Here is a 130,462-nt window from a genome sequence, read left to right as displayed (position 1 = left end):
CCCATACTCTATCACCAACTTCCTCAATCCCTCCTCTGATCCTGCTACAAACGCAGTGTCGTCTGCAAACAACAGCTGGCTCACCTCCCACTTTTCTCCATTTTCTTTAACCATCTCCAATGCCTGACTCACCACCCTTGCATTTACCTCTTGCACCACCCCATCCATGTACAAGTTGAACAGCCAGTGCGACATAACACATCCCTGACGAAGTCCCACCTTTACCTCGAACCACTCACTCTCTCCATTTCTTATCCTGACACATGCTCTACTACTCTCGTAAAAACTCTTGAGAGCTCCCAGAAGCTTTCCTCCTATCCCGTATATCTGGAAAACCTCTTACAGTGCCTTACTGTCTACTATAGGGCAGCTCGGGGAATAGAGACCGAGCTGCCCTAGTACCGTCGGCGAACCTCCAGGTCGAGAATCGGGTGGCTGCTTTTGTACGGCCTGGGTGGCTCGGTGCTGTCGCCTTTGTTTCAGAATGAGCAGTCGCTACGGCAAAGATTCGAGTCCTTGCGGTGGGGATTATTTCCATTTGTCAAATTATAATGTGGACAATGGTGTTGCACTCTACCGGATAGTTGCCAAATACGAATAATACAGAAGAGTGAAGTGCCCAATTTCCTGCCCAAAGCATCTGCTCCTTGCAATGTCTGTGCGGATTACTGTGTGGCAGCGTCTTTTCCCCTCCATGTTTCCGCGCAGAGGCGTCACAGCGGAGACAGGAGGGACGGGGTGGATAAATAGTGATACTCATTGTACTATACTTTTTCCTTTCCCATATACAGATTATACATACATACATATACCAAGGCTTTTTCCCCCTTACAAGGGAGGTAGCCAAAAAGAAAAAGGCATAAAATCATTCCCACCCATTCCATCCCTAAATACACTCCACTCCCCTCCACCCTCCCTCTTATCTTAGCACCTCCTGGATGACGGGTCATCCCTGCACCCTGTCCACTGCCCTGGGTCAGAGGCAGATTATACAGTACATACACAGATTATAGAACAAAAAAAATCAAATTACACATAGATGGGAAATAAGGGAGAGAGTCCATGTACTAAGGCTGATTTGGCAGAATGGCTGGAAGTAAATCACGACTTATGCCCCTGAACGGACAGCAGTCCATAAAAACATTACGCACAACTTTCCCCAACTCCTCAAATCCCTTTCACCGGATAACATACTTCTACATTCAGTTCGTTGAGGCTCGGAACTTGGGGTGAAAGTTACAGAGATAAACACCAATTCATACGAGTATCTTCGAGTCGATGGTTTAATGTAAAAAATGTTGTGCAAGTTAATGTCACGGCTCTCGAAGAGATTCGTCAGGGATGGGCAGGTATCGTCTACAAATACACTATTCGACCTTGCGCCCATGCTTGCTCTCTGGAACCGTGGTTGCTAAGGATCGTTTCACACGTATCGACTTTTCGTCCTGCTCCATCCATGACACGACGCCGTGCTCTCAAATAACCATGGGCGCCAATGGACGCTTTTACACGTGGTCGCTGGAAGCGTCCATAACGACCACGACTTTGTGTCGTCGAAGGTGCACGGCGAAAAGTCGATAATGTGCGCGTTTGTCTGTGTGATTGACCATGGTCTTGGATCAAGTGTTGGACTAGTGATCGACAGCTATTACTTCTCCGAATGAGAGCTCAGAGATCATATATGAGCGATCTATGGGTAATGCTGTGACCTTACACACACAGACACAGACACAGACACAGACACAGACACACAGACACACACACACACACACACACAGACACACACACACAAATCCCCGCCCACGAGAGTAACGGCTCGCAGCGCAGCGATAGTGAAATTATTTCAACCCTGGTCGGGCTTTGAAATCGGACTACTGAAATAGCGTTTGCAAACGCTACCACTGCGTTGTCGCGCATTATGTGAATGTGTGTGCTCGTGCGAGTGAGTGGGGATGGTGTACAACTATGTGGACTCGCTAAAAGGAAGAAAATGTATCTACCTATAAATGCAAAGGGACGACTAGAAGAAAAATATCTTTCAAATTAGTGCCGCCATTATCGGTACAATAAGGCAAATGTTCATATTCCGTCCCCTAATTTTTTTTTTTTTTTTAGAATACGCGTAGAAAAAGTACAAGTATTAGTTTTCTTATGCTTATAGCCAAGTAATGGCCAGAATTTCTGGCATTTAATTGAGAAATACAGGGTGAATAGAGTAAGAGTTGCTGAAAAAATAATAAATTCTTGATCATGAAACAAAATCATACAGAATAGCAAATGGTCATTGACATCATCTGGGTATTCAAGAACGTTTAAGCAAATTAATACCGGGATTCTACGACGTGCTTATGAAATTCAACTCTAGCAATTATATAGTCATGTGCATATAAAAAGAGCTACACTGAAAAGTGAAATGGATGTTAACGTTTTCTTTGGTCTGAATCTTAAGAAAACGAGAAGGATTTCAGATATGATAACTGGATCTGCTTGAAATGTTTGTTTATCGTTTTGAAACAAATAGTTAACGATCGACGTGCGATCGAACAGAAGCTTAAAACACAAATCTTTGGTGCGAATATTAAAAAATTATTACTTTCAAAAGAAACACGACGCTTATCTTACAGGCTTATCATGTGTATAGTCGTGGCACACACATCTTTCGATAGACTCGTCGGTAATTGTCAACTGTATACAAATTATCATTTGCAAGACAGAAACAATAATTATAGCAGTATACGGTACTAATAATGATAAAATTATACGGTAATGATAACACTGGACGTTAGTAATTAATATAACAGTGGATTATACTTACATATGTAAAAGTGGACAGTATAATGATGTGGGCAGTAATAGTAATTATGAAAGTTAACGGTAACAATACTGGGTGATAATAACCTTGGACGATATTGATAATGAGAACAGTAAACGATAACAATTATGATAACGTTAACCGGTAATGATAACAGTCAAAGGTATCCATAATAATAACCGTGAACGATACAATGATAACAATGGGCGATACTAAGAATTATTACAGGGGAAGGTTAACGAGAATAACAGTGGAAGGAACTAATAACGATACGAGTGGGCAGTATTAATAATGTTAAAATATATGGTACTATTAATAATATCAATGTGCAGTACTAATAAGAATAACAGTGAATGGTAACATGATAAAAGTGGATGGTAAACAACATTAATAATGATAATAGTGGACGGTAACAATAATCACAACGTTATACGGTAATAAAAATGATGACGTTATACGATATCAATAATCATAACAGTAATGATGTCAGTAGACGGCACTAGTATACAAGAACACAAGAATGAAGGAGACTGCATGAGACCATAAGGCCTACACTAGGTAGTTCCATGTCCATTACCACCTGTCATCCCCATCCATAAAGTTGTCTAAACGTCTCTTAAAACAGCTGATAGTTTCAACGCTCACTATATGTTTACCAAGTCTATTTCATTCGCTGACCACCCAATTAAACTTGCTCTTGCCTATTTCCTTCTTAAATATAAATTTGTCCAATTTAAACCCATTACCGTGAGTCCTGCCCTGTTGTCTTAATATGATGACCTTGTTTGCGTCACCCTTGTTAAAGCCTTTGATCCACTTGAACACCTCTATTAGATTACCCTGCACTATGCGTCTTTCCAGAGAGTGTAAGTTAAGGTGCCTAAGCTGATCTCGTGTATAATTTAGGTCAATCTCCTCTGTACTGATTTTATTGAATTGATGTCCATTCTATAGGACGGAGACCAAAACTGTATCGCATTGTCAACGATGGGCCTAACTAACGCTAGATAGAGTTTGATAATTACCTCTGCACTTCTATTCGTAACGGTTCTAGCAATAAAACCTAATGGTCTGTTAGTTTTATTCCTGGCGCTAATGCACTGTTTCCTGGATGTAAGGTCAGGACTCACTAGAACTCCCAAATCTCTCTCGCACCCAGTTTTATCTAAAAACATGTAATCTAAGCTTTATCTGCTTTTGGGGTTGTGTAGCCCTACGTTTAACGCACTGCATTTTGATATATTGAAATACATTTGCCATTTCACCGACCATGTGAGCAATTTGTTAAGATCATCCTGCAGAATCTTGGCGTCATCTCCTTACCTAAATAGGCGTCCTATTTTAGTGTCGTCCGCAAACTTACTAACATTATTAACCCCATTGTCCAAGTCGTTTATGTACATAATGAACAATAAGGGATCCAAAACCGAGACCTGGGGAACTCCACTAGAAACATTACATTTGGATTTTACACCATTTATGGTGATCCGTTGTTTTCTGTCACTGATCCAAGATCTAATCCATTTTAACACTTTTCCTTCCATGCCATGGGCTTTGATTCTATTTAGTAGTAGTGTCTGGTAGGACACTTTGTCGAACACTTTGCTAAAGTCAAGGTAAATAACATCGTGACTATCATTGTTATCTGACGCCTAATATACTCAAGTGTAAAAAGAAAGATTAGTCACACGTGACTTACCCTTGAAGAAATCATGCTGTGAGTCACGAATCAAATTGTATCTCTCGATGTGGTCTCTGATTCCATTGACTATTATTAATTCAAACATTTGACCTATATCTGATGTCAAACTGATTGGCTTGTATAGACGATTTATTTCCCTTTTTGAAAATAGTAACAACGTTTGCTTGCCCTCCAAGCAATAGGCACAAAACCAGTGTCTACAGACTTTTTAAATATTTCTGTTAACTGGTTGTAGATTTCAAATTTACTCTTTAAGCACTCTCGGAAAAATAATGATAGCAGTGGATAGTATCATAGGTATAACAGTGGTTGGTAATAGTAAAGACAAAAGTGTATGGCACTAATGATAACAGTAATTGGTAAAAATTATAGAAGTTAACGGTAACAATAATTATAAAAGTGGAAGGTAATTCTAAGAAGTTTGGATGGTACTAATAATGATGATAGTGGTCGGAAATTGATAGTTATCCTGCAACAATAATAATAACAGTGGGTAATGATAACGATAATAGTGGCTCGTGCTAATAAAGGTGACTGTGAATGGTAACAATGATGTTAACCTATAACCATACTAATGATTCTAACTTTTGACGGCACTAGTAACGATAACAGTGATATCAAGAATGAAAACATTGTATGATAGCACACTAATAACGATACGTGAGCATGGTAAATAATGTAACTGGACAGTACTAATAATGACAACAGTGGATGATAATTATATTACAATAACGATAATGGGAACAAGAGACTTTATTCCTGACCGGTTTCGCCTCAAAGGCGAAACCGGTCAGAAATGGATTGTAACAATAGAGATAATAGTGTACGGTATTAATAATGATTATAGTGGACTGCACTTTTAATGATAACTTTGGACGGTACTAACAACAAAAAAGAAATATATGGTAACATATGACAATAGTGGAAGGTAACGACAGCAGTAGATGGTAACAATATTCAGAATTGTACAAAGTACTAATAATTATATATCTAGACAGTAACAATGATGATTACAGTGTACGGTATTAATAAGAATAACTTCACTATAGGCTACTACTAATAATTATAAATTTGAACGGCACTTATAACGATATTAGTGGACGGTAACAATAATGAATGCAATGTATGGTACTAATAACGTTAAGTGTGGATTGTGCATGCAACACCACGAAACTCGGGACAATTATTTATACTAGCCGCACTTTCAATAAACACGATTAAAATTACTCAAATAGAAGCATATGCTTTAACAGGTACCAATAATAACTTTAGAAGGTACCAATAATTACTATTTTAAAAAGGTTCTAATAATGATTACTTTAGGTAATATTATAACTTTGGAAGGTACCAATAGTGATAACTATAGAAGGTACTAGAAATATTGACTTCATATACCTTTCCCCATACAAACCGAGATCATTTACTGGTTTAGTTATAGTTCGCTCAAATGCATTGTGTGGACATAGTACAAAAGAAAAATATTTCGTTCGACTGAGTGTAAGAGGGGGTTTACACGGTCTAACGGTTCGTCGAACGCGGTTCGACAGACACGTGTTTAAAGTGATGTGTGAACGGGGTATCTGGGGTTTAACCAACGTGTTCGACAACCAAATACTCCGTTCACACATCACTTTAAACACGAGTCTGTCGAACCGCGTTCGACGAATTAGACCGTGTAAACCCCCTCTAACAGATCGTTCAAATCAACCACGTCAGCAGAACTTCAGTGGAATGTCAAAATCAACCACGCTACTACGAACATTTTTGAATCCCGGTGTGTGAAATTGACGCTGAACAAATCCGCTAACAAATCCTGGCAGTGGATTTGCATCGGCCAAGGGTCACCAGTCTAGCTGACCCATTGCCTGGTAGTCATGTTCACTTCACCCTGCACTTCACGACACATTGCTGCTGCGACTCCAGCGGTCCCTCAGCTAACGTGACTAGGTAGTCACCCAGCCCTCTACAGAACCTCCACCAGTTCTACGAGACCCGCGAGACAACTACCATTCTTCTCACCCCAAGTAGATAACACCACAATCAACCATCAAAACACTACCCATTTAGCCCCATAAGAGACGCCTTTCTGAAGACTATGACCAAGTAATGCAAATGTTCCCTTTTCATTTTATATGTAATATAGTAACATATATTAGTATTTGTACATATATTCTACTCTATAAAGTCACATGATACCCAATCACGTTCTGCGGCTAGAAACCTTGCCGCATCAGTTGATCACATCTTTATGAATACCAGTAACACAAATGGATCACCCTCCAAACTATCGGTGCCACTTAAACTGCAAAACAAAACCATGTGAACTCAACTACAACCCAGACCACTAGCCAACCCAGTACTCCCCAGACATCCACTCATTCTCCAAGACCAAACACCCCTACACTAGTCCATAACCACTATACCCTCTCAACTACAAATCCTGATATACCCACTTTTTTCAAAAACAAGAGGCATTACCATCAGACTACATCCCAGCATGTGAAGTCCTCTTCGCTAACAATAATATAACCCAGGACCAACACAAAATAACCATCATTAATAACAACTTTGACCCTAAAGATATGTTTAAACAACTTGTACGTCTCTTAGAATCTGTTGTAATTAATTGAACAAAACAGAACGTTAGAGAACTTACCTGTTTGTGTTCTCTAACAAATTGTTAGAATTAATATACAAGCTTGAGGCTTCGATGGCTGTAGATCCTTGCCGAGGTTTTATCGTCCTTCTGGTGACAGGGTTAAAGCTTGTCTCTGGTACCAGGGTTGAAGCTAGTCTGGCATACCGGGACTAAAAAATCAGTCTTGTTCAGCAGGTGTTTTTAATGAGCCTTCAAAAAATGGTTTCGAAGCCACAGGACAACTGATACTTCAAGTAAGTTTTCAAGTTCCCGATTTGTTAATCAAATTATAACATAGGTTTGAATAAATAATAAAGAGGGAGTGGTGTTTAATAATATTAATAAAAATTACAATAGTGTGGTACGAAGTTACAGGAAAGATTCCCAATTCAAAAATTAAACGAGCTTTCGGGAAATTGCCGTAGCTCAAGGTAAACAATGCCATTCCCGTAACAACAATTACCACAAATCAAAGCTAGAATCTGGTCTCTCATACAAAGAATATTGTTCAGAACTTATGAAACTGTCTAGTGATAAGCCTCAGAATAATTTTCATTTCCTATTCAAATACTTGGAATTCATGTGTAACCCCCTTCCTCCTTCCATTCCATCGTGGCACAAGTAGCAGTCTCAAAAACAATCAGAGCTTCACTCAATAGTCCCAATGGGTCTCATGGATCAACCATGGTGTTAAGTATGTCAAGGGAGAGGGCACAGCAAATCTCTTTGAGCTCGCCATGTTTTTCATGGCCCTACCCAAATAACACTAAATGCCAGGACACTGGACAGCTGCCAATACAAAAATGTCAACCCCCAACAAAACCCTTCACATACATATTAACACAGACTACTTCCTATTCTTCCCATGAAGCACACTCATTTCAGTAATCTTTGAAAACAATCCCTCATCTTGGCAGAAACCAATCTGTGGACCTGACTCAAACAAAATATAATTTGATGACAAGCTTCCACTCCAACACTCTTCATTACAATCTCACCTCCACCCTTGACCCTATTGCACCCCTTCCAATACATCTAACATCCCCCAAACCTCTCTCCCTTTCCTTAAACTAACAAGGTTATGTAGCCTGGCTAAACACCACCCAATCAGATATAATAGACACACTGCAATTCTCCCATCAATCACTATATCCCTGAGTTCCTTCGCCCTTCTGGTTGCTCCTCCTCATTTGTAAACTAGTATATGTCTGTGCAATCCAACACACTGGATAAAGACCATAACCCCCAACTGTATATCCTAGAATTAAGTCTCAACCATGTTTTATCAATTATACTCCATATGTAACCCTAGGAAAATTGACCCTCAACTGTATACACTAGAATTAAGTCTCAACCATATTCTATCAATTATAATCCACATGTAATCCCACATATAATCCCAAGGAAAATTGACTCGCCAAGAGATGTTAGAATCCTTCATGCCTTTGACCTTATTACCACTCCAACTGTCTGACTCCCAGAAATTAGTCCCATTACTCCAAAAATTGAAATTTTCTTTCAAGTGTTGACTCATAGGAAAGAGTCCCATCACACTTAGGTGGCTCCAAAATGCAACTCGGAGAAATGAATACCCTTTCCACCAGTGTCGATAGACAAAGTGCAACTCACAGAAAAAGGTACCCTTTCCAACAATCCCAGAAGACAAAGTGCAATTCCCAGACATGAGTGAGGTAAAAATGGGTGGAACAGAGTATGAACTGATTTTAATGAAAACTACAGTTGGTCACCCCATTCTAATGACTATCATCCCTTGGTGAACAAATGAGCACATCATGCTACTATTTGACCACAACCAATAAATTATGACAATTTAACCCCCCCCCCCCCCTCAACTCCTACTAAGGTTCACAACAGGTATTGCATTATACTCCCAATATATATATGCATGTATTTTTAACCCCCCTCGCTGTTTTCCATTCCAGGTGATAGGAGTCGCCTCTTGCCGGGCAGGAGGTATTATGTAACCATTACCTATAACCTCACATATTGCAACATAGATGAAGAAATGGTAAAGAAGAGACTAGTTACACTGGTAAGACCAAAATTGGAATATGCAGCATCTCTATGGATTCCTAGTACAAAAAACATAAACTGGAATAAATTCAAAGAACAATGACAAAGATGGCACCAACACTTTGCAATTTGACACATCAACAAAGATTGGACAAATCAAACTTATAAACCCTAGAACAAAGAAGAGAAAGAGGTGATTTGATAACGATCTACAGAATTATGAAAGGGATGGAAATTCTTGATAGGGATGACCTACTAAAATGGGACAGAAGAAATACAAGAGGGCACTAGAAGAAACTTAAGACAGTTACAGAAGAGATCTGAAAAAACAGCTTTCCACACAGAGTAACACATACATGGAATAAACTGAAAGAGGAATCAGTGAGTGCTAAAACTATACATAATTTTAAGAAAAAAACTGGATGCGGAAAGATACAACTGGAGGTCACTATGAGCATAGCTCTCCTCCCGCAAAATACAACTAGGTAAATAAATGTCCCTAAGCTCTTCTTTCATGTGACCAGTAAAATACTGATTCCAAACATCACCTTTTCCTACATACATGCTATACTACGTAGTTAGATTAATACAGATAATAATTAAATCACAAGAAACAATTACACATCTTCATAATGAAAATATACCATATATGAATGACTAATTTGTCACTAGATTAAACATGAATAATTGTGAGGCTGCCAACCTCCATCAAATAATGCTTTGTCAATAGTTCTACTAGTATGAAACAGAAGCAAACGAGTGGGCCAGCAGTCAGTAGGTGGAAGCAGATCGAGGGAGGTCTGCTGTATCAAACACCAATACACAAAGAAAGGTTTCTAGTGTTTGATTAATCCACCAGGAACGACATCAATTGTATGAAGGAGTGATTGTGCCGATATCACTGTATGGGGCAGAAACATGAAACATAAGAAAGGAAGAGTGGAGGAGTTTGAATGTGTTTGAGATGAGATACCTGAGAAGTATGATATGGGTTACTAGGTTGGATAGAGTGAGAAACAAGGAGGTGAGAAGGAAAATTGGGGTGGAAAGGGAGTTGGGAAATAGGGTTGATGAAAATGGGATGGTTTGGACACATGGAAAGAATGAGTGAAGAAAGATTAGTAAAAGAGGTGTGGAAGGCAGAGGTGGAAGGAAAGAACATGAGGGGGAGACCAAGGATGAGATGGATAGATGGGGTAAAAGGGGCATTGGAAAAGAGGGGAATGTCTGTTGAGGAAGGACGGGAGAAGACATTAGCGGTTAATGGAAAATGGTTTTGTATGGATGATACTGTGATGCTTGAAAGGGAGTGGGTGGGGGTTAGGGGGTAAAGGTGTATGTATGAAAAAAAATTGATGCAGCCCAAAGGGATTTCTTCCTGTCTTCTCCATTTCTGTAAGAGGGGACAGAGAGGGTGGGGACGCCGATTAATTGAAGTGGCCTTGCTGTGGATGTGCTGTCTTGTGACACTGCTTCTGACCCAGGGCAATGGGCGAGATGCAGGGATGACCTGTCATCCAGGAGGAGCCAATATAAGAGAGAGGGAGGGGGTGGATGGGACTGGAATATATGGGAGTGGGAGTGGATTTTATGCCTTTGTTTTTTTGCTACCTCCTTTACAAGGGGGAAAAAGCCTTTGGTATATGTATGTGGTGATGCACCTTGGGCAAGAGAGGCCAGGGGCAATGGATTGAACCTAGTGCATTTAGTCTTCATTGCATGATTGATTCTGTGTTGGTATTTTTTCTGTGCTAGTTGTTGACCTAAACATAACCAGTACAATTCTTGCTATGATATAAATAAAACTGCATTTTCTATTATCAAAATCTTTATTCATCTGCAGAAGCAACTATTTTTCAAAGTTTTTGCTTGTGATATTGTTTCTTCTTGGTGCAAATAATTTCCTTGCAGGGCTGAATAATCTTTCACAAGGTGATGAAACCATAATAGTGTTTGTTGCAATTGCAAAACGAGGAGAGACAGCTTTTCATACTGCCACAACTTCTAATTTCAGACCCATTTACCACCATCTCCCATCATTACCATCTCAATTCACATTTCCAACCCCCGAAAAGATATGACCCCATTTAAAATTACTATTCCTCTCTTGTAATAGTTTCAGTATATCCAATTTCATAATCTCTTCTTTGCCATCTATAGCTTTGTCCCTTCACTATAGCTCCACTCTATATTTAATCCCTTATCTCTTATCTGACTGCTACCTTCCCTACCCTTCCAGTTTCATTGCCCCTATCCCTAGAATCTTTCTTACCACATGCAACCTGTTGATACAATAAACCCCTTTACTTCAGTGTGTGCGTGTAATATATATATCTACAAGCATATGTTTTCATAAACATTTGTACCCACATGCTTTCATATACACTCCGACATCAACCACTAAAAATATTAGGAATCATGATATACAAATCATTCTTTATCACATTTTCCTTTGCTATCATCTGTGCATATCATTCTGTTAACAGCTGTAAGAGGATATTTCTTTATCTGTTGAACTTGAAGAGACTTTTCTTGCTCCCTTTGTTTTCTGGAGGCTGCAAGAAAATAAAATTATGGTAATCTTCATAACAAAATTAAGTTCATCTTATCAAGCATCACTTAAAATGCAAACATTAGTACGAGTTTCAATTGCATATTTTGCAAGAAGTAAACATTAGGGAGAATAATTATAATATTACCATGAGTTTATCACCCAGGAGGAGCCGTGCTTTCTCCTCTTCATTTGGGGCTGCAGCATCATATGCATGCAGGGGGGCTAATTTCAACTTCTGCTTGAAAACCTATTATAAAAAAAGTATACATCATAATAATTGTGAATTCAAAATTCTTTACATCAAATCTGCAAATGGATCAATCAATCAATCAATTAATCTGTTGTTTTGGGTCTCTCTTGCAGGAGACCCATGGCTCCCAAGTAACCAGTAATGACTACCAGACAGGTCCTCAGGTCACTCAGATTAGAAATACTGTGTTGTCAAGCAATAGCCAGTGTGAGGGAGTGTAGGATGAGGTGTTCAGTGTCCTCTGCATGATGGTTGCATCTAAGAAAATCTGTGTAAGTACTATGTGGTGGAAGGTTGTACATGCTTGATTATTATTATTTTTTAAGGTCAGTTGGTGGTGCTTGTGTGATATAATAAGATGGGTGAGTGGTGTTTAGGGTTAGCAAACAAGTGTATAGATAATATTTCTATTATATTCTATGGGGGAGGATATTATTTTCACTGCATAGGTGCCTGTTGGAGTGATTTTGGTGTACCTTGTTATTATTTTCAATGCTTTAAGTTTGTTTTGCTGTTTTGCTGAGTGTTAGGAACCATGCTGGGGAAGCATAGTCACTGGTAGTTCTCGTGAATTGTTTGAAGACCGTAAAATAGAATTTCTATTTTGTCTGAGACCTTGGGCCTGGTCCAGAGGTTGAGTGCCAGCCTCTTGGGGCTGCACCTCCAGATGGAGGTGAGGGTGTTACAGGTTTTAAAGATGAATGGCAGGGAGACGACTCCCTGATTTCCATTTTGCAGGATCACAAATATGTAATTGCTAGTTTTAGGTTAACATCTATCCACTGTAAAATCATTTCTACCTTGGTTCTACTTTCATTAATGACTTTGCACATAACCCTATAAAATTGTTTTAAATCTGCCTCATAAATAGATTGCATATAAGTTGGCAAAGTGTTCCTTATATAAACATAATACAAAGGGGTAGCTAATGCTTTTTTTTTTTACACCTTGATAACAAGCATTTCTATGATCAAATACTAGAACCATGAAAGATTATTCTTTAAAGTGTAACTAGGGGGCATTCCTTAAAAAAAAAAAAAAAAGCAAAAGCATAAGAGGGTCTGAGAGGAGTTTTGCAACCAGAACCCTTACGTTTGGGTCTTTCGATGTACATGGATGTGATACAGATGAGAGTAAAAGGGAAGAGATAGGCAGTATGTTTGTGAGAAGATGGATGTGTTGGCATTGAGTGAAACTAAGTTGAAAGGGAGGGGTGAGTTTGAGTTTGGGAGTGTAGTTGGGAGGATCTCAGGAGTGAACAGATAGCTAAACATGTGGTGGAGTGGAAGGAGGTTTCTTCAAGGTTAATGTGGATGAGGGTGAAACTGGGGAGATTGGGCTTTTGTAAGTGCATATGGGCCTGGTAGTGAGAAGAGTGTAGAGGAAAGGGAGGCTTTTTGGTTAGGTTTAAATGAGTGCATAGAGGGTTTAGGAAGAAATGTCAATGTGGTGGTATTGGGAGACATCAATGGTAGGGAAGGAAATGAACTAATAGATAAAGTGTTTGGGAAGTGTGGAGTTCCAGGAAAAAATCATAGTCAAGAGTTGATTGTGGAGGTGTATCTAGGGAGTTGATCAAAGCAAATACAGTGTTTGGGAAGAAAGTCAAGTATACGTACACATGGGAGAGGGTGGTGGATGGAAGGGTGGTAGAGTGTTAATGGACTATATAGTGGTTACCAGGAGAATAGTATTAAGGGTTAAGGGTGTACATGCTCTAAGGGGAGAGAGTGGGGGAATATCATATAATTTTTTGGTGGAAGGTGAGCATGGAGGATAGACAGACAAAGAGGAGGACAGAGGGTAGGGAGGTGCTTCAAGTAGACTGCCTAAATGAGAAAGAAAAGGAGTACAAGAAACTCAGAGAGGAGAGGGAGTGAAGGAGGAATGGGGATGGTTCAAGGAGGGAGTCACAAGATGTGGAAAGATGATGTGAACAAGGAGGAAGGGAGGTAATAGAAGGAAGGGTAGTGAGTGGTGGGATGAGGAAGCAAAGAAGGTTGTAGAAGAGAAGCATATTCACAGATTGGTTACAAAATAGGATGAGAGAAGCATATGAGAGGTACAAAGAAAAGAGAAGTAAAGCAAAAATAAAGGCAGCAAAGAGGAGATATGTGAAATGGGGTAAGAGTATGAGAGAAAATTTTGAAAGTAATAAAAAGATGTTTTGGAAAGAAATTAAGAGAGGAAGAGGAGGCAAATCAAGTAGAAAAGAAAAGGTAAAAAGTGCAGATGGAGAAATGATAATGAAAGAAACTGCAGGAAGAGGAAGATGGGCAGAGTATTTTAGGGAGTTGCTAAATGTGGAAGAGGATAGAGAGGGAAAGGTAGTTGCAGTGGGAGGCGCTAAGAAAATGACAGTGATGAGTGAGGAAAATGGAAGAGAAATAAGGAAAGATGAGGTGAAGACTGTTAAGATGATGTGAGCAGGCAAGGCACCTGGGTTGGATGGGTGTCATGCAGAATGTCTAAAAAAGGGAGGTACTTGTACAGTGATGATGGACTGGAGAAGTACCTGTATAGTTTCATAGGGATCAGTTTGTCAAGTGTAGTTGGGAAAGCTTATGGGAGGGTTTTGATTGAGAAGATTAGGAGAGGAACAGTGTGGGTTTAGGATAGGTAGAAGTTGCATGGATCAGATTTTTGGGGTAACACAGATATGTGAGAATGGGGGTGGAAAGGGATTTGGGAGATAGAGTTGATGAATGAATACTGAGATGGTTTGGACATATGAAAAGAATGAGTGAAGAAAGATTAATAAAAGAGGTGTGGAAAGAGTGAACATAAGGGAGCGACCAAGGATGAGATGGATGGATAGGGTAAAAGGGACATTGGGAAAGGGGAATATTGAGGAAGGATGGGAGAAGACAGAAGATAGGGGTGAGTGGAGAATGGTTGTGTATGGATAATTCTGTGATGCATGAAAGGGAGTGGGGTGTGTGTGTGTGAGGGAATATGTGTGAAAAATAATTTGACATAGCCCAAAGGGATTTCTCCCTGCTTTCTCTCTTTCTGCATGAGGGGACAGAGAAGGGAGGTCGTCAATTAAATGAAGCAGCCTTGCTATGGATGTGCTGTGTCCTGAGTCACAGCTTCTGACCCAGGGCAGTGGGTAAGATGCAGGGATGACCTGTCATCCAGGAGGAGCCAAGATAAGAGGGAGGGAGGGATGGAGGGGGGTGAATGGGAGTGGAGTTAGTGGGGATGGAATGGATGGGAGTGGGCTTTATGCCTTTGTTTTTTTGCTACCTCCCTTGTAAGGGGGAAAAAGCCTTTGGTATATGTATGTAACTATATGAATGCAAATAATTTTTGTTAGTCATCCTCAACATACTTGAGAGAGCAATGCTGTCTTGGAGTCTTGCTTCATTGCCATAAGAAAGTCCAGCCAAGTCCAGGTGACATTGTGATATTCCAGAGTTGGAACCACTAGTCGGAAATTGGAGACATCCTCTATGCCCTTTTTCCCCTTGTAGCTCACTCGGACTGGCACTTCTGGTATCTTGATATAAACAAACATTTTATTCTGCTCTGCCCTTTGCTGTAAAAAAAATAAGTGTAAATTGTTATGTATATTTACTAATTACATAGTATGAGGTTGGAGCTATGCTCATGGAGTACCATCTCTTTCTGCCCATTTATACCTTCCCTTTAATTATATTTTCATCCAATTTGTTACATAACCCCACAATTCTATATTCCTTTAATTATATTTTCATCAAATTTGTTACATAACCCCACTATTCTATGTATATATTTACCTATCCCTTTAATTATATTTCAATCAAATTTGTTACATAACCCCACAATTCTATGTATATATTTACCTATTCCTTTAATTATATTTTCATCAAATTTGTTACCGGTACATAACCCCACAATTCTATGTATATATTTACCTATCCCTTTAATTATATTTTCATCAAATTTGTTACATAACCCCACAATTCTATGTATATATTTACCTATCCCTTTAATTATATTTTCATCAAATTTGTTACATAACCCCACAATTCTATGTATATATTTACCTAATTGTGGTATACAGGAAATGAGCAATGCTCATTGGTCCTGTCTTCTACTCTCTAACTTATCATACTGGTATTTATCTAATTGTAGTATACAGGAAAGGTGCAACGCTTGTTGGGTCCCATCTCCTATTCTCCAATTTTTTTTTACCTAGCCTCATAATCATGTACAGTTACAACTTAATCTATATCCTTGATTTCCAGTTATCATATTCATATTTGAATTCATGTAATGTTTGAGATTGGGCTATAGCTCTCCTTCCCGTAAAATACAACTAGGTGAATACATACATACTGTACATACACTAGAATGTGTCAAATATATATCAATCAAAGGAATGAATATGTAAAAATATGCAAGGAAGAAAAAAAAAACTATGACTGTACGATATGTACGATATGTTGGGCCGACATATCGGCAACGCGCAAGCCGTTGTCGGCGCTGCCGCGCACTGCCGGGGCAGTACACTGTAGACCATGCCACAATAAAGTATATTGTACATGGCGCAGTGAGTAGGATCAAACCTACGCTACCCACCATGGCTGGACGTGCACGAGAAAGACCCACCTATACCCCCAGATCCACCCACAGGAGAGTGTTGGGTGGATCACAGACGCCACAGACGCCGACAGCACTCGAGCAGGCTCACCGGCTGCTCCTGGCGCAAACCGACGCCATCGTCTCCCTACAGCAGCAGCTAGCAGCGCGCCCTGCTCAGACCACATCAGTCTCACGGTCGTCAGCCCCTGAGAAGTGCGACATGGACATGTCCACAGCAGCGTTCCGGTCGTGGAGACGTTCGATGCAGTGTTGGCTGGACCTGAATGGGTGGGCACCGACGGAGGCCGTCCTGTACATCCGCCTCCATTGCACGCCTCCTCTGCAACGCTCCTTAGATGCCAGGTTCACCGCAGCCGAGTGGCAGGCACTGACCGTCAAGGAAGCCTTGGACTCTGTCAGTGGCATCGCCCTCCAGGCGACCAACCAGGCAGCCGACTGGTGCAGGTTCTTCACCGCTCGCCAGGAACGCAACGAGCCCATAAGTGAGTACTTTACTCGGTCTGCTCAGTGTGCAGCGGATTGCGAATTTAAGTGCCCCCATTGTGACAGTAGCTTGTCTGAGTACATGCTGCTCCGTAAGCTAGTGAGTGGTTTGGAGAGTGTTGGTTTAAAAGAGGAGGTATTTCGCAAATGTGATTCGTTCAAGGATACAGATTCCTTGCGTAAGTTTTGTGTGGCGTTCGAGGCGGCTCACAAGGACGCCGCTCCCCCAGGTCTGGACGGTAATCTTGGGCGTGAGACGCTAACGCCAACGGCGGCGGTGACTCCGCAGCCATGCGCACCGCAAGAGGATCTCCAGCCACAGGTCGCTGGGAACCGCCCACCACCCCACAAGCCCCACTGTGGCAACTGTGGGGGCAAACACATGCCAAGGAAAGGCATGTGTCCTGCGGAGACGCTGACATGCTACGGGTGCGGCAAGACCGGTCATCTACGTCGCCTGTGCAGGAAGAGTAAAAAAGCAGCTGCGATGGAGGGGGAAGCCTCCGGTATAGTAATTGCAGCCGCAGGGAAAGCCCAGAGCCAGCCGTGTATTTGGGTGACCGTCAGCGACACACGGAAGGAGACATCGGCCAGGATCCGAGTGATACCGGACACAGGAGCCCAGGTGTGCGTTGCGGGACCAGGCCTGCTAGCCGCCCTGGGCGTTGATACGACATCGCTAGTGAGCCGGGGCAGCCTGCGTGACGTAGCGAATGTGAGCCTGAAACCCATGGGCGCAGTTACCTGTCGCATGCAACATGGCAGCAGGTTCACGACGCAAGAGGTCTTCGTCGTGAAGACCGCCTCCCGTTGCTACATTTCCTTACAGGCCTGTAAGGATCTGGGTTTGGTACACCCTAACTTCCCGCACCAGCCCGCAGTTGCAGCATCGGCTGCCCCCGAGTCAACTGACGGCGCACTGCCGCTGCCGCGGCCTACCTCAGTCCCGTTCACCTCGCTAGAAGAAAATGTGCCACAGCTAGAGAACTGGCTTCTCCGCCATTTTTCCGGGTCAACGTTCAATACTGACAGGAGCCCTCTGCCAGTAATGGAAGGTGAGCCACATGCCATCCACCTGCTCCCGGACGCCAAGCCCTACGCCTGCCATACACCGGCTACGGTGCCGAAACACTGGGAGGCGGTGGTGAAGAAGCAGCTGGACGAGGACGTGAGGAAGGGAATCTTGGAGCCGGTACCAGTTGGAGAGGCAACAGAATGGTGCGCAAGGATGGTGGTGGTCGCGAAGAAGTCGGGCCAACCGAGACGCACCATCGACTACCAGAAACTCAATGCCGCCTGCAGGAGAGAGACCCACCACACTCCTACACCGTTTGACATGGTATCTGGCATCCCACGCCACACCTACAAGACAACAGCAGATGCTCACTGGGGCTTCCATCAGGTAGAGCTACAGGAAGCCAGCAGAAGGCTTACTACCTTCATCACACCTTGGGGCAGGTATAGGTACTGTAGAACCCCCATGGGCCACTGTGCTGCTCCGGATGCCTATACCAGAAGGTACGACGACGCCATCGCTGGGATCCCAAGAAAATTCAAGTGTGTGGACGATACCCTGCTGTACGACGCCAGCGTGGAAGACGCCTTCTGGCACACGTATGATTTTCTGGAGACGTGTGCCATGAAAGGTGTGACCCTGAAACCAGAAAAATTCAGGTTTTGTAGAAGGCAGGTGGACTTTGTGGGCTTTCATGTAGGCTGGGACGCCTACAAGCCCACGGAAGAAAGACTGGCCGCCATCAGGAACTTTGACATGCCTGTCGAACCATCCATAACAGACATACGCTCCTGGCATGGGTTCGTCAACCAGCTGGCACCTTCCCTAGCCACCGCTCCAGTCATGGAGCCATTCCGAGAGTTACTACGGAGACCACAGGGGAGGAAAGTCTACTGGGACGAAAACCTACAGGAAAAGTTTCGGCAAGCCAAAGAAGTAGTCTGCAAGCTCGCCAAAGAAGGCCTAACATATTACGACAAGGACAGACCTACGGTGGTAGTGACGGACTGGAGCAAGGTGGGCATTGGCTTTGTCATTCTACAGCAATACTGCCCCTGCCCCCTGAGAGAGGCTCCCTTCTGCTGCAAGAGCGGGTGGCGCTTGGCGCTGTGTGGCAGCCGTCACCTAACACCCGCGGAGGCAGGTTACGCACCGGTGGAGGGCGAAGCTCTGGCTGTCGCATGGTGCCTCCGTAAAGCTCGCTTTTTCCTGCTTGGAAGCCCCAATTTCCTCATAATCACCGACCACCGTCCGCTAGTGAAGCTCCTGAGGGACAGAGAGCTGAAGGACATAGTGAACCCGAGACTGTTTGCCCTGAAGGAGAAAACGCTGCAATATAGGTTCCAGATCAAGTACCTCCCAGGTAAGCGCAACTCTGCAGCCGATTTCTTGTCCCGTTACCCAGCGCTCTGTGCACCACCGGACGTCATAGATGAAGAGCTGGCCAACGACATGGAAGCTGCTGTAGCGGCCGCAACAGTGGCGGTGCTCGACAGCGATGACCAAATAGCCCTGGAGAACTCGGCAGTGGTGCAGGCCGCCGCCGATGACCCAGACTATCAGCTACTCATCGCTTAAGTGACAGCAGGAGATTGGCACCCACAACGGGCTCAAGAGCTGACCTGCCTGCGACAGTTCTATGGAGTCAGGGACAGACTGGCGGTGTCGCAAGGGCTGGTGACATACACCTACGAACAAGGAGCGGTCCGTTTAGTGGTACCTGCAGCACTGAGACACCGTGTGGCAGCAAACCTCCACGCAAGCCATCAAGGTTTAGACGGGATGCTACGAAGGGCGAGACAGGCTGTGTACTGGCCTGGCATGGAAGGTGACCTACAGCACCACAGAGACACCTGTGCCAGCTGTAACACGCACTCACCCTCGCAAGCCGCCGAACCCCTCACCCTGACACCCCCACCCCAGTACCCATTCCAACACACCGTGGCAGACCTGTTCCAGCTCGACGGACGAGTATACTTAGCGTACGCAGACAGGCTCACGGGCTGGCTGGAAATAGCGCACTTGACCAGCGGAGCTACATCAAGCAAGCTCTCGTCAACACTTCGACAGTACTTCCATCGGTGGGGCGCACCAGAGTCAATCTCGACAGACGGTGGAACCAACCTAACCAGCGAGGAGATGCGCAACTTCTTTGGGAAATGGGAAGTGAAGGGAAGAATCGCCTCTGCTCACTTCCCACAGTCGAACGGGCGTGCAGAGGCGGCAGTCAAGTCTGCCAAGAGGCTACTTCGCGACAACACAGGCGTCGGAGGGAGCCTTGACACCGACAGAGCAGCTATGGCGTTACTGCAGTACTTAAACACGCCTCTACGCGGGGTGAACAAGTCACCAGCGCAGCTGGCTATGGGCAGGCAGCTGCGGGACGGTGTCCCCGTCCACAGGCAACACTACAAAGTGGACATCCACTGGCGACACGCCCTCCGGACAAGGGAGCGTGAGGCAGTACGGCAACAGGAAGCATGGGTTGGGAAACAAGGCACACCCAGATCGCTGCCCCCATTAACGCTTGGTACCCGTGTGTTTGTGCAAGACCAGTCCACGAAGCTGTGGGACAGACGAGGCGTGGTCAGTGAAATCCTGCCGCATCGTCAATATACAGTCAAACTCGAGGGAAGTGGACGACTGACGCTACGCAACCGCAGGCATCTGCGAGCCGTAAGAGGCTCATCTCAACTCACAACACGGACAAACCCAAGCTCTCCTCCTCCACCAACTCCTCGACTCCACACACAGCAAGAGACGGTGGATCGCCCACGGCGTCGTGTCAAACAACCGGCATGGATGGCGGATTTTATTACCACACCCTCACATTAGATATATGCGTGTATAGCTGTTTGTATTTACGTGTGCATTTTTGTACAACTACAATTTTTTATTTTTTTTCTTGGTTCATCTTATACCTTGTAAGATACTCTGATTAAATTTACATTCCTTTATGTTTATATTCGTGAATGTTACTGCAGTCAGATAGTACAATGTCCATACATTTGTGAATGCCATGTACATGTATTATCTTGGGGGGAGATGTACGATATGTTGGGCCGACATATCGGCAACGCGCAAGCCGTTGTCGGCGCTGCCGCGCACTGCCGGGGCGGTACACTGTAGACCATGCCACAATAAAGTATATTGTACAATGACAAAGACAGAAAAATGTAAGGATCAGCCAAAACTATTCTACAGATATGTAAATGGAAAACTAAAATATAAACAGGAAATAGTGAAACTATGCCAAGGGAATACACAGAAGATACAGAAATGGCCAAAGTCATGAGCAGTCTGTTTTCACCATAGAAAATGTACAATACTAGGATAAAGGGAGAAAAGTGACCCCCCCTTGACCTAACCTAATACAGTACAATTATGTAATTATACATCAGAGATGTATAATTACATAATTGCATTATGTGATCAAGACCCTGCGGGTCGAAACGTTAAAACATGAAATTCTCCCATTATTCCTCGTCTACTTCTTTCACCTTCAGTCATATATATATATATATATATATATATACCAGCTCCTGGCTGTTTGTAAAATCAGTTCAGTTCCAACCAACTAATAAACAACTAATAAAAAACCTCCACCACTGGTTTAACTCCTCTCCCATCAGCCACAGGAGGACATTAAACCAAACACAGCAAACCTTAAAATGTTGTCCATCATCTGCCTCCCACCCATAGCTAACAGAACCAGCAGGAACATCAACATGCTCCATCAGATGTTCTTACTAGCACCCTTCTGATCTATCTTTGGCAACGTCAAGGATGAAATCATCACCGTAGCAGCAGTGCCAGCCATCAGGTGCCAACAACAATGACGGTGGATCACTGTCCCTCCCACCAATGTGATCTAGCGTGCTGAAGACCTGCATCTCACCTTTGGGAATTTCCATGACTCCTGGAGCTTCATCCTGGCGGATGTTAGGATGTCTCTCCTCAGTGCTGACTTTCCCACTCATTACAGGTTACTGGTCAACGTTGCCAACATCCATCTAGTCTGTACAACAGCTCCTGCTTTGACTGCATTGCAATCAACTATGGCCACCGCCATCGACACTAGACATCTCTACACCCAACGCTCACCAAGCCATCTGGGGAAACCTTATCATGTCTCCAGCAGAGATAGCCCATCTCGACTCCACTGCAAATTGTATCACAGTCAACCTTGGACACTGCTATTGTTGCTAGACATACTTACTTCTAATGCTCACTGAGCCACCTGAGACAACCTCGACATGTCTCTGGCAGAGATGGCCATAGGCCAGCCTTTTGCATGTGGAAGCCAAAGCCATTTTTAAGAGGGGAGTATTAAATGGACCATGTACCAACAGCCACATGGTGACACTAACTGACCACATAGCATCAAGAATGGGGCATACATTGTGTCACACATGTGGCTGTGACCTGACATGCTAGCCTGTGACAGTGTGACCCTGTTCAACCTGACCTATCCTAATCCAGTACAATTGTGTAATTATGCACCATGGGTGACTATGCACGTGGTATATGTATCTTCGTGCCGCATGTAAAATCAGTTCGGTTCTGACCAACTAATAAACAATGAACTACCTGCCAACACCCATTTCTTCTCACCATAGTCTACACCAGCTACAGGGCGATACAGTGAGACACAGCTCTTCCATAGTAGGGATGGAATCTGTAATATTTTAGTCAAATGAAAGATTAATAAACAAAGTGTGAACCAAACTTGCACTTAGACTTTACCCTCATTATCTCTACATCGGACAAAGAGACATAGAAACTTGATTCCTTGTAGGATTTACGTAAGGATGCCTGACGTTTCCCACCTCGAGTTGAACCTGAAGCTGCTACTGGAGCAGTTGGTGTTGGTCCTGGCAATGGAAGAATAAAGGAAACAGATTAAGATAATATATATATATATGTATACATATATTTATACACACACACACACCAACTGGGAAGAGTGACCACATACTAATAGAGTTTGAACTAAAAGAACAAAGTGATTTGGGAAGAAATGAGAAACCCAGAAAGTTTTTTCAAAATGTAAATTTGGAAAACTTCTTAAATGAAGAAACAAATATGGAAGAGAAATGGAATATATCAAAAGAAATTTATAAAGAAGGAATACATAATTATGTAACCAAAGCAGAAGCAGGAATGGGTGTACATTGCTGTGGATGTGCTGTGTCTTGCGACACTGCTTCTGACCCAGGGCAGTGGACAAGGTGCAGGGATGACCTGTCATCCACGAGGTGCTAAGATGAGAGGGAGGGTGGAGGGGTGTGGAGTGTATTCAGGGATGGAATGGGTGGGACTGATTTTATGCCTTTTCTTTTTTGGCTACCTCCCTTGTAAGGGGGAAATAGCCTTGGTATAAGTACAACAAAAAATGTAGTGAGGCTAAAGATAGAAGAGATAAAGCTTGGAAAAGATGAAAAAAAGGTAAGTGGCAAATATATATGAAACTAAGAAATGAATATGTAAAAATACACAGGGAAGAAAAAAAGAAACTGAAAAAGACATAATAGACAAATGCAAGGTATGTGAATGATAAATTAAAAGATAAACACGAAATAGTGAAACTGTGTCAAGGGAATGACGAATATATAGATGAAGAAATGGCTGAAATTGTAAAGATTTCAAATCTTTATTCACAATTGAAAGTACAATTCGGATGAAGGACAGGAGAAATCCCTTTGGGCTGTATCAAAATATCATTCATATACCTTTCATATGTCATATATATATTAAGAACTAACCAGTGTTATCTGGTCCAACCATATGTTCTTCTTCAGTTGCATTATCTGGGAAGCAGAACTTCATCATTGTCTTAAAGAACTGGTAGGTTAAAGCTGTAGAATACAAAATGAAACAACACACTTTTACTCAAAGAGCGAAAACTACTTTTGCCAGATTAATATCACTACAGATCAACATCAATATAAGTATAACCCATTAATGAGATTTTCAAATTCCTCCTTACCTATGTTCAACGGAACAACGTTAATCTCAAAATGCTCTATAATGGCTATTCCTCCACATGGAGGCTTCTCTCTACAAAATATTCTCAAAGTTCTCTGAAAATAAAACAAATATTAATCAAAATTATGTCAGGTCTGAGTGGGGCTGTCTCTCTGTCATGAGCTTGTAGTAGGAGGGGAGTAGTTCTTAGTTGTTGTTGTTGTTGTCGTTCCCTAGACTGTCTGTCCGAGCAGTCCCGTCTCCCCAAGGAAGGCCACAGCCGAAACTGGGTTTTCCCACAAATCCTTTATAGAGTGTATGTTGTGTTGTTTGCGTGTATGATTGTGTATAATGCAGTCTTCCATTATGTGTTGTATGGTATGGGGTGAAGTGTTACATCCTGGGCAGCTGTTCACAACACGGTCGTCCAGCCTCTTCTGGTAGCTTAGAAGTGCTGGGTGGTGACCGCATCGCAGTCTGGCCAAGTGGACTCTGTCCTTACGTGGGAGAGAGGATTCAGAAGGGTGGATATCAGGGGGTCTGGCATGCAGCAGTGTGTTGTCTTTCAGTGTGTTAATGGAGCGGTGAGTGATATGATTATGAATATGTTTCCGGAGGCTGGTATTTGGTGGTCCTGGAGCTGCAACGTCTACGTCGTGGGACCACCCCCCAACCCCAAGAGTTGGGGGCCAAACAGCAGCATCTACCCCTGGCCATCAGTAGTTCTTAGTTGTCAGGTCTCCTTAAGTGGAAAGGTACATATGGCACTATCAAAGATGATAGAGATCCTGGGCTCAGTTTATAGATTTACCTCTTCAATACAAGTCAAATTCTTGCACGTAGCATTGGATGCCTGAATTATGATGACTAATGCATCACAATACTCGCATGATAAAATATAAAGTCACTACCGTATTTGGTATTTTTCCATCTTTGAGTGAGGAGTTTATTATTTTATATATTTTGCCTATTAATTCTTCTTCATATTCTTTTAGTATCCAGTTTGCTATTCCATCTGGGCTGTGTGATTCCCTGACATCAAGGATCATTAATTGATCCATTATTTTTTTTTTTTTGTGTTATTTCTATTTCCCTCATGGGGGTGGTGGGTTGCACTTTGTTCCCTTCATCCCAATGATGTATTTCTTCTCTAGTGAAAACTGACTTGAAGTGATTGTTGACTTCAACCATTTCTAAATCTTCCATGTACTCTGTATTTCCATGACATAGTTTCACCAAATCCTGTTTATTTTTAAGTTTACCATTCACATACCTATAGAATTGCTTAGATTGATCTTTGCATTTGTCTTTGTCTTTTTTGTAGTTTCTTTTTTCCTCTCTGTGCACTTTTGCATATTCATTTCTTTGGTTGATGTATATTTGCCTCTTTCCAGGTTTTTATATTTTTTCCACCTTTTCCAAGCTTTATTTCTTCTATCTTTCACCTCACTGCATCTTCTGTTGAATCAGCACTTATCATTATCCTTTTCCTGTTTCTGTCTTGGTATACATTTATCCAGTCCTTCATTATAAATTTCCATCAAAATCATCCATTTCCTTTCCATTTGTGTCTCTTCATTGTAGAATTTTTCCCAATTTGCATTTTGAAAGAATTTCTTAAGTTTCCCAAAGTCCATTTTGTTGTACACCAGTCTTCCTTTTCTGTATTTCTCATTTTTACATATATATATATATAATTCCTCCTTTAGTTCAAATTTTATTAATATGTAATCACTCTTCCCAAGTGGTGTCTTGTATTCAATTTTATCCACAATTTCAGGTTCCATTGTAAATATTAAATCTAGTCTTGGTGATTTTTCCTTACTTCTATATCTGGTATTTTCTTTTATCCAATGTGTCATTGCATGTTCTATAATCAAGTAACACATTTCCCCATAGATCCTCTCCACCTTTCACTGTCATCTCTTCCCAACAGATTTCTTTGCATTTAAAATCTCCCATAAGTACCAGGTTACTTCCATCCTTCAGCATCTAATTTAATGAATGGCTTGTGTTTTCTAACATTCTTTAATGCTCACCTTTTTTCCAAAAGCTTGTTTTTGGGCACACATAAATCACTACAAACTTTCTACTTTTCATGTCTATGTCTGACTTTCATCAGGATAATTTCCACATTGTTTATACCCTCTGTAACCTTTGTCACATCTAAGTTTTTCTCGGCCAGAAACATGAATCCTCCACCCTGTTTCTCATCTCTATTTTTGATCCAATGATTATATAATCCATGTCAACACTATTTGATGGTAGTGAACTCAGTTTTGTCTCTGCAATTCCCATTATGTCTGTGTGTTTTTTTTTAATGAAGATACAAAAAAAAAAAAAAAAAAAAAAAAGGCTTTGAAAAAAGAAGTAAAAGTATAAATACAAATGGTGACCGAAAAAGTGGGAGAAACAATAAAAGAAACAGATCTCCAAGAAATAAAACATCAATATAAAGTGGAACAAGAAAATAAAAAAAGAACTTTTAAAGAAATAGTACAGCAACAACAAACGAGCAAATAGACCTAAGAGGAAATGAGAAACATAGAGAAGACCAATGTACAACAAAATGAATTTTGAGAAACTTAAAAAATTCTTTTGTAATGCAGACTGGCAAAAATTTCTAAAGGAAGAAACAAGGATGGAAGAGAAATGGAATATACTAAAAGAAATTTATAATGAGGGTGTGAACAAATATGTACCACAACAAAAACAAGAAAGAACATACATAAAGAACTGGTACAACAAAAAATGTAGTGAAGCTAAGGATAAAAGAGAGTGAGCCTGAAAAAAAAAAAGCGAATGGCAAACATACATCAAACTAAGAAACGATTATGTAAAAATATGCAGAGAAGAAAAGAGAATTTATGAAAAAAAAAAAAAAAAAAAAAAATGCAAGGAACCTAAACTGTTTTACAGATATGTGAATGGTAAACCAAAAAACAAACAAACAAATAAAAATGCTGTGCTAGGGAAATTATGAATATACAGAACAAGAAATGGCAGAAATTAAGAGCAATCATTTCAAATCGGTAATCACATTTGAGAACTTGCCTAACTGTGAGGAAATAGAGAGACAGAAATCCCCCCCCAATGAAAGAAATAACTGTAACACAGAAAGAAATCAGCAACCAAATAAAAAACCTTGATGTCAGAAAATTGCATGGTCCAGATGGAATTGCAAATTGGATACTGAAAGAATGCATAGAGGAGTTCACAGATTTTTATACAACATAATCAAATGATCGATCAAAGAAGGAAAGGTACTACAGGACTGGAAAAATGCAAATGTTGTACCAATATATAAAGGAGGAAACAAGGAAAATCCAACTAACTACAGATCAGTCTCCCTAACAAGCACAGTGGCAAAAATATGTGAAAAAGTTATCAAAAGTAGATGGTTTAAACATCTGGAAGAAAAAACTATACTGAATCCAATTCAATTTGGATTTAGACAAGGAAGATCATGTACAACAAACCTGATCTGCTTCAATTCGAGACTAATAGAAATAATACAGGAGAGGGAAGGATGGGCAGAATGTGCCTACCTAGACCTACAAAAAGCATTTGATAAGGTACCACACAAGAAATTAATAAGAAAAATAGAATCAATAGGTGGCATCGGAGGAAAATTATTGGAATGGATGGAGGTTTTCCTGACTGGTAGAAAAATGAGGGTAGTAATTAGAGATAAATACTCGAAATGGGAAGAAATGATAAGTGGTGTCCCGCAAGGCTCGGTACTGGGTCCAATCATGTTTGCCATATATATAAACGACATGGATGAAGGAGTAGTGTTATATGAATTTCTTCGCAGATGACACAAAAACACTAAAGAAAGTAAGAACAGAAGAGGATTTTGAATCATTACAATTAGACCTGGACAAAATCTGGAAATGGACTCAAAAGTGGGAAGTGAACTTTAACATCAAGAAATGTAGTACAGGTAAACGTCGACTTACGATGGCCGCGACTTACGATTGTTCGACTTTACGATGACGACGACGACGATATGATAATTTAACCCCTTCCATACAGTGCCGCACACGTAGGCGTCATGAGGAGCAAGTGGATTCGCGACGCTGCCATATCGGCGTCTTGATTATATTTATTGTAGTCGCCCCTGTGTTTTTACATTCTCTCAAATGTGCCCTAAATCCCATTCTCTGTAGTTTTCAAAATTCGCGGGTGAAAGAGAGAACGATCGATATAAGCGGTGACTATATTTTATGATGCGAGTATTATTACGTCACGTCGTACGGCTGGCATTGGCTGCTGCCCGCGAGATTTAAGTTCCGTACTGAAAATACATATTATAGTGTTTGAATATGGTAAAAAGGATAAAAATAATTAAATAAACTACTGTACATGTTTAATAGGCTATATTCAGTATCTCTGGTGGTTAATATACAGGTAGGCTAGGTACAGTGACCACGGAACAGAGTGGGGATCGACTTACGATGAGATCGTCTTACGATGGCTCTATCGAAACCTAATGCCATCGTAAGTCGACGTTTACCTGTATAATGGAGTTTGGAAAAAGTAAAAACAGAATATCAAAAAAGTATAAAATTGAAAGAAATGAATGAATGAAGAAATATTAGTAAAAGAAGTGTGGAAGGCAGAGGTGGAAGGAGTGAATATGAGGGGGCGTCCTAGGATGAGATGGATGGATGGGGTGAAAGGGGCATTAGAAAAGAGAGGAATGTCTGTGGAGGAAGGACGGGAGAGGACAGAAGATAGGGTTGAATGGAGAAGGGTTGTGTATGGATAATGCTGTGATGCATGCGGGGGAGTGGGTGGGGGATGGGGGGTGAGGAAGTATGAGAAAAAAATTAGACGCAGCCCGAAGGGATTTCTCCTTGTCTTCTCCTTTTCTGCATGCGGGGATGAAGAGGGGGGAGTCGCCGAATTTATGAAGCGGCATTGCTGTGGACGTGCTGTGTCTTGCAACACTGCTTCTGACCCAGGGCAGTGGACAGGATGCAGGGATGACCCATCATCCAGGAGGTGCCAAGATAAGAGGGAGGGAGGAGGGTGGAGGGGAATGGAATATATAGGAAATGGAATGGGAGAAACTTTCAACCTATTAAGGTCAATGAAAGTGGCATTTGATTATTTGGATGAAGAAATGATTACAAAAATATTAGTTACATTAATATGACCAAAACTGGAATACACAGGATCACTATGGACATCCAGTACTAAAAAGAATATAAAGAAATTAGAATACAGAGAGCATCGACAAAGTTGGCACCAGCTCCTTTCAAATTAAGATACGAACAAAGATTGTCTAAATTGGAATTACCAACACTGGAGCAGAGAAGCAAAAGAGATCTACTGACTATCTATAGAATCATGAAAGGAATGGAAATCCTTGATAGGAATGATTTACTAAAATGGGACAATGGAAAAACATGAGGACACGAAAAGAAACTCAAAAAGGATAACTATCGAAGAGTTCTGAAAAAGAATAGCTTCCCACACAGAGTGCTGGATACCTGGAATAATTTAGATAATGGAAACAGTGTGTGCAAACACTATTCAAGATTTTAAGAAAATAACTTGATGCTGAAAGATGCAAAGACGGGTCACCACGAGCATAGCTCCCTTCCTGTATAGTACAACTAGGTAAATATAACTACAAAGGACCAAAGTTCCTAACCCTAACATTGATCATTTTCAGTCAATATCTAAAAAGTGTCTAAGGTCCATAAAGGCAACAATAAATATTGGTCCAATAACATGTACCCACTTTGTATCATCAGTTCCAAAGAGTGATCAATAATACATACATACATACATATACCAAGGCTTTTTCCCCCTTACAAGGGGGGTAGCCAAAAAGTACTTTATAGTGGTGGTGGTCCTGCACAGTTGTTGGCAAAGACAATAGTCTCCCTGATGCCCATTTTCAAAACAAGACAACCCCTCACCTCCATCTGGAGATGCAAACTTGTGGAATAGGTACTCTATCTCTGGACTGGGGCCAAGTTCTCTATCAACTTCAACTGTATTTCCTCTTTTACCCATAAGGAGAACAGACAACCAGCATTTACTCTCCTCTTCTAAAAAATTTCAGAGTGACACAGAAACAATCCTACACTAACATAGTCCAGTGAATTGGTATTACATTAATCCTTTTCCAATCCTGTATTACTATTCCATCTTTTAATGAACTCAAGACTATGAATCGTGTGTGGGATTTTGTGTAAGGTGGGTGTAGAACGGGTGCAGGATGGGTATGGGTTGAGTGTGGGGTGTATGTGATATGAATGTGTAATTTGACTAGGCAACACCCCTTACAAGGGGGAAAAGACTTTTTGGTATGTATATATGTATCTTTGCAATTTAAAGTACCAGACTAGTAGTAAGAAGGATGGAGGAAATTAGTTGTAAACCGGAGAGGCTGCAAAATGGAAAACAGAAATGTGTTTTTCATTAAAAAATATATGGAAGGACTGCTTCATGCTCAAACACTTGTGAAAATTGTTCTTTGATTATACCAAAATGTTCACAAAACTAGTGCCTACCTGTCTATCAACTGGCATCATTTGTAGTTCTGATGGGTTGAGTACCTCCACATAAATCTGGTTAGGCAAGAGGTTTCTCATATTGACATAACCCAATTCTAACAAATGCTCCACACCATCATCGGAATTCGTTTTCTTTGTGTACCTTACAAAAAATAAACAAACATATTTATAGACATCATAAATGCACAAAGAGATTTATACCTTTATTTATATATCTCTCTCTCTGGTCCAACCAATTAACTGTAATCTGCACAGCAACGAGAGTATATCTCTCTCTTTGGTCCAACCAATTAACTGTAATCTGCACAGCAAGGAGAGTATATCTCTCTCTTTGGTCCAACGAATTAACTGTAATCTGCACAGCAAGGAGAGTATATCTCTTTCTTTGGTCCAACCAATTAACTGTAATCTGCACAGCAAAGAGAGTATATCTCTCTCTTTGGTCCAACCAATTAACTGTAATCTGCACAGCAAGGAGAGTATGTCTCTCTCTTTGGTCCATCCAATTAACTGTAATCTGCACAGCAAAGAGAGTAGGTATGGGAAAGGAAAATTCTTGCCCCTTTTCACCCCCATCACACACATCTCTTTCCTTTCTGCTTAAAACATGTGAAAACTACATCTCATTTCATCCCCTGCAGTCCTACCAATTCATTCCCAATGTACCCCTTACTGTTTCATCACATGGGTTTTCCTCAATCTACCACTTTCAGTGCAAGACTAAGTGTCAAACTGAAGGCATGCACCTCACTTGTTGGAGGTGAAGAAGGTTGGATCTTTAAATCTATAGTAATTGCAAACAACTCACATGTATAGTAACTGCGATTCATTTAAAATATGACTGATGTTATTCTTTTACTTACAAGAAGTTGGAAAGAACCAAGTCTGCAATACCAAGCTGGCCATCTGATTCTGTAAGTCTCCACTGGGCTTTACGAAAACATACTTCATTCATTCGTATGCTTCTCGCCTGTACCAAGGTAAAATTAGAAGTAAAATATATGCTAGGAATGAATTAGAGAGTCATTTTGTTACATTCTAGAAACAATACTATTTCAAAATTGTAACATTCATATTAACAACTAAAGAAACGAGGCAAACATTTGTACCTTTTTGTCACTGACAACTGAGGTGAGCTTGTGATTAGTTGTCAGTTGAGTTTCATTATAACAATGTATTCTCATTGCCAGCTCCTCACTGAGTGTATTAAGTTGTTCTTTACACTCTGATACCTTTGAAACAAAAATTCATTGTTTTTTCATTCACATTTATTTCACACTGGCCACAGCAGTGCTCTCTCCATGTACAACACATCACCATACTTTTACCCCGATTAATTTTCATATTTTTCCTCTCACATACCCTCGTAGTTTACAAAGTTCTATACACTATGTATTTTAAATCAATAAAATATATATGAATACACAATGAAATAAAAGAATACAAATCTTAAATGCTACTATTTGTCTCTTCCCTTTTTTCAAGACAAAAGGTAATACAAATGGGAGCTGGATGGGTGTAGGTGGGATGAGTGAAGGTGGGTGCATGCCCTGGCTGGCCACACCCCTAATAAGGGGCAATGGGTCTCCTGGTTAACTGTATTTACCTGATTATAGTATACAGGAAAGGAACAATATTTGTTGGGTCCTGTCTCCTAGACTCCAATTTATCATACAAACATATACCAAGGGCTTTTCCCCCCTGACAGGGGAGGTAGCCAAAATCAAAAGGCATAATTCCACCACCCCTCCCTTCCTCCCTCTTTTCTTGGTTCCTCCTGGATGATGGGTCATCCCTGCATCTCGCCCATTGCCCTGGGTCTGCAGCAATACAGCAAGATACAGTGCATCCATGGCAAGGCTGCTTCATTTAATTGGTGATCCCCTCTCCATCCCCTCGTGCAGAAAAAGAGATGGGGAGAAATCCCTTTGGGCTCAATCAAAATATCATTCACACATAACCACTCCCTAACTCCCCCATCCCCCACCCACTCCCTTCCATATACAACCATTCTCCACATTTATCATACTAGCCTCAAATTCATGCACAGTTCCAACTTAATATCCTTGATCTCTAATTGTCATATTTTGATTTTAATTCATGTATTGCTCTTGGGCTATATCTCCTATGCCATTGCAAGTATTTATGCATCTATATGAAAAATTCTATTAATATTTTCATTGTTATTATTAGTGTTGTCCTAGCCTTCTGATAGGGGGGGGGGGAGTTTGTAACGTTAAACCATATCATCATATCATACAGTTTTATCTAGATACAGACCAGATAACTAAATCTAAAGTTTGCTACTAGAAGTGACCTGACACCTGGGTTCCCTCATTGCAACAGTACTATTTATCTTCATCTACAAGATTTCAGTGACCATCCTATATGTCTTGTTTATTATAAACAAACCAAAAATTTTTCTTCCTAGATGTATCTCCCATGTAATGGTGAAGAAGTTATTGGTATATGTATGCATGTGTGTATGTACAAGATTTCAGTGACCATCCTATATGTGTTGTTTATTCTAAACAAAGCAGAGTATTCCTCCTAGATGCGGTACATAAAACATAACATTTCTACTTAAGAATCATTTTTACACAAAATAATGCAACATACCTGGTTCTCCAGACTAGCCTTTTCACTTAATTGTGACTGGTTACCCCCATCTTTATCAAGTTGCCTTTGAAGCAAATATAACTCCTTTTCCAGCAATCGCAGGTGTGAAAGTAAGTATCTGTAAGAATACAAAAAGAACATACTAATAAAGAGAAACTTTTGTTTTCACTACCTATCTACATACCAAGGGCTTTTTCCCCTTTACAAGGAAAGTAGCCGAGTCAAAATCAAAGTACTCACTCCCATCCACCACCCTTTCCTCCCTCTCATCTTAGTTCCTTATGGATGATGGGTCATCCCTGTATCCTGCCCACTGCCCTGGGTCAGAAGCAAATACTGAAAGATGCAGTATATCCACAGTAAGGCTGTTTCATTTAATTAGTGACCCCCCACCTCTATGTCCCTTCATGCAGAAAAAAGAGAAGATTGGGAGAAATCCCTTTGTGTTCCGTCAAAATATCATTCATACATAACCAAACCCTACCCCCTCCCTTCCTTGTATCACAGTATCATCAATACACAGCAATTCTCCACTCACTCCCATCTCCTGCCTTCTCCTTTACTTGCTCAACAGACATTCCTTTCTTGCTCAATGCCCCTTTCACCACATCCATCCATCTCACCCTTGATAGAATGGGATGAAAGGGGCATTGAGAAAGAGGAGAATGTTTGCTGAGCAAAGAAGGGAGAAGGCAGGATGAAGAGGTGAGTGGAGAATGGCTGTGTATTGATGATATTGTGATGCAAGAAAGGAAGGTGGTGGGGGATGGGGGGGTAGGGGGTAGTTAGGTATGAATGATATACTGATGCAGGATTTCTCCCCATTTGTTTTCACAGAAATTATATATATATATATATATATATATATATATATATATATATATATATATATATATATATATATATATATATATATATATATATATATATATGCAGCACTACCATTAACGGACATTATTTAGTTGTGTTTGTGGTGTTTTCACTGTGTTTTTGGTGCTGTTGTTTAATGCTGTGCAATCACTATGCCACCCAAAAACCACTCCAAATCAACGGATTATTCACATCAACGGACACTGTTACCCCCCTTTTATTCCGTTAATGAGAGGTAGTACTGTACATACATATATATACAGTATATATATTCATATATATATACACACACACACATATATATACATATATATATATATGTATATACACCAAATGCCCTTTCCCCTTATAATGAGAATGGCCAAGTCAGAGCACAAACCCACAGCACACAACTATCCCTACCACCTCAGGGATGAAGGGTTGCCCTGTCCCTGTTACACTCCACTCAAGCACAATGCTTGAGACCATACTTATATATAATACAATACAAATAATTACCTGCTTACTAGCACCCATACCTGACTTGATTTTGGAGTTTCACAATTGGCTTCCGGTGGTCTTCCCTAGAATCAATTTGAAGTTGGAATCGCATGCGTGCAAGGGCACTACTGGCTTGCTTTTTCTTTGGGTCCACATACAACAACAAGTTGTTTAAGATGTCCACCACCATATTATACTAAAATGAGACATAGACATGAACAATGAGTCTAATATTTGTGATATTCTAAAAAATTTTTTATTGAATATTTAAGCATGCAATCTGCTATAATGCTAACTGCTGTCTTGAGTTTACTTGAATGGAAAGCCTGCATCCCCACAGCAACTAGCAATGGTCCTCAGATAAAAAAATCATACAACACCGATACCAATAACTCAAACTGGACCTAACATCATTGTATACCAAAAGCCCTTTCTAATTAAAAGAGGGTATGATTAAGTCAAAGCATACATACACATTATCTGTATGCTGAAAGGCTTTTTACCCTTGCAAGGGAGAAAGGCCAGCCAAAGTAAGCACCCACTCCTGCCATTCAGTCATTTCCCTTTTTATCTTAGCTTCTTGTGGATGAGGGGTCATCCCTGTCTCCTGCCCACTACCTGGGTCAGAAGCAATGAAGCAAGACAACACATCCTGAATATGGTGGCCCTCCCTCCTAGTCTCCTCATGTGGAAATAATTTAGACAAGCAGCCCCTTTGGGCCACATTAATTTACACCCATACATACACATACCAAGGGCTTTTTCCCCTTTACAAGGGAGGTAGCCAAAGTCAAAGGCATATATCCACTCACACCCATTTCATCCCCTATACTCCACTCCTATTCACCATCCCTCTCTCCCTCTTTTCTTGGCTCCTCATGGATGACAGGTCATCCCTGCATCTCGCCCACTGCTCTGGGTCAGAAGTAATGCAGCAAGACACAGCACATCCAGAGCAAGGCCACTTCATTTAATTGGCAACCCCCTTCTCCATCCCCACATGCAGAAAAAGAGAAGACGGGGAGAAATCCCTTTAGGTTGCATCAAAATATTATTCATACATACTCACCCCTCCCCCACCCACTCCCTTCCATGCATCACAGCATCATCCATACACAACCACTCTCAACTCACATATTCCTTCACCCCCCCCCATCCCCCACCCCCTCCTTTCCATGCATCACAGCATCATCTATATGTCTTCTCCCTTCCTTCCTCAACAGACATCCACCCTTCCCAATGCCCCTTTTACTCCATCTATCCATCTCATCCTTGGTCACTGCCTCATTTCATTCCCTACACCTCTGCCTTCCACACCTCTTTTACTAATCTTTCTTCACTCATTCTTTCCATATGTTCAAACCATCCCAATACTCTTTCATCAACCCTATCTCCCAATTCCCTTTCCACCCCCACTCTCCTCCTCACATCCTCATTTCTCACTCTATCCAACCTAGTAACCCATACAATACTTCTCAATAATTTCTTCTCAAATACATTTAAACTCTCCTTCTCTTCTCTCACATTCCATGCCCCTGCCCTATATTACACACAAAACTCCTTTAACTGCCCTCCCATCTTTCAATCTCTGCCCTACTGGACTGCTTGGGTCATGAGCAATGCAGAGAGATTCAGCACCTCCATAGCAGTGTCCAAGAGCTGGAACTGGTTTACCCTCTTCACTTCATCATATGGCAATGTCCCTTCTCATCCACTTAAAATAATCTATGATGCTGCATGATCCTTTCATCCATCCAAACCCCATTTCACTCCTATTCTTTACACTCTTACTGTTCTTCTTCAAACAACTGCATTAATCTATCTCAACCAGTCAATATGTTCCTATGAATGGAAAAAAAAAAAAAAAAAAAAAAAAAAAAAATCTGACCTGGAGCGAGTTGGTGTAGGCACTTAAGTCATGATGCATCAGTGTGAAAGTATCCACAGCCTCAACGTTGCGACTCCAGAGCTCATCATCAGAGGATGGGGGCTGTACCTCTTCTAATAAAGCTGGGTCCAATCCTGTTTCTCCGTACGATACATAGTAGAATTCACAACGGCATCGGGACACTATACGCTGTAACTGGTTCACATAAAAAAATACATACATCATACATATACCAAAGGCTTTTTCCCCACTTGGGGAAAAAAAAAAAAAAAAAAAAAAAAAAAAGGAAAATGACTCTGAAATTGGAAAAGAAAAAACACACCAGTCCTGCCTCATGGTATAAGTGAAGTGCGTGGAAGACGACCACTTGGATGACCTAGAAAAGTTTGGAGGAGATGTGTTGAAGATGTGCAGATATGCAGAATAGAACCAAGAGAATGGAAGGAGGTGGCACAGGACAGAAAGACATGGCATGACGTTTCAAAAGCAGTTCTGGATCACCAAGTGGCCCGAAGACCAGTGGAGTACGAGAAACGAGAAATACAAAAAAAAAAAAAGGAAGAACGATGTATAATAAAATGGATTTTGGGAAACTTAAGAAATTCTCTCAAAATAAGAGTTGGGAAAAAATTCTACAATGAAGAGACACAAGAGGAAGAGAAATGGACTATTCTGATGGAAATTTATAATGAAGGACTGGATAAATACGTACCAAGATAGAAATAGGAAAAGGTGTATATGAAATGGTGGTTTAACAAAAGGTGTAGAGAGGTGAAAGATAAAAAGAGATAAAGCTTGGAAAAGATGAAAAAAAAAGGTAAAAACTTGGTAAGTGGCAAATATATATCAAAGGAATGAATATGTAAAAATGTGCCAAGAGGAAAAAAGAAACTATAAAAAAGACACAATAGAAAAATAGAAAGACCAACCTAAGTTTTTCTATAGATATGTGAATGGTAAACTCAAAAACAAACAGGGAGTGGTGAAACTACATCAAGGAAATATAAAATATGCAGATTTAGAAATGGCTGAAGTCATGAACAATCACTTCAAGTCAGCTTTCACTAGAGAAAATGTACAGCATTGGGATGAAGGGTGTGAAACTGCTGAGGAGAGTGAATACAGAAAAGGATTGTGAATTGCAGAGAGATCTGGACAAGGTTTGGAAATGGAGTCAGAAGTGGGAAGTAGATTTCAACATCAAGAAATATAGCATAATGGAATTTGGAAAAAGTAAAAAAAGAATATCAGGACATTATAAAATCGGTGCAAAGGAAGCAAAGAGTGGGATCTGAAAAAGATTTGGGTGTAATCATTACAAATGATACGTCTCCTGATAAACATATCAATAAAATTGTCGGAGAATCCTACAATTTGCTAAGATCATAAAAGGTGGCTTTTACCTACTTGGATGAAGAAATGGTGAAAAAAATACTAGTCACACTGATAAGGACTAGACTGGGGTATGCTGTGACAATATGGTCACCCAGTACCTAAAAGAGTATAAAGAAAATTAAAAGAATCCAGAGAACAACTACAAAGATAGCCCCAACACTTTTAAAACTGTCATAGGAGGAGCGATTATCAAAACTGAAATTACAGACTCTGGAACAAAGAGGAGAAAGAGGAGACTTGCTAATGATCTATAGAATCATGAAAGGCATGGAGGTCCTTGATAGAGAAGATTTACTAAATTGGGACAAGAGAATTACAAGGGAACATGAAAAGAAATTCAAAAAGGCCAGTTTTATATATATATATATATAAACAGCTTTCCACATAGAGTGGTGGATGTCTGGAACAAACTGGATGAAACAATAGTGTGTGCAAAAACTATACACAGAATCAAACTACCCTAGACAAAGAACCCCTCATTCTACAATGCCATGCATAAACAGTTCCTAGACAACAAGACAATTTTTCTTCAAGTGTTCTATGGGTCCACCCAGTGGTTGTAGCTAATTACTTGGGAACTGTGGGTTTCCTACATGAGAGACCTTGCAATGGATTGACTGACCATCTCATCCATATACACAATGAACAACCATGGCAATGTTACACAACTCAGATGTATCCCCATCTTCAATTTAATCCATTCATTCTATCCATTACTGACCTCCACAGGCTCTATTACTCACGAGAAAAAAGTACCACACATCTTCTGATACAATATAGTAGAGACAGAAATAGAATTTGGATGAAGGCAGCAGGAGTGAATCTCTGTGTTCTAAAGGTCCACCTTTTGTATGTGAATTTTGTTAGTTCTATCTTGCCTCACCATGGATTAGGTCTATTTCTTGATTGATTTTCTAATACATATTAATGAATTCTTACCTGTAAGGACTCATTTCCTTCATCTGATGCCCCAACTGTCTGCGACACTACCCCTCCAACTGACTGACCACTGCCAACTATATCTGGTACATCATTTATAACTTGGCCATCTCGCTGCTCAATATTATCCAAGGTCAGCCACATTATGTTGTCTGAAAAAAAGGGGCATATCAATACACATAAAAAAAAGAAAAGACTAAGAAGTAACTACCATTAGGTTGAACAAAACCTATAAAAAATGTCAGCATAACAATGGGATAATCCAAGAATTCTTTAATCCTTTTAGCATAGAACTGTCATTAGATGACTAAAACTGTGGTGTTAGCTATTAAGAGGGGTTACATTAATATACATTTAAACACCTATCAATGAATGAAGTAAATTATTGGTTGTACTTCAGTATCAGACCATTTATTTTTGTATTTTGTTACTGACATACAGAGCTTCTATCCTTGGGAACAATATCACACTGAAGATGGAAGTGGTTGAGAGATTCAAGAAAGGTAGCAGAAAGAAAGGTGAGAAAAAATTAAAAGTAATCAGTACTTTTTTCCAGTGGACATTAGTCTCCAACAACCCCCCCCCCCCCAAAAAAAAAAAAAAAAAAAAAAAAAAAAAAAAAAAAAATTGTAATTACTACTATGGATAAGCAATAAAGTAGATACCTACCCATCTGTGTCTCTTTGTCTCCTCCACTGACAGTGGCATAATACTGCATGCACTCCAAGGACCCAAACCAAGTGGTTTTGGTGACAAGTGAATCTTCCCGCCACACAGGTCTGTGGATGCGCTGTACAATCTGAGCTTTGGCAGCACTTAATATGACATATCCTTTTGTTTCACATCCCTTCAATAAAACCTGACTGTTCACCAGTTCAACTGAAAAGAAAATGTTAATATAAAAGACTATTGGTTATTTTCTATTCCGCAAAGGATTTCATGTACAATATCTAAAGATGGGCATCAATGTGTGAGGCATGTCAGGTTTAACACATTAATGTCCAAGAAGAAATGCCACAACAACAGTATGACACAGTCCATCAACCTCTATTTAAATCCCCAACTCCACACAGATTAGGGATTTCCTGGTATGGGATGAAAGATGAACAAGGAGTCATAGTAAATAAACTGAAATAGCAAACTTGTTTGAAAGATGTTAGGCAGTAGCTACTTGGGTCACAGCATGCCTTACCCAAATGTTGACATCAAGCAGTTCAACCAAACTGCCTCAATTACCCATGAGGGGCAGCCCATTCTAGTCTGAATAAGGGACTGAAGAAATGTACTGATAGCTTCAGGGTGCCTCAGTGCAATCACAACAGTGGTCCATTGCTCAACTTCCACAACTCCAATCTCTTGGCTTTGCAAGGACAACAATAATGGCAAATACCTGTATCATCTAACCATCGGCTGTGGCTATCCAACTCCATAACAGGGTAGGACTCATAAAGCATTCATTTGCTCTTTGGATGGTTTTATTTTTGTTCCGTCTGAGTGTCGTGACACCTTCCTTAGTTGTGTAAAATGATGGGGGAGGGGAGGGGAGAGCCAATTTAATGGATAACCTGACCATGTGGTAGGAATTACTGGATCCACTGTACCTCACCTGACATCTATACATTGAATATTGTTATATGCATTTACACCAAAGGACCTTTCTCCTTTATAATGGGGTGACCAAATCAAAGCACACACTCTTATCATATACAGTAAGTCCTCGCTATACGGTACATATGTGTTCCTGAAAACCTTACCGCAAAGTGAAATTACCGAACCCATTATAACAAGTAATAATAGGATATGGCAGACGTACCTTCTCCCTGCTCTTTCCTCTTCAAAATATCTAGTGGATACCACATCTGTGAATTTTTCTTACCGTAAATAGGATTGAGGGTAGTAATTACCAAATACCGTAACTGTGAATTTACTGGATAAAGAATTACCGTATAAGGAGGACTCACTGTACCACCTCAGCAGACCAAACTAATACAGTAAAATTCCTTTTATCCGACCTTGGTGGGACCTACCCCAGATTGGAAGTTTGGAAAAGTCGGATATTTGGATGTACACTAAAAAAATAAATAAATAAAAAACTCATTGGTTTGTGACATTTTCACTTATCAATGGTACAATAAAGCATAATAAACAACACAGCAGAGTTGAGAAGAAATAACAACCAAAGGCCAACGTAAAATGGTCAGATGTTTGGACAAATTGAACTTTTACCCGACTTGGGACATTGAAGAAAAAAGTTGGATGTTTGGACTATTTGGTTGTTCGAAGGTCGGATTAAAGGAATTTTACTGTACTGTTAAATTCAATTATACAGAGAAACTTACTTAGCCATTTCTTATGAATGACATCATCAGTGGTGCAAGCCTTGACCCCATGTAAAGTGTTGTCTCGCTGCTCAGTGTTTGAGCAATCCTCACTGAAAGCAACTTGGTTGTTATCGACTTCAGCGATGAGCTGTTGTAGCAAAGCTTGTGCATGTCCTGACTGAAGGCGGCTCATTGGAGATGGGGTTGCCTGAACTGGAGGTACCTAATGTGCAATGTTATGATCGAATAAACAAAACTGGAAAATATGTACCTAAAAAGAAATGATCTATTAACTAACTAAAAAATCATAAAATACTATTTTCCCACCCATAAATTGGTATATAATGTCAGCAAGTGAGCCTGTGTACAAATTGACCTGCAATGATGCTGTTGGAGAAGTAAGGGACTGGCCAACATTTTCTGTAAGAGATCTGCTTCTTGGTTTTTGTGGGGTTGAAGTGGTTTCTAGTTTGAAGCTTTTGATAATGTCAGGTGCAAGATTCCTCCTTAGCTGTTGCGATTTGGTCCAAGAATCATATAAAGCAAACACAATATCTCTGTTGTTTGTTGTCCATGCTCCCTGAAACATTTTTTGAATGACTATATTTGTTAAAAAGGTACTTGTATCTGAAGTTCAAAACATCATAAATCAGTTAATCTAAGATTGTTTACAATTACCTTCAGATCATACACAACCAGCCTGTGATCTGGTGTTTCCCTTTTGCTTGGATCTGATGCAGAGCCGGCGGTGCCTGGCATTGTAGGAGTTAATGTTTCACGCATATAGGCAACTTTGGTTACATTGATGAAATAAAACTTTTCTACTGGCTGAGGCATTGGGTTACCCTGAAAAGATATGAAGTATAATTATAAGGCTAGCATAAACTGTTCTATAGCAAGAAATCACCCAGCTCTACATGCTCAAGTGATTTCAGCTCCTCTTTGAGGTGTGACTGAAATATTTGGTGGTTGACTTTAGAAGGGCAAATGAGAGATTTAATTTTAATTGTAGTCTCAAGTTTCACTAAGTGTAACAAATACATCTGATGTTGATACAGAGATCTTGGGCCCAGTTTGGGGATTAAGTATCCTGTACCTTCTGACGAAGGTGGGTTGGGTTTTGAAAATGTGTAGTTTTGTGTCTGTTTTGTATAATGACCACATGCAGGTACCTTTTCATTGGTTCCTTTTTCTCCTCTTCAATTCTTAATACCAGGGCTGTGCAGTGTGTATTCACAAAAACCCATACCTCCCATTCCAATTTCACCTTCACCCTTGAATACATTCCTCTCCAGTCCACCACACACTTACCTATCTCATCACTTACTAGCAGTACCACTCCTCTCCCTTTCCCCCCATGTCACTCCTGACACCATGTGCACCATCTGATTACAGTATTCAGGCCACTAAAGAGGAATGCATTGACAGAAGAGATCTCCTGATTAAAGATGAGAGGGTTTTAAGAGGCCATGGGAACAATATTAAGAAGACCACATGTCTAAAGGATGTGAAGAAATACATTTTTCCATATAGATGCGTAAATATGTGGAATAGCTTACAAGTGTGATATAGTCCAAGCTCAAACAATAATTGAGTTCAAATCTAAATATGATAATTGGAAATCAAGGATAATGATTAAGTTGGAATTGTACATAAATTTGAGGCTAGTTATGATTTAAAAAAAAAGGAGCATTAGAGACAAGACTAAATGAGCATTGCTCCTTTCCTGTATACTACAATTAAGTAAATACTCTTAAATTCCTCCTCACCCTTTCTTTTCAAGTTATTTTCTCTCAGTGGTAACACATTCACCTTTCTTCTAACAAACATACTACCAATTTCATCCCTTTTATTCTTATCTGTGCCACATTCATGCACCTTTGGTGGGCACTCAGAGAAATAAAGATATAAGGAAACCCTTAAGTGCATAAAATTTGTGTCCTTTCTCAGATATTTTTGACTCGTGAAATATATTTTCATTTGACACACTAGATCATTGCAATGTTAAAAAAAAGAAAAAAAAAAAAAAAATAATAATATGGAGCATATTTAGGTTCCTTGCCTGGGCTCTCTGAAACCATGTAAGCCCTTTTGAGTTTTATTGGTATATTATGATAAGAAAGTTTATATAAATTTATTTTTTTACTCAGTCTTCAAGTATGACTTTAATGATTCTTATTTAACCCGCTAAGACCGACGGCCTAAAATTTAGCAATCTCCCATTACAGCAATTACCATCATAATATCAACTCTTATGAATTACTCTGGAAAAAAATCTGCTGTTAGTAGACATGACAATGCATCATCCTACAAGTTTTTATTGCTCTACTCACCATAGTTGTCTCGGAATAATTACCGAGAGTTGGAGAAGATTGTGGTAGCGGCAACTCTCCGCCTCTCTGGCGGTGACACGCAGTGCTGGGTGGACACGATTGGCTTCACAAAATCCCGCTTTGCCCGACCTCGAGCACAAACAACAGGGGGTGTTGATGCCGTTTTTGACACGTTTATGGTCACCACCAGATGCATAGTTGTAAATAATAGTTTCGTAAATAAGTAAATACGTAAAAATTCTCGCCGTGACACGATGCGCACGCCTCTCACAAAATTTTGCGGCACACTGGCTGGCGAGAGCAGTTTACTTCCTGCTAGCCTACAGTACTACCATAGGACTACGTCATGGCCAAATATAGCAGTGCTACCAATTTTAGCACGGTTTTTATTAGCGCTGAAAGTAGCTGCCCCATTTAAGGCCTGTCGGACGTTTGCGATGCAGCCCTATTTAAGGCCTGTCGGTCTTAGCGGGTTAACCAAATATATATGATACAAGATACTAATGTGAGGAACTAACACTTGATCTTGTTCCAAGGAACTGTGGGGGGATTGGCAAAGACCCCCCTGGCCAAAATATACATACATACATACAGTACATACATATACCAAGGCTTTTTCCCCCTTTCAAGGGAGGTAGCCAAAAAGGAAAAGGCATAAAATCATCCCTGCACCTTGTCCACTGCCCTGGGTCAGAGGCAGTGTTGCAAGTCACAGCACATCCACGGCAATGCTGCTTCATTAAATCGGTCAAAATATACTCTCAATAAATGATGGTGAAACTCAATAATGAATACCACTGGGTAAACTAGGTACGAGGGTTTGGGGGTATATGAGGTAGAGTAGGATCTTGAAGCTAAGCTAGGTCATGTTCCAGCACCTCTGCAATTTTTTTTTTTTTTTTCTGATTATTATATTCATTTTATGATAATTTAGGAGGGAGAAGGTGTGTGCCTTCTGACTTCCTACTTTCCATATCAAGGGGAAAAAGCCTTTGGTATAGATAGATGAGTCCATACATAAAATACTTAATCATGGTATGACATACAGTATATAGAATCATGATAAGGATTGCTGGCTTCTTTCAGGCTCTCCAGAGCTCCAGTACCTATAAAATGGGTACTGCACCCCTCAGCAAGGTATTATGGAGTTCTAGTGGTTAAAAAGTCATGCTGAGTTAGGTTAGGCAATACTTTCCAATAAACAGCTAACCTTTGTCTGGTCACTGACGGTCTGGAGTTCCTTCATCACACTCTGCAGCCATACTTGGGCTTGTGTCAATTCAGTGTTGAGGTAGGCTATGCTCCAACACGAGCGAGGACGATGTTTAAGGCCGTCAGTTATTGGAACCAGTGTTAGGGTGTGCTCTAAAAGAAATGAATGAATCAATTTATTACTTTGAATTTCTTTTGCAGGGAATTGGATCCCCCAGGAATTGGGTTACTGAAACAGGGGCTAACCCTTAATTCATTCAGGGGAGATTTTGTAGTGTTGTTGTTGTTGTCGTTCCCTAGACTGTCTGTCCGAGCAGTCCCGTCTCCCCAAGGAATGCCACAGCCGAAACTGGGTTTTCCCACAAATCCTTTATAGAGTGTATGTTGTATATTTTGTAGTGTTGTCTGAATTAGGTAAATATTGAGTAGTGTATCCTGGAATTGGGTTCTTCTTGTGCCCAACATGTTGGAGATGTGCGGTGTGGTGGGTGTCAGTTTGAGGATTCTAGCACAGAACTGTTAGCCGATCATATTCATGTGCTGCATGAAGGGTACAATTTTTGTGAAGATAGTTTACTTGAATATTTTGGGTCAACCAATGATTGTTCTAAAAATTCACACACACACACACAAAACTGAATTTACAGACTGGAACAAAGAAGAAAAAGAGGTGACCTGCTGACCATCTACAGAATCATGAAAGGAATGGAAATCCTTGATAGAGAAGACTTAATAAATTGGGATAAGAGAAATACAGGGGGGCATGAAAAGAAACTCAAAAAGGACAGTTATAGAAGAGATCTGGAGAGAGCGAGAGAGAGAGAGAGAGAGAGAGAGAGAGAGAGAGAGAGAGAGAGAGAGAGAGAGAGAGAGAGAAAAAAGAGTTTTCTACACAAGAGTGCTGATGTCTGGAACAAACTGGACAAAACAATAGTGTGTGCAAAAACTATACACTAATTCAAGAGCAAACTAGACACTGCAAAATACAAAGACAGGACACCATAAGCATAGCTCCCCTTCCTGTAAGATACAACTATGTAAAGGGAGGGGAGTATTGTGGGGAGGGCATCCAGAGTCAGGAGAGGATGAGGGAGGAAAGGGGTGGCTCTACTGGTAAGTGAGGAGACAGGAAAGCATGTGGTGGAGTGGAAGGAGGTTTCATCAAGGTTAAGAAGGATGAAGGTGAAACTAAGAAGGGAGATGTGGGTCTTTGAGTGAGAAGAGTGTCGAGGAAAGAGAGGCTTTTTGGATTGATTTAAATGAGTGCTTGGAGACTTTTGCGAGGAATGTCAATGCAGTGGTATTGGGAGATCTCAAAGCTAGAGTAGAGGATGAACCAATAGATGGTGTGGCTGGGAAGTATGGAAAGCCATGTAAAAATCATAGTGGAGACCTGATGGAGAAGATGTGTTTAGGAAGAGGGTTGATGATAGCTAACACTGTGGAAGAAAAAAGAAAGAAGAAAAAATCAAGCAAAATACACATGGGAGAAGGTGGTGGATGGAAGGGTGGTTGAGGCATTAATGGACAATGAAGTGGTATCCAGGAGAAGAGTAGGAAGAGCTCTGGATGTCCATGTTATTATGGGAGAGTGTGGGGGAATATCAGATAATTTTTTTGTGGAAGGTAAGTTGAGAGTGGAGGATAGGTGGAGAAAGAGGAAAAGGCAGATGGTAGAGTGGTGCTTAGAGTAAACTGTTTAAACAAGAAGGAAAAAGAGCAGGAGTACAAGAAGCTGAGAGAAGTGTGGGAGGTGGTGTAAGATAGTGTAGAGGTAGGAAGGGAAGAGGAAAGGGGGTATTTCAAGGAGGGAGTGAGAGAGAGATGAGGGTGGAGATTTTGTGCAGCCAGACACAGGGAGTGGGGGGAGCGTCGGGGCGTTTCCTCATTGGGGATGCTGGGTGTTGACTCGCCAGCAATGCTGGGCATGGGGGTGGGGGATGGGGTGTTGCGTTGGCATGCTGGAGATGCTCATTGGCTTATAGATGCCCTTTTGGCAAAGTCTTGTGGGAGAGCAATGCAGCAAAGATTAACTGCTTGTATGATGCCAGACAATTCAGCAAAGAGGGGTTGGCTTGTATTAGATGGTGTTATGATGTTGGAGAAGGTAGGTTGTCTGATTCATCTCTATGTTGGTGGTGAACAAGTGGTGGGCATCATGGGTGCTAGTGAAAACTGTGTGAACCATAGTGTAGAAGTAGATGAAGCAAAGTAGTACAGCTGTGCTTCGTCGTAGGCTGCTTGGCAATGCAGGGAGAGGGGTTGCCTTGTAGTAATGGGCGATGCAGTGAAGTGATGCAGTGCCTCTTAGTAGGATGGTAGATGACGCATCTAAGAGGGATTTCCTTGTATATGATACTTGGCTATGCAAGAGGGAGGGGTCTGTGCCTTGTAACATTGTTGGAATGTTGGTGAAGATTTGTAGCATTGGAATATGGCTATGTTCAAACTGAGCCGCTGTCGTTAAGTTGTGCTTCAGAGGAATGGTAGAGTAGTGCTTTGAAGAAGCGTTGAAGTGGATTGTACCCCATTGTGGCCCACCAGATGTTGAGTTGGTGAAATGGTTACACTCTACATTTCTCATGGTTCTTGCCAAGGATTTATATAAAGACCAGTTGGTGTCTTTACTTATCCTAATCTTCATCTATACAAAACACGGTCGCACCCTCCAAGGAGGACTTGGGTGTTGCCAGAATGACTATTTACACATTGGCTGTTGCCATAAGGTCATACACATAGGAAAAGGAAAAATCATCGAGGTGGCTGCTTGAAGATCCAGCATGCCAGCAACACATTGTTGGCTTCTTTATTCCCTGGAGGTTTCTGGGCATCTGGCCCGACATGCAGCAAGGCCTCCTGAACAAGCATTAGTGGCTTCTTTTGATGGGAAAAACACGAAGTCTGGCTGCCAGGTGGTCCAGTGCTGGTTGGACATTGGGTCCTCTCTTGGTCACTTTAGGTGTCATAAACAGCCCCTTGGGAGCATCCATACCATGGAGGGATGTCTTGAGAGTTTGACGGAAAGGCATTGAAGTACTGGTTGCACTAAATGCATGTGCGCATCAAAGGAAACAATAACATATATATAAGGTAACTAAATGAGACAGAGTGAGGGGACTTGGAAACACCTTTACTGTAAATTTCTCCTGCAAGAGTCAAGGCATAAGAGGATTTGGGAAGATTCCAACCAGAAATCATTAACTGGATAAATTCTGTGTGGCTCTAGTCTGCATGGGAGGCCTTAAAGTCCCTAAAGCACTAAATACATATAACTATGCAGTCAGTATCCCATACAGGGATTAATCAACCAAACAACAGAAAACTTACCTGAACTGAGAGAAAGCCGTTCTCCACTTAAATGAAAACCTTTCTTGACACCAACAGACATCCAATATCGAACATCAAATCTCTGCAATTAAATAACCATTGAGAATTACTAAACTACATCCTCATTTTGAAAAGTAAATCACAGCAGCAAAGACTGAGAGAAAAGGGGTTACCTGAAATGATAGTGACAGATGAATTGTACTATAGTGCCGTGATAGCTGAGGTTTCCTGCGGTGAGTATTGTTAAACAAGGGCCCTCGGCGTGTTGGTCTTGTCACACCAGATAAAATGAATTTCAAATTCTCAAACCATCTGTTGGGAGGTGTAGATTACAAATCAGTACAATGGTGCCAAGAAAACAATGTATATAAACGTTGTGACAAGTGAAAGAACTCTTCCTTGGTAAAAGTGAAAACACCACACTCACCTTAGAGTGCTGCCATAAAATAGTGCTTCAATTACTGGAGTAATGATTGTGTCTTCCTTCTTCTGGGTCCTTGTTTCCAGACCAATATTCATATTTAGGTTTTGTGACCTGAACACTCTATATGAATCATGTTCCTGTAAATGAGAAACTTTTACCTCTTCAATATCGAATGCATGATGGAAGCATTTTTTTCTTTTTTTGTATCTAAAAGGGCAGCAACAATTATGGAAAAAATAACAAATGACATACCTGATTACTTGAGTACTCGGGTAGTTTGTCTGGAGCACATGGCATAACAATGTGATGGTCATTAGGGTTTCCACGACAAATCCAGTGTAATTTTACAGTTAGCTATGTATAAAAGAAATAATGACATCAATAACTGAGAATAATACTGAGAAAAATATTTTTCTAGAATATAAACGTAATTAAAACTGAATTCCTTATGCATGAAATCCTGCCATATGATGAATGAAATCTGTCAAGGTGCCTTGAATACTTGAGGATAGGGTCTTCCCTGAGCTGAATACAACTATATTAGTATAAAATCTGTAAGATGTAACCATAGCAGAAACTGAGAGTTAAATTCCCAAGCAAATATGGAAGTTAGGAGCATACACCAGGAGGAGAATAGCTGCTACTGAAACAGTCACCTTTCCCCTGTGCACTCAAGACTGTTAGGGCAAGTAATGGTCACTGCAATCAAGACATTTAAGAATTTTGTTGTGATTCATGTCAGATGACAATGTTCATGTTAAAATGAAACACAGTGACTGCAAAGGAAATGTATATATTCTGAACAGAAAGAAAAAGTATACACTACATTTATGTGTACATTTCAACTATGGGCATGCTAATAATGATAATCACTGCCTCATCTTCCATGGATTGGAAACCTCTAGCCCCACAGTGGCCTCTACAGTTTAAGATAGAACTGGCCAGTAAAGGGTTAATTAACTCTCAATTTAATACATGCATACTATTACACCACCTTCTGACAGTGCACAAGTTTTTGTTTGGCTAAGTAGCGTTAAGAGTAAACCAAGGGCAAATATCAAACTCAGTGAGGATTTTATAATTTTACCACAAAATGAAAATACACACAATTGGGATGAAGGAAAGGGAGAAAGATCCCCCTAATGAAAGAAATAATTGTGACACAGAAAGAAATAAGGGACCAAATAATGAACCTTGATGTCAGAAAATCACACGGCCCAGACAGAACTACAAACTGGATACTAAAAGAATGTATAGATGAACTAATGGAAAAAAAAAATATGATGATAAATTGCTCACTCAAAGGAAAAGTACCACAAGACTGGAAAAAGGCCAATATCATGGCAATATATAAATGGGAAGACAAGGAAGGCCCAACAAACTATAGACTGGTCTCCCTTACAAGCACAATAGCTAAAATATGTGAAAAAGTCATCAAAAGTAGATGGACTAAACATCTGGAAGAGAACAATATACTGAATCCAAAATAATTCAGTTTTAGACAGGGAAGATCATGTGCCACAAACTTGATTTGCTTTTATTCAAGGTTAACAGATATAATGCAAGAAAGGGACAGGTGGGCAAATTGTGCTTTCCTGGATTTACAAAAGGTGTTTGATAAAGTACCACACAAAAACTATTATGAAAACTCAAAACAACAGGTGTACAAGGAAAATTATTGATATGGATGGAAAATTTCTTTCATGGGAGTAAAATGAGAGTGGTGCTTAGAGATAAAAAGTCGACCTGGGAAGAAATGATAAATGTAGTCCACAGGGTTAGTATTGACTCTGACAATGTTTGCTATATATATAAATGACATAGATTAAAGTGTAGAATGTTATATAAACTTCTTTGAAGATGGCACAAAACTACTAAAGAAAGTAAATACAGAAAAAACTGAATTGCTACAGAAGGACCTGCACAAAGTCTGGGAATGGAGCCGAAAGTGGGAAGTGAACTTCAACATTAAGAAATGTAGCAAATAGAGTTTGGAAAAAGTAAAAAAAGAATATCAGGGTAATATAAAATCGATACAAAGGAAGTAAAGAAAGTTAGCTCCAAAAAGGACCTAGGAGTATCACCAAAGACACGTCCCCAGACAAGCATAAATCACCACAAACTTTCCACTTTTCATGTCACTATCTTCAACACTTTTTGTGATCATTTCCACCCTGTTCTCTCCATTTGTAACTTTTGTCACATTTAAGTTTTTCTTAGCCAAGAACATGACTCTTCCACCCTGTTTCTCCTCTCTATTTCTAAGCCAGTGATTATATAATCCGTGTCCAACAATGCTAATAGTGGACCTCTTAATTTTGTCTCCACAATTCCCATTATGTCTGTTTTTTCTTCTGACAGATAATCATTTAGTTAATTTAATCCTGAGATTAATTTATCTAATAAGCCACTTTTAATTTTCTGTTCTCTCCATCTCATTCTCTGTTCCTTTTGTTTCTTTTTTTTCTAATATACCATTTTCTCAGTCCCATGTCAAACACTCTCCAATAGAAATTTTCTCGGTTTCCGTTCTTTTCTCATTTTGTTCGTTAGCTTTACTTCTTAATGTCTTTTCTCTTTCTCTTTCCTCATCATTCATGTCTCTTTTTATCCATATACCTTTATAGTGTTCACTTTTTGCCAGCTTTCCTATTTTTAAAAACTAGTATTTCTTCTGCTACCATTTGTGACCTTAATTTGATCTTTAGGGGTCAATTTCCTCCTGCATACTTTCCCTATTCTATGCACTTCCTCTATTTCCTTTTCTATTTCTTGCTCGTCTTGTACTACTTTTAGAGCTTTTCTTGCCAATTTTTTCTCTCAGGGATCTAATTAGATTGTGTTTTTCCTTTAGACCATATACTATTATATACTTCTTTTTGTTCACTGTATCTCTTACCAAACTTTCTTTTTCCTTAATTACCTGAATGACTGTATCTTTAGTATTCTCCTGCATTTGTTGGTGAGCAATTTCCTTAACCCGTACATCGCCGGGCAAATGTTGTATATACTCCTCCAGTGTCGGAGCCAATTTTTTTTTTAACTTTGTTTAAATAAACTCAAAATTATGTAAAACCAAAAAATCTTGCTTATTTTGATTCACCTTAGCCTACAAGTGGAGAAACTGGGTCAATTTCGTCAAGATATGCATGCAAAAGTTTGGTAGAATATCCATAGACTTTCTTTTGCTCCTCACACAGGCTGAACGAGAGCATCTGTCGTATTTTTTTGGGGAAGCTTCGTTAGAATTTCAGAGAGTGAAGGAATTTGACACGATGTTTCAAGTCAATGTACGGTTCATCCTGGACAGTTATCTGCGATGTGGTCATCCAGCCTCTTCTGGTAGTTTAGAAGGACTGGATGGTGGCCACACCACAGTCTGGCCTGGTGGATTTTGTTGTTTTGGGGGAGAGGGGATTCAGAGGGATGTATATCAGGGGGTCTAGTATGCAGCAATACATGTTTTTCAGTTTGTTGATGGAGCAGTGAGTGACATGATTATAGATATGTTTTTGGAGGCTGGTATCTGATGGTTGTGGAGGAAGAGAATAGAGTATTTGTGTGTGATATAGGTGTTTGGGTGTTGTTTTGATCTTTCTTGGTGTGTGGGCATTGCTATGTAGTGTAGTGGGTGTGCTGTATTTGCAGAGGCTGTGGCAAGTGTTTGTGTGCCTCTTATGTTAGGGTAATCCTTGACTTCAAGGACTTTCATTTCATGTTGCAAATGATGTGCAGGTGTTGTATTTGTGCAGTCTGTAATTGTCTTCAGGGTTTTGTTTTGTATGATCTGTAGGATGTTGTGGCATGTCTTAGTAAGATTAGGGGGACCATGTAAGGCTCGCATAATTCTTTACTGAGTGTATACCTTGTTTGTATACTGTAGTGGTAGTTTCTCTGTTTTGTCCAAATGTTGTTTCTGCAATTGATTTAAGTGCATGAAGTCTAAGTATGCATTTTGTCCCTATGTTTGTGAAGTGTTGTTTGAATGACATGGACGTATTTTATGTTATGCCATGAATCTTGGTGTATGTGTGTGTGGTATGAGAATGTTGTTGATAAACTGGCATGGTATGGATTTGTGTTCCCCTGTCCAATTAGTGAGAAACGTGACTAGATTTGAATGTGGGTATTTTGAGTCTACTTGTAGTGAACCAGATGTTGAGTGGGTTGAGGTATGGTTGCAGTATTTCTGCAGCTTTGTCTTCATTACGGTGTGTACATGTCATTGTTATGTCATCCGTGTGAGAAGAGATTAGTATTTCTGAGGTGTGGAGTGTGGGTATATTGTGCATGCATAGATCAAACATTGTAGGGGATAGAACTGAGCCCTCTGGTACTCCATTCCTAAAGTTTCTGGTATATGATGATTGGCCATTATATGACACATAGGTATTTCTACTGGCCATATGATTGGCTAGCCATCTTTTGGTATTTTTGTGCATACTGGTGTTGTATATTTTGTTTGTGAAATTGTGATGGGGGATGGCATCAAGATTTTACTAATGTCTCATGTTCTGTGTTCTGTGTAGGGGCTCATCTGAAGTGATGCCATCAAAAACAGTGCTGGGATTCAGCAAGGGTGTGTGTGGTGTGAAGAGTTGTAGTATGCAGTGTTTTATGACTTTGTAGTGGGTGCAGAAAAATGGGATTGGGACTTTGTTGGGTTTGGGGATTGTGATGTCCTATGCTTCTAGATGTTAGGTATAGTGCTGTAGTTTGCAATGTTGGTGAGTGCATGTGTGCCATGTGGTCCAAGATGTTTTAGGTGGATATTACTTATGTTTTCAGGGCCACAGGTGGATGAGTGCTTGACACTATGGATTATACACTTCATTTGGCTGTCTATGAAATATGTGTCTATGGGGAAGACTATCATAGTTGAATGATGTGTTGGTTGTCTGTTGGAGGAGAAAGAGGGTCCTGGTGTGGCAGAATCTACGTCATGTGACTAGCCCCCAACCCTAAGAGTTGGAGGCCAAACAACCACAAGAAATCCCCTGCCACCTGCTCTTATGCAGGTGACACCAATCCCTGGGAGCAAATTTGGTTACCCTGGTACCACAATCCTTTTCCCAACAATTACTGGCTTGTTACATCTTCAGCTGTTGCCAGTGGGACTGTAGGCTTTTAATCAATCTAACGATTAAGCATCTCACTGTGAATGATTTTGTCCTGCATTTTTTTTTTTTTTTTTTTTAAAGCAATTACATCTTACCTTCTTTTTGGCTATCCCCCTTTTAAGGGGAAAAAAGCCTTGGTATATGTATGAATGTATGTACATCTTACCTTCAAATTTGGTAAATGAAGAAGTCGTGCATCATCATATTTAGAAGCTGTTCGCACATAGACGTTTAAATCACCCTTGAATATCAATTTTGCTGAAAAGATGGGAGAAAAAACATAATAATCAGTCACATGTATGCCTCAATATATGACTTTTTTTGTTACCAGCTTAAAGTGGTAGGGAGAGGACAGCAGTTGCTGGTGGTCAGCTCTCTATGTGTCAACAAGTGTAAGAAATACAGCTGAACATTGATGAAGAGAGGTCTTGGGTCCAGTCCAGAGACTGGGTTCCAGCCCCTTAAGTCTGAACCTCCTGATGGAGGTGATGGGGTTGACAGGTTTTGAAAATGGGCAGCTTTGCTGTCCACCTTGCAGGACCACTACATACAGGTACCTGTTATTGGTCCCTAGGGGAGAGAGAAACAGGGAAAAGAGGAGGAGAGGTATGAGTGAAAGTGGGAGAGTGGGAAGTGAGAGTGAGACAAAGGGAGAGAGGGAGAGGAAGAGTGTGAGAATGAGAAAGAGAGAGACAGACACTTACCATTAGTCCAGTCCATGGTCAAGTCAGTCCATGTTAGCTCCATTTCTTCTGTTGTGTTATACGGATCTAACGAAGCATGAAGAAGCAGAGTCATTCGCTCAACCATCAAGGTGAGACGACCATGCAGGAGCAAACGCATTTTATCCCACCATGGGAGGGGCATAGAAGGATCTTGTGACGTCTTGCTTATTAGGTTGAATGCTGTATGGTAAGATGCAGTATTTGAAAAAAGAATATATACATGTATATATATATATATATATATATATATATATATATATATATATATATATACACACACACACACACACACACAGTATTACTGAGGTATAATGTAAAAAATCTATCTCAAATCATTAACTATGAAGGCTAATAATTAAAAACATGTCAACTTCCTAAAACAACCAAAAGTCTACTGCAATATCAATTGTACCTGACAACTATATTTTACAAATGCAAGGCAAAGCATGACTGAACTCAAAATGAAATTTGTGTTCAAAGTTGCTTTAGTATCTTCCATATAAACTTGAGAGAGAGAGAGAGAGAGAATAAAATCAAAATTTCACAACATACCAAGACTAACTTGAGACACTGCAGGCTCCCAGCATGGGCCATAGGCTGCAGTGAAAGATTTCACTTCACAGGAGAAATCATGATAGAACTTTAGGGCTGTCATGCTTCTTTCAATACTAACATTAGTCCATGGAGAATCAACTTCTACAATAACAGTTCTGTGTGCTGAAAAGGAAAATACAAATATTAAAGGATAAGTGCATCACAATTTCCAAACCCAAATTTTTCCCTTTTGACTTTTTGATTATATCTATATAAATAGATTTAATTTGTTTTCCCATTGATGGTGGATACCTGGAATAAATTAGATAAGGAAACAGTGTATGTATACACTATTCAATGTTTTAACCCCTTCACTCCGAGCCAAAATCTCGCGGGCAGCATTAGCTGTCAGACGTGCGATGTTGCCTCATAATACTCGCATTGTAAAAAATAAAGTCACTACTTTATTGCTCGTTCTCTCTTTCACCCGTGAATTTTGATAACCATAGAAAATATGATGAACCCAGTTTACAGAGTATGGGGGTCACGCAGGTACAACTACAATAAATATAATCAAGACGCTGACATCGGCATCCTCGCGTACCCACTTGCTCCTCATGACGCCTACGTAGGCATCATCATATCGAAGGGGTTAAGAAAAACTTGATGCTGAAAGATACAAAGACGGATCACCACGAGCATAGCTCCCTTCCCATATAATACAACTAAGTAAATAATCTATTCCAGGTATCCACCACTCTGTGTGGGAAGCTATTCTTTTTCAGGTCCCTTCTATAATTATCCTTTTTGAGTTTCTTTTCATGTCCTCTTGTTTTTCCTGCTGTCCCATTTTGATAAATCCTCTCTATCTAGGATTTCCATTCCTTTCATGATTCTATGAATGGTCAGTAGATCTCTTTCTCTTCTTTGTTCTAGAGTTGGTAGTTCCAATTTGAATAGTCTTTGTTCGTATGTCAATTTGGATAGTGTTCGTGCCATCTTTGTCGTTGCTCTTTGTATTCTTTCTAATTTCTTTGTATTCTTTTTAGTGCTGGGTGTCCATAGTGTTACAGCATACTACAATTTTGGTCTTATCAGCGTAACTAATATTTTCTGAATAATTTCCTCATCCAAGTAGTCAAATGCCAATGTTTGGGAGCAATGCAAATATGGTGTTGAGAGATTTCTATGCTAGAGTAGATAAGCTTATAGAGAGAGTAGTAGGAGGTACAGGGTACAGTATATGAAAACAACTGTAGTGAAGTGATGGTAGGGATGTTTAGAAAGGGAGTAAATGATAGTGAACAGTGTTTAAGGAGAGAGACAAGTATATGTAGGAAAGGGTGGTGGATGAGGAATTAATGGATCAAAGAGTGGAACCCTTAAGCTCAAGATCCCATTCATCCTATCCATCTATCCCATTCTTGGTCTTCCCCACAAGTTCACTCTATCCACCTTTGCCCTTTACATTTTTTTTTTTTTTTGCTAATCTTTCATCACTAATTCTTCCCATATGCCTTAGACATCCTAGTATTCTTTGAGCAATCCTACCTCTTAGTTCTTTTTCCACCACTGTTCTCTACCTTATTTCTCAATTTATCCATCCTTGGAACCATACTTCTCAAACACACTTAAATACCTCCTTTCTGCTTCCCTTAGATTCCAAGGCTCTGCTTTATAGGCACAATTCCTCATTCAGCTTTTTTTTCGGACTATTTCTCAAGACATTTTTCATTCCGCCCAAACACTTGCTTCCCTTACTTTATAATTCAATTCATCCCTACTCCATTCCTCACTATACTTTAATACTTCCTCCTTAGAAGCCATCCATTCCACTTTTCTTACTTCCTTCTCTCTCACTATATTCTATACCTCTCAATTATGCTTGGCATTTATCCCCAAGTAACATATGTATGTGCATATACCAAGGGCTTTTACCCCTTACAAGGGAGGTAGTCAAAGTCAAAAGGCATAATTTCACTCCCACCCATTTCATCCTCTTCCCTCTGTCTTTTCTTGGCTCCTCCTGGATGACTGGTCATCCCTGCATTTCACCCATTGCCATGGGTCAGAAGCAATGCAGCAAGACACAGCACATCCACAGCAAGGCAGTTTTATTTAATCAGCAACTCCCCTCTCCGTCCCCTCATGAAGAAAAAGAGAAGATGGGGAGAAATTCCTTCAGGCTGCATCAAAATATCATTTACACATAACCACTCCCCAACCCCCCCATGTAATATAAATGAAATAGAGCAGGCAAGGTTCCTCCACTCTCTAGCCAAAATATACAAACCTCTCTTTGTAGCTTTCTGTTCAGCTCCAATCAATCTGCCCCATATCTCCAGGTCTGTCATATCCAGAAGGCACTGAGGATAATCCCGAAGTTGAAACTTCCACATTGCACAAGATGCTGACACAAGGCGGCACCATAACGTATTAAACTCCAAACGATCTTCTGGCCATGGGCTGTTCATTAGACAGAAATATATTCAAGCAATTACAAAACATAAATAGAGGTAACAAAAAAAAAAAAAAAAAAAAAAAAAAAAAAATATATATATATATATATATATATATATATATATATACACACACACACACACACACACATACACCAGTGAAGCTGTGGGGTTAAACCAACATGGGCTGTCATGCCTTGCAATGGTATCACTGTCTCACTATACTGTTTTCAGTCCAAGCAGTGAGGCTGCAGACAGGAATGACTACCCACAAGGTGCTAAGATAGGTGGGGCATGAAATGTGTTTTGAGGATGTCATATGCTTCAGACACTTTTTTTTTTCCCTAATTGAGCTAGGACACTTTTTTTTTTAATACTGAAAGTCATGCTCATCTCTGTAGTCATTCCAACCAAGTTTCATTGAAGTCTGTCAACAAATGCTGTACTTACAAAATTAAAACTTCATTTTATTGTGGAAAAATAATCAATATTCAAACTGCTACTAGTTTCCAACTACTTGGATTTGTGCTTTGTTATTTTTTTTTTCTAGGAAATTATTGGGCACGGTTATAATCATGAAAGTACTAAACATGTGTAGGTTCAGTGGCTATATTTTGTTCTACAAATAAAGGGGGAAAAAGCCCTTGGTATATGTATGTACTGATATATTCACCTTCACAGAATATTATAACTGTTTATAATCTAATTTTGTTCTAGAAATTCCAATATTAAACACATCATAAAAATGTCATTCAAAATGTAGAACAAAGTGTCAGCTTTCAGATGAAAAAGAATCATGCAAATAGACCAAACATTGTCAGAACAGTAGTACTTTGTATGTATGTATATATATATATATATATATATATATATATATATATATATGAAAAGGCTTCAAAGTTTACTTTGAAGTTTTTACACTTCAGACATCAATGTAATGGGCATATTCAAGAAATATGTAGATAAATTATTCAATAATTCATTATTCAAGTAAATACATACATACATGCATATACCAAGGCTTTTTCCCCCTTACAAGTGGGGTAGCTAAAAAGAAAAAGGCACAAAATCAATCCCACCCATTCCATCCCTGAATACACTCCACACCCCTCCACCCTCCCTCTTATCTTAGCACCTCCTGAATGATGGGTCATCCCTGCACCTTGTCCACTGCCCTGGGTCAGAAGCAGTGTCGCAAGACACAGCACATCCACAGCAAGGCCGCTTCATTAAATCGGCGACCCCCCCTCTCCGTCCCCCCATTGCATAAAATGAGAGGATGGGGAGAAATCCCTTCGGTCTGCGTCAAATTTTGCTCACACATACTACCTCACCCCCCATCCACCCGCCCATTCCACCTCATGCTATCACAACATCATCCATATACAACCATTCTCCATTCACCCGTCTTCTGTCCTCTCCCGTCCTTCCTCAACAGACATTCCCCTCTTCCCCAAAGCCCCCTTCACCCCATCCATCCACCTCATCCTAGGACGTCCCCTCATGTTCACTCCCTCCACATCTGCCTTCCACACCTTTTTTACTAGTTTTTCTTCACTCATTCTTTCCATGTGTCCAAACCATCCTAATATTCTTTCATCAACCCTATCTCCCAGCTCCTTTTCCACCCCTGTTCTCCTCCTCACCTCCTCATTTCTCACTCTATCTAGCCTAGTAACCCCCATCATACTTCTCAGACACCTCATCTCAAACACATTCAAACTCCTTCTCTCTTCTTCTCTTATGTTCCATGTTTCTGCCCCATACAGTGCTGTTGGCATAATCACTCCTTCAAGTAAATAGTCATTCAAAATGTTTTTAAAGTAGATTGGTAGCCCTTTACTAGTAAACAGCTACCAATCTCTCCTCTTCATGCTTCCTCTCTTACTTATGCTTGATTTTCCCTCCTCTGTTACAAAGGATTAACAGGAGACCTTTTGGTCCATGTCTAGGTTGGATGTGTGTGTGTGTGGGGGGGAGGTAATGATAAACAATAAACAAACAGAAAAATAACAATATTTTATAATAATAAATAAATAAATACATACAAGGGAGGTAGCCAAAAAACAAAGGTATAAAAATCATTCCCACCCATTCCATCCCCAATACACTCCACTCCCCTCCACCCTTAACCCTCCCTCTTATCTTGGCACCTCCTGGATGATGGGTCATCCCTGTATCTTGTCCACTGCCCTGGGTCAGAAGCAGTCACAAGACACAGTACATCCACAGGAAGGCCGCTTCATTGATTTGGCGATCCCCCTCTCCGTCCCCTCATGCATAAAAGGAGAAGACGGGGAGAAATCCCTTTGGGCTGCGTCAAATTTTTCTCACACATTCTACCTCACCCCCCATCCATTCCACCTCATGCATCACAAAATCATCCATATACAACCATTTTCCATTCACCCATGTCTTCTGTCCTCTCCCGTCCTTCCTCAACAGACATTCCCCTCTTCCCCTTCTCTGTCCCCTCATGCAGCAAAAATTAAGATGGCGAGAAATCCCTTTGGGCTGCATCAAAATTATATTCACACATACTCCCTCCCTCCCCCATCCCACTCCCTTCCATGCATCACAGCATAACCCATACACAGTTATTCTCCACTCACCCCTATCTGTTGTTTTCTTCCTTTCTCAAAAGACATTGCCCTCATTCCCAATGGCCACTTTACCCCATCCATCCATCTCATCCACTATTATCACTATTGGTTCATCTCCTACCCTAGCATTGAGATCTCCCAATACCACTACATTGACATTTCTTCATAAATTCTCTATGCATTCATTTAAATCTATCCAAAAAGCCTCCCTTTCCTCTACACTCTTCTCACTACCAGGACCATATGCATTTACATAAACCAACATCTCCCTTCCCAGTTTTACCTTCATCCACATTAACCTTGAAGAAACCTCCTTCCACATCACCATATGCTTACCTATCTCTTCACTTACTAGTATAGCCACCCCTTCTCTCCTTTGTTCTCTCTTCACTCCAGACACCCTCCCAACTACACTCCCAATCTCAAACTCGCCCCTCCCTTTCAACTTTGTTTCACTCAACACATCCATCTTTCTTTTCACAAACATGCTGCCTATCTCTTTCCTTTTACTTTCATCTGCACCATATCCACACACATTAAAATCCCCAAACCTTAGGGTTCTGGTTGGTAAAGTCCTTCTAGACCCTCATATGCCTTTACTTTTTTTAGGAATGTCCCCTTTGGGGCTATAGAGAGTAGGATGCCTAGTCCTATCCCCGTCCCTTTTTTGTCATCTTTTATGACTCAAGTGGGAACACTTGGTGGCAGTATTCTTTCTCCCCTACCACAAAGTTCAGGAAAAAAGGAAATGAATATTCAGAGAAGTGGTATGGGACAGTATTAAGAGTGGGGAGACAGCATAATGGACATTGGAACAGTCACATTATAATAAAGTAGCATAATTTCTCTATGAATAGAGATTTCCTCTATCACAGACAAAATGATGCATGGCTCTGGTCCATAGGGGTGCCTCATATAGACCCTATAGTGTCAGATGCATGCTACTGAGCAGCTTTTAACCCTACAATAACATGCAACCAATACCCCAGATGGGTAGCATGAAAAAGATACTTTCTGAAAATCTGTCACACAGTGTGATCAAATCAATTTGTTGCACCATGTCTCTCTTACAGACATCTATAACAACTATCACCTGTGCCACACAAAACTGTATATCTACATATCAAGAGCCTTTTTGCCCTTATAAGGGAGGTAGCTAGCCAAGAAGCCAAGACATGCACCCACTCCCATCCACCACCCACTGTTTCCCTCTCATCTTAGCTTTTAGTGGATGTTATTCTGTTGTGCAGTATTCATCAAAGAACTGGGGTAGTAGTAATACACTCTAGTTAACTTACGTGTCAGGATCAATGTCTTGCATGTGTTGCACAACATTGGCAGTGCCATGGAAGGTTGGATCTGCCATAGCAAAGATAACCACATCCTCCATTGTCCATGTAAAGAGCTGGGTTCGCATAGGAGCAGACTCGTACATCTGCAACAGTCGTGGGAGGATTTCATAAGAAAATTAAAAACATGTATGTATGCATGTCTTCTGTTGTTACCTAGTTGTATTATATGGGAAGGGGAGCTATACTCGTAGTGACCCGTCTTTGTATCTCGCAACACCTAGTTTGTTCTTAAATTCTTGTATGGTGTTTCCACGCAATATTGTTTCATCCAGTTTGTTCCAGATATCCACCACTCTATATAGATTTATTTATTTATTTATTTTTTTTTTTTTATTTTTTTTTTTTTTTAAGATCTCTATAACTATCCTTTTTGAGTTTCTTTTCATGTCCCCTTGTTTTTCTTTTATCCCACTTTAATAAGTCTTCTCTGTCAAGGACTTCCATGCCTTTCATGATTCTGTAAATGGCCAATAGATCGCCTCTTTCTCTTCTTTGTTCCAGGGTTGGTAGTTCCAGTTTAGCCAATCTTTGCTTATATGTCAATTTTGAAAGTGTTGCACTTTGGAATCTATTTTCCTTATATTCTTTTTTGTACTGGGTATCCATAGTGTTGCAGCATACTCCAATCTTAGTCTTGTCAGTGTGACTAGTATCTTTTTTTCTTTTTTTTTTACCATTACCTCATCTAAGTAATCAAAAGCCACCTTTATTGATCTTTGTAAATTATATGGTTCTCTGACTACAGTATTTTGTTTATATGCTTGTCTGGGGACATGTCCCTGGTGATAATTACTCCAAGGTCCTTTTCGGAACTAACTTTCTTTACTTCCTTTGCACCAATTTTATATTGTCCTGATATTTTGTTGTTGTTACTTTTTCCAAATTCCATTATACTATATTTCTTAATGTTGAAGTTCACTTCCCACTTTTGACTCCATTCCCAGACTTTGTACAGGTCTCTCTATACTGATTCAGTCTTTTTCCATACTTTCTTTAGTAGTATGGATCGCCTGCAAAGAAGTTCATGTAACATTCTACACCTTCATCCATGTCATTTACATATGTATCAAACATTATTGGAGCCAATACTGAACTCTAGGGGACTCCATTTATCATTTCTTCCCGGGTTGAGTTTTTATCTCTGAGCACCAATCGAGAGAAGCAAGTACAGTACATGCCTTGGGGGATTAAAAAGTGTAATGAGAAATAGACAATTGGGAATGGATGCTAAGAGGAGATTGTATGAAGGAGTGATTGTGCCAACAGCACTGTATGGGGCAGAAACATGGAACATAAGAGAGGAAGAGAGAAGGAGTTTGAATGTGTTCGAGATGAAATGCTTGAGAAGTATGATAGGGGTTACTAAAATGGATAGAGTGAGAAATGAGGAGGTGAAGAGGAGAACAGGGGTGGAAAGGGAGTTTGGAGATAGAGTTGATGAAAGTATTGGGATGGCCTGGACACATGGAAAGAATGAGTGAAGAAAGATTAATAAAAGAGGTGTGGAAGGCAGAGGTAGGAAGGAATAAACATGGGGGCCAACTAGGATGAGACGGATGGATTGGGTAAAAGGGGCACTGGGAAAGAGGGTAATGTCTGTTGAGGAAGGATGGGAGAGGACAGAAGATTTTTATGAAAGTAACAGTTGCTGACAAGACTGACGAGTTAAACACCATATGAGGATGGAGCCTATATTTGTACGATGTTTCGCTTATTACACCTTTTTCGAGTACTTGAAAAAGCTGTAATAAGCAAAATGTTGTACAAATAAAGGCTCCGTCCACATATGGTGTTTAACTCATCATGACAGACGATAGGGGTGAATGGAGAATGGTTGTATATGGATGATGCTGTAATGCACAAGGGGGAGTGGATGGGTTATGGGGGCTGAGGGAGCATGTATGAGAAATAAACTGACACAGCCTGAAGGGATTTCTCCCCGTCTTCTCATTTTCTGCATGAGGGGATGGAGGGGGGGGGGGTTGCCTATTTAATGAAGCAGCCTTGCTGTGAATGTGCTGCATCTTGCAACACTGCTTCTGAACCAGGGCAGTGGACAAGATACAGGGATGACCCATCATCCAGAAGATGCCAAGATAAGAGGGAGGGAAGAGGGTAGAGGGGAATGGAATGTGTAGGGGATGGAATGGGTGGGAGTGGTTTCTATGCCTTTGATTTTTAGCTACCTCCCTTATAAGGGGGAAAAAGCTTTTGGTATATGTATTTATGCTTTTAGAAAGAATTTTCTGAGTTTCACAAAATCCATTTTGTTATACATCAGTCTTCCTTTTCTGCGTTTCTCATTTCTCCCCAGATATATTTCCTCTTTTAGTTTGAGCTCAAATAGTATGTGATCACTCTTCCCAATTTGTGCTTTGTATTCCATTTTATCCACAATTTCTGGCTCTGACATAAATATTCAGTCTAGTCTTGATGGTTCTTCATTATTTCTACATCTTGTATTATTTTTTACCCAGTGAGTCATTGTGTATTCAATGGTCATGTCCATGTGTCTTCTGTGTTGTGATTACATCAGGGGCAATTTGAGTCTGTGGGCAGATCTATTCTGTTTTAGCATTGCTTAAATATGTAGTACAAAAATGACATACATATATCAATTTTTTTTCCCCCTTACAAGGGAGGTAGCCATAAAACAAAGGCACAAAATCCACTCCCACCCATTCCATCCCCAACATATTCCACTCCCATTCACCCCCTTCCCTCCCTCTTATCTTGGCTCCTCCTGGATGACAGGTCATCCCTGCATCTTGCTCGCTGCCCTAGGTCAGAAGCAGTGTCACAAGACACAGCACATCCACAGCAAGGCCTCTTCATTAAATCAGAGACCCCCCTCTCCATCCCCTCATGCAGAAAAAGAGAAGATGGGGGAGAAATCCCTTTGGGCTGTGTTCACACATACTCCTTCACCCCCCATATCCCCCACCCACTCCCTTTCATGCATCACAGCATCATCCATAAACAATCATTCTCCATTCACCCCTCTCTTCTGTCTTCTATCCTTCCTCAACTGACATTTCTATCTTTTCCAATGCCCCTTTTACCCCAATCTATCCATCAATGTTCACTCTTCCTACCTCTGCCTTCCACACCTCTTTTACTAATCTTTCTTCATTCTTTCAATGTGTCCAAACCATCCCAATACTCTTTCATCAACCCTATCTCCCTACTCCTTTCCCACCCCCATTCTCCTCCTCACCTCCTCATTTCTCACTCTATCCAGCCTAGTAACCCCTATCATACGTCTCAGGCACCTCATCTCAAACACATTCAAACTCCTCCTCTCTTCTTCTCTTATGTTCCATGTTTCTGCCCCAAACTGTTGGCACAATCACTCCTTCATACTATCAAAATGGAAGGAGGACTTTTTGCATGGAAGAAAAAAAGAGGGTAGTGCTCAGAGACTAATTCTACTTGGGAAAAGGTAATTAGTGGAGTCCCACAAGGATCAGTCCTGGCTCCAATAATGTTTGCCATTTATGTGAATGACATGGACAAGGGAGTGGAATGTTACATAAGCTTCTTTGTAGATGATGCAAAATTGTTAAAGAAGGTGAGTAATGAAGCAGACAGTGACTCTTTACAGGGAGATCCATACAGGGTTTGGGAATGGAGTCAAAGTGGGAAGTGGAATTCATCATAAAAAATGTAGCATAAAGGAATTTGGGAAAAGTAAAAAAAAAAAAAAAAGGACATCAGGAAGACATGAAATTGGTGAAAAGAAGTAAAGAAAGAGGGATCTAAAAAAAAGACCTGACAAACATATAAACAAAATTGTTGGTGAAACCTATAACTTACTAAGATCAATAAAAGTGGCTTTTACCTACTTGGATGAAGAAATGGTAAAGAAAATATTAGTCACATCGATATGGCCTAAATTGGAGTATGCAGTGACACTATGGTCACCTTGTACAAAAAAGAATATAAGGAAGATTGAGAGAATCTAGAGAACAGCTATAAAGACGGCCCCAGAGGAAAGATTATTAAAATTGGAGTTGCTGACTCTGGAACAGAGAAGACAAAGAGGTGACTTGCTGACCATCTACAGAATTATGAAAGGCATAGAAGTCCTTGATAGAGAACACTTATTAAACTGGGATAAGAAAAACACAAGAGGACAATTTTAGAAGAGACCTGAAAAAGAACAGCTTTCCCCACAGAGTGGTGGTTGTATGGAAGAAATTAGATGAAAAAACAGTGTGTGTAAAAACAATACAAGAATTTAAGAGTAAACTGGATATGGAGAGATACATAGACAGGACACCACAAGCTTAGCTCCCCTTCCCATAAGATACAACTTGGTAAATACAATCTCTTCTTAGCATCCAGTCCCAAATGTCTGTTTCTCATTACACTTTTTAACCCACCAAGGCATTAACCTGCTTCTCTCAATCTACATTCTACCTCCACCTCCACTCCTCCCTTTCCCATCACATTCACACCCAAGTATCTAAAACTATCCACTTCCTCCAGTCTCTCTCCCTTAACCCCTTCCATACGGTGCCGCACACGTAGGCGTCATGGACTTAGATCTCGGTGGCAGCAGCCAATGCCAGCCGTACGACGTGTCGTAATAATACTCACATCATAAAATATAGTCACCGCTTATATCGATCGTTCTCTCTTCACCCGTGAATTTTGATAACCATAGAAAATGCGATTACAAAAGAATTAGAAAGAATGTCATTATGGAGGGGCGACTACAATAAATATAATCAAGACGCCGATATGGCAGCCTCGCGAATACACTCGCTCCCCATGACGCCTACGTGTGCGGCACCGTATGGAAGGTGTTAATACTCACTTCCAGTCTGCTGCCACTTTCTCCCCTTGTACATCTCATCACCTTACATTTACCCACATTTATCTTCAACTTCCTTCTTTTGCACACCTTCTCAAACTCTGTCACTAATTTCCTCAATCCCTCCTCTGATCCTGCCACAAGTGCAGTGTCATCAGCAAACAACAACTGGCTTATCTCCTACTTTTCTCCATTTCCTTTTACCATCGTCAATCCCCAACCCATTACCCTTGCATTTACCTCTCCACCACCCCATCATGTATAAATTAAACAGCCAAGGTGACATAACACATCTGAAAATATACAGCTTGTTCAATAATGTAAATTTATCTTACCTGTTTAGATCTCTTAATATATGTTTGGCAGTTTTTCTCTTGCAAGCTTTTATACAAAGCCTCAATCTTCCCTGCAGGTATGAACAACACCGTCTTCCTTAATTCTTCTATCTGCAAATGTTAAGAAATTAGTTTGTGGAAAACTGGTTAATTTTTTTTTTCTTAATTATTTTTTAATAATTTGGAAAAAAAATAAAATATATATATATATATATATATATATATATACACACACACACTTAATATATATGGAAATGCCTATTTAGAAAAAGAAATTGTTAAAATAAATATTAGTCACACTAATAAATCATAGACTAGAATATGCTGCAACATTATGGTCACCCAGTACCAAAAAGAATATAAAGAAAATTGAAATAATCCAGAGAGCAACCACGAAAATGGCCCCAACACTTTCAAACCTGTCATATGAGGAGAGAATGGCTAAATTGTAATTACTGACTTTGGAACAAAGAAGACAGAGGTGACCTACTGGCCATCTACAGGATCATGAAAGGCACGAAAGTCTTTGATAAAGAGGACTTACTAAATTGGGAAAAGAGAAACACATGAGGACATGAAAAAAAACTCAAAAAGCATTATTATAGAAGAGACCTAAAAAAAAAAAGTTTCCACACGGTAACATCTGGAACAAACTGGACAAAACAATAGTGTGTGCAAATACCATACACGAATTTAAGAGCAAACTAGACACTGCAAGATATAAAGATGGGACACCATGAGCATAGCTTCCCTTCCTGTAAGATACAACTAGATAAATATAAGTTGTTCATCATAGTGACAACACGCATAAATTGGAGCTCCTGGAAAATACTTTAAAAATGAAAAGTCTTAACAGTGATATAATTACAGAATACCTAGGGTGTGATATATGGGAAGGGACGTGCTCGTGGATACCTGAAATGGTTAATTTACAATGTAAATATTATGTAATTGAAGTAAAATGGAAGAAAACAGTAACAGACCAGAGAAACCCCAAGATGATTGTCCATTGCAATACAATATAAACATGTACCCAGAGCCATCTACCAGTGCAAGGGCGAAGCAAAATGTAAACATAGGTTTCAGATAACTGGGAGGCACAAAAAGGTTTCTACTTGATAATGGCAATGAGGGTCATTTCTCTGGATTTAGTGGGTATGAAAGAAGAATTTTTAACCACTTCAGTACGGGACTTAAATCTCGCGGGCAGCAGCCAATGCCAGCCGTATGACGTGTCGTAATAATACTTGCATCATAAAATATAGTCACCGCTTATATCGATCGTTCTCTCTTTCACCCGCGAATTTTGAAAACCACAGAGAATGGGATTCAGGGCACATTTGGGAGAATGTAAAAACAGAGGGGCGACTACAATAAATATAATCAAGACGCCGATATGGCAGCGTTGCGAATCCACTTGCTCCTCATGACGCCTACGTGTGCGGCACCGTATGGAAGGGGTTAATGGAGTTACAGACATAGAGAGGGACATGAGAAATATGAATCATGAAAACAAAAAACTCGATCTATGGAAGATGATTAAAGTCCAAAACAAGGAAGTGACTTAAAAAAAGTAAACACTGAAATAAAAGAAAAGGTAAGTGCACTAAAAAAAGAACTGGCTGAGTAGTTGTAGTATCATATGGCTTTCTTACACCTCCAACTTTGTATTTGCTAGCCAGTCTATGAATGTTTGATTTCCTTCATAGATAGTCTGGTAACCCCCTGGCACTGCTGTGATTGGGCAGTGCAGTACGAGATGGTCTGTATCTTGGGGTGAATTATGACAAGATGGGCACATTGGGGAGTCTTTGTAGCCCTAGCGATGCAGGTTAACGGCTGTTTTGCCTTGTTGTGAAATTTCAACTGGCTGAGTTAAAATATGAGAATGAGAGGGTGAAAAATAATGAAAACACAAATAATGAGACCATAAGGAAAGAGGTGGATGAATGGATAAAAGCAATGACCGTGGAAGCGGGAAAAGCATAAGAGAAGATGATTTGCAACAAATCAGGAATGATTGGAAAAAAGACAAAGAAGATAAGGTAATTCTTAAATAAATAGTTCATGGACATATGCAGGAGAAGGCCAAAGATGCTGTCATTAAGGTAATTAAAAAGAAAGTCTAGTAAGAGATACATACGTATACCAAAGGCTCTTTTCCTCCTTACACGGGAGGTAGCCAAAAGAAAAAGGCATAGAAACCACTCCCACCCATTCCAATCCCCTACATACTCCACTCCCCTCCACCCTCTTCCCTTCCTCTCATCTTGGCACCTCCTGGAAGTGCTAAGAAAATGACAGAGTAAGAGATACAGTAGACAAAAAAATAGTGTGTAGTAATATATGGTCCAAAGGAAAAAGATAACCCAACTTGGTTCCTGAGAGATAAAGAGGACAAAGAATTGGCAAAAAATGTTCCAAAAAAAGTACAAGATAAAGAACAAGACAAAGAAAAGGAAATAGAGGAAGTGCACAGGATGGGTAAATATGCAGAAAGAAAAGGAAAAAGTTGACCACTAAAAATCAAATTAAGGTCACAAATGGCAGAAGAAATCTTGGGAAGAACAGGAAAATTGGCGAGACACGCACAATATAAAAACATGTGGATAAAAAAGAGTCATGAATGAGGAAAAAGAAAAGATTAAGACATTAAGAAATGAAATTTGAGAGAGAGAAAAGGACATAGACTGAGATAATGCATTTCTATTGGAGAGTGTTAGATATGAGACCAAAAAAAAAAAAAAAGTCCAAAGAACAAGATAGAGGGACTAGGAAATTAAAATTAGCTTACACCAACATGGCTGGATTAATATCAGGATTAAACAAACTAAATAATTACCTCTGAGAAGCAAAACCAAGACATAATGGGAATTGTGGAGACAAAATTAAGGGGGTCCATGAGTACCAAACAGTATTGGACATGGATATAATCACCGACTTAGGAATAGGGAGGAGAAATAAGGTGGAGTCATGTTCCTGGTTAAGAAAAACTTAAATGTGACAAAATTTACAAGTGGAGAAAACAGGGTGGAGATGACCACAATAAGAGTTGAAGATAGTGACATGAAAAGTAGAGAGTTTGCAGTGATTTATGCGCCCCCTAAAAACAAGGTCTTGGAGACAGATTGTCCCAAAATGTTAGATGATACATGATCTTCATTAAATGAGATGCTGAAGTATGGAAATAAAGCAATACTCACGGGATATTTTAATTGCAAAGAAATCTGTTGGGGAGATATGACAGTAAAAGGTGAAGAGGATCAATGGAGAAATGTATTACTCAACATGACTATAGAACATACAATGACACAATGGGTAAAAGAAAACACTAGAATTAGAAATAATGAAGAACCATCAAGGTTAGATTTATCATTTATATCAGAACCTGAAATTGTAGACAAAATTGAATACAAGACATCAATTGCAAAGAGTGACCACATACTATTCATGTTACAACTAAAGGAGGAAATATATAAAAGGAGAAATGAGAAATACAGAAAAAGAAGACTGATATATAGTAAAACGGACTTTGAGAAACTTAGGCAGTAATTTCTTAAAGCGAACTGGGAAAAATTCTACAAGGAAGAAACACAGGTGGGAGGAAAATGGATGATTCTGATAAAAATTTATAAAGAAACAGTGGATAAATATGTCCCAAAACAAAAACAGAAAAAGGTGTATATTGAGTGCTGGTTCAAAAGAAGGTGCAGCAAAGTGAAAGACATAAGAGATAAAGGTTGGAAAAGATGGAGAAAAGATATAAAACCTAGAAAGTGGCAAATATATATTAATCAAAGGAATGAATATGTAAAAATATGCAGGGAAGAAAAAAGAAACTATGAAAAAGGCATAATAGAAAAATGTAAAGATCAGCCAAAACTCTATATGTAAATGGTAAACTAAAAAATAAACAGGAAAGAGTGAAACTATGCCAAGGGAATACGGAATACACAGAAGATACAGAAATGGCTGAAGTCATGAGCAAACACTTCAAGTCAGTTTTCACAAGAGAAAAAAATGCAACATCGGGATGAAAGGAGAGAAGTGACCCCCCCAACCCCCAGGGAAATAATAGTAACATGGAAAGAAATAATGGATCAAATAATGAACCTTGATGTCAGAAAATTGCATGGACTGGATGGAATAGCAAATTGGATATTAAAAGAATATAAAGAACTAACAGACAAAATATATAACATAATAAGTTGCTCACTCAAAGAAAGAAAAATACCAGAAGACTGGGAAAATGCTGATAGTGTACCAATTTATAAAGGAGGAAATAAGGAAGACCCAACAAATTACAGACCAGTTTCCCTTACAAGCACAGTAGCTAAAATTTGTGAAATTTTTTATAAAAAGTGGATACATAAAACATCTGGAGGAGAATAATATACTAAATCTGAGACAATTCAGATTTTGACAGGGATGATCATGTACCACAAATTTTACCTGTTTTTACTCAAGACTAGACATAATACAAGGGACGGATGGGCTGAGTATGCATTCCTAGATCTACAAAAAGCTTTTGATAAAGTCCCTCACAAAAAAATATTAAGAAAACTGGATTCCATAGGAGGGATACAAGGTAAACTATTGAAATGGGTGGAGGACTTTTTGCATGGAAGAAAAATGAGGGTAGTGCTCAGAGATAAGAGTTCTACTTAGGAAGAGGTAATTAGTGGAGTTTCACAAGGATCAGTATTGGCTCCAATAATGTTTGCTATCTATGTGAATGACATTTGCAGATGATGCAAAATTGTTAAAGAAAGTGAGTTCCGAAATAGATTGTGACTCACTACAGAGAGATCTGAACAGGGTCTGGGAATGGAGTCAGAGGTGGGAAGTGGAATTCAACATTAAGAAATGCAGGATAATGGAATTTGGAAAAAGTAAAAAAAAGTTAAAAAGGGATATCAGGACAATATAAAATTGGTAAAAAGGAAGTAAAGAAGGCGGGATCTAAAAAAGACCTGGGAGTGATCATCATAAAAGATATGTCCCCTGACAAACATATAAACAAAACAGCCTTTATTTATTTGGATGAAGAAATAGTAAAGAAAATACTAGTCATACTGATAAGGCCTAAATTGGAGTATGCATCACTATGGTCACCCAGTACTAAAAAACAATATATTGAAGATTATGAGAATCCAGAGAGCAACTATGAAGATGGACCCAACACTATGAAAAATGTCATGTGAGAAAAGATTATCAAAACTAGAACTACTGACTCTGGAACAAAGAAGAGAAAGAGGTGACTTGTTGACCATCTACAGAATTATGAGAGGTATGGAAATCCTTGATAGGGATGACTCACTAAATTAGGATAAAAGAAACACAAGAGGACATGGAAGGAAACTCAAAAAGGACTGTTATAGAAGCGACTGAAAAAAAAAAGCTTTCCCAAAGAATGGTGGATGTATGGAACATACTAGATGAAACAATAGTGTGTAAAAAAAATACAAGATTTTAAGAGCAAATTAGATATGGTGAGATACAGAGACAGGACACCACAAGCATAGCTCCCCTTCCCGTAAGATACAACTAGGTAAATACTCACCCTATCATTCAGTGCTTTAAGGCGTTTACAGCTTTCCTGATACTCGTCTTCTATCAGCTCATAGTTATATCTCAGCTTTACTTCAAATGGATCATCACACACTTCCATGACCCATTTCCGTACCTATACATGCAAGCTAAATGAGTGAAGAACATTCGACATATGAAAATAGTATAAACATTCACTTATAAATCACAACGAGCTAAGTTGTACTACCTACCCTAATGACAAGGTCAGCAGGAAGAGATGATTCTGCAGTAAATACTTTTGGTTTTATATTATGTACATATTTGATCCACTTCACAACAGACATGAGGGAATCGCTGAAGGCCTCAGAAAAATAATACTGATGTGGAAATGTGGTAGTCCATGTGTCTAGAGTTAATTTCCTAGGAGGTAAACAAAATTTTAAATATTACAGCAACATATATAACTTATTCATGACAATGACACAAAATGGTAATTTAATTTTCAACAGCAGACAGACAGTGCAGAGTAACCTAAATCAATAAAACATCTGGGACAAAAAGACTCTACAATAGAGTACTCCAAGGAGGAATACTCTCACCTATGTTATTTATATTTAACCTTTTCACAAGCAATCTCATGCAGCTAAGAACATACAAGCCTATTTATACAAACTAGAGCAACGGATCAGAAATAATAGGTTGGAAGCCCCATCCAATAAATCACCAGCAACACTGCCCATGACAGATAACCATGAATCAAAAAAACATCCAATAGTGACATTAAATAACCAAACCCTTCCATAACTCGCATGATTTTCAGGTTATGCATCATAGACCTGACACAAAAAATAGAACAAAATAAATAAAAATAAATAAAATAAAATAAAACTCCTAAAATCAGTTACAACAGAAGGAAACTTTAATCACAGTTAACAAACAATTCATAAGAACCACACTCCCACGGCTTGGTTTTCAACAATCAGGGAATCAAAGACAATCAACAAACTATACAAATTCTACGAGGAAGATTTTTGTTTCTGTGTGCTGGTGTTTTATTAGGGTGGTCAAAGGGGGAGGAGGGAGAGCTAAGAAAAGATCCAGTGATGAAGGAATAAATAATACAGGGTCTAACAGATAAATCCGTACAACTTCTTATCACATGTTTTAAGATTAATATCTCGGGTTATAATAAACAGAGAGTTATGAAATTTTCAGTATATTTAGAAAAGGCAATAAGAACAATGATTTCATTCAATGTAACCACCTTCAGCTGTTATGACGCTTTCAACGCGTTTACGAATCTTGGATACAGCGTTGATGATCTCAGACTTTGATAATGAACCCACAGCCTTCTTGATGTCTGTCTTCAGGGTTGTTATACTTCTGTGTGGCTTGTCACATGCCTTGGCCTCAATTCGCGCCCAAAAATAATAATCTAAAGGGTTTAGGTCTGGCGAATTTAAGGGCCACAACTCTTTGTTCCAGAACTGCACATTTGACCCTTCGAGAAGGTTGGTGGTCCTCTTCGCTGTGTGGGCTGGAGCCGAGTCTTGTTGGAAGACAAACTGGTTGCCACTAGCCTTATCTTTCATCCAGGGTATTATTTTCTCTTCTAGAACTTTGCAATAGACAACGGCATTGACTTTCTCCTTGTTGTTGAAGAAGTGAGTGAAGACGTCCCCCTCAGTTGACACCACACAGAGCACCATGACACTTGCTGGTTTCTTCGTCGTTGTCTTGTGTTGAACCTCTGAGGATGAGGAGGCTATCCAGCGATCATTCCGCTTATTGAAAGTCGCATCAACCGTGAAAATCTTGTCGGAAAAAAACTTGATGACTGAGCCATTCAACTTCATCCAGTTCAACAGCTTTTGGCACCTGGTCAAGCGGATTTCTTTCATTTTTCGTGTCAAAAGATGTCTTTTTCCTTGTGAGAATGAGGTTAATCCCAATTTCTTTAATGCTCTGTGAATTGTCATTGTGCTGACACCTCTCTTCTTTGTCAATGTCGATAATGGTAAGGCTGGATTTGCATTGACACTTCTCTTGAGACCAGCTAAAAAGCGAGGTGTTAGAATTCTGCCCCTTCTGGGCTTGTGAGCAGCTCGTTGGTCTTCGCCGGTCTCATCAAAACGTTTACAAACATCGTAAACAGTTTGTCTGGAGTATTTTAGCATCCTTATTATGGCGCTAGGAGTGTGACCCGCGCGACGAAGTTCGCATATGGCTGAACGTTTGGCTTGTTCCATTGCTTAATGTTTATTGCACCGGTGCTAGTATACAACTGGCTAAATTATTAGACAAATGGAAGTATCTGGAAACAATCAGAATTGCCATATGTTACTTTTTAAGTGCTTAAAACCTCTTCAAAGTTTGTACGGATTTATCTGCTAGACCCTGTAATTCCATTAGCTTGGAAATCTATCTATATACCAAGGTGTTTTTCCCCCTTATATGGGAGGTAGCCAAGTCAAAAGACATGTACCCACTCCCACACATTCCACTCCCATCCACCACTCTTTTCTCCTTCTCATCTTAGCTCCTCGTGGATGACAGGTCATCCATGTATCCCATACAATGCAGCGAGACACAGTACATCCACAGTAAAGCCATTTCACTTAATCAGCATCCCTCCACCCTGTCCCCTCATGCAGAAAGAGAGAAGATGGGCTGCTACATCAAAATATAACTTATACATAACCACTCCCTACTCTCCTATCCCCATCCCATCCCTTTCTTGCATCACGGTATCGTCTATACACAGTTAATCTCCACTTAACCCATACGTTGCTGGGCGAATGTTGTATACTGTATACTCCACCCCCCACCACCGCTTCAGCGTCAAAATAAATCTTTTATTGCTTAAATCAATTCAAAATAATGTAAAACCAACAAATCTTGCTTATTTTGATTCACCTTAGCCTAGAAGTGGAGAAACTGGGTCAATTTTTTCAGAGATATGAGTGCAAATATTTGGTAGTAAACCCGTAGACTTTCGCTCATAACATGGGTTGAACGAGGTCACATTTTTTGGGGGAAGCTTTGTTAGAATTTCAGAGTGAAGGAATTTGACATTTATGATGTTTCAAGTCAATGTACAGTAGCCCATAATAGTCTGACACTTACGGAAAACGTGTTTATAAATAGTTTTTGTGGAGTTTTTGGCAAATATTTATCACTTTGTTATGTGATAAATTGATTTTCGGTATCTTTTTTTTTTTTTTTATAATTTCATGGAGGATAAGTGATTGTGGTGCTTCCTATTGTTTTGGTAAATGTTTTAGTAAGCATCCATCACACCATTATTGCCCAGCCACATTTTGTATTCCACATTAATTACAAAAATTGGCAGTGCGAAATTGCCAGTTCTATATGTCAGAATATGTACTAAATAGCACCTGCCAAACTGTTGAAGTACAACTTCACGTCCTCATACTTCATTTCATAAATTATGTCCTAAAGGCCTATTCTATACCCCAAATTACCCCCCCCGAAAAATTGCTGCCAGGGTTGCCAGTTTTGTCAATAAATAAAAAAAATTAGGTGCCTTTTATAGTCAAAGAAAAGGGCTACTTGGTCATTACCACCGATTTGACCCTCAATGTAATGCCTATTTTTGGCAAATTTTTTGAATTGCTGCATACAATGTATGCTGCTAACACTCAATCCATAAAACAATTGCGGCATACGATGTATGCCGCTGACACTGTAGGGGTTAACCCTATCTCCTGCCTTTTCCCTTCCTTGCTCAACGGAATTACCCTCTTGCTCAACACCCGTCACCCCATCCATCCATCTCATCCTTGGTTGTCCCCTTAAGGGGGTACGCGACACCTGGGGGGGTGAATTTGGTCAAGATATGTGTACATACATCATTCTGCTTCACCTAAAATGTAGGCAATATGGATACCTATTTACCTGAGAAGTTTCAGCTCTTTACTCTAAATATTTTAGAAAATGACCTCCAGGTGTCGCGTACCCCCTTAAGTTCACTCTTTTCACCTCTGCCTTCCACTATTTTTTTTTACATTCTTTCTTCACTCATTCTAGTGTCCGAACAATCCCAATACTTTTTCATCAACCCTATCTCCCAACTCTTTTTCTACCTACGCTCTCCTCCTCACCTCCTTGTTTCTCACTCTATCCAACCTTGTAACCACTACCATACTTCTCAGACGTTTCATCTCAAACATAAACTTTTCCTCTCCACCTCTTTTGAATTCCATGACTCTGCCCTGTTCAGTGTAGTTGCCACAATCACCCTTTCATATTATCTCTTTGCATCCATTCCCAAATGCCTATTTCTCATTACACATTTTAATACCCCATAGCATTTAATTATTCCTCTCAATCTACAGTTTACTTCAACCTCCACTCCTCCCTTTGGAAATAGTTTATGTTATTACAAATGGATTGATTTCAACAAGATCAGAAAAGGATGACAATACAGAAAGAACCAGAGTATGTGTTTGGCTGAGATCAAGCTTAATGGAAATATTGATATTCAGGTAGGAAAATGAAAATACAATATATGGGAAAGGGAAAAAAGAGATAAAATAGGAGTGTCCATGGTGGTGAAAAAGTATAAAGGTGAATGAAATAGTAATGGAGGGCAAGGCCGAGAGGATAATTAGGAAAATCATAATGGAAAGAAATGAAGAAAGAAATTTTACAGTGACATATATCCTGCCAAAGGCAAAAGCATGGATGAGGCAGACTATAATAAATTAATGATAAATACAGCAGAACAATAAAAAAGTGAAAAGGTCAATAATATAACATTAGGGGGGAAATTCAATCAAAGGTAAGTATAAGTAAATACAGAATCATGAAAGGCATGGAAGGCCTTGACAGAGAAGGTTTACTACAGTGGGATAAAAGAAAAACAAGAGGACATGAAAAGAAACTCAAAAAGGATAGTTATAGAAGAGATCTGGAGAAAAAAAAAAGTTTTCCACACAGAGTGGTGGATGTATAGAACAAATTGGACAAAACAATAGTGTGTGCAAAAACCATACAAGAATTTAAGAACTAGATGCTGAGAGATACAAAAATGGGTCACTACAAGCATAGCTCCCCTTCCCATATAATACAACTAGGTAAATACACAAATCCACAAAATCTCATCTTTAAATTTTAAACTAATTGAAACCCAGAAACTAAACAAAATTACCAAGCTCTATTTTGTTTTTGTGTGAGTTCTGGAAAAGATTCCCTTTCTTCTTTCACCTCCTTCGATAGAAGTGTTCTTGCTAGCTTAGCTCCTGTCAGAGTTATAATCTGATGGTCATCAAAGTGAATCTGCAACATTAATCATATTATATCATACACCATATTTTTTTCATACAAAATACAATGATAAGCATATCCAAACAACAATTCATCATTGTGTATCAATACTCTCTCACCTGCAACTCTTCTGTTTGGCATGAAATTCGTCCATGTGCCATCAGGTAGGTTATATCACCTATTTTGGAAATAAAACCCAATTATAAATATCATATTGCATGTTCTAAAACACCTTGACAATAATAATAGTAATTGTTGCTTTTAGTTTTACAGTGAGACCTCTCATTAACGGATGTTAATTAGCTGTGTTTGTGGTGTTTTTGCTGTGTTTTTGGTGCTGTTGCTTAGTGCTGTGCAATCACTATGCCACCCAAAACCCACTCCAAATCAACGGATTATTCACATCAACGGACACCGTTACCCCCTTTTAGTCCGTTAATGAGAGGTCAATCTGTATTAACTAGAAACCCGCAACCCCACAGTGGTTAACACAAGGGCGGAGGTTTGGAGAGTGGAGGATATGTGGGACATGAACCAGTTGCTGTTTGGAGGATGACACTACTTATGTGGCTGGGTGAGAGAATGGTCTATGACAGACCCTGGGATGGTGTGTAAAAAGAAATAGATGAGAAACTCATATCAAGAGGTGCATGGCTGCAGCTAAAACTGTCACCTTTGCCCAATGTGGTTGGACTGTTCGGGCAGGTAGCAATCACTGTGGAACTGCAGGTTTCCAATCAGTGAAGATTCAGGAAACTGTTATCAGTATTATTGTTACCCTAAAAGAATGGTGCAAAGGAAAATCACAGTAAAACTGATGTTTAGATAGCTTTATACTCTATTGAAATGCTATCATTACTATAATAGTTTAAAACACCAAAAGAATTACCACTTGCCTAGTTTAAAGAACATCTGATGTTTCTTAGACAATATTGCTCCAATTCTGACATCACCATTAGCAATGAGTTGCAATTGAAGTGATGTACTAGTAGTTTCATAATCTCCTTCTAAGTTGACAGATGGATTTGAATTTTCAATGGAGCCCCACCTGGAATTGTCTAAACAAGTACCATCAAAACATTAGAATCCTTTACTGTGCAAGTACTTAGAAAATGTCAAACACAGAATAAATAGTTATTTCCAGAGATTTTCTTACCCTTTAAGTATCTAAGGTCTGTTATAAAGCCTTTAATTTCCTCTACCAAAGTGAGAATCATCATGTGCGTAGTACTAGACCATATTAATTGCAGCTGTTCACCGGCATTTAGCAAAATTTCTCCACCTACATTCTCAATAGAAGCTTCTTTCATGAGACCAAACTCTCCCTGAATAGAATACACAGAAAAAGTCTTACACAAAAGTATAAATGCACTATAAATAAAATAATCATAGCAAACTCATACTTTTCATTCATCCACCTCACAAAATCAGTTTTACACAATATGAACATATTACAATAAAAATATTCATATTTTCCTCTTGTTCACTTGAACATATACATGTATTTCTTAACTTACTTTGACTTCTGAAGACTTAATACAATTATAATGAGTTCCTGCTGGAACAAATCTTTGGCATTTGGTTCCTTTCACTGTAGTTATGGACCGTCCACTGGTCCATTTGATTTCCAGGGAATCAACACGAGCCATTAAAGAAACTGTAAATTCAAATTCAAATTGAAAGTTACCAAAACTTCAGTTCAGAAATTTTATGAATTTCTATCTAAATAATTCAGGTGAGGGATAAACTTAGAGAAAACAGGGACTCTATTGATTAAAACCTCGTTTTAGCTTGTTCAAATCTCTGCTGAATCAAACTGCATAGTATTGGCCAGAAAAAATATAACAAGTATATAACTGTGATTCACTGGAAAAACTATTGGACAAAGTAAAAATATAGTCCTTATTGGATATTTTAACTGCAATGAGATCAACTGATAGGAATGAAAGCAAATGGTAAGGTAGTTTCTGGAGGAAATACCCTGTTAAGTATAGTAATGGAGAGCATAATGACCCAGTGGGTAAAGGAAATGACCTAGGTAAGAGGGGATGACATTTCCCATTACTAATCAAAAAGCCAAACATCATTTCTATTTATCTCTCTACCATGGGTTTCCCCCCTCTTATTTGGGGGAAAAAGTCATGCACCTACTCCCACCTATCCCACTCCCATCCACCACTTTTTGCTCCCTCTCATCTTAGCTCCTTGTGGGTGAAGGGCCACTTTTTTACCCCAAAGAAATTTACTTGCTTCTCTCAATCAACAATTTACCTCCATTTCACTTTCCCGCCACATTCAACCCCAAATACCTAAAGCTATCCACTTCCTCCAACCTCTTTCTGTTTAGACTTAATTCCAACTTGCTGCCATCCTCTCCCCTTGTAGATCTTATCACCTTTCTTTTACCCACATTTACCTTCAACTTCCTCACATCACATACCTCACCAAACTCGGTGATTAACTCCTTTAATCCCTTCTCTGACCTTGCCACAAATGCAGCATCATCAGCAAAAAACAAGTGGCTCATCTTCCACTTTTCTCCATTTTTTTTTTTAAAACATCTTCAGTCTCCTGCCCATTATCCTCACATTTACTTCCTGTAGCACCCCATCCATGTACACATTAAACAGTCATGGCAACATGACACATCCCTGATGCAGCCCCACCTTTACATCAAACCACTTGCTCTCTCAATGTTCAATTTTAACACATGCTCTTCTGTATATCTATATATCAGGGGCTTTTCCCCCATTATAAGGGAGGTAGCTGTGTCAAAAGGCATGTATCCACTCCCATCCACCACCCTTTCCTCCCTCTCATCTTAACTCCTCGTGGATGATGAGTCAGCCCTGTATCCTGCCCACTGCCCTGGGTCAGAAACAATGTAGCAAGTCATAGCACATCCACAGAATCCATTTTGTTGTACATTAGTCTTCTTTTTCTTCTCAAATCAATTTGTTCTTTTAGTTCAAACTCTATTAGTAAGTGGTCACTCTTCCCAATTGGTGTTTTATATTCTATTCTATACACAATTTCAGGCTCTGATGTAAGTATTAAATCTAGTATCAATGGTTCCTCATTGTTTCTATATCTGGTATTTTCCTTTACCTATTGAGCCATTGTGTATTCAATGGTCATATCCAGTAGCATGTTTCCCCCGAGGTCTTCTCCACCTTTCACTGTCATTTCTTCCCAACATATTTCTTTAGAGTTAAAGTCCCCCATAATTACTATATTTCCTCCTTTCAGTAAATCAGATAGTGCATTCTTTGTGTCTTCCAACATTTTGGAATGATCACTCTCTGTCCAAGACTGTGTTTTAGGGGTACATACATTACTACAAATTTTCTACTTTTCATGTCACCGTTTTCAACTTTTATCATCATCACTTCCACATTATTTTTTTCTTCCGTTATCTTAGTCACATTTAAGCTTTTCTTAGTCAAACACATGACTCCTCCACCCTGTTTCTCTTTCCTATTTTTCATCTAATGGTTGCATAGACCTTGTCCCACAGTGTTTGGTGGTAGAGAACTTTTTAATTTCATCACAATTCCCACTATGTCTGGTTTTTCTAATGCAAGATAGTCGTTTAATTCGTTTAATCCTCAAATTATGCTATGTTGGTACATGTTATTTTTCATTTTTTCCTTTCTCATCCTTTTCCATTACATTTCCTTTTTTTGATAAACCATTTTCTCAGCACTGAACAAGGATCTTCACTACTCCTCATACAAGAGGTGCAAGGGCCAACTACTCACTGCCAAGGCCTAAGACAACAAGAGAACCGCCTTACGAAAGCCAATAAACTCCTCAACAAGGTCAAACACCCAGTCGAGCTGGGGATGCTCTGGTTCTTCTCAGACGAGAACTTCTGCCACGACCAGTTACACAATGCGCAGAACAACAGGTAGCTAGCCTACAGTCTGTACCAAGACCTGCACTTCATGAAGACCAAGTTACCTCAAACTGTATTTACCTAGTTGTATCTTACGGGAAGGGGAGCTACACTCGTGGTGTCCTGCCTTTGTATCTCAGTGTCTAGTTTGCTCTTAAATTTGTGTATGGTTTTTGCTCACACCATTTTTTTTGTCCAGTTTGTTCCAAGTGTCCACCACTCTGTGTGGAAAACTGTTTTTCTTCAGATCTCTTCTATAACTATCTTTTTCGAGTTTCTTTCCATGTCCTCTTGTGTTTCTCTTGTCCCAATTTAACAAGTCCTCTCTATCAAGTACTTCCATGCCCTTCATGATTCTATTGATGGTCAGTAGGTTGCCTCTCTCTCTTCTTTACTCCAATTTAGCCAGTCTCTCTTCATATGACAAGTTTTAAAGAGCTGGAGCCATTTTTGTGGTTGCTCTCTGGATTCTTTCAATTTTATATTCTTTTTGGTAATGGGTGACCATGTCATATCATATTCTAGTCTTGGCTTTATTAGTGTGACTAATATTTACTTAATCATTTCTTTGTCCAAATAGGTAAATGCCACTTTTATTGATCTTAGCAAGTTATAGGATTCTCTGACAATTTTGTTTATCTATCAGAGGACAAGTCATTTGAGATAATTATTCCCAAATCTTTTTTCAAATCCCACTTTCTTTACCTCCTTAATTCCAATTGCACATTGTCCTGATATTCTATTTTTACTTTTTCCAAACTTCATTATGCTACACTTCTTAATGTTGAAGTCCACTTACCATTTCTGACTCAATTTTCAAGCCTTGTCCAGGTCTCCCTGTAGTGATTTGCAATCCATTTCAGTTTTCACTTTTCTCAACAATTTAGCATTGTCTGCATAGCTCATGTAACATCCTACATCATCATCCATGTCATTCACATATATAGCAAACATTACTGGAGAGATAGTCTTTGGGTGTGCTTCCAGCAAAGGCCATGTCATGCCACCCCACATCTTTGAAGAGGGACTCAGACTCACTTCAGATGGCTATATTGAATTGCTGTCCAATGTTGTCAAATGCTGGGTGGAGAGGGTGGCTGCGGGAAGACCATATGTGTGTCAGCAGGACTCAGCTCCATGTCACACCTCTGGGCAAACCCAGAAGTGGCTGTCTGAGAACTTCTACAACTTCATCAGTCCCAACATCTGGCCCCCCAACTTGCCTCAGTGCAACTCCCATGGGTGGGGCGCAGTTGAAAAAGACACCAATCATACTGCCTGCAACTCCAAGGATGAGCTGATTGCCAGAATCAAACTGGTGTTCAGGTGTCTCTTGAAGGACACTGTGTAGGCGGCATGGTGCAGGTTCAGGTCCTGCCTGGAGGTTGTGGTGGAGGCTCAGGGTGGCTTCTTTGAGTGAGCTGTATTTGGCAAAAGATCCTCTAAGAGATGCACTTTGAATTTTGAGAATACATCAATTTTTGGCCAAGATATGACATTTTTCTTTCCTTTCTGAAAAAGTGTCAAATTTATCCCAAACACCCTGTATATGGAAGGTAGCCAGCCAAGACATACACCTACCTTGCCCATACCCCTCCCATCTATCATCCATTTCCCTTTTATCTCAGTTCTTCATTGATGAAGGGTCAACCCTATCTCCCATCCACTAACTGGGCCAGAATCAGTGCAATATATATTAAAAAAAATTCATAAGACTTTATGGGCATCTTGACACTATGACCAACAACCAATAAAGAAGCCCTGACCCTTATTCCAAACAAATCAAGTGATTAATACCTCCCTGCTGTGTGTGCGCAAAAACATTGATGTTGGCACAATTGACTGCAACACTACTCCAACGATTCTCTTCTTTGACAGGTTCAGTCCTCCTGTATGCATACAAACTCTGATGTCTAAAACACTGCTTCAGCTCATTTATATACCTGAGGAAAAGGAAGTCTATTATCAAATACCAATAATTACAATGGTCACAAAATACATTCAAATAACATATTAGATTCATCATACATTACTTATCTTTTCCTATATCCCTGTCATTTTCTTTTCCCCATCACAGTCTTATTCTTAGTTCCTCCCAGGGTCACAATCAATCTCTTCCTAACCTTCTCCAGATTCAAAAACTTTCTGAAATACTCTACCCTTACCACCATCACTTCCCTTAACATATGTCCATCTGCACCTTTTACCTTTTCCTCTCTACCTGACTCAATCCCCCCTATTCTCTTCACTTCCTTCCAAAACATCTTTTTATCCTTTCAAAAAATTTACATCTGCTCTCCTCTTTGCCTCCATTACTTTACATTTTACTTATCTTCTCTTCTTTTTGCACCCCTCATCTATTTCTTGAGTTCTACTTGCAACCAATTCACAAATGCTTGCATTTCCTCTTCTACTACTGCCTTCACCTCACCACTCACTACCCTTCCTTCTATTGCCTCCCATCATCCTTGTTCCACATACCATCTTTGCACACTTTGTCACATCCTCCTTAAAACATGCCCACCTCTTCTACTCCTACCTCCCCTCTCTCCCTCACCAGCCTGTATACATTTCTCAACTTCTCCTGGTAATTCTTATCCTTTTCCTTCTCATTCAATTAATCTCTTGGCACCTCTACTTCCCATCTTTTTCTTCCTCCTCCACTTTTTCAACACTCAACTTCCTTTCTACCAAAAAATTATCAGACACTCCACTCTCTCCACTGAAAACATGAATGTCCAGAACTCTTCCTATCCTTCCTTTTGACACCACTACATAGTCCATTAATGCATCATCAACCATCCATGTATACTTATACTTGGCTCTCTTCTTAAATACTGTGTTTGCTATCATTAACTCCATTTCTAAACACATCTCTAACATCATCTATCCCTTATGATTCTTGCCAGACTCATCTCCTACTCTAGCATTGAAGTCCCCAAATACAGCTACCTTCACATTCCTCCTAAAATTTTCTAAACATCTCATTTAAATCTGTCCGAATAATAATCTCTCCTTTTCACTTTTCTAACTACCAGGACTGTATGCACTTACAAAAACCCACATCTCCCATCCAAATTTCACCTTCAATCACATTAATCTTAAAGGAACTTCCCTCCACCCCATCACTTAATGCTAACATATCCATCTTGCTTCTCACAAACACAAAGCCAATCTCTTCCCTTCTATTCTCATGTGTATCATAACCATGCACATTTAATGACAAGAGTTTTTGAATTTTGGTTGGAGTTCTCTCAGACCCCATATACCTTGATATATATATATATATATATATATATATATATATATATATATATATATATATATATATATATATATATATATATATATATATATATATTTTTTTACAACATGAATGGGAATCACGGTGGCAAAATTCTTTTACCTCCCTACCTACAATCTCACTCCATCCAATTAAATTTTGCTTGTTCCTTACTTTCAGTATGCCTAAACCACGCAATCATCTACCCTATCCAGCAGCTCTCCTTCCATCATCATTCTCTGCCTCAAATACACATTTCTCACTCTTCCCATCCTTGTCACAACTACAAACTCTTTGAACACTTAGATTCTAAGTCTCTGCTCAATGCAGTTTCTGCTCAATGAAGTACTGAGGGTATGTAATCACTCCTTCATATGAATTCCTCTTTGTATTCATCTCCAAATATCTATTTCTCATAACACTTTCCACCTGGACATTTATTTGCTTCATTTACTGCTTGAAATAATACATAAAACCTACTAAGAAAAGAGGTCTTCTAACCCACTAGCAATATAAATTCTTAACTGCAACTTACTTCATTCCTCCAATAATGAATTCAGCCAAGTTGTTGTTCCACTCCAACTGTAAGTTGTCTAACATTGCTTCTGCCTGCAACATGATGTTGGGTGCTCCCTGCATGGGTAAACCAGTCACCTGTACAATGACAAGCCCGGCAGAAGCTGGAGCTCCCCACATATGAATGCGACGAGAAGCCTGTCTCTGTGTGTCTCCTCTGACAGTTGCTCCGACACTTCCTGAGAGGGATTCTAATACCAATTCACCACCAACTTCCATTCCTCCAGCTCCAAGAACAATACTCTGTCGTGCATGCTGGAGGGAGATGGTTGCTTTCGGGGAGCCTGGGAGTTGCACACCACACCACACATCCCACACTTCAAAAATAAGTCCAATGGTATACTGATGTAAAGTCTTGTTATTATCACTCTCTCTTCTGACTCCTACATTTTCTTGTAGTCGAGACTAATAAGGAAAAGAAGGAGTAAATTAATTTTTTGGGGGAAATCAAATGTACATTACATATCCTGCAATTATCAAGTTATGTCACAACTATACAATGTGAAATTTATAAAATAGAGAAAATGATAATCACACTACAATTATGATACTGAGGGACCTATGAGAAATGATTCCAAGACAAATGCCATGAAATAATCTCCCTGCTGTTCATCTTCAGAACCCTCTAGCAACCTCACTTCTACTTCTACCTGAAGATCTGGCTGACTCAGTCACTAGACCTAGCCTGAGTTCTCTATCAGCTTCAATTGTATTTCCCACTCCTTTTCACACACACACACAAATAATAAAATAAAAGTTAACAACTGGCGACTGCTCCCCTTCCCTTACTATCAGAATCCAGTGACATAAACAGTCTCATATAACACATAAATCAATCCAGAGTTTCTTTCTAGAGAGATCCGAGGGAAGTCCTGAGAACTATTGCCAGCCACTGTGGGGGAACAGTCTTCCAGTCAATGAAACTTGAGGCAACAATCATCATGTTACAATAGTGAACATGAACAACACATTAACTTCAATGTTTACCTGACAAGATGTTAGAACTTTTCTTCGAGTTCTGTAGTTGGTCCATACATTGAGGTCTCTGTAATCGTAGTTGATATGCGGAGATCGCACCTCCATTTTCATATCAATTCTGTCTCCTCCAAACTGCATAATGAAATCAATATCATGTAAGTTACAGAAAAAAAGAAGTAAATATTTTCATTCATATCACTATGAAAATTGTTTTACCTGGGAATTATGGATAAATTTGTTGAATGAAATGGTAGAGTCATGTGTGCCTTGTATACATATATTCTCAAAACTTAACTCAGTACTAAGGTCGGGAAGAACCGTTGGAAAATTTTCTGAAAGGAAATATATACTTTTACTATAAAAACTATTTGCTATTGGATCAAATTTTCTCAATTTCACACCAAAGATATCAATTATCATATATCCATCAAGAACGGATAAGAGTACACCCACCTCTGACATTAGGATGATTTGAAAGTATAACATAAATAAAACGAGTTTCTTAAGTTTATGTAAGCATAGCATTCACTACTCTAAAGATGAAAGAAAAGAATCAATACAACAAAGGGATGCAAAATATTTCACAAAACTATACCTACAAATGCCAATATTAATCTATAGCATGGAAGGGAGTGGGTGGGGGATGGGGGGGGGGTTGGGATTCAGGAGTGGTTATATGCGAAGGATATTTTGACACAGTCCGAAGGGATTTCTCCCTGTCTTCAATGTTACTGAGAGATAGATAGAGAGAGAGAGATAGAGAGAGAGAGAGAGAGAGAGAGAGAGAGCAGTCCGAAGGGATTTCTCCGTCTTCAAGAGAGAGAGAGAGAGAGAGAGAGAGAGAGAGAGAGAGAGAGAGAGAGAGAGAGAAGGAGGGAGAGAGAGAGAGAGAGAGAGAGAGAGAGAGAGAGAGAGAGAGAGAGAGAGCAGTCCGAAGGGATTTCTCCCTGTCTTCAATGTTACTGAGAGATAGAGAGAGAGAGAGAGAGAAAAAGATAGAGAGAGAGAGAGAGAGAGAGAATGAAATGAAATGGACTTGCTGTGGATGTGTTGTGTGTTGTGTCATGCTGCATTGCTTCTGACCCAGGGTGATTGGCAAGATGCAGGGATGACCCATCATCCAGGAGGAGCCAAGATGAGAGGGGGGGGGGGTGGTGAATGGGGGTGGAATGGGTCGGAGTGGAATCATACCTTTTGACTTAGGCTACCTCCCTTGTAAGGGGGAAAGGCTCTTGGTATATGCATGTATCAAGAAAGACATACTAATCCCCAAGGTGAGACCAACAATAGGCATCTACAAGTGAATTCTACAAGAAGGGTGTAATTCCTCTGCCACCCATTTTCAAAATCCATCAACACTCGCATTCATCTGAAGATGCAGCTCCTTCTTTAGACCAGTCCCAAGGTCTCCCTCTATCAATTTTGACTTCTTCTTTCACCTTTTCATGATAGAAAACTGTCAATTGGCGACTGCTCCCCTTCTACTACTAAAAGCCAGTTACAAGGAAACAGTCCTTACACTAATACAACACTTTACCTAAATCGCCATCTCTTGTGAGATGTGTGTGGAATTCAATGGCAGACAGAGTTCCCTTCAGAGCAGACTGACCAATACTACTCACAAATTTCAACCCAACTTTTTCTACATTTACTGAAGTTTTCTGAAAATAAAATATAACATAACTAATACAAATAATCAAATTCATAGTAATGCTTAAGGCAAAAAATACAAAAGAATCATTGTCATAAACAACATATTTCTCCATATGGGATTGCCAACCAAGACATAATTAATGAGTGTGAGTTAGTGGTAATAATATAAACACACGCACACACACACACACGTTCACACAAGAGGACATGGAAGGAAATTAAGAAAACATAGCTATAGAAGAGAACTGAAGAAAAACAGTTTTCCACATAGAGTTTTAGACACTTGGAACAAACTGGATAATGAAATAGTAAGCGCAAAAACCATTCACGAGTTTAAAAGCAAACTAGACACTGAGAGATACAATGGCGGGACAACACGAGCATAGCTCCCCTTCCCGCAAAATACTAGGTAAATATACCCTTTCCCCCTTACAAGGTAGGTAGCCAAGTCCAGGCATATACCCACCCATCACACATCCCACAGGCTACATTATTCTTTCATTCATTTACAATCTCCCTCTACTCATTACTATTTATGCACTTTCTCCTCCTTGTTTAATAGATATTCTTTGTACATCCAAGGTCCCCTTTACCCTATCATGTACTTCATTCTTGATCTCTCAAGCTCACTACATCCACTTTTGTTTTCCACATTATTTTTGTTAATGTTTTCTCATTCATTCTTTCCTCATGTTCAAACCACCTCAGCACTCTTTGATCTATTTTATCCAACTTATATTCATTAATCTTCACACTAAAGGAAAGCTATGAAAAATAAAAAAACATGTATATACCAAATAATTTCAACTTACAAGAGGAACAAACAGCCAATATCTTTTTAAAACATTTTTGAAGTCGCTATTATGGGATTTTGTAGTGTGAGACTTCCTGGCAATGACTGCTGTTGAAGCTTTATCATCCAGAAAAGTGAGCAAACGGTCACGTATTTTTACTTGGGGTTCATTCAGCACCACTGAAACATTCTGTAAAGAAAAAACACTTTAAATTTATGTCATGAATATATTTGATATGTTGAGTTCCATTTGAGAGCAATGTTCTTGTGGAGCAAACCCTTCTGAAGCCATGTTGGCTTGATGGAAATGGTATGTGTGGTTTGATTTTGCTGAGGATCAATCTTTTTATCACTCCGGAGATGACATATTTGGAGTGAGATGGATCAACATAGTGACTGACTGATGGTTGGTCCACTAATTTCTTTAGTTTCCAAGTTGAAATCTTGTTGAATAGTGAGGTAAGTATATGTGTTCACTAAAAGTAGTACCACAGGACTAAGAATTACTGCTGTGGTACTACCTTGTCACTACTGGGTACATATATACATATACCAAAGGCTTTTTCCCCCTTACACGGGATAGAAGGGCAAAATTTTCCATCCACATGATGTGCCTCAGACATCACTGTGGGTGGCAAGTGCTACACATGGGAAAAGACTATTACAAACACTGCAAACTCTGTGGGGCCAAGGTGCAACAGCCCCTCCACTTCTACCTGCTAGAGTTTAGAGCCATGGCCATCCTTCGCCGAGCACTTAGCACGTCACTCACCGTCGAAGGGATGGTGCGGCACCTCACTGTCTCCCCTTCCGAGGTAACCCTCAGCTTCTTGGGGGCACACCCTCTCCCTGGCATTGCCTGTGGTTGAAGGGTACCCCCCCTCCCTCCTCTGAGACCAGGGTGCCCCCACTAATAACAGCGTGAACTGTTTTGGACCACCTGCAATGTTGCAATCACTCCTTCATACAATCTTCTCTTAGGATCCATTTCCAAATGTCTATATCTTATTACACATTTTAATCCATGAAGGCATTTACTTGCTTCTCTCAATCTACATTCTATCCCCATCTCCACCCCTCCTTTTCCTGCCACATTCACACCCAAGTATCTAAAGCTATCCACTTCCTCCAGTATCTCTCCCTTAATACTCACTTCTAGGCTGCTCCCACTTTTTCCCCTTGTACATCTCATCACCTTACTTTTATGTACATTTATCTTCAACTTCCTTCTTTTGCATACCTTCCCAAAATCTGTCACTAACTTCCTCAATCCCTCCTCTGATCCAGCTACAAGCACAGTGTTATCCAGAAACAACAACTGGCTTATCTCCCACTTTTCTCCATTTTCTTTAACCATCTCCAATCCCTGACTCACTACCCTTGCATTTACATCTCACACCACCCCATATATGTATAAATTGAACAGCCAGGGCAACATAACACATCCCTGATGAAGTCCCACCTTTACCTCAAACCACTCACTCTTTCCATTTCTAATTCTAACACAGGGTCTACTACTCTTGTAAAAACTTGTGACTGCTCTTAACAGCTTTCCTCCTATCCCATATATCTGCAATACCTCCCCCACTGCCTTCCTGTCTATCCTGTCATAAGCCTTTTCCAGATCCATAAAAGCCCCCAAAAAATCCTTACCTTTTCTTACAGCTTTCTCACATATTTGTCTTACCACAACAATTTGATCTATGCAACCTCTACCTGTCCTAAACCCACATTGATCCTCACCAATTACTCCTCCTGTTCATCTCCTAATCCTCTTATTCAAGACCCTCCCACAAGTCTTCCCAACTACACTTAACAAGCTCCCTCTAAAACTACTACACTCACACTTGTCCCCTTTTCTTTTGTAAAGTGGAACTATACAGGCACTCCTCCAGTCCTCCGGCACTCTACCCTCTCTTAAACAAACATTAAATAACCTCACCAGCCACTCCACCATCACTGTATTTTCTTTTTTCAGACATTCTGCATGGCATCCATCCAACCTAGGTGCCTTATCTGCTCTCATCATCTTAACAACTGCCTTCACTTCATCTTTCCTTATTTTGCCTCCATTTTCCTCACTCATGGTCATTTTCTTAGCGCTTCCCACTACAACTACCTTTCCCTCCCTATCCTCCTTCACATTTAGCAACTCCCTAAAATACTCTGCCCACCTTCCTCTCACTGCCTTCTCTTCTATTATCATCTCTTCATCTGCACCTTTTACCTTGTCTTCTCTACTTGATTTGCCTCCTCTTCCTCTCTTAATTTCTTTCCAATACATTTTCTTATTACTTTCAAAATTTTCTGTCATACTCTTACCCCATTTTACATCTGCTCTCCTCTTTGCCTCCTTTATCTTATGCTTTACTTCTCATCTCTTTACTTCATACCTCAGACGAATTTTTGAAATACTGAAATTCCTAAATAAAATAAAAATGATCTTTAAACCTCACCTCTGTTGCAGCAATTGTTTCCGCTTTGGCTTCCACGAAGACTTTCAAGGAAACTGTGCATTCCATGAGAGAAGGATCATCCATGAGACCTCCGGGACTACGCACTTCACGCTCAGGTACATGTTGCAGGACTTTGACGTGTGCGCCAGACACCACAACATTGAGCTGTAACCCAATAGCTCAAGTTAACATAAGTGTGCCCACTTATTTCTTTAATACTAACAAATATCCTTATGGTGTATGTTTACTTCAACTGGTGTATACTTTTGGTCAAGCTACTTCTTTTAATCGGATGCCAATGAAATAGAGGAAACAGATTAAGTAAAGAAAGAAGCAGGTGAAAAACATTGTGAAAAATAAAAGAGGGGAGCTTTACAGGCCAAGGAAAAAGCTTGCAAGTGCAACACACAACATAAAGATAATTAAATATTATACTAATGTATCCTAACTACAACTTTTGTACATTGCATATTTCCATAATTATAATTGAAACTCCACGTTTCACTGAATGAAACCTAGAGCCCCAAAATGGCAGCAGCCCTTAAAATCTCTTATAAATCCCTTTGGGAAGAAATGCTGGATTACTGTCTTTGTTGCATATTAAGGCAGTGTCACACTGGTTGGTTTTGCCGCATAGCAGTGCCTAGTGGCTTTGCCACTTTTGTAATAACACAATTTTAAGGCAATCAGATTACTTAAGGTTAAACCAATTCTCTGAAGAAGCAAACTGGGAGAAATTCATGAATACCACATGACTAAGGAGGATATGGGAACATCTTTCTTGACATTTACAACTGGGGAGTGAACAAACACGTGCCACAGACTAGTGGAAGGAAGAAGCAGAAACAGGACTGGTTTAACAAAATTGTGAGATTGCAAAAAAGGCCAGGGATGTGGGTTGGGGAAAATGGAAGAGAAGAAACAATAAAAGAAAAGAAGTTTACAAACAAACTTGGAATGACTATGCAAGAATTTGCAGGGAGGAAGAAAGCAATTATGAAATTGGTGTGGTAGATAAACGCAATGATGAACCGAAACGGTTTTGCATAGTAAATTAAAACTTGGGGAAGTAATCACCAAGTTAATGGGCAGGTGGCAAGGTCTTTGAAGAAGCCTCAACTCATATAGAAACAATAAATGAAACTTTCTAATCTGTCTTCACAAAAGAGAGCACTTTTTAGAGGATTGTGTAGGAAAAAAAAAAAAAAAAAAAAAAACTATTGTACAAGTGAAGAAAGTGGTCAATCTCTTGGGATCATTGGATGTGACAAAAGCTTCAGGACCTAACAGGATCTCAAACTGAATACTTAAAGAATGTAGGGAACAACTAGTGGACAATATTCACAGTTACATGTTCACTGAAAGAAGCATTGTGCTGCTTGACTGGAAAAGGGCAAATGTAGTACCAATTCACAAAGATGGAAATACGGAGGCACCACTAAATTATAGATTGGTATCACTGCCCAGCACAATAGTGAAATTATGTGAAATGATTGTGAAAGATCGATAGACCAAATATCTTACATGAACATTCTACCACACAATCCACTTGGCTTCAGCCCTGGAAGTGTTTGCCAAAACTTTTGACCTTTTACTTGAGTGACTGATGTGGTGCAAGAGGAGTGGGTTGGTGGGCTGTGTGTATCTTGACCTAGAGTGGGCATATGATAAAGTATCCCACAGTCTACTTATGTGGAAATCAGAGCATGTTGGATGACTGAGAGGCAAACTACTATAATGGGTGAAAGATTTTTTGAGGGAAAGATAGACGAGGAGAGTAATAAAGGATAAGAAGTCAAAATGGAGAGCAGTAACGTGTGGAGTTCCACAAGGTTCAATGGTTGCACCAATAATATTTCTTGTCTATATCAAAGACATGATGGAAAGAACAAGAAGCTATGCCAACATCTTTGTAGACGATGCAAAAATCATGAGAAGTGTGAAAAATTAGGACAGTAGACTATTGTAAAAAGATCTACTAAGTATTTCAGTGGCTTTGACCCATCATTTTTCACTCATATTTCCGAAATAATCATTCACATCAGCATGGTATATTAGCACAGCCTAATTCACACCCTGCCCTAATTTTTGACGTTATAGTGCATTCACAAGTGTGTTTAATTACGGTGTTTACTCTTGATATTAAGTGTGTCGTAGCCGACACCCGTAAAGTAAATCAAACAAGTTGGGATACACGAGGTAGTTTGTGATGACGTCACGACTTCACCTGTTCGATTAACTTCACGGGTGTCGGCTACGACACAATATCAAGAGTAAACGCCGTAATTAAATACACTTGTGAATGCACTATAACGTCAAAAATTAGGGCAGGGTGTGAATTAGGCTGTGCTAATATATCATACTGATGTGAATGGTTATTTCGGAAATATGAGCGAAAAACTATGGGTCAAAGCCGCTGAAATACTTAGTAGAAACTATTCTTGTACAGAGCCAAGAATGGGAAATCAAATTTATGCCAAAAAATGCAAAGTACTGGAAATGGGCAATAGTGACAAAAGACCATCCTAAAACTATTCCTTGGGAAGTCAACCCATTACATACATACATATACCAAAGGCTTTTTCCCCTTTACAAGGGAGGTAGCCAAAATACAAAGGCATAAAAACCATTCATTCCCACCCATTCCATCCCTAATACACTCCACTCCCTTCCACCCTCTACCCTCCCTCTTATCTTGGCACCTCCTGTATGACAGGTCATCCCTGCATCTTGTCCACTGCCCTGGGTCAGAAGCAGTGTTGCAAGACACAGCACATCCACAGCAAGGCCATTTCATTAAATCGGCGACCCCCCTCTCCATCCCACCATGCATATAAGGAGAAGACGGGGAGAAATCCCTTCGGGCTGCGTCAAATTTTGCTCACACATACTACCTCACCTCCCATCCCCCTGCCCATTCCACCTCATGCATCACATCATCATCCATATACAACCATTCTCCATTCACCCCTGTCTTCTGTCCTCTCCCATCCTTCCTCAACAGACATTCCCCTCTTCCCCAAAGCCTCCTTCACCCCATCCATCCACCTCATCCTAGGACGTCCCCTCATGTTCACTCCCTCCACATTTGCCTTCCATACCTTTTACTAGTCTTTCTTCACTCATTCTTTCCATGTGTCCAAACCATCCTAATACTCTTTCATCAACCTTATCTCCCAACTTCCTTTCCACCCCCGTTCTTCTCCTCACCTCCTCATTTCTCACTCTATCTAGCCTAGTAACCCCCATCATACTTCTCAGACACCTCATCTCAAACACATTCAAACTCCTTCTCTCTTCCTCTCTTACCTTCCATGTTTCTGCTCCATACAGTGCTGTTGGCACAATCACTCCTTCATACAGTCTCCTCTTAGCATCCATTCCCAAATGTCTATTCCTCATTACACTCTTCAATCCACCAAGGCATTTACTCACTTCTCTCAATCTACATTCTACCTCCACCTTCACTCCACCTTTTCCTGCCACATTTGCACCCAAGTATCTAAAACTATCCACTTCCTCCAGTCGCTCTCCCTTAATGCTCACTTCCAGTCTACTGCCACTTTCACCCCTTGTACATCTCATCACCTTTTACCCACATTTATCTTTAGCTTTCTTCTATCACATACTCTCCCAAACTCTGTCACCAACTTCCTCAGTCCCTGCTCCGATCCTGCCACAAGCGCAGTGTCATCAGCAAACAACAGCTGGCTCACCTCCCACTTTTCTCCATTTTCTTTAACCATCTCCAATCCCTGACCCACTACCCCATCCATGTATAAGTTGAATAGCCAGGGCGACATAACGCATCCTTGACGAAGTCTCACCTTTACCTCGAACCTCTCACTCTCTCCATTTCTAATCCTGACACAAGCTCTACTACTATCATAAAAACTCTTGACAGTTCCTAGAAGCTTTCCTCCTATCCCATATATTTGCAGTACCTCCCACAGTGCCTTTCTGTCTACCCTATCGTAAGCCTTTTCCAGATTCATAAAAGGCCAAAAAACATCCTTCCCTTTCCTATAGCTTTCTCACATATTTGTCTTACCACAAAGATCTGATCTACACAACCTCTACCCATCCTAAATCCACACTGTTCATCACCAATTACTCCTTCTGTTCATCTCCTAATCCTCTCAATCAAGATCCTCCCATAAGCCTTCCCAACTACACTTAACAAGCTAATCCCTATGAAACTACTACATTCACACTTGTCCCCTTTTCCCTTGTAAAGTGGAACTATACAGGCACTCCTCCAGTCTTCCGGCACTCTACCCTCTCTCCAGCAAACATTAAATAACCTCACCAGCCAGTCCACCATCACTGTGCCTCCTTTTTTTAGACATTCTGCATGGCATCCATCCAGACCAGGTGCCTTACCTGCTTTCATCATCTTAACAACTGCCTTCACTTCATCCTTCCTTATCTCTCCTCCATTTTCCTCACTCATCATGGTCATTTTCTTAGCATTTCCCACTGCAACTATCTTTCCCTCCCTAGCCTCCTTCACATTTAGCAACTCCCCAAAATATTCTGCCCATCTTCCCCTTACTGCCTTCTCTTCCATTATCATCTCTCCATCTGCACCTTTTACATTTTCTTCTCTACTTGATTCGCCTCCTCTTCCTCTCTTAATTTCTTTCCAGAACATCTTTTTATTACTTTCAAAATTTTCTGTCATACTCTTACCCCACTTCACATCTGCTCTCCTCTTTGCCTCCTTTACCTTTTGCTTTGTATATAGAATAGAATAATACAGGCTATCCCATGACAAAACACAATATCTCTTCCTTTAATGACTTATGGGCCTCTCTGGTGGCTGTAGCCAGTTACCTGGAAGTTGTGGATCTCCTTCAAGAAAGACCTGGGGCATGAGATTGATTGATCAAATACCCCCAGATATAAATACAAAGAGAAATTCCTCTCAAGACACACAAGATGCAGTTACCAAATTTGGGGACATAGAACATGTCATTTATGTTCATAAAATAATGAAAATAAAAAGGTTCTTTGAGTAATTCATGGATCAATTTGATGGGTATGGCTAGATACCTCACAACCATGTAATTCCTACTAAAGTACTGATGCTATAGATTGAATGAAATGATACACAATTTTGGGCATTTAAATGGAAATGTGAATAGATACAAGTGAGAAGTTAATGACAGCCTGAATACCAACATCAATTTTTACCACTTTAGCAGGTGAAAAACAACAGCAACAATGGATACAGTGCATGGGGGATGGCAGTAGTTACATCTAAATATATATATATATTTTATTATTCACACTCTGCCATGAAATATGAGTGCAAAGTGGGAGAATCTGTACCTTATACAGAAACATAGAAATAGCACAACAGAAATATTTGTGACCAGGTTACAAAGACATAGTTTGAGGGTAACTCTTCCTGTTACCATCTCTGCGACTGTGTCAACAACCTTCTCCTATCAAGGATTTATCACTCAATAGTTTCCTGACTTGTACATGCATATATATTTATACCAAATCCTTTTTCCCCTTTATAAGGAGGGTGGCCCAGCAAAGGCATACACCTACTCGTCACCCATTTGTTGTCCCTTTTATCTTGGCTCCTTGTAGATGAAGGATCATCCCTGTCCCCTGCCCACTGTCTGGATCAGAAGCAATGCAGCAAGACACAACACCTCCACATCTGGGCTTAACAGCTAAAGCTGGTTTACTCCCACTGCTTAATTACAAGGCAACCTTCTCCCATCATTCACTTAAGAATTTACAGGGCAGACAAAAAGAACTACTTTCTTATAATTCCAACTTTTAACCACAATTCTACTTCATATTACTTTCATATGAATAATGCATGAGCAAAATGATCAATTAATGTTCGCTGGCTGAGTGGGTTAGAGCATTGCTATTTGTGGCAGAGGTCGGCAGAGGCAGTGGCTAGAACTTTGCCTTGCAAGCAAATTCATATCAAAGGCATATTAAAATAATTTTTCCGATTCAAAATGTTCTCCATAAGGAGGTACTGCCCTGGTCTCCCCTGAGAGGAGTTCATGATATTGAACTGAAACCGAATCATGCCAACAACCATCTGTTACATTTCTACCTTGCATGACCAATAAGCAATGGGAAGACAATACTAATGCTTACTAAAGCATGACTATAAAACAACCACAAAAGTATCATAAACAAGACAAATTTAATTTACCTGCATCAGTGCTCCAAGAAATTCAAATATTTATTCCTACTTGACAACACTAATTAAATGCCAAAAAGTAATGGACTACATGTCACTTTAACTGTTAAGATTTAGTTTTTGGCAAAAATATAGTTAACAAGATATTTTCCTTTTACAATGGAACATTGTTTTTAAGATGTGAAGCTCTACATGAGCACATTTTGCCCTAAAGTAATCCTACCTACTGGGCTCTGGGTTCTGGAATATAAGGTGCAATAAGGCAAAGACAAGCAGAGGATATTATGTAGCCACACAAGATTAAGTGCATCCAGTTGCTTACATAAATGTAGAATGGAGTGAAGTCCTGGTGCACAAATGTCAGCAGCATGAAGAAAAAGCAAAAGCAGAGTCACCAAGCACCGAGCCTTAGCAAACAGTGCTTTATCTCTTTACAGTCAGATCCAAACAAACCAAAGCAAGTCCTTAACCTCTTCCACATTGACATGCTTTACCAACTTCGTTTTGGCTGAGAATAATTCATTCTCGGCAGCTAAGAAGGGACTCTGACCCACGTTCACCCGTATACTGTCTAAAATCTCATGTCCCTCTGCACAACAAAATCTATAAAGCATATCATGTTGAAAGAGTTAAGAACTTATGTGCACAGAAAGCCTTGGGCTGCTCCTGCTGTTTCTGTCTTCTCCATTCAATATGAAGACTTTTTTTCTGTCAGAAAGAACTTTATGCCAATTTGCATGCAGAGATAAAAGTATTCCTTTTCATTTACTTGAACACAATTACTCTAGAATAGTAAACATATCAAACTGTAAAGTCATAAAATAAAACATGTTGAAAAAACAAAACAAAACAAAACAAACAATGGTGAACTTACAGCAATATTGGTTTGGTTCAATGTTGCACCTTCTACAGTGATTTTTTCAGCAGAAGCATGTAGCAAACACTCTGGCCACTTTTCCCTCAGATACATAATTGTCATACTTGATATATGCATTCCAAAAAACTGAAATAGAAATTAAAACAACATATAATATTTGATGGAATATGCTTTCTCTCCAACAACTACCCACATTGCTTGGCATGTAACAGGTATTCTGAATGGAATTACAGATTGACCTCTCATTAATGGACGTTAATCAGCTGTGTTTGTGGTCTTTTCGCTGTGTTTTAGGTGCTGTTGTTTAGTGCTGTGCAATCACTATGCCACCCAAAAACCACTCCAAATCAACGGATTATTCACATCAACGGACACCGTTACCCCCCTTTTAGTCCGTTATTGAGAGGTAGTACTGTACACATGTACTAACCTGTCCAACATTGGAATATGCATTAGTGGTATGGTCCCTACACAAAGTGAAAGACAAATGTAGGATCGAAAAAATAAAAAGGGCACCAACCAAACTGGTTTCCAGTCTGGATGATTATGAAAATAATATCATAATTGTATGTATGCATATTATAATATTATAATATATCATAATAATATTAGGACCCAGGGCAGTGGACAAGGTGCAGGGATGACCCGTCATCTAGGAGGTGCTAAGATAAGAGGGAGGGTGGAGGGGTGTGGAGTGTATTCAGAGATGGAATGGGTGGGAATGATTTTATGTCACTTCCTTTTTGACTACCTCCCTTGTAAGGGGGAAAAGCCTTGGTATATGTATGTATGTATAATAATATCATAATACTGTATTATAATAATAGTATATTATATGCATAAGGAAGGATGAAGTGAAGGCAGTTGTCAAGATGATGAAAGCAGGTATGGTACATGGTCTGGATGGATGCCATGCAGGATGTCTAAAAAAAAAGGAGGTACAGTGATGGTGGACTGGCTGGTGAGGTTATCTAATGTTTGCTGGAGAGAGGGTAGAGTGCCGGAGGACTGGAGGAGTGCCTGTATAGTTCCACTTTACAAGGGAAAAGGGGACAAGTGTGAGTGTAGTATTGTCAGAGGGATTAGCTTGTTAACCCCTTCAATACGGGCCACATCGCACATCTAGCAGCATTAGCTGCCAGATATGCGATGTTGTGTCATAATACTTGCATTATAAAAAATAAAGTCACTGCTCTATCACTCGTTCTCTTTCACCCGTGAATTTTGATAACCATAGAAAATATGATGAAGCCAGTTTACAGAGTATGTGGGTCACGCAGGTATGACTATAATAAATATAATCAAGACGCCGATGTCGGCATCCTTGTATACCCACTTGCTTCTCATGATGCCTACGTAGGCATCACTATATGGAAGAGGTTAAGTGTAGTTGGGAAGGCTTATGGAAGGATCTTGATTGAGAGGATTAAGAGAGGAACAGAGGGAATAATTGACGAGGAACAGTGTGGATTTAGAGGTTGTGTAGATCAGATTTTTGTGGTAAGACAGATATGTGAGAAAGCTATAGGAAAAGGTAAGGATGTTTTTTGGGCTTTTATGGATCTGGAAAAGGCTTATGACAGGGTAGACAAGAAGGCACTGTGGGAGGTTTTGCAGATATATGGGATAGGAGGAAAGCTTTTAGGAGCTGTCAAGAGTTCTTATGAAAGTAGAAGAGCATGTGTCAGGATTAGAAATGAAGAGTCTCTCTTACAAGCACAATAGCAAAAATATGTGAAAAAGTCATCAAAAGTAGATGAGTTATCTGGAAGAAAAAAAAATATATATACTGAATCCAAAACAATTTGGATTTAGACAAGGAAGATCATGTACCACAAACTTTATTTGCTTCTACTTGAGACTAATAGAAATAATACAATAAAGGGATGGATGGGCAGATTGTGCTTTTCTAGATCTACAAAAAGCATTTGATAAAGTACCACATAAAAAGCTAATAAGAAAAATGGGATCAATAGGTGGTATTAAAGGAAAATTATTGGAATGGATGGAAGATTTCTTGACTGGGAGAAAAATGAGGGTAGTACTTAAGAGGCAAATATTTGACCTGGGAAGTAATGATAAGTGGTGTTCCACAAGGTTTGGTATTGGCTCTGATCATGTTTGCCATTTATATAAATGACATGGATGAAGGTGTGGAATGTTATATGAACTTTGCAAATGATGCAAAAATACTAGAGAGAGTAAGTACAGAGGAAGATTGTGAATCACTACAGAAAGACTTAACTCTGGAAATATAGCCAAAAGTGGGAAGTGGGTTTTAACATCAAGAAATGTAGTATAAATGAGTATGGAAAAAGTAAAAATATAATATCGAGGAAATACAAAATAGGTGCAGAAGTAAAAAAAGTGAGCTCAGAAAGGGACCTAGGAGTAATTATCAGCAGGCATGTCACCAGACAAGCATATCAACAAAAGAGTCAGAGAAACCATCAATTTACTAAGGTCAATGAAAGAGGCTTTTGACTATTTGAAGGAAGAAATGGTAAAGAAAATATTAGTTACACTGATAAGACCAAGATTGGAGTATGCTGCAACACTATGGATACCCAGTACTAAAATGAATATAAAGAAATTAGACAGAATAGAAAGAGGAACGACAAAGATGGCACCAACTCTCCAAATTGACATATGAACAAAGATTGTCCAAAATGGAACTACCAACCCTGGAACAAAGAAGAGAAAGAAGAGATCTACTGACTATTTACAGAATTATGAAAGGAATGGAAGTCCTAGATAGAGATAAATTATTAAAGTGGGACAAGAAAAAAACAAAAGGACATGAAAAGAAACTCAAAAAGGATAGTTATAGAAGAGATCTGAAAAAGAATAGCTTTCCACACAGAGTGGTGGATATCTGGAATAAATTAGATGAGGCATCAGTGTGTGCAAATACTATTCAAGAATTTAAGAACAAACTAAATGCTGAAAGATAAAAAGACGAGTCGCAATGAACATAGCTCCCTTCCCATATAACACAACCACGTAAAATACAATTCACTTACCTGGGCTAGAGTTACCATAGATGGAGAAATTTTTATTTCAATTTGAGGTGAACCATCTGAATCCGAATTAATTTCATTTGCAATAAAATCTTCCTCAAAATCACTGGATGTAAAGTTTTCATGATCTCCACTAAATGGACTTCCTCTTTGATCATTCACCTGTAATGATAAACATGGTTCCAATTACTTAAATCATTGAATCTTGTGTATAGGGTCCTAATTAAATAATTTTCATCTGAGATGGGAAGTAACTGATATTGAAACAGTACCAACACAGGGAAGGGTTATGGGAGGGTCTTAATTGAGAAGATTAGAAGAGGAACAGAGGGAGTAATTAGGGAGGAACAGTGTGGGTTTAAGAAAGGTAGGGGTTGTGTGGATCAAATTTCTGCGGTAAAGCAGATACGTGAGAAAGCTTTAGGAAAAGGTAAGGATGTTTTTTTGGGCCTTTATGGATTTGGAAAAGGCTTATTACAGGGTGGACAGGAAGGCACTGTGAAAGGATTTGCATATATATGGAATTGAGGGAAAACTGGTATGGGCCGTCAGGAGTTTTTATGAGAGTAGTAGAGCCTGTGTTAGAATTAGAAATAGAGAGAATGGCTGGTTTGAGGTAAAGGTGGGACTGCGTTAGGGATGTGTCATGCCTCCATGGCTGTTCAATGTGTACATGGATGTGGTGGTGTGAGAGGTAAATATGAGGGTAATGGGTGGGGGATTGGAGTTTGTTAAATAAAATGTAGAAAAGTGGAAGGTGAGCCAGTTGTTGTTTGCTGATGACACTGCACTTGTGGCTGGATCAGAGGAGGGTTACGGGATTTAGTGACGGAGTTTGGGAAAGTATGCGACAGGAGAAAGTTGAAAGTAAATGTGAGTAAAAGTAAGGTGATGAGATTACAAGGGTGAGAGGATGACAACAATTTGGAAGTAAATCTTAAAGGATAGAGGCTGGAGGAGGTGGATTGCTTTAGGTACTTGGGGTTGCATTTGGCAGGAAAGGGAGGAGTGGAGGTGGAGGTAAATTGTAGATTGAGAGAAGCAAGTGTCTTGGGGGATTAATAAATATAACATGAAATAGGCATTTGGGAATGAATGCAAAGAGATTATATGAAAGGTGATTGTGCCAATAGTACTGTATGGGGCAGAGACATGGACTTCAGGGGAGGCAGAGAGGAAAAGTTTAAATGTGTTTGAAAAAAAAAAAAATTCTGAGAAGTGTGGTAGGGGTTACAAGGCTGGATAGAGTGAGAAACAGGGTGAGAAGGAGAGCTGGGGTGAAAAAAGAGATGGCAGATAAGGCTGAATAGATGGATGGATGTGGTGAAAGGGGCGTTGAGCAGGGTTAAGTGGAGAATGGATGTGTATAGATGATACTGTGATGCAAGGAAGAGAGTGGGTGTGGGATAGGGGGTTAGGGAGTGGTTATATGTGAATGATATTTTGACGCAGCCAGAAGTGATTTCTCTCCATCTTCTATTTTACTGCATGAGGGAACAGATGGGGAGGGGTTGCCAACTATCTAAAGCAGCCTTGCTGTGGATGCGCTGTTTCTTGCTACGTTGCTTCTGACCCAGATCAGTGGGCGGGATACAGGGATGACTTGTCATCCACGAGGAGCTAAGATGAAAGGGTGGAAAGGGTGGTGGATGGGAGTGGAATGGGTGGGGATGACATGGGTAGGAATGGGTATAAGCCTTTTTACTCTGGCTACCTCCCTGGTAAGGTGGAAAAAAAAGCCCTTGGTATATAGATAAAACTAATACAGAATAGGCCAGGTCACAGGTTCAAACTACCCCACATGCAATCACTACACAGCAGACACATAACACCTTGTATTACAATGTCCCATACAAACAATCCCTAAACAACAACACAAAACATCTTCCATGAGTGACTTGTGGACCCACACAGAGGCTGCTGACAATTACCTGAAGGCCACCAGTCTTCTGCAAGAGACTAGGGGCAACAGATTGATTGATACTCTGCATGTAAAGTTTCTGGTCTGCTGGGTACCTAGTATATCACATGCCTTGTTCTTCCTCTTACTCCTATTAGTACACCCCCATTACTCAATATCGCTATTACTAACAACAGGCAAGGAGATAGGAGTTAATGTTACTGTTGAGTTCCAAGATTTCCACCATTTTATGTGTAACCTTTTTTTTTATTTTTATTTTTTACAAAAAATAAATAAATAAATAAATAAATAAATAAAAAATAAAAAAATAAAAATAAATAAATAAATAAATAAAAATAAATAAATGAACTAACTTTAATTTTCAAATAATGAGGAATAATTGTGCTGTACATGATTAGATAATACTGCTGCATGAACTAAAAAATGAAAACAACTCATCTGTTAAAATCAATTCATCTATTCTCATTGACATTAATCATTTCATAATTGCTAAATGCCTACCTCTTTCTCAACCCGCACATCCTGCACTTGAAGTGCAATGATTTTCCATTCCTCCTGATTAAACAAGCTGCTGGTGACACCCACCTTCTCAATTTTCTGTAATAGAGAAATGATTATGATTTCACATAACTACAACAGCTCTGAAAAATAACAATTTACATTCCAACCACTCATTAGTGCTTTTGAGTCCTCACTAGCCTTCAATCAATATATATGTCAGCTAGCTTTGGGTACTGGTCCTTGCTGTAGAGATGCTGTATCTTGCTGCACACATATTGGAATGGATGAAAGATTGCCAGAGGATTAGAGGAGTGTCTGTATAGTTCTACTTTACAAGGGAAAGGCACTCTACCCTCTCTTAAACAAACATTAAATAACCTGACCAGCCTGTCCACCATCACTGTACCTCCTTTTTTCAGGCATTCTGCATGGTGTCCATCCAACCCAGGTGCCTTACATGCTCTCATCATCTTAACAGCTGCTTTCACCTCACCTTTCCTTATTTCTCCTCCATTTTCCTCACTCATCATGGTCATTTTCTTAGTGCTTCCCACTGCAACTACCTTTCCCTCCCTATCCTCCTTCACATTTAGCAACTACCTAAAATACTCTGCCCACCTTCCTCTCACTGCCTTATCTTCCATTATCATTTCTCCATCTGCATCAAAAAACAAAGGCATAGAAACCACTCCCACCTATTCCATCCCTATTGTACTCCACTCCCCTCTCCTCTCTCTCTTATCTTGGCACCTCGTGGATGATGGGTCATCCCTGCATCTTGCCCACTGCTCTGGATCAGAAGCAGTGTCGCAAGACACAGCACATCCACAGCGAGGCCGCTTCATTAAATCAACGACCCCCCCTCCCCTCTCCATCCACTCATGGAGAAAAGGAGATGGGGAGAAATCCCTTCGGGCTGCACCAAATTATTTCTCATACATACTCCCTCACCCCCCATCCCCCACCCATTCCACCTCATGCATCACAGCATCATCCATATACAACCACTCTCCATTCACCTGTCTTCTGTCCTCTCCCGTCCTTCCTTAACAGACATTCCCCTCTTTCCCAAATCCCCTTTTACCCCATCCATCCACCTCATCCTAGGTTGATCCCTCATGTTCACTCCTTCCACCTCTGCCTTCCACACCTCTTTTACTAGTCTTTCTTCACTCATTCTTTCCATGTGTCCAAACCATCCCAATACTCTTTCATTAACCCTATTTCCCAACTTCCTTTCCACCCCCGTTCTCCTCACCTCCTCATTTTTCACTCTATCAAGCCTAGTAACCCCTATCATACTTCTCAGACACCTCATCTCAAACACATTCAAACTCTTCCTCTCTTTATGTTCCATGTTTCTGCACCATACAGGGCTGTCAGCACAATCACTCCTTCACACAATCTCCTCTTAGCATCCATTCCCAAATATCTATTTCTCATTACACTTTTTAATCCCCCAAGGCATTTACATGCTTCTCTCAATCTACATTCTATCTCCACCTCCACTCCTCCCTTTCCCACCCAAGTACCTAAAACTATCCACTTCCTCTAGTCTCTCTCCCTTAATACTCACTTCCAGTCTGCTGCCACTTTCTCCTCTTGTACATCTCATCATAAAAGAAAATACAGAAAAAGACTGAATCACTACAGAGAGACCTGGACAAAGTCTGGGAATGGAGCCAAAAGTGGGAAGTGAACTTCAACATCAAGACATGTAGTATAATGGAATTTGGAAAAAGTAAAAAATGAATATCAGGACAATATAAAATTGGTACAAAGGAAGTAAAGTAAAGTTAGCTCGGAAAAGGTCCTAAGAGTAATCATTAACAAAGACATGTCACCAGACAAGTATATAAACAAAATAGTTGGAGAAACCTACAATTTACTAAGATCAATAAAGATGGCTTTTAATTACTTGGTAGAAGTAACATAAAAAAAAAAAAAAAAAAAAATTGTCACACTGATAAGACCAAGATTGGAGTACGCTGCAACACTATAGACACCCAGAACAAAAAAGAATATAAAGAAATTACAAAGAATCCAAAACGCAACAACAAAGATGGCACCAACACTTTCAAAATTTACATACGAACAAAGATTGTCCAAACTGGAACTACCAACCCTGGAACAAAGAAGAGAAAGAGGAGATCTACTGGCCATTTACAGAATCATGAAAGGCAAGGATGGCCTTGACAGAGAAGACTTATTAAAGTGGGATAAAAGAAAAACAAGGTGCCAAGATAAGAGGGAGGGTAGAGGGTGGAGGGGAGTGGAGTGTATTAGGGATGGAATGGGTGGGAATGGTTTTTATGCCTTTGGTTTTTGGCTACCTCCCTTGTAAGGGGGAAAAAGCCTTTGGTATATGTATGTATATATGTATGAAAAGAAACTCAAAAAGAATACAGTAGTTATTGAAGAGATCAGAAAAAAAAAAAGTTTTCCACACACAGTGGTGGATGTCTGAAACAAATTGAACAAAACAATAATGTGTGCAAAAACCATACAAGAATTTAAGAACAAACTAGATGCTGAGAGATACAAAGGCAAGTAGCTATGAACATAGCTCCCCTTCCTGTATAATACAACTGGGTAAATACATACAATATATACCCTGCCAAACTCAAACTCACTTTCCCCTGAGAGTTTAGTCTTACTCAAGCTTGCACTTACATTTTTTTTTCTCACACATACTACTAATCTCCTCTTTCTTTTCCAGTTTGTTCCACATCCTAGGGTTCAGGTTTAATTTTTCCTCCCTGACCCTCTTTTGCAGTGACTTTTCATAGAAAAATACTGAGGAGGATTTCCAGTCCCCTCACTCTATCCCAATTAGTCATCTGACACAAATGGGAACATTGTGGCAGCATCCCTATTCCCCCCAACCATCACCAAATGTGCATATGAAAAAGAGGAAGAGATTCTGAAGTGATAAAAAGATAGATTTAGGGAGGGAGCAGGGAGTACAAAGGAGAAGAAAATAAAATAAAAGAAGATGAGAATTTTTTTTAATTAGACAAGTGATATGCTGCTCTGGTTCATCAGAGTGGACCTACAAAGCCCCTAATGTAATGACAGCACATAACTAACTAGTATGTAAATTCAAGTCTTAATTTGGCCAAATGAAATGCAGAGACAGGACCCCAGTTCAGATCTTATCCTGTATACTTTGTATCTATATGAATGGCCTTTTCCTCCTTGTATGAGGAAGGCCCAAGTCAAATAATGCCTTAATAGTTCATGGGAGAAATACAGAAGATGATACTGTATACAGTACTATAATTAAGCAAAATCCATCTTATTTTCATAGCTATATAATGTCAACTAATAGAATCCTATACATTGTGAGAAACTTCCCATTACATAATAATAGTTCCAGCCTATATCCTAATTTATGCAAAGTTTCCTTCTGCAGTTTTGCCTACTTGAATACTTGAAAAACATCAGCTAATAGCATACACAACAAGGTCATGGATTTTCCTAACTAAAAAAAAGAATCATACTCACAATACTTATCCCCAACTTCTTGATCAAATTTTTTTCAAAATATTTCATGCAATGTTTCTTCCTGAAATTTTGCCTACTGGAATAGTTGAAAAATATCAGCTAATAGCATGTACAACAAGGTCATGGTTTTGCCTAACACTGTTTAAATACTAAAAAGAGAATAATACTCACAATACTTAACCCTGATTTCTTGATCAAAACATCTTCAAAATAGAGGGGGAAGACAGATAGTCTCCCTATGTGTATTTCTGTTCGGTAACGCACATTGATGACCCAAGATATCAGCCTTGGGATACCTCTGTAATACATAATACAATCATTACAATTAAATACGTACACAGAATTTGTCAACAATTAATCATGCAACTACATACATACATACATACATATACCAAGGCTTTTTCCCCCTTACAAGGGAGGTAGCCAAAAAGGGAAAGGCATAAAATAATTTCCACCCATTCCATCCCTGAATACACTCCACACCCCTCCACCCTCCCTCTTATCTGAGCACCTCCTGGATGACGGGTCATCCCTGCACCTTGTCCACTGCCCTGGGTCAGAAGCAATGTTGCACGACACAGCACATCCACAGCAAGGCCGCTTCATTAAATCGGCGACCCCCCCCTCTCCGTCCCCCCATTGGATAAAAGGAGAGAACGGGGAGAAATCCCTTCAGGCTGCGTCAAATTTTGCTCACACATACTACCTCACCCCCTACCCCTCCGCCCATTCCACCTCATGCAATCACAACATCATCCATATACAACCATTCTCCATTCACCCCCGTCTTCTGTCCTCTCCCGTCCTTCCTCAACAGACATTCCCCTCTTCCCCAAAGCCCCCTTCACCCCATCCATCCACCTCATCCTAGGATGTCCCCTCATGTTCACTCCCTCCACATCTGCCTTCCATACCTCTTTTACTAGTCTTTCTTCACTCATTCTTTCCATGTGTCCAAACCATCCTAATACTCTTTCATCAACCCTATCTCCCAGCTCCTTTTCCACCCCTGTTCTCCTCCTCACCTCCTCATTTCTCACTCTATCTAGCCTAGTAACCCCCATCATACTTCTCAGACACCTCATTTCAAACACATTCAAACTCCTTCTCTCTTCTTCTCTTATGTTCCATGTTTCTGCCCCATACAGTGCTGTTGGCACAATCACTCCTTCATACAGTCTCCTCTTAGCATCCATTCCCAAATGTCTATTCCTCATTACACTCTTTAATCCACCAAGGCATTTACTTGCTTCTCTCAATCTACATTCTACCTCCACCTTCACTCCACCTTTTCCTGCCACATTTGCACCCTAGTATCTAAAACTATCATGCATCTAATCTTAAAAAAAACATATATTTTTGTTATCTACATACCTATTTCATTAATAAGGAACTAAGATGAGAGGGTCAATAAACAGATTTTTTGATAGGTGTGAGATGATTTTGGTGTGTATGTTTTGACTCAGTCACCCCTTATAAGGGTTAAAGAGTCTTTTAGTATATGTAACCATGTCAATATTAAAAAGATCAGCAAAGAAACCAAAACAAACTACAAAAAGAAAATATCCACAGAGAACCATTGCAGAAAAAACAACTAAGAGCATTTCAATACAAAGTGGTGGTATAGGGGAAATGCCTCAAGATTCCCTCTATGAAAGATGTCAGAGGCAGATGGAATTGCATCAAGGGGGAAGAGAGTTGCAGTCTCCCAGCAGAGGGAAAGATAGAGCATACTGGGTGACTCTTATAAAAGGTAATTGTGCAGGAAAAGAGTGAGATGTTTCAGAAAATATAGTGCTGCTTGGTCTCATCAGGAGTATAGGAACTGTTACCAAGTTCTGAAGATTTGTAACCATGAAAACAGCTGTAGAAAGAAATAAAGATGCAATATTACAGAGATGGAGTGGTTGAAGGCCTTCAGTAAAAATAGAAGCATTGATAAAGCCAATGGCTTTGGACTACCTTGCTCAAGGGTAATGAGTAAGGTGCACCACTCCAAACATAGAAACGTACTCCATACAAAGGTGAATGAGTTAGACTAAGAAAGTTTTCAAGGGGGTATACTGCTCTAGCAATAGCCAAGATATAAGGTCATCATTTGAGTCCACAAGTAAAGGATAGTCCAAGAATGTTTAGGGTACATAATAAAAAATAGTTTGTCAATAAATAAATGGAGTAGTTCTGTGGTAGACTGTCAAATGGTCAAAAGAAATTGAGACCTAGTGTTCAATGACACTAGGTTCTCTCTGCCCCATTCAAAAATTATAGAAAGGTCAGAAGTCAGGTGTTCTAAAAGGATAGAGATCAGTTTGAAAAGGATGTGGGAAAACAACTGGGACTTGTTAATAATGGGTGATTTCAATTTTACAGACATTGATTGGATGAACCTTGATAAATTTTCTCGGTGACAATTACTTAATTCAGCATGTAAAAGAGCCCACAAGACATGGAAATTTACTTGATCCATTGATCACTAGCTGCGAATGCATGATAACCAATGTAGAAGTTGGTGAAACTATTGCAAATAGCAATCACAACTTAGATTCAAACTGCTAAACTTTTTTAGAATAGATATTTGTGTATCTAAAATACCCAATTTTAGTACAGCTCAGTTCATAGGACTATGTCAGGGGCTTCAACTAATAGATTGGGAGGTAAAATTAAGCAACAGACCTCTAGATCAGATGTATTTACCTAGTTGTATTTTACAGGACGAGAGCTATGCTTGTAGTGACCCATTTCTGTATCTCTCCACATCCAGTTTATTCTTAAAATTATATATAAATTTGGCATTCACTGTTTCTCCATTCAGTTTGTTCCAGACATCAATCACTCTGTGAGGGAAGCTATTTTTTTCAGGTCTCTTCTGTAACTGTTTTTCTTTAGTTTTTTTTGTGTCCTCATTTCCCTTCTGTCCCACTTTAATAAGTTGTCTCTATTGAGAATTACCATCCCTTTCATAATTCTGAAAATGGTCAACAAATCACCTCTTTCTCTTCTCTGTTCCAGTGTTGACAGATGTAATTTCTCCAATCTTTGTTTGTATGTCAGATTTGACAGTGTAGGTGCCATTTTTGTTGCTGCTCTTTGGATTCTTTCTAATTTTCTTATGTTCTTCTTTGTGCTAGGTGCCCATAGTGTCACAGCACATTCTCGTTTAGGTCTTATCAGTGTAACACTTATTTTTTTACCATCTCCTCATCTATGTAGTCGAAGGCCACTTTCATTGATCTCAATAATAAGTCTCTCTAAATAATTTACTGACATGTTTATCAGGTGTCAAGTCACTTGAGATAATTACTCCTAGGTCCCTTTCTGAATTGACTTTATTGATTTCTTTGTTTCCAATTCTATACTGTCCTGATACTCTGTTTTTACTTTTTCCAAATTCCATTATGCTACTATTGTATGCATGTATTGGTTAGAAATTAAACTACATGTAGAATTAGATTAATGCGTAGTTTCTGTGTACGTATGTGTGTGCGTGCGTGCTTTAGCGTGAGTTCCAGAGTTCTAGAAGTCGTTGTACCTGTTAATTAATTGTCATATAAATTGTAATGCGAAAGTTGAGTGAATGGGATATAGATCTTTATTACTATCAAATTTGAAGTTGTCATGTAACTGAAAGTGTGTAAATGTAAAATTCTGTATGCAAATGAATAATTAAAATAATTAGATAAATAAAAGTTAGCAACTGTTCTGTGGATCGAATCGGTGCTTGTCACGCAGCACGCCAGATTTTTGTGTGAGCTCGTTCTGTACGCATCAGTGCATTTTCCGTGACTGTGGTGAAGAGTGTGAAGACGAAGTTGTTCCTTACTCCTACAGTATATTAACTTTTTGACGTGCAGCGTTTTACTTCACCTTATTGTTAACCGAAAACAATAAATGGTGGCCCAGGTGGGATACGAACTCAAAACTTATTTACAAAAAACCAAGTGCTTCTCGCCCGCCCATACCCACCCCACAGCGTCTCTGCCATTGCATTGGCAGTGTACAAGTCTCTGTCTGCATTGTTACAACAGAGTGAAGATCTGTGTGACCCTTTTTCCAGTCTGCGCTCCTTGTGTGATCCCATATTGCATTTTCAAGCAATTCTCTGCCCTGCAAGCGGCATTCCACCATACACAAGCGCCAGTGCTATAAGGTCACCTCACCACGCTACCTCCAACCACGTTCGTCGCTACCCAAGCCAAGCCTTCGCCCGCATTTTTCCGTCTTTCACTCTCACCGTCACCCTTCAGCTCGCACCCCCTACCCAGCTGTCAATCATTCTTCGATTCAGCTCACCAACTACCTCACAGCATACGCGTGACTCCAAATTCCCGCAGACGCGTACTTCGAGTCATCTTCTTCTTCAAGTGGATTCCGCAATTCCAGTCTCTGCTCCACTTCTCCACTTCCAAAGTGGAATCCGGAAACCACGACCGTTTGGAAGTCTCCGCTCCAGCTTCAACCACTTCCACTGACGTGCTGTACTGTGCTTTGCCCAAACGAGGTCACCATCTTCCAGCCCCAGCTCACGGCCTAGCTCCATGCGTGACGTCACCGTCCGCGCAAGGCACCACTCCACCTCCATCCGCTCTCCGTTCCTCACAGCGAGACCCAACGGACTCGCCTCCACTGCGACACCAACCACCTCCGCCGTCTTTGCTGAGCGCTCTACCCTCCACATCACCCACCCGACGTCGTCTCCGTTACACGACGATTCCAGTCGGTTTACTGAGCCCCTCCTCCATAAGTGCCATTCTTGAACTTAAGTTTCTAAAGCAGTTATTTATACTCGTAAAATCAGTGTTGTGTTATAACTTAGCATTGCCATACAAACAATAGTGTTACTTTTTGTTTTCTTTATGTCATTACCATTATTACCTGTATTTTGTGTATGTATATATTAATGTTAAATACCTTCATAATTCCTTATAACTCCAATATATTTCTGTGTACCCTTACTAAAATCTTCCACTGTTTGCAGCAAGTTCCACTGCTCTTCCATTTCACCTGTGTGTTTCTCCATCCCTCTGTGTCTTCTCTCTACATCTCAAGACGTCTTCTTCTAGTATTTCTAAGGTAAGTGGAAAACCATTTTGGCAGTCAGTACATCCTTTATGACAGACTTTCCTTGTAATATTTTTCATAGCCCTCCCTCCAGAGTCTACCTTCATCCACAGACTCAACACCTTCACCTCATCCCTCCCCAAAATTCTCATCGCTACTCAGTGTGTCACTAAACGACCTTCCACCCCTACCTTTTTCTCCGTTCTCATCCCCAAGTTTAAGCCCTACCAACATGGCTTCTTCCTCAACCCAACAACCCCGTCAACTCATGACTATTGTACACGACACGGTAGACGTACCCAAATTCACAGGTTCCAATATTCCCTCCCATTCATTCCTTAACAATGTCGAAGCAGCTATTAATCGTAGAAATTGCACTACTGATGATGAAAAACTCAGTGTCCTACGCAGCTTTGTTGATCAGAACTCCGTAGCTGGAGACATCCTGCAAACAGATGCATTTCAAGAATGCAACACATATTCTACTTTTGTTGACTTAATTAAGACTCAATTTGGCCAACACACTACCCTTGGTGTTCTCACTCCCCTATATGACCTTGCCTTACAAATAAACTCTCCTCCTTATGTCAGAAAAGAAAAGGCTGCAAGACTTGCTTCAGACCTAAAGGCTCGTCTAAAATCCACTCTAGCATCTTCCAACTGGGTTGATGCCGATGGAAAAATCTCCCTTAACCAGGTTGCATCCCTCTTTGCGTACTTTCGCTTTCTTTCTCTTCTCCATCCAGACACCTTAAACAAAACCAAATCCATACAGTTCACTCCAAATATGACCATCTCAACTTTGTCTCATCAGATCCAAGAGTCACCAAAGACACTGACAGACATTGATGCCCAGCCAGCCCCAATCCCCAAACCTACCTTAGCAGTTGCACATGTGTCCCGATCTGCCTCTCGGCAAAGATCCACTTTCCGTCCCAGATCCATTTCTCGACCTAGACAAAGATCCTTCTCACGTTCAACGGTTATTTGTTACTATTGCAAAACCCCAGGCCACTATGCTAACAGATGTGCTATTCGTCTCTCCACTCCTCCCGATAAAGATTGCCCTGTCCACGGTAAATGCTTCCATACGGCTGCAGAATGTCGTGTTTTGAACTCCAACCCCTCTCAACAGACTTTCTCTTCCCGTCGAAGTTCCCCTTCTTCTTCTCCTATATGACTATCTCCCTCTCCTTCTCTCAGCACAACCCCTCCTAACATGCCTCTCCCATCCCCACCACCCACCCTTCCCATTTGTACTCTTTCTAACTCTAACACATGGTCCAATGCTATTTCCATTCCTGCTATGGTTCATACCTTTCCTATATCTCTCTTCATAGATACTGGTTCTCCTGTAAATATCATAACTTCTTCCACCTTCCACAAACTCCGCCTATCCTATAAGCATGTTACAATCTTGGAACCTTCCGATCTCCAACTTACTAACGTAGATGGTGTTCCATTTCCAGTTTTAGGTAAGATCCATCTTCCAATAATTCTTCATCCTAACAGTCACGAGATTCATATCCCTCTATATGTGGCTGATGTACAGTTTCCTGCAGATGTCCTTCTGGGACTAGCCACTATGCAGCAATATGGAATTAGCGTCTTTCCCCAACGCCATGGCATTGCTTACGGTCGTCATTTTATACCAGCCCTACCCTTGGCGACTACTTCTCACCCACCTTCTGCAAATCCCCCCTCCCACAGCATGCCAACTGTGTCAGTGCCCACTATTGTTGCTCCTCCTACCCCCTCTACCCAGATTCAGATAACTCAAACTGAGAGTACTTCCTCCCCTTCTCCTCTAGCTCCCACGTCCCAGGATACTGTACAATCATCATCTGAACCTTCTCTTCAGAATTCACTTCCTCCTTCTAGTGAACAGACCTTGCACAAAGTTCCCACCCGTACAAAGCGTTTGCGTTCTTCTCGCATGCCTAAATCAAGGAAAAGGAATACCAAATGTTCTCCCCCTTCTACAGAATTCTCTCCAACAGAAAGCCAGATTTCTCCTTCCTTGGATGATTTAGTAATTACCTCCTCCCCTGTCTCTGATGTGCTTTCCACAATGTGTCGCACTACTCATGCAGTGTTAACAAGACCTGTGACTCTTCCACCACATGAGTATTTCAAAGTGCAGCTTCGCATTTTCCAAGCTCCGGAATGTGATGTTCTCTGTATGCCAGAATCCACACGTGTCAAAGGCATATCACTAATTTCAGCCTTATGCACTACCTCCAAGAATGGTCGTACGTCTTTTCTTGTTGCCAATGACACTCATGCTCCCCTCCACCTCAAACTTGGTACTAACTTATGTGATTTTCTTGTGTATCCTTCAAGAGTAAAAGTCATTGATGACCAAAATTCTTCCTTGCCAGTTTGTACCATTAACTCCGATGTGCATCAGGCACAGGTTCCTATTGACGCATCTCACTTCAAAACCCTTGACTTCCCCGATGCTCAACAGGATTTAACTTCTTTATGCAATGCCTTTCGCCATGTCATTGCCTTGCCAGGTGAATCCCTAGGTTCTACAGACCTCATTCACCACCACATCCCCCTTCGTGATGGCTCTAAACCTTGCTATATTCCGGCTTATAGACTCCCGCACAGTAAGCGCAAGATTGTGGACAAGCTCATTGCAGACATGCTTGCCCAAGATATCATTGAACCTTCTATTTCCGAGTGGAATTTTCCCCTATTTGTTGTTCCCAAACCAGATGGTACATTTCGCCCTGTTGTTGATTTTAGAGAGCTTAACAAAATCACTGTCCCCGAAAGAACGCCCATTCCCGTTCTCCAGGAAATCCTACATTCTGTTGGTCAGAATAATACTGTCTTTTCAACTTTAGACCTAATGTCAGGATATTTTCAAATTCCTCTTGCTCCGGAAAGCAAACCTCTAACAGCTTTCTCTACCCCTTCTGGTCATTTCCAATTCAAACGTTTGGCTATGGGTCTCACTTCTGCTCCTTCTGTCTTCACACGACTTATGCATACCGTACTTCATGGCTTAATTGGTGAAAATGTCTTCATGTATTTGGATGACATCATAATAGCTTCCAAATCTGTACCCGACCACATTCACACCCTTCAACAAGTCTTTTCTCGTCTTGCAGATGCCAACCTTAAACTTAAACTCAGCAAATGCTCCTTTCTTAAGAAAGAAATTCGTTTTCTTGGACATGTACTAACTTCTGATGGCATTCTTACGGTTCCTGATAAAGTCAAAGCTGTTGCTGACTTCCCTCGTCCAACGGACCTTGAGCACCTTCGCTCCTTCCTTGGTCTTTCAGGTTATTACCGTAGGTACATCCGCAATTATTCAAAAATTGCAGCCCCTCTTACTTCCCTACTAAAGAAAGATGTACCCTTCCACTGGTCGTCTGCCCAGGAACAAGCCTTTGCAGACTTAAAGAATGCCCTTACCACTGCTCCTGTCTTAGCCTTTCCTAACTATGACTTACCCTTTATTCTCTACACCGATGCCTCATTCCAAGGTCTTGGTGCTGTCCTCATGCAAGAACAAGACACACACCTTCAATCCCTATAGCTGCCAAAAATGTTCTCCACTACCTTCCTTTATTAAATTAATGTTCCATGTATGTTCTCCATGTATATATATATATAATGTTCATATGCCAGCATGTACTAATTGCATTTATATCTTTTGTACGTTACATTGTAAGTCGCTGGGGCCAGCTCCTTTCACGTGGCCGAGCGTTTATTGTATGCATGTATTGGTTAGAAATTAAACTACATGTAGAATTAGATTAATGCGTAGTTTCTGTGTACGTATGTGTGTGCGTGCGTGCTTTAGCGTGAGTTCCAGAGTTCTAGAAGTCGTTGTACCTGTTAATTAATTGTCATATAAATTGTAATGCGAAAGTTGAGTGAATGGGATATAGATCTTTATTACTATCAAATTTGAAGTTGTCATGTAACTGAAAGTGTGTAAATGTAAAATTCTGTATGCAAATGAATAATTAAAATAATTAGATAAATAAAAGTTAGCAACTGTTCTGTGGATCGAATCGGTGCTTGTCACGCAGCACGCCAGATTTTTGTGTGAGCTCGTTCTGTACGCATCAGTGCATTTTCCGTGACTGTGGTGAAGAGTGTGAAGACGAAGTTGTTCCTTACTCCTACAATATATTAACTTTTTGACGTGCAGCGTTTTACTTCACCTTATTGTTAACCGAAAACAATACTACAATTCTTAATGTTGAAATTCATCTCACATCTCCGACTCCATTCCCATATTTTGTCTAGGTCATCTTGCAGCGATCTGCAATCTTCTTCTGTTCTCACTCTCTTTCGAGGTCAGGAATAGATTAATTGAATTAACATTGATTTCAATGGGAAAGAACATTTCTATTTACGTAGTCACCTTGGTCTTTGGTCTTTTGGATCACGTGTTGGACTCGTGATCGACAGCTATTTCCCTCCCGGACGAGAGCTCAGAACTCGTATGACCGATCTATGGGTAATGCTATGACCTTACACACACACACACACACCCAACTCCCCGCCCACGAGAGTCAGAGTAACGACCCGAAGCGCAGCGACACCGAAATAATTTCGGCCCTGGGCAGGATTCGAACCAAGTACTACGAGCACCACCATGCTGGTAGTTCAGCGCTCTACCAACCACGCCACCGAGTGTGTGTGAATTTCAATTTACGTGGAGGCATACAGAACGGATTAATCGTGTAAATAGAAGTACCACTGTACAGCAGTCAAGACGAAGGCATTAACACAAACAAACTTTCACCTTATTTGTCTAACCAAACCTAATGTAGATTACAAGCAACAAATCTACATATGTGTAGGTCGATGAAATAAAAGTATGATAAATTTGTCTAACCTAACTTAACCTGTATTTAGTAATGAAGTAACTATAATTCTAGAGGTCATCAGGGTAACTGTCATTGTCTGAGATGTTGATGGCAGATTTTGGATTCTGGTCGGACTGCGTAATGTAGAGGAGTTTAGCTTGAAAAAAGAACAAAGCTCAGGTCCATAGCCCTGTTTTAAAATATGTATTGTGATGATGTCACTTGGAGTAGGAGAAACCAGGTACACAATGTCAATGCCATTGTCATACTGACATTGGCAGGACTGAGTAGACAACATGGAGTCTTGAACCTACTGTTGCAGCTTCATTTGTTAATGCATTTGCTTTTAGCAATTTCTTTTTTATTCTTATTGATTTCTACCAAGAAAAATGTAGATTACATTGACCTACTATAATTTACAAAATATTTATTTTCTATCACTATCGGAGTTAGCGGGCGTCGTGTCACATCTCATTGTGTGTGTGTGTGTGTGTGTGTGTATATGTGTATGTGTGTATATATGTGTGTATATGTGTATGTATGTATCATACTAAAATGTAACAAAAATAAATAAATAAAAATAATTTTTTTCCTCAAGGAGAGCAACTCCCCATAAGCTTTGCTTCACGCTCTTCCTTTTCAACAACTAATTTTTAAAATTTTTGTATATATGTATGTCTAAATTGTATTTTATAATGTTGAATAAACCTTAACTAACTAACTATATTGCATAGGTATGCACTTCTAAAAATTAACCAAGTGCTCATGTGAAATGTCTAAGAGTCTACTTAAGCAGTGATCTCACTTTCTCCTTTCACATTATAGTCATCCTGAGAAAATCTAAGCAAACTTCTAGCTGGATACTCATTACATTCTCCTACAAAGACAATGAGTGTCTTATTCCCTGTGATGATATTTTGCCCAACACAGGATTACTGTGGCCAAATGTCATCCCCCAAATGTCATCTGATACCAAAGTTCTGAAGGCAATTCAATGTTCCTTCTCCCAGCTACCCAGTTAGGTCTCTACTTCCTGCAAGGAGAGAAAGGTATATCGCCATAAATACCTGGAATATTCTAGATGTGCCAAATTGCTCACAGATGAGCTATATGGTTCTTCAGTATAATGAGCAAACTAGATATAAATATTAAATGCCATAGAAGTACTTCACCAACCCTTGCACCTCCCAAAACAAAACCTCTATTCATGTCCACCATCACCAAGAATGGGGACTGCATGTTCAATTGTTTACCACATACAGAATGTGACCAGCTGCAATGACATTAAACATTTAAAACTAAACTGGAAAGATTTCTATGCAGGATCCCTAATGCACCACCAGTTACACAACCCAGTGCAAGGTACTTTTTAATGTAATCCTTGATCAAATGGATCTGTTACTGAGATGAATGCTTCAAGTGTTGTAATGAAGCATACACCTCTAAAATATTAATTAATGAGCACAAGAAAAAAATTAGGAATATATAATCTAAGCAAATAAAATAGTATGATGATATATAATTTAATCATTATACGTTTCAATCTGTAGTAGGACTTACAACAACCAGAGGAATATTCAATCAGGATATAATTCCCATTGTTGTTGACAAATAAAATGCAAAATCATGAAAATGCAAATGGTCAAATCAAATTTAAATTTATCATAATGGAATGCCAACGGACATTACCTGGATACGAAGTAATATACGACCACAAGAATTATGATAATACTAAGGAGGGGATACATGGTGTCAATAACAAGTTTATAACCCAAATCAACAATTGGACACCAGTTCCCTCATCCTTCCGCTAGTTCAGCGACTCACGCCCCTGGTTTGCGATTGTGATTGTTTACAGTTACCAGTCCGCTAAAAACCGAACGAAAAGGGAAAGGGCTAACAAATTCAAATAGGATCGCTTATAACAGTTTGTATATGACGATGGTATTTGAAACTAACAATTTATTAAATCATAGTCATGAAATTTGAAATTGCACATTGTGGTCACGACGAGTTTCTTAAATGATAATTGTGTCGTTTTGAACCTGGGAGTGAGATAGTGGTTTTGAAAAAGAATACACGAGTGATCAAAATAACGCAAATTACACTATCACAAATTTCAGGTTCAAGAAAAAACATAATAACTATGTTTTTTCTTCATAGTACAATGCACATGAGAACTATGATATTTCTCATGTGCATTGTACTATGACGTTCAGTGTGCTGAATTCGATTTTGATAACAAAAGTTTCATATCACGTCACATCATCACATGTTCTCAATGTGCAACAGAACCGTTTTTATGCTGTTGTGGTAATTGTTATTGGGAATCTTAGTGTTTACCTTAGTTCGGGAAACTTTCCCTCAAAGTGTTATTTTCTTCGATTCAGGAGCCTTTCCTGAAACTTCGAACCACGCATATCGTAACTTTTAATAAGATACGATTAAACTCCCCTCCTCTTTATTTGTTAAATCTATGCAATAATTTTGGTTTGATAAATCGGAAAACTTTGAGAAATTATTTAAAGCGAATGTTAATAACCAGTGGCTTTTTGAGCTCTTTTCGAACTCGTAGGAGTCCCGCCGAATACGGCCCACTATCGTCGGGTCAGAGATCAGACTACCCAGAGCTCAAGTACCAGACGGAACTTTTTTAAAACCTTCTTGGCAAGGGACCTTACGTTTTCCGTTTCAGAAGGCCTTCAAGATCTACTTAATTCAAACTTACCAACGTTTGAGAACCCAACCCGGCAGAAAATTGTGACCGGTAACTTCTCAAACTTCCCCTGAAATTTGTTAAACCTCAATTTCCATACTGTAAAGGGATCCATCTATGAATAGCCTCCACTTACTTGGTTCATAGGTCAGCTCAAGGACAGTGAATAGGCCTATAATGTAATTACAGTAAGTCAAGTTGGGGTCCACGGAGCCATCCATATAATAGACCGCCATTCCAGGTCTCAAAAGCGTGCGGATGCCTTGTAGGGCCTGCGCTCATACTCTTTTCTGGTCACATAACTTCTTACCGGGAAGCTTTGTGACAACGAAGGTTGCGGGTATCGACAGCCATGGAGGTGGGGACTTGAACTCCGGGTGAGGAGAGTCCCTACCCTTTTCAAGGAGAGCATTAGTGAGCTTGAAGGAGTCCAGGAGTCTAGCCCCTTGAGATAGCCAGGTACCGCAGTGGATAAGATTATCCACCCGTCCCAAAGCTATCACAAGGCTCTGACTCAGCTCAGTTATCCTGGGGCTCTGGACTATCTTGGCAAGAAAGTCAACCTCCAGCCTTCTGACCCGTGATGCTAATGAAGGCAATGAAGCCTCCATATGGAGGTTAACAGTCCTGGTCCAAGGTTGAGCTCCTTGGATTGATTATAAGGCCAACCAAGTTCTACAATGGCGGACGCTACTAAACAGTGGCGTAGCTAGTGTTTTTGCTGCCCGGGGCGGCCCTCAAGTTTGCCGCCCCTCCCCAGAGGGAATATTATGCACATTAACCCCTTTTACACACACACACACATACACACACAAATATATATATATATATATATATATATATATATATATATATATATATATATATATATATATATATATATATGCAAGGTTGACCACGAAGAAAAACTATTAAAGCAGAGCGCTTTCGGGTATTCACCTCTTGAGTGCAAATAATATATGTATTATTTGCACTGAAGGTGTGAATATACGAAAGCGCTCTGCTTTAATAGTTTTTCTTCGTGGTCAACCTTGCATTTTCAAGAACACACGCTCCCAGTGTTTTTCCTGCATATATATATATATGTATATATATATATATATATATATATATATATATATATATATATATAATATATATATGTACATATATATATATATATATATATATATATGTGTGTGTGTGTGTGTGTGTGTGTGTGTGTGTGTGTGTGTGTGTGTGTGTGTGTGTGTGTGTGTGTGTGTGTGTGTGTGTTTGTGTGTGTGTGTCACAACTCACCTATAGGCCAGGCTAGTCGCGACACGAAAAAAGAAAAGCTAAGGTCGTGCACTGTTCGGACGAGTGACGGAGAGTTCAGGCAGGATAATCAAACTCTTCGTAAGTTACTTGATATTAAGAAAACATACAACATAAATGGACAGAATAAGAAAATATATTAATAAATATTACATGGTATATAGATTGAATATTACCAAGTAGCTGAGTTTGCTCTTGTATGCAGCACGTAAGAACAAGTGGGCGAAATGAAGTCTTCATTATGGTGTAGAGCCGGGGTTCTCAACCTATTTTCACATATACTCCGTACTTATGAATTGCTATTCTTTAACCTCCTGGAGATGACATCAACACTAAATTTAATCCCTTTGCATCCACTAACTGCTAGTGGCTTTCGGTTGGCGGCCCCACTTGTGAACTGCCGTGGCCCAATAGGCTTTCATGGAGCACAGGTTGAGAACCACTGGTGTACACGAGTATTGATTCTGGTTGTTAGAAGTTGCACCAACGGAAAATCATTTGGGCCGACTCTCCAGTCTCGGGAACAAACGGATAGTTTGAGGAGATAGGCTGATGCACAATAACTTTTGGTAGGCGAATCTTCTGGTAGTCGGAACACGTAAAATATTGGTTGATATTTCGTAGTTGAGAATTAACAGAGAGAGTCGAGTCATAGTCCAGCAGCAGTCTGGAGATGTCCGAATCAATTCAGGAAAACACGAAGGCTTTACATTTCGCGTGGAGATGGGCAATCGTTGTGGTCCAAAGGACTTGTTTAGTGGTTGTCGTAATCGACAATTGTAGAATAATACCTACGTAGATTTATGGGATAGGAGGAAAGCTTTTGGGAGCTGTCAAGAGTTTTTATGAGAGTAGTAGAGCTTGTGTCAGGATTAGAAATGGAGAGAGTGAGTGGTTTGAAGTAAAGGTGGGACTTCGTCAAGGATGCGTTATGTCGCCCTGGTTGTTCAACTTATACATGGATGGGGTGGTGCGAGAGGTGAATGCTAGGGTAGTGGGTCAGGGATTGGAGATGGTTAAAGAAAATGGAGAAAAGTGGGAGGTGAGCCAGCTGTTGTTTGCGGACGACACTGCGCTTGTGGCAGGGTCAGAGGAGGGATTGAGGAAGCTGGTGGCAGAGTTTGGGAGAGTATGTGATAGAAGAAAGCTAAAGATAAATGTGGGTAAAAGTAAGGTGATGAGATGTACAAGGGGTGAAAGTGGCAGTAGACTGGAAGTGAACATTAAGGGAGAGCGACTGGAGGAAGTGGATAGTTTTAGATACTTGGGTGCAAGTGTAGCAGGAAAAGGTGGAGTGAAGGTGGAGGAATAATGTAGATTGAGAGAAGCGAGTAAATGCCTTGGTGGATTGAAGAGTGTAGTGAGGAATGGGCATTTGGGAATGGATGCGAAGAGGAGACTGTATGAAGGAGTGATTGTGCCAACAGCACTGTATGGGGCAGAAACGTGGAACATAAGAGAAGAAGAGAGAAGGAGTTTGAATGTGTTTGAGATGAGGTGTCTGAGAAGTATGGTGGGGGTTACTAGGCTGGATAGAGTGAGAAATGAGGAGGTGAGGAGGAGAACAGGGGTGAAAAAGGATTTGGGAGATAGGGTTGATGAAAGAATATTAGGATGGTTTGGACACATGGAAAGAATGAGTGAAGAAAGACTAGTAAAAGAGGTATGGAAGGCAAATGTGGAGGGAGTGAAAATGAGGGGACGTCCTAGGATGAGGTGGATGGATGGGGTGAAGGGGGCTTTGGGGAAGAGGGGAATGTCTGTTGAGGAAGGAAGGGAGAGGACGGAAGACAGAGGTGAGTGGAGAATGGTTGTATATGGATGATGATGTGATTGCATGAGGAGGAATGGGCGGGGTGGGGGGTGGGGGGTGGGGTAGTATGTGTGAGTAAATTTTGACGCAGCCCGAAGGGATTTTCTCCCCGTCCTCTCCTTATATGCAAGGGGGGACGGAGAGGGGGGTCGCCGATTAAATGAAGCGGCCTTGCTGTGGATGTGCTGTGTCTTGCGACACTGCTTCTGACCCAGGGCGGTGGGCAGGGTGCAGGGATGACCCGTCATCCAGGAGGTGCTCAGATGAGAGGGAGGGTGGGAGGGGTGTGGAGTGTATTTAGGGATGAAATGGGTGGGAGTGTTTTTATGCCTTTCCCTTTTTGGCTACCTCCCTTGGAAGGGGGAAAAAGCCTTGGTATATGTATGTAGATTTAGATGGGCTCTGGACGTCTGCTTCTTTTCTTGTATTCTCTGTTCTTTTCGCGTTCTGGTTCTCTCTATTTCTCTTCTCTATTGACTTTGTGTGTCTCACACTTGTCTCTTTCTGCTTCGCCTTTTATAGCCCGGAAATGGGTGCTTACGTTTCCCGGAATGCCAAAACGTATGTAAAGTAGGTAGTTTAAACACATTCAACCAATGGGAAAACAGATTAAGTTTTCCCGACAAATTATGTAACGTTTCTCCTGAGCTTGGTTTCATGGCAGAACATGATGAAGCGCGCCCCAACAGACGGGTATTACCCAATGGGTTATATTTTAAGAAATACAATACAATACAAATTATAACATATACTATACATCATATTCACACAAGGCTTGCCTAAAAAATACAAGCAGGAGTCTTTATTCACATAAGGACGTGACATGGCACAACCACAGGATTCTATTCATGCTAAGGACGTGGCAATATATATGTATGTGTGGCTGTGTGTATCCAGACAAAATTAGTTTTTTTACTGATTGAAAATCGAATGAAAGCCTAAAAAAAAAAAAAAAAAAAAAACATAAAAGTGCCGCCCGAAGTGGACCGCCACCCCCCCTCCTTTGCCACACCTCTGCTGCTAAACAAAGTATAGCCAGGGATATATCGTATGTGGCTGATGTGGTGAGACCAGCGAAATAGATTACATGATACACTGTAAGGATTGCGATCGCTGGGTACATTATATATGCAGTGGCCTGCCTCTTAATTGATTATTATGTTTTGCCAGTGCGAAGCGTGTATACACATGCGAAACCCTACACTTACAAAAGTGTGAGGTTCCTGAGGTCAGGTATTTAGCCACGGAGCTTGGTGACAGCACAAGGTCAGATCAGAAAACGTATCGACCTCACCAGGCAAGTAGGATAGTGACCGCAGCCGGTCGACTACCATCATACGCCGCTCCTGATTAGCTCGCGCCTCACACGTGATTGGCTCAGTCGCACATAGCTTAAATCGATAGATTTGTACAAATAACCTGTAATTCTGCCAATAAAAGATTCTGGATTCAACCATTGTCTTTTTAACACCGTACCTGGAGCCATGTCGCTACATTGGTAACCCCATCAACGACACCGCAGCCAGCGCTCGCCTTCCTGTAGTCGCTACCGTGGTTGACTTACTTAGGCATTCTACCCATGACGCCGACTCTGCCGCCGCCGCCACCGACGCAATGGAGACATCGCCACCTGAGGACCACCATGTTGTCGCAGCCCAGATCTAGCTTCCCACCTTCAACCCCGTCAACGCCGCCACCTGGTTCCGCCACGCGGAAATCCAATTCAGGTTGAAGATCAGGCAAGAGACGTCGCAAGCAGAATACGTCCTCGCCGCTCTCCCTGACGAGACCTTTGAGCTAATCGCCGAGTGGCTCGACTCGAAAAGCATGGAACCCATAAAATATGGGGAACTGAAAGCATTCTTCACGCGGTGGTTCACTCCTCTGCCGCCTCAAGGGCGAATAGGAACCTGCAGTTGGCGACGCAGCCTTCGGTGACCAACGGCCTTCAGACGTCCCCCCTAGAGCTGTGGACACTAGCCTGCATCTCCTCAGACAACGGCAGCTGCAATACCATCGATATACTTCGAGTCCTGTGGTTACAACGGTTCGCTGACGGTATCCGCTCTAGAATGCCCAACACGGAGTTCACGGACGACGACGAGCTCCGACAACTCGGAGACAGCCTGACTGACGCCCATACAGCAGCCTCCCAACACAAGCACGCGGTGCCTGCAGATCCACATCCACTCCAGGACGACAACAGGCTGACCGCCGCTGCAGCTACATGCGGTAACAACTGGCGCCGGCAGCCCCCTCCAACCTCCCAACGGGCAGCCCCGAGGTCTTGCTCACAGCAGCAGCAACACTCATCGTTGGCCAATTGTGCAATTGTCACGCACGCTTCGGACCCAACGCCCGCAAATGTGGACCTCCGTGTACATTCTCAATAGATATATAAATGAATAAACAAACAAATAAATAGATAAATAAAATAAATCAATAAATAAGTAGAAAAAAGTGTATAATGGCCGTCTAAGCACGCTCCGGCGGCCAACCCACACGCTGCACTAGATTACCCAGCTGCCGCAAATTGCGACCACCCCATCGACCACTGATCGTCTATTTTACTTACAGTGTCCTACCACAAAGACGCAGTTCCTGCGCCTTCCTGTCCCTGCTACCAGCTTCTGTATGGAGGGCCACGTACCCCACGGCCGATAACGTATGCCTCTACGCTGCCAACGGATCACCGATCCCAACCCACGACCTCAAATATCTAAGTATCCAGATCGGTGGTCGTTCATACCGGTGGAATGTCATCATCGTACACGTGGACATGCCGCTCCTCGGCGTGGACTTCCTCGCCCACAATAGGCTCTTAGTGGACGTGGCTCGATGGCGCCTCCTGGACTCCTCCGTCACCACAACAATCGCCGTTGCACCAGCCGAGCTCAGCTGCAGCGTCAAACTCGTCACTGACGACTTAGCACACCTTTGGGAGGCCTACCCCGAGGTCTTAAAGCCAGAACTTCGGCAATACCCTTAGATACCCGCCAAGCACGAGGTATATCACCGCATAAAGACCTCAGGGCCCTCCGTGTTCTCCAAGTTCCACTGTTTGTCACTAGAGAAACTCGCAACAGTGAAATAGACGCTCTGGGGCACCACATCTCGGATGCTGGTGACCTCGCCCCTCCCTGAACAGGTGTTCGCCATCAATTACTTCCCCATCTCCACCACAGTGAAAGCCCTGCAACAATTTGTGGGGATAGTCAATCATCACCAACGCTTCCTCCCCGGGATAGCTATCAGCATGGCCCCACTTTATGCAGCACTCACTGGCAAACCTAAGGATCAGAAACAACCCCCCATAACTCCCAGAACGCAGAACAATGATTACGATAACAACCTTCAGAGGAGGAAATGAGACATCATAAACTACGCAAAATACACAAAACGCCCAAAACAGCACTGGAAACATCGTAGGGGCCGGGTAACACAAATAATGGTAGGATATTAAATAGTGTAGCAGATGTACAGACAAGCCTTTCCAAGATCCTGCTCCGGGGTTTACAGAGACAACGAACAAAGGAAAGGGACCACATGCCGTTCCTACAGGAAAGGAAGATGACGACATGGCATCATGGGAAAAGACTGCAGGTTCGACCACCCAAATAGTGTAGCTGATGCACAGATAGGGCATTCCCAAGACCCTGTTCTGGAACAGGGTGGATACAAAGAAACTGAGGGAGTGAAAGTGTCAGCTAAAAAAAACAAAATGTGCATTTTATAAGAGAAATTATTGCAAAATCCGTATACAAGGTAGGGGATGTAAATATGATCACCCAAATATATGCCCTAGATTGATCAAGCATGGTCCCAATAAAGATAGGGGCTGTACGCGAAGTAGAAAGTGCAAACATTATCACCCAAAACTATGTTATGAGTCTCTGAAGGAGGGAACGTGTATTAAGGAAAAATGCACCTACACCCACCTCAAAGAGACAATAAAAACAGGTAAGAGTGAGAGACATAGGGGAAACAGGACAGTAAAAAACAGAACAGAGGGGGGGGGGATAAAAGTGCCAACAACCCAGATGACCAATAAGAATATTCTTTAGAAAACACTCAACAACAAATCTACACACTCCAAACCCAAATGGGATAAAGTCAGCAAATTATTCAGAACCAGAACAAAGTGGCACCCTATCAACCAGTGGCGGTGTCACAACCTCTAACTTGGATGGTACAAACAAACTGCTCATTGTTGCCAAAAACGAACATAATGGTAATGACAGTTTACCGACCACCAAATAATGACTGTGAAGAGTTCTCCAGCATATTAACAATGATATCTAAAAAAAACTAGAAGAAAATGAGACAAAAATTATTATGCTTGAAGATCTACCCATAATCATTTGGCCCTTTAGGCGTATAAGTGGAGGAATACAGACTCGCTAATAATAACCATCTAGAACAAGCCATTAGGGAGCCAACACAAATGAACATGATCTTTGCAGTCTTATGCTTTACTTCTCTTCTCTTTATTTTGTACCTCTAACATGATTCCCTCATTCTAATTTGTAACCAATCTATGAAAGCCTGCTTCTTCTCTTCTACACCCTTCTTTATTTCCTCATGTCACCACTCACTACCCTTCCTTCTATTTTCTCCCGTCATCCTTGTTCCACACATGATCTTTGCACACCTTATGACTCCCTCACTAATTCAGCCTTAGCTTCTCATCGTATCACCTATGGCCTGTTCTTTGACAGTTATTGCTGTGACTTGTCTTATGTGCAATATTAGGCCCTGTGTGATTTAATTTGACGATAAAGCATTTCGCTACGAATTTTTGTTCAAAATGAAATAGTCATACCCATTTGTTTTTTGTTTTCTTTGTATTTCTATTTTCAAAGAAAATTTCAAATACATTTAGCATGAACAATATAATTGACTATTAAGGGTCCGAAATGCTTCTCCATCGCTAAGGCACTTCACCATTCAGGCAACTCCATCACTCGGGTCATAGTATTTTTTATTATTATTAGATTTACGTTTTCTTTTCTTTTAGGTGTTTTGGAGGATTAATGGTGGTGACAGTCAATGTTCCCTCCAAGTTTTTGCTGTGAGTGTGCTCAGAAATTTGTTTGTGTACTTTACCTTCTCTGAAAAATATGTGCACATCCATGCAAGTCAATATCTGATCATTTAAGCAAATACGTACAATTTGCAAGTTTATATTACAAACAAAGCAATTATTGATTTTACGGTTGGCAAGTTACCATACTTTTACAGAATTTATAAGATGATATTTGTGTGGAACTTATTTATTGAATGAATTTTAATATATCGAAAATTATAAATGGGACGTTTTCCGCTTCACTTGCTTCACTTGATAAATAAACAGTGGGATGGTATGGTCCTAAGTTAAGGTAAGAGTCGACTGGTGAAGGGTGAATTATTACTGAATTTACTTTTATTTTTTGTTGTTTATTTTTTTTTAAGTATTTAGGAAAATCAATGGTGGTGATAGTAATTTATTTTGCTGTATTTAGCATCGGCGAGGTGGGGTAACAATTCGAATCCCCGCAGCACGTAATTAATTTCGAAAATGATAAATGACACGTTTTCCTCTTCAGTCCTCCGTCATTGTTTACGCACAGTACCTCAAACCACTCGATCTCTCCATTTCCAATTCTAACATAGGATCAATTACTCTCATAAAAATTTTTGACTGCCATTAACAGCTTTCTCCTAATCCCAAATATCTGCTAATCCTCCCACAGTGCCTTCCTGTCTACCCTGTCATAAGCCTTTTCCAAATCCATAAAGCCCCCCCCCAAAAATAAAATCCTTACCTTTTCCTAAAGCTTTGTCACATATCTGTCCTACCACAAAAATCTGATTCACACAACACTTACCTTTCTTAAATCCACACTGTTCCTCACCAATTACTCCCTCTGTTCCTCTCCCAATCCTCTTAATTAAAACCCTTCCATAAGCCTTCTCAACTACACTCAACAAATTGATCCTTCTGAAACTACTACACTCTCATTTGTTCCATTTTCCTTTGTAACAAGCACTCCTCCAGTCCTCCGGCACTCTATCTTCCTTTAGACATACATTAAATAACCTCACTAGCCAATCCACTAATACTCTACCTCCCCTCTTCAGACACTTCACATGACACCCATTTAACACAGGTGCTTTACCTGTTCTCATTATTTTCAGAGTTACTTGCACCTCATCTTTTCTTATTTCTCTTCCATTTTCATCACCCATTGTTATGGCGGGGTAATTCCCAAACAAGGCAGTTTGTTTCTTAGCTTTAATCTTCACCATGTTTACATGGGCCCGGCATGGCTCAAAAACATAAGTACTGGTATCTCTATGCCAGGCGTCAGTGGGCAGTAACAAAACATAAACATTCAAGTAATATGAAAGAGAATCAGAACACATATAATTTAGGATCAAACTCTAAGTAGTAAATGAAACACAAACATGAATCCTTACACCCATTATTGTCATTTAACGTCTTCCATTGCTACCACCACTCCCTCCCTTCCTCCACATTTAGCAGTTCCCTAAAATATTTTGCCCATCATCCCCTTACCGCTTTCTCTTCCGTTATCACTTCTACATGTGCACCTTTTACCTTTTCTTCTCTCCTTGATTCGCCTCCCCTTCCTTTTTTTTAAGTTCCTTCCAAAACATATTTTTATTACTTTCAAAATTTATATCAAACTCCTCCCCATCTGCTCTCCCTTTTGCCTCCTCTATTTTATGTTTTGCTTCTCTTCTTTGTTCTATGTACCTCTCATATGTTTCTTTCGTCCTACTTTGCAACCAGTTCGTAAATGCTCACTTCTTCTTTTCAAAAACCTTCTTCACTTCATCATCCCAACAATCACCCTTCCTTCTATTCCCTCCCGTCCTCCCTGTTTCACACACTATCTTTGCACACCTTGTTACTCGCTTCTTGAAACACCCCCATTCCTCCTCCACTCCTACTTCTACTCTATCCTTCACTATCCCCCCACACTTCTCTCAGTTTCTTGTACTTCTGCTTCTTTTCCTTCTCATTTAAACAGTTTACTCTAAGCACCTCCGTACCTTCTGCTTTTTTCCTCTCTTTCTATCTATCCTTCACTCTTAATTTACCTTCTACCAAAAAATTATCTGGTATACCCTGCGTGAGACCGGGCATGGAGTTGAGTCAGAATAGATTTAGAGCGCCTGGTTCCATTATCAAGAATTACCAGGCAAAAAAGTTGAACTAACACTTATCCCCCTCCCCCATTGTCCAACACACATGCCTCTACTCGTATATACCAGTTAAAGGAGTAAATCGCCGTTTTATGTAGTCAATGTTGATCATATACGGACCACTGATCGCGTGCTGCAGCGTGTGTGCCCTGTCCCTCAACAATGTAGCATATTTCGCTTTGATTTCATTCGGGCGGACGGTGGACTCGAAATTTAACATTTACGAATCGCTAACAGGTCCCTTCCCCTCCTCCCTTCCCCCTGTGACCAGGATTCCACACCGACAAACCCAGAACAAAATCAGTGAAGTATGGTTCTTGTGTGAAGCTCAGCATGTTGTCTACACTTACTGTGAAACGGTGAGCTTCTCAACACGAGTACTCCATTTGTACGTGTGTGCAGTATAGTTTCACTTCATCCGATGCCTTGTACTGTACTTCACCAGTAGTGAATGTTTAACCCACAAAATGGAAAACCACTAAACAACCGCAGCGTGGCACCGTGTTTCCCATAGAAACTTCCAGGTGTTTGATATCAAGTTACTATTCACCAAATTATTATCGGCTGAAAGAAACCTGCACAGCGAAGCTATAGCGATAATCCCATACCACACTCCTGGTCATATGGCCATTTCCCGAAGGTTGAGTGTGGTTTGAATTTTCCGCCAAAATCATCGGAAATTTAAAATTCCCGGCTCTGTGCAGGCATGCGCATTGTCGACCCCA

At 40.2% G+C, this 130,462-nt stretch overlaps 1 protein-coding gene across 2 annotated transcripts; it reads right to left on the bottom strand.

Annotated features, from left to right (window-relative positions):
* Window positions 1-10,996: 10,996 nt before the first annotated feature.
* hob (bridge-like lipid transfer protein family member hobbit) lies at window positions 10,997-118,547 on the bottom strand. Of its 2 annotated transcripts, XM_076203643.1 has the most exons (48): window positions 118,390-118,547; window positions 106,973-107,099; window positions 103,295-103,390; window positions 100,876-101,034; window positions 97,850-97,978; window positions 97,298-97,321; window positions 90,795-90,959; window positions 88,358-88,528; window positions 87,430-87,553; window positions 86,109-86,224; window positions 85,902-86,024; window positions 84,874-85,319; window positions 82,853-82,998; window positions 78,675-78,814; window positions 78,314-78,482; window positions 78,054-78,215; window positions 77,277-77,335; window positions 77,042-77,169; window positions 72,120-72,288; window positions 71,900-72,022; window positions 66,337-66,447; window positions 61,129-61,265; window positions 57,062-57,234; window positions 54,787-54,951; window positions 54,214-54,414; window positions 53,676-53,767; window positions 48,642-48,743; window positions 48,393-48,526; window positions 48,139-48,277; window positions 47,966-48,047; window positions 44,637-44,791; window positions 41,772-41,939; window positions 41,470-41,673; window positions 41,112-41,316; window positions 39,442-39,651; window positions 38,773-38,924; window positions 36,439-36,633; window positions 34,589-34,746; window positions 33,201-33,318; window positions 31,691-31,813; window positions 31,445-31,551; window positions 30,579-30,723; window positions 24,068-24,161; window positions 23,844-23,936; window positions 22,825-22,952; window positions 15,325-15,531; window positions 11,886-11,987; window positions 10,997-11,741 (listed from the first exon to the last, which is right to left on the bottom strand). In XM_076203643.1, the coding sequence occupies exons 1-48, from the start codon at window positions 118,446-118,448 to the stop codon at window positions 11,691-11,693; spliced, it is 6,786 nt and encodes a 2,261-aa protein (XP_076059758.1). In that variant the 5' UTR covers window positions 118,449-118,547; the 3' UTR covers window positions 10,997-11,690. The 2 variants fall into 2 exon arrangements, with proteins under 2 accessions (XP_076059758.1, XP_076059759.1); XM_076203644.1 differs by lacking the exon at window positions 97,298-97,321.
* Window positions 118,548-130,462: the final 11,915 nt, after the last annotated feature.

This window comes from Oratosquilla oratoria, chromosome 20, assembly GCF_046742065.1.
Source record: "Oratosquilla oratoria isolate Oo_2021 chromosome 20, ASM4674206v1, whole genome shotgun sequence".
Taxonomy (NCBI): Eukaryota; Metazoa; Arthropoda; class Malacostraca; order Stomatopoda; family Squillidae; genus Oratosquilla; species Oratosquilla oratoria.
Note: the sequence above shows the minus strand (reverse complement) of the source record. Positions and strands in the feature narration are given on the sequence as shown.

What these genes read in the sequence shown, in the direction of transcription:
- hob (XM_076203643.1), bottom strand. Translation starts at nt 118,448, where the DNA reads ATGTATCCCCTCCTTAGTATTATCATAATTCTTGTGGTCGTATATTAC. An exon ending in CACAAGAGATGGCGATTTAG is followed by an intron (nt 86,225 to 87,429) that starts GTAAAGTGTTGT and finishes ATTTCCTTTCAG; the next exon opens with AAAATTTTCCAACGGTTCTT. An exon ending in TGGTTGTGTATGATCTGAAG is followed by an intron (nt 41,674 to 41,771) that starts GTAATTGTAAAC and finishes AAAATGTTTCAG; the next exon opens with GGAGCATGGACAACAAACAA.